This window comes from Anopheles cruzii, chromosome 2, assembly GCF_943734635.1.
Source record: "Anopheles cruzii chromosome 2, idAnoCruzAS_RS32_06, whole genome shotgun sequence".
Taxonomy (NCBI): Eukaryota; Metazoa; Arthropoda; class Insecta; order Diptera; family Culicidae; genus Anopheles; species Anopheles cruzii.
The window spans coordinates 33,115,515-33,259,693 of record NC_069144.1 but is presented as its reverse complement, the minus strand read 5'-3'; the positions used below and the strand labels follow the sequence as shown (position 1 = coordinate 33,259,693).

The window sequence follows — 144,179 nt, the reverse complement described above, 5'->3', positions numbered from 1 at the left end:
GCACCGTGCGACTTTTATTTGTTCGGAAAACTTCATTTGGCCATGAAAGGAAAACGCTATATTGACGTTGATGCCATTCAAAAGGCGGCGACCACCATTCTCAACGCTGTACCAAAAGATGGCCTAAAAAAATCATTCGATAATCTTCTTGAACGTGCAAATCGCTGTATTCAATCCGAAGGGGATTATTTTGAAGCCGACCAATAAAATTTTTCAAAAAAAATCAATGGTTTTCGTTTTTTAATAAAAGTCCTGGAATTTTTGAATTGCACCTTGTATGGTGTTGAATTAAAATAGGCATAAGCATTTTGAGTCATTATAAGCACGTAATTGGTGGGATACACCTTTCTAAAGTCTAAGTAAACATAAAGGAATTGAGATAGAGGAATTCGCTTGGTTCTATGAATGGATTTTTGCAGTGAAGCATAAGAAATCGAGAGTCACCAGCTATGAGCCTTCAAAAGTCTGCGTTCGGGCAACAGAACGAACCAATTATTACCATCGACCAAAGCTACTACTATTTCCGGCAACTAAAACCGTCGAACGGTCTTGGCCTGCAACAGAGGCAGTGTTGATATATAATTATAAGTCCATTTGAAGAACTAATAATGAGTTGTGCTCGAAAGCACGTGTTGACTGCTCGGTAGCTGTTGCGAATGCAACTGGTAGCCAAGTAGATGGTAAAAAAAGGTAGAAAAGCGATGTTAGGTTTCTTAATCTCCGCTTAGTTTCGGGAGTTTCTGGAGTTAAAAAACTCGTGTATTTCTTGCAATTTCTAACGCTTGACTCCTTCTGACTCGCTCGCTTGCCCCTCTTGGCTCGACTCCTTTATCTCCTGGTCCGAATCACACTCCTGACGGGTCTCGCGAGCGCCCCGAACGTGGCGCCTATGGCGCTCAGTCGGAGCGCTCGGTCGGGAGCTGATCGATCGGTCGGTCGATCGGGAGCCGCTGGGTTGCATTTGCAACAGTAGCAAATCGAGAGTCATTTTTATTCTCCAGGTTCTTTGGTTATCGGTTTACATTTTGTTATAGACTTAACTCATACTTCTATCGTGGCTGTCTATCTGTCGCTACTGTGAGAGGGAGACGTAAAATGAGTGGATAGGATAATGGGATTGGGTGTCGTAACTACTGGCCATAACTATATGTTGCTTACTGTAACGTTGTGTTTATACGAACGGGTTGATGGCCCTGCACCAATTCCTCTGTCACACCGGTCTAGGCACTCGTCGGCTGCGTTACCGACACTCTATTAACGAGGCCAATCGACCAAAGCTGCCTAACTAGAAACGCTTAACAGAAAAGGTGAGTGATATTCATCTGGCCTGGGTACGTCAGCCTGCCCTCGTCATACCTCCCCGAAAAATTTCGTTCCATCGCCACCTAGCTCTGCTTGCGGGCGCGCCCAGTCTTCTAAGTTGAACACCGCCCGTTGAAATGGATTCCTATATGATTTGTACACTGCCATCCGGAGTACATGCTCCAATCTGCGGGTTCGACTAGCTTTAGCCACCCTTGCCACTTGTTGAATAGCCGAGCGAACTCATCATTCATCTGTCTTCTCCAAGGCTCCATTCTTCTTAACTTTTTACCTTTGCACTAGCCATTTGATAACTACTTATGATCTGACGTCTGTGCCTAATATGGTCCACGTTTTATTTTCGAACCGACTCAACGCACGTTCGCGACGGTCGTCTCTAGGCATGCATTCGGCCAGTACATCAAATTCGTACGTATTGATGTTGAGACAGAGGCGTTCCGCCTTGCACCTTTATCTCTCTCACTTTTTTACATCCTACATTTATGTCTGTCTGTTTAGTCTGTGCACCATTCACAAGTCTTATCAGGCAATGTGTTGCTTATCGATGCTTGTCGAGCATCTCCGATGTTTTTATTAATTGATTTATTTAATGTCTCACTTTAATCGTAATGAATCCTACCCACCTCCCTCATGTGGCTGAGGATCATTCCTGCAAGGTCCCACGAATGTCCCGAAATGCCCGAATCTCCTTCCGATCTGTTCCGATCCCGAATCCGAATCGTACTGCATTAGTGCATCGTCTCGGAGGGGTCGACCGCCTGTCATTATGCGTTGTATCACTGGACGAGGAGCGGGAGCTAACGGGTTTCAGGTTGATACATAATAGCAAGCGACGACAGTCTTAGTAACTGACGGCGTTTGTTGAAAACTTTCCCGAGGCGATGTGCAACGTATCGATTATGAATTGAATTAGAGGACGCTGCCCTCCACAAGAAAGGAACCACTGTTGATGTTCTATGCCGGATAGTGAACGGCATGATTCCCCATCATGCTCCTGTCGACTGGCCTCTGACCCCCATTAAATCTGCACTGGTCTGTTATAGCAGCCATCGCAAACGACTAAGGCATTCTCGAGGTTTGGCTGGAGTGATCGCGAATTTCAACGATTTAGTTCGAGCCCTGTTAGGGGAGAATGATACTATAAGATACTCTACTATAGTGCGAGTCGATACTATATACTATAGTTCGAGTAGATACTATAGTGCGAGTCATGACAGGTCGTGGAATTTGTCCCTAAACGTCCGAAACGTTTTTACCACAGCGATCCGACACGACACTACATAGCGAGCGAAAGGAGCGATACTCACTTAGTCCAGCAAGAAGATCAAAACCATGTCTTTGGCAGTCCGAGTCTTTAGCACTCCAACTAATGGGGCACTTCATAATGGGGAGCGGAAAGAAACCCCATAAATTCAGTTCGTTGGGATGATTCCTTACGACCCTGACCTGAAACTCGTATATGGGCTATGCCACAGATCACGCGGGTCACCAGGAAACTCTGGACGCTAACGCGAAACGACCAAAGCTAAATGCGCTTAGCCGTCCAGGAAGTGACAAGTATTTTTGAGATCGAGCCCGTATCAGGCTACTATTCTCCTAGCCAACAGGCGACAGCGCGTGCACAAGAAAGCGAGCGAGGTTCTAGAAGTTTGCCTGTGCGCACTTCCCCCAAGATATATCTAATTCTCTGGAACAGTGAGAACAACATATTTGAGTAATCGCCTCGTCTCGACGTAAGGCTGAAACTACTGATGTTCCACAGCTATCCCGTTACAGTTGCTCTTTTGAACGGCATCCGTTACAAAGCATAGGACTGGGTTATGATAGCATCGCCATACTGTTTTCATGATGGGAATTAAAAATGCTGATAAAGTTATGGAATGGGCGTCGCACTGGTGGTCTTGAAACAATTTTCATCTAGGTTGGTTTTCAGCTACGCTCAAAACGGTTCGGATTTTACATGAGCGTAAACAAATACCAAAATACATATCATCACATTTATCAACCACTAATGACAAACCGCGAATTAGACATTGTTTGCCTTTACCTTACTAACTCTAACAAATAGCAATTAAAAACCAACGGGTGAAAACGCAAAACCGCCAGCGTTCTACTTCATTTCTTACAGCGTGGTTTTTGAGAGAACCACCGTTTTGTTATGAGTAACACCGTCGAAGATGCTGTAGAAGCTGGTAAATGTCCTCTAGAGACGTTATACTTGTGGGAAAATAGTCAAATACCAAAAAAGTAACGGAACTCAAAACATTTCGCTCAGGCGAAACTCAGATGAACGATAAGATAAGATTCCACGCGGGTTTATAACATTTATATGAAAAAATCAAGTGTTACATTTTCGATAAAAGCAACCCAACCACTTAATTTCATATTTCGTGGTTTAAAATAGGTGGCAATTTCTCCCTGTTTTTCCTTGTTGCTTTCGTGTTTTCAGGGTTTTCTCCGTTTCACAAGCTTTATCGTTATTTACTTCAATGATATGACAATCCCGTTACACGGTATGTGACGAGAAGAAACGAAAATATGACCTCTACAGAGTATTTGCGGCTGTGGCAAAACAGTACAATGTACCGGTTGGCAAGGGTAGTGTTGTGAAAAACTTCAAACGATCACCGGAAGGAATAACCATTTCGGTAGGTGGATTAACAAACTCACTTTTGTCTCGCCGCCATCTAGCGATAAAACCAGGGATGACAACGGATGAAAACAAGGAAAGGAAAAAGGACACCATAAAAAAGTGAACATCGAGATGTTGGAACCCGAAGGCGACAGGCGCTGTTTATCATAGATTTGGTGAAAAAGATAAATATAATAAAACCGTGCTTCCAACCATTGTACCATCTTCGCTAGCTACGCAACGCTCGACAATCCCGACGCGAAAATCAGGATGTGAAAATGAAAAAAAGAAAACTCTAAAGCAAGTGGAAATTTCAAGAAAATACACACAAACGCTTCCAATGATGGAAAATGACCATTCGCTTGAGCTAGCTTCGGACATGTTGCTTGTTTATGCTGCCTCAAGCAAACGGGCCATCAAGCCAAACGAAAGACTTTTTATTTTATGCTTTAATGAAATTATTCTTAAATTTCTCGATCGTTATCGGTTATAAGATTCTAATATATTTTTTCACCGATATCACTGTTTAACAAATATTTTTAAGCTGATGGATATGTTTATAGCTGGTAGATAGAGCCGTACTAAAGTATAACATTAATCATGCCCTCTTGCCTTATTGAACCAAATCGTATCTTCGACGTAGATGATGTGCTAACGGAAAGCATCGACAGATAATACGCCGTGATCTATTTTCAACTAATTGATCCCAAGCAAGCTAAAGACTTTCTTTATCACTAAAATGTGTGCCGCTTACCATGGTACGCTGAACCATGGTCATGGTACTTTGCAAGTGACTTCCCTGCTAACGATGCTGCCGACGTGGGAAAAGCATGGGAACCAAATGAATTCCGCCATAAAAAAAAATTAAAACATAAGCTTTATGACTAGAATACTTCCTTATCGCATCGATAAAGCGTTTAAATTGAATTAATAGTCTATTATTAAGTATTAAATTAATCTTGTATTTATTATTATTAGAACGGACAAAGCCGTATTAAGCACTCACTTAAAGTTTTGTTCTCAAGTTGATGCAATTGCCAGAGTTCGCAATGACGTCTTTCGCTGTGATTTCGATTAATCGGTGCCGCGTGACGGATGATCTACGGACAAGCCACTAATGAATCTTGTATGAATGAATGAAACAAGCGGGCATATGATGATACCAAATGGATGCATTTTCAATGAAAAACATATTGCCGAATTCAGCAAACAATTAATTGGAATCCTGAAACAAGATACACTTTCTAATAAATGATGCTTTTTTTTAAAATACATTAAAAACTATATCAATATATTACAGTAGTTTATATGAGTATTTAGAAACATAAGACTCACAATAAGAAACACTCATAAGAAAATTGGGCTCTCCATCGGGAGATCCCAATTTTCCAAATTTTGCTTCATGAGTTGTGAGTTGTGTGTTTCTAAATACTCATTTGAACTACTACAATATTCATTTATTAGAAAATTTATCTTGTTATAGGATTCTTAACGATGTAGACGATTCCTTAATCCGTGTCGTAGAAACAATTCTAGGGATTCGAGAAAAATCGAGGAAAGCCTGTAATAATCTTCAATGATCGGTGACAAAAGCACATTCGCTGGCACCAGCAAACCTTGTGGTTGCTCGGTAATTTGATTATTGAGTAGTTCGTCAAAGTGGTGGCATCATCGCGAGGATCTTTGTCGAGGCGAGTCTTTTGTTGGCGAGGAGGATGTTACTGAACAGATTTCCAATCTTGTTCCGGCAGCGTGACCAGCCTCGGGTATTTGTTTGGGAGACCTGCTATCGCTTTGTAAAACTGTTTGGAAGGTCCGTATCGCACTATGTATTGCATATATTACATACAACATTACATTACATACAAACATACATAAATTACATCATTTTACCCCCACTGATAGAGCAGTCGGTAACGCTCGTCGCTGTGACGCAGCTGGCCTGGGTTCGAATCCCGGGACCGGTTGTCACACAGCCGGTCATGGTTTCGATTCGCGATACCGGGGTGACAGGGGGTTGGCGCAGGACCAACAACACCGCCCGTAAAAACGAACCGTTACGGAGAGTATCAGAGATTAAAATTGTTTCTGGTGTAGCATAAGACCACTCAGTGGTTGTTTCCGAAGAAGAAGAAATTACAATAATAACATTTATTTAACTTTATAGAAAAACGAAACAGAACAATAGAAATACCAACGAAAATAAATTGAACTGAGTATAATTTAGGAGTATGATTATAAGTTATTAGTTTCAAGATAATTTGAAACTCGAAGTTTAGAGTGGAAAAAAATAAAGTACACTTGTGCAAAAGCTTTTATTAAAATGTTAAAATTTCATGCAATGAACCACGCTAAGGTAGTATGGGTACGTATTTTTGCGGCGAATTACTGCCGACCACCAAAGGCCACGCTGAACAGCAGCATCCCTGCTGTTGAAAAATCCTCGAAACCTTGCGTACCACCGTAAGGAACCCATTAATTTTTAACAATACGTAGTTGGCGTACCTGCCCATAGGTGACAAATGTCAGTCCGCTCCGCGTGTTCAGAAGGACGAGAGAGCAGCGTTCCTAGATCCTTTGAAGCGAAACCAGCTCACTGTTACTGAGCAACGGTTGTCAAAGGTAGATTGCGACATCCACAGCAACGACCGACTATGGATTTCAGCATGACCGAACACTAGGATCCGTCGTTTTCTTAACGACCCTGGTGGTATAAAGTGCCTGCCATACTACCAGCAAAACAACTGTATACTGCACATTTGACGGAATGTTACATCACAGAAAATGTGTTGTTTTGAATTAAATACTCTGGTGATAAATTATAAAAAAACAAGAATGTTTGTTTTTCAACGTTTGTATTTGTTTTTTTTTGTTCTACTAATGATTATAAATATGAATGTTGACGATAAAACTAACATGAAATAAAAAAAAATCGATAGAAAAGAATCGAAATAACCAAAAGGAAAATGAAGATTATTTTCATCGTATTAAAAGTGCAGAGTATAAGAAATCAAAACCATAAATATCACCATCTCAATATCAAAGGATCCGCTCCTAAGCAACGCCAATTTGAAAAAAGAAACACCATTTTAGCATCAACATGTTGTCTGATGCGTAGTGAGTAGGATTCTACTACATTACTGGAGAGTTCAACCTTTCTTCTATAAGTGACAAATTTACAATACGAAGCAAATGACAAGGGAATTATAGTACAGGGATGCATTTCTGGTATGAAACTGTCTAGTTAGTGACATTTCTAGATCATGTTAACTCGAAAGCTTACCATGACTTATTGAGGGAAGTAATCATTCCTGAAGGAAAAGGTCTTATTGGTCAAGATTTCCCCCAGAAATACGATAGTGCACCTATCCAGAAGGATCAAGCAGTCATACAGTTCTTCAAAAACGACAATGTTCAGGCTTCAAGGCTCAGGGCTGTAAAAGTCCTGCATGACAGAACCACGCTGTTAAGTAACATTGTCCAAGCGTAATGGCGAGCATTGCGGAAAATAAACACTGTTTTATATCAGAGACATTTTTGCTGTGCTAAATCTGCAAAAAGTGAGCTGGCATGGCTAAATAAAAGTGTGTTTTGGAAGGACCCAACGCACGCAGAAACTCCAATCATTTGACTGTGGAAAGAATGAATTTCATTTCTATCTAAAACAAAACATAAACTTTGCTATGCTATTCCAAACTGACAGTATACGTGTGCTGCTGTATTACTGACAGTTCAGCAGGCCTTTGAAAGTAGTTAACGCTGACGCCGAAGAATATGCTTCATGCCATCGTCCGTCAAGGATGATTCGATTCGATTTGAGGGTTTGTTCGGTTAGAAGCAAGAATATGCAGTAGTATCGCTACACCATATATCTGAGCGGGGGCGACAAAAAAGATTTATTAACTGCACTCTATGTGGGCCAAGAAGTGCAGCTACAAGGTTATAGGTTACTAGCAGGCCCGGCGAACTCTGTTTCGCCCCAGAGGCAATGGGCCCCCGGTGATAGGAGCAGTCGGTAACGCTCGTCCCTGTATCGCAGCTGGCCATGGGTTCGATTCCCGATTCCGGCGTTCCAGGGGGGTTGGCGCGGGACTAACAACCCGGCCCGTAAAAACGAACGTTTAGAAAGAGTATCAGAGATTAACATTGTCGCTGGTTGGTGCAGGCTAAAACCGTTCAGCGGTCGTTGTCCAATAAGAAGAGAAGCACTTTATTTCGTCAGCTGATCTTGGAATTACTGGCAGTGTTTGGCGGAAATTTCAGGACAGTAAAATCATTGCCCCTCCAAAACATCTCGCAACATGCGCCAAACATCTACATACGTTATTAGTGAGCTAGTGAACGCTGCATTAGTGAGAAAGAGAAGCCAACAATTGTTTTCTGTTGCTCGCTCTGTCTGTCCCGTTGCAGTATATAAAAAAAACACATTGTGCGTATTGTGGCTTCATTGTGACGCGATCGGATTATAAAAAGTATCCTATCTGGGGCCCTTGGATCTAAGCTACCTCCACACCAATTTTCAGCCAAATCGGTTCAGCCGTTCTTGAGTTATAAGTAAACAGCCAATAACGCGGTACTCTTTTATATATATAGACTAGACGGCCAGCGGTTGACTCTGCCGGTCGTATCTGTATCGGACTCTGTATGGAAAGGTCGTTTTTTCAACTACAGTCCAATCAACGCGCATGCTCCCCAACAGAGGTATAGCGAACAACAAGAAAGATCACTACTACGCGTAAGTGGAACAGGAGTAAACCCACGTCCCCAGAGAAGACGACAAGATTGTCACAGGACACAGGTTCAATGAGAGATTCGATCATGTGCTCATCAGCGTGCGCCGCTTTTCGGGCATAATCGATTCAAAGATTGATTCTAACCACTTTCTCGTAAGAACAACAGTTCCAGTGAAGCTAAATACCATCTCCAAAATAAAACAAACAACCATGTCAAATAGTGCAAGGAAGCAGGCAGCCGAAACTTTACTGAAAGTTTTCCAGTAATTTACTGAGTTTACTTTACTGTTTACTGAGAGGAAAACCAGTAATGTTAGTTACGAAATAGGCGATAAGTAGAGTAGATAAGAACAAGATAGTCAACTTCCTCAACACTCGAGGACAATAATGTCCTCTCAAGGATCCTGTACTATAGGTTTGGTACGGCAGCGAAAAGCTTTGTAAAAAGTTGTAATGCGGCCATCTTGTATAGCGTATCATGCACCTCTATCGACACTACGATACTCTCTCCTACAAAAATATGAAATATACCAATCGACCGAAAGTAGAAAGATTGTGAAATCGAAAGTATTAATGAAGCCTGACAAAAGAATACACGCAGAATGAGAAATGCTGGGGAGATGTCATCGACATTCATCAGACTCTGGCAAGGTGGCAGATACGTCGAATCTGCTGTTTAGCATCGCGCTCGAAGGAATCTGCTCAAGATTTGCAGAATAGAAAAAGACAAGAACAGTTTTCCTTCGATAAACCTAGTTGCTAAGATTCGCGCATAATATGGATATCATTGCAAATTCACGTAATCGACCTAAAAGAGGTATTCACGGCCGGGAACGGACGGTAAACAGCAAGATTTGGTCTAAGAAAACATAAACCAAAGAACCCATAGCATCGCATAAAAGAGGCGTTACGAAATCTTCGTCGTTCCGCAAGGTGACCAAATTGAAGTCATCAAGAGGTTCATTTATCTTGAAACTTTGCTGACACGCGTCTACGACACCAGTAAAAGCGTTCGCCAGAGGATGTTAAATGATGAGCGGAAGACGATACTATAGACCAGTAATTTGAGTTTCAATGAACGTTATTTCATTTCAATATAAACAGAGTGTTAAAATTTGGATATGGTTGATTTCGAACGCTAAGGCTATCACCATATGGTACAGTTGAAGCGCTTATCAAAAACTGCGAAATTACATATCACCCAACAATCTGGCAATACTCAGGGAAAAGAAATGTTCCGCACATGTTTATCGATATCAAACGGGTATCTGCATCTCTCCCTCGCCGATGCATCGACTAATTCTATTTCACTCATCCGCTTTTCTATGATAGAAGAAAAACCGTGTTTTGCCGCAACAGTTGTTCGTTCTCTTTCTTTCCGTAATGGCATCACTCCTAGTGGGATAAGGCATGAATGCGTAACATAGATGACGCTGGGCTGAGCTAGCATTTCGTTGAGTGAAAACCGACCGACAGACGCTTCGGAAATGCCGAACGACAAACGTGATGGTTGCTTGAGAGTGTCAGGGTAGCAGTAACCGTTGACAACCGGTTTTTTTGCTTCAAAAACCATGGCCATATCCGCATTCCTCAATTTAACTTTGCTAATTTATTTAATGACTACTGTACTGTAATGAAGTCATAGCAACATAGAGTGATGGGAAGGATACCGTAGAGTCTTGCGGCAGGACTGTTTGTTCGGAAAACAGCAGTCCGCTGATTGTCGAAAACAAAATTGGTTTGCGTTAGCTTGCAAAAACCATTGATCGCGTTTATTCGTCAACATGCCAGGATTACTTTATATTGATAATGATTTTTTTATACAGATAATGAATCTTTATAACGATGTTTAAAATACAAACAAACTCAATCGACTCTTGCTACCACTTAGGTTTATTTACCCAAAGAACAATGATCTAACTGGTTCCTGAATTCTGGATATTTTGAAGATCATTTGCTACGTTTCTCGCACAAAGATATGGTTTTACGATCTTTAAGATGAACGATCCTTGTGCTTATGACAGTATGTTAAACAGGAACAGCATTGAAGCTACATGGAAGTTACATTAATTTCTGGATGAAGCTCACAATAATAACTATAAAAGAACTGGCACAATGGTTAATGGAGCTGTCGATGGATCGTGGATGGTGGAGCAACACATCAACAGGATTTTCGTTTGGGCGATGTGTGCGCATGTTTCGCAGCCGGAAAACCCCGCCTCTGCATGCTAGGTAGTGGAGTGCTGCCCTGCCGGAAAAACGACTACGCGGCCGGGAAGATGTATAGGTCACCGTGTCGCCAGTCGGTGTTCGTTCTCGGTGTGCGGTCGGGCTAGCCGAGCTCGGGCTCTTGTTGCTCGCCGTACGACAGAAACCAGTTGCCATCGTCATCGTTGTCATCTTGTTGTGATCATTTGCGTCGCCGTGTCGTCGTGGTGGTCGCTGTTGCCGTCGCCGTCGCCTCCGCCGCCGCCACCACTGGCGTCGTTGTTATTCTCGTTGAATGAACGGACGGCAGAAATTATGTAACATTTGAGTTTGGGAAGAGAATCAACAGTCTGCCGATTGCCGAAGTTTCAAGGGGTCGAGGCCCGTGTACCTGCGCAGAAAAGGCCACGCCATGCCAAAGGAGTATGTGTTGCTTCTACACGCTTGCCGTTAGTAACAACGGAGCTACCGGCTACCCTACTTTGTAGTCACTTTGTTTGCCCGCCAGGAGCGTGCTTTCGTGCACACACTAGTGTTAGTAAGTGCGAGTCCTCGAATTCACCGTGAACTTCGAGCTCTGTCTGCTCGAATACATCCCTACCTGTTAGCTGCTCGAACTCGGGGGCCGAGCGCATTTCGGGTTTTCCGCTCGGGTATCAAACTTGGACCGGAACATCGGAAAATCGGAAGCTCCATCCATACCGCAACCGAGACCGCGTTCGGAAACGGGGAGAGCAACGCCTCCGATCTTGTCATTCTTGCTGTTCCTTCGTGCGCGCGAGCAGGCGAGCGATTTATGCACGAGACCAAGGATGGCCGAATTGTCGACATCGGGCTCTGACGACGAGCAGGCGAATGGGAGATAACAAGAAGCCCGAGCGTGCTGCGACCGCGCATCGATACGCTGACAACTACCTCTCGATGCCTCCCCAAAAAATTCGTCCTCCGGCTGCTCTATCTACTTACAAACATCAGATTTCAGTCTACAATTGAGTTTTGTATAGTTAAGTCGTGATCATATACACTTGTTGTTTGTTGTTGTATTTAATTGTCGGTGTATAAAACAACTGTGTCTGTGTTTCACAAAATCAATCGCCACGCGAAGAGCGATAGCAACGCACCGCAAGTGATTCGTTGCGGTGGACCATAACGGTCAAATCGACACAGCGCGATCGGGGATCTTACGGAAGTTCCGCGTCTCTTTAGATCCCGTGCAATTGACCGGATGTCCGAAGGACATACTACGCAGAAGAGGTGCACTGAAATTTTTACAATGCCACTCGGCAGGTGGTCATAATCTACATTTTCAGACAAAAGATCGCTAGGATCATGCGATCACAGGATGCTTAAAATCTGTTGATAATTAGATTAGCGGGCTCACTTCAGCGAGCGAAGTTAAGTGATGCAAGACGCCGTAAAAGCTCTTTTCGTAATGTATCTTTTATTACGCATCGAAACAGGGCATAGAAGTCACTGTGCCTTCAATCGCTCATCACATGGGCTTGCGCTTCAAACATTTTATAATGCAAATGCACATGCTGCAATCGTAAATTTTGTAACTTAGTTGATCTTAATTTCGTTAGCTGACGCGCAAAAAGTGAACAAATTTGAGCTATAGTTTCACATTATACGAATTAGCACACCGAAGTCATCGACAATTACGAATTTCATAAGTTGAGATAAGACTTTATACTGTACTACATCGATTTTTGAAAATACTCGAGATAATATTCAATTAATATTTATTATTATTTATGATCAAACAAAAAATTGCTGCTGTCGTCCAAATATTGGTTTGACCGATTGCTATTATTATTATTGAGATTGAAAAATCCTATCTGAACTTGTATTTGAACATTACGTTTCTAGTTTAAGTAGAATATGTAGCCTCCATCTTAACGAATGCTTTGTTTCTCGTACTAGGAATTAAATGAACTGTGTTCAGCACTCGTGATTATCATCTGTGAAGTGCGTATCGATCTCACAAATTTATCTACAGACTACAAAAACGTGAAGTGCACTGCATTCCGGATTCAGAATCACCATATATTTCATCATCAAACCACAGTAGTGTAGTGAAGGCTTGTGAAATCCTGAAATCATATTGGCATCAATGTGAGTGGTTCCGAAAAATTAAAAACTTATCGAAGTTAACAGGAGATATTTGTAGCGTGAGCAATGACATTGATTTGCCGTTAAGTAATGATAAAATTTTGGCAAAATCAGATCATTTGTTTGCTTTGTCATTGATTGTGAAACATAGATTGTCAGCAAAGTGAATAAAAAAAAATCCGCGTCATTTTACTGCGCAATAAATAAGTGTATGAAGAAACTAAACATCCGAGTGTGACTTTGTGAAAACGAGTTTGAAAACTGTGCGAAAATTCAACACTGGTTGCATTTTCATCACGAGCAACGTGGTTCCGCATCAAGCAGAACCTGAAATTATACTCATCAATAGTTCATTTCTCTTCAAGTATCTTAATACATTCCATATGGTTCACATGATAGAAGTGATGCGCCAAGGGAAAGTTGACTTTCCTCAAGTTATTGTAAGTATTGTTTGTAGAACTCGGAAAATATGTTTGGTCCATGTGTCTTGTTAATATCTAGTCTATTGCTGGCTTCTTTCAATGAATAGTATGAATACAAGAAATATTAGTCACGCAGAAACATGATAAATGTTGTTGAATGTTTAGCTTAAAAACTCCTAAACCAAAGAGTGTGTGGATTCTGGGTTTTAGAAAATAACGCTTAAAAATTGTTTTCCATCTTCCATGTCCATCTTCTGATCGTACACAAGAATAGAGTGGTCGTATATTACGCAAGAGTTTGCAAAATACATAATTTCTGCGCGAAGCCAGCGCTAAGAAAAATAGGGTTGAGAACAAATAAACACATACCATAGCAAAGGAATGTTTTGATGCACACAGAAACGCTACCCCTATAAAGCATTTCACTCATCCGTTCGAATTTTTATCGATTTTTACATTATGTTCCACATAAACAACATTTCGTTCATCGTTTCCCGACACCCAGCTCCTCATCTTCTAATACAGCCACATCTACGCACTAAAGATAGTGATTCTGGAGGGGAATGAAATAAACCAGATACAGTCGGCTAAGGGCATTTGTGTAGACCAAAACCCAACCGAAGGGTGCGTGAAAGTGATATAAGATCTGGTGTAGGAGCGAGTAACAGGCACCGGAAAGAAAGAAGTAATGTTGATGCGAGGAGAATAAATATTTCTGGCAAACATTCGCCGTTTCTGGATCGCAGACCCATTTTCTGGTCAAGTGGATAACGAAACCTAGTCAGTGGTTTGAGAAAAAATGGGTGCCACATGATAGATAGAGGTGGCACAGTTGTATTTTCTTCTTGTTTCTAGCGTCGTTCCGAAAATGTTTCGGGCAAACCGTTCACATCATACGCATACATTGAAAGTGGTAGAAATATCGTTTCGAAAGAAAACGACCGGCGATCCTAAATGGTCATAAACACAGGACATTGCCATCAACAAATCCATAAAATCGGTTTTGGACCTAATGTCGCACGATTGGAAGAATTTGAACGTAGAGAAAACGTAGAAAAACCATGAAAAAGCTGCCCACAGATGTCGGAAGAAAAAATAACTACCAAAATCATGACGAATATTGATAGATTACATTCTAATGGTTTCTTTTTACCCTATAAAGTGCCGCCTTGCATCTAGCCAAGTTGCAGGTTTGCGAGTCTGTGCAGCTGGTGCATTGAAATCGTTAGTTTTCATTTAGCCGACGAAGCCCGTCGTGGAGGCTTTTCCACAGCTTCCGTTTGTGAAGTTGTGCAACGATCGGAGAGTTTGCCTTCAGCCAAACGAAGCCCAAACTGAGCCGTGAGTAGCAAACAACGAGAGATCGAAGGCAACTCTCGCTTGCAAAGAACGAAACGTGGCTAGCGTCCGCATGACAGAACGGGCCGAAAACTGTCTCAAATCTCGGAAAGAACTCTCTTTCGAGGGCTTTTCGCTCACACCCATGGTATTCAAACTGTACCACATCGAATAATGCCGAGTGCTGCAACAGCAACAGGAGCAGCAGTAGCAGCCGTATTTTCTTCCCACTGGTTTTCCCAGCACACTAACAGTGGCCTGGTTTTCACTTGGTCTTCGGGCCGCATTTCGTTTTTGCTTTGTCGTTCGCTCCTCGAAGGAGCGCGGTGCGGGTCAGACACGATGATGACGACACTGAAGAAGTACAGCCCAGGACCAGCCTCTCGAGCCTTCTAAAAGCATTTTGCCGAACGCGCGTTGGCACACGTCGGAGCAACCGGAAAAGTGGGTGGATCCCTTCATCAGAAAACCTTGGCACCAAAGAAAGCGCCTTTAGCGCCAGGCGATTGTTGCGAGCTGGTGAGATTTTTGCAAAGTGAATCATTTGCTCAAAAATCTGATATAGCCCATTTGTGTAAGCTGGCAGAGCTGCGAAAACCTTGATCGTTAAATTTGCACTGTTACTATTGCTCTGAGGGATGGATACATATATTGCCGGCCCCGATCACCGTCACTTGGATCATTTATCCGTCATTGTGCCATTGTATGACGTCACGGGTACGAAAACAGCTGATTGCCATTCGACTTATACAGTAATATTACATCAAAATAATGTAAAAATATAACATATAAGTATTGTCACTCAACAACAACTTCTATAGCTTTCATGTTTTTTTGCCACGAAACGCTCACACGGATCACCGATTTAATTCAGTTTTCGTAGTAACCTGTTACCTGTTATCTTAGCTTTTCTAAGCTTAGTTGTAAGCAACGATAAAATTGCCAAGGTCAAACAAGTTAAGTATTTTTCTATGCCTTTAGAGTGTGAAGTTAGTCAAAGGCTTGCTACTGATAACATTGAAAGGAAGTTGGTTATCGAGAAGTAACAAAACGCACCAGACACAAAAGGAAAATCTGAACGAAAATAATTAAAATAGTAGATCATTTTAAAAATAATTTATATTATTTTTAATAATAAGGAATAGCAAACCGAACCTAACCAAATCTGATGGAAAGTGGTATATTCTACACTATTCTGAACTATAGGACTACGAACAAAACTGTTAGTTAATTTACGAAAGTTCTGACACTTTTTAGAATTTAGTAATGATGTATGGTTTGATTTTGTTTTAATCTAGTGATAAACACTATTTTTTCATAGATACACAAAGGTTACCCAGCCTCTTTTGTTGCACCAGCCTTTGACAGAAATTTGTCTGATAACTATTACGTATAAGCATAAACAAGTTTTACTGCCACTAGTACTCTGCTTATGCTTATGCACTGCCAGTCGTTAACACATGTACATGTTCCAGGCGTTCCGCATGGCGTTTGTAATCGCCGCATAAAGAATGACATGTGCAACAGGTTCACTGTTCAAAATGAACTGAGCGACATATGAGACAACGTAGAACATGTTTGCAATTTGATGAACAATAGAACAGATCAACAAACAAAGTTAGTTGCTTTAACTATCTGCACCTATAATAAATTTAATAAAACTAAGTAAATTGTTAGTTTTTTGCTAATTATTACATTGAAGTAACTCGATAACCTGTTGTATACGTCAAATACTACGTACTATCTGTAATTTTCGGAAGATTAATACGCTTCTGGAAGATGGGGAAAAGCCAGCAAATCTTGTGGTTAAGGGTTCCCGTATCTACAAAATTCTGCCAACTGTCTCCGAACTGCACGTAGTGACTACTGACTGTTTTCTGGTGGCAAAATGATGTTCCAAGGTCTGATACCGAAGGAGAATTTGTTATACACAGTATTGATAAGCTCTGTAATGATTGTAGAAATAACTAACGGTGAATTTAAGAAGCACGTGTCCTTTGCTTTAGATGTTACTAACTTATTTAACCCTAAGACACGTATGTTGACATTCCTAAAGTTGCAAATGTGCAAATAATATATTTTTTATTAAATGCTAAGTCTTCAAACTTTGTACGATTGACTTTGCCATAACAAACCGGAAATTTGAAAAGCGAATATTTCAATAATGCGTACCAAACACAACAAAAAGTAGTAGGCCGTTTATTGTTTGCAACAGTTTTATGGGAATGGGATGTAAAATGGATAATACTAATGTTTATACTACGTCAACTTCAACAACACGGAACCTGTTCGTGTATTATGGATTGGAGAGGGGTGTGCTAGCGAGCATTGAGAACAAAGCATCGGAAAATTTTCCCGTAAAATGCTCATTTTACATCGTATTAATATTTTATCAGTCTCATTCTTTTTTGTCGCTTACCGTGCCGCGGCCAAGTCATTTAAAGACACTGTATCTGAGTTTGGTAAATTGAGGATCCGTTTTCTGGTCTTTTCAGACCCTTGTTAGAAATGTCACTCTGCGGAGTGACAGACTGAGTCGAGGTAAGAACAATTTAGCTGCCAACTCTCGTGCCTAGCTTCATTCGTCATCGTAAGCATTATCAGAAGGCAGGTCGTGGTATCTTTATTTTTTACCGTCTTACGACAAAAATGACATAAATTGTTCATAGAGATAAAGAAGGCCGCGCCTGGACGACTTTTGGCTGCTGCATATTTTATTACGCTCCGCACATTCGTAACATCGGAAGTTGCTCCTCTCAAATTCGAAAAAAAACGGAAATCAATTCTTTTAAAAGATTTCTGCTTTCCTTCGGTGCCAATAGTCCCAAAATGAAGCATGTCCAATCGTAAATAGTTAGTGTGGATTGAAAAATCCTATCACAGTTTTCCGTCTTACTAAGATTTTTTTTTCATCAATGGTATTTTATGTCTTTTACCGTTACGACTCAGGGTCATCCAAAACGCACCCAATCTAGTTTTTTCGAGATTTTTTTAGTACTGGTCTTAGACGTATATTTATTGTATTATCATGCAGTTCACACGCAAAGCAGTGGTGTGTGGCCAGCCATTGAAGCAATGTAGCAAAGCGTTGAATTATGCTTCCTATGCAAATTAAGTATAAGGCCAAGGACATACATTAAACTTCGTGAGAATTTTTTTCCTTGAACCTTGAATGCAACAGATGTTAAGGTGGACACTACCATTTGCGATGCAGTACCATTCAGGAGAGCCAGAATAATAGTGTAGTTTTTATTTTTTTGTTATTTTTTTTCATGCTATACTCACTCCCACATCAAATTTCGACTTGTATATCAAAATATGTTAGTATGTACTACAGTGAGCTAGTTTAATGATTATTTGATTAAACAAACATATCGTTTCATATCATTATTGTAACACTTTTTTAAGATATGGCAGAGAAAAATCCAGTGATGTAGAAGAATTACAATCCGGCTACGTTGTATACACTTGGTTGTATTATCTATCCTGTGAGTGCTTCTATTTCCAATCAGCTAAATGATGTATAGCTTAGTTCTAGAAAGAAACCATTCAATCGGCTTCTGCATGCCTACCAGAAATAGAGCCATCATCATCACCCAAACAGCAGGCTACCCGTCAAAAGGAACTATTGTTTGGAAAAACTACAAAGAAAAAACATATTTCGATGGTTCGTAGGAACTGAAATTGCTGTAATTATGGGCTCTCGAACTCTTAAGCCACCACCAACTTTATAGCGGAGGGTTTTTGGAACAACAATCGCCTTTGAAGGGGTGTGATTAGTTTGTCTTCCATCGCAGGTTGCGCCTGTTACGACCAATGTCGGAGGTACCAAGTCGGGAGAGTTTTTTTGTACGAAAAGGGTTCGCTGGCCGAGTAAATTCAAGGAAGGCTCCCCTACTGGCGCTAGAAAATAATTTATTCAGGCCAAACGCCCTGGATAGGATGAGCGGGACACCAAGAAACATCCGCTGTCAAAGGGTGCTAGAGGGTGCGGTTATATTAGAATGACAGTTACCATTCACGCAACACGTGCCGTCACTTCTCTTTTTCCCTGCGATTCACCGACGAACTCTCTTTCGACTTTATCGCTCCACCGTAAACGTTTCACGTTGGGGAACTTTCCATTCCATTCCATTGCCGCAGAACAAACTTGTAGGTTATCGCATCCCCTTTTTAGTAAGTAATAAAAACAGTGACGCAAATGGAAAAAAAGCAAAATCAACTACCTATTGGTGAGCGATATCTGACTCACGTGTTGCTCATATGTCACAATACATACGGACTGCCTGTGTGCGTTACAAAACCTTACCAAGGCATCCATCGATTATCATGTCACCTAGTTAATGGCGACTAAGGATGGGCCAGAATATTGTGGGTTCTCACCAAAGATTCTCTAGAATAATTTGTACCCAGGGCCGTATCGTCATTCGGTCGTTGATGACTGTCAACCTGTATAATTTTCATTAAATAATTAAATTATCAAAATACCTCAGGGTTGTTATCTCCTGAACGGCACTTTGCTACTTAATATGTTCTTCAACAATTTTTGAAGGTAATATTCTACAGTACAGCATTCTTATAAAATCTCTTCTTGTCTCAAAGATGAGCTCTAACAGCGCACGAATTTATGGAAGGTTGAAAAATATTTTTTTTTAATGAAATGATAGCAGCAACATAGTAGTGGGATAGTAGTAGATACTAGTAGCAGATAGCAGTAGTAGATGGTGAGTAGAAGTGGTTTTTACTCGCAATATAGGTTTTTAGAACACACATCCTATAGGTATTAATGTACACATCCTTCGTATGAGCATTGTATGAACAACATTAATATTTTCAAACAGCATTGGTGAATTATAAAATTATGAAATTGTTATGAATTGTACACTTCCTTATATGAATAAGAGGAAACTTAAACATATTACACAATCTCAAATATGAAAGGCAAATTGTGTGCAACCGTTTCCGGTTTGTTGATAAGTAAAATATTTTGTCACTGGAGGCCCACAGACTAGAGTTAATTTTGATGCTGAAACACGATGACCAGATACTAGTGGGACTGACGCTGTATATTATATATTGGTCGATAAACGAATAACTTTTGGATATTATTCCTATCAACGGTTGTAGTGGTTTTGTCGATTTTTGGTAGTAGATCACCAGGCGTGTTTTGTATATTGATTATTTTATCTGGACAAATGAGACATTATTGTAGGCTCTATAAACGTGGCTATAACAACGAAGTTGGAGACATTATTGTAGCTTGAAATTAGAATATGTGATAAAGAATATCGCTTTGCAGCGCAAATAACTAATTAAACTAAGGGTCGTTCGAGAACATTCTCTCCTATGAGTAAGTAACTGCTTTTCGTCAAAAAGTTGGCCATTAAGAAGAGAAATTCAATCGTCACTAGTCGACTCTCCCTATCAACATAGGATGGTAATCGTAAATTCCATCATTATTCCGAAGGAGGGAGTTATCACTATGGTCGGAGTTATCACTATGGTATGGTATGGTTCATGTCTGGGTGGGATAGAAATTAGAACTTTACGAATGTAATTGTTGGGTCGAGGCAATAGAGGACGACATGAAGAACAATCATGAATGCCAACGGTAGCGTTATTAGTGTCCTCTGAAACACGCACAGGTCCTTGGTCTCGTCTGGCCACACGACAACCGGAGAACAGAAGACAAGCGAGAAATATGTGGGTAATAAAAACAGTTGGCACGAGGAATAAATGAAGCCCACCGAGAACTGAAAGGCAAAAACATTGAAATTTTCACAACGCCCACAAAGCATCCAGAGAGCATCATTTACATTTATCGATTTTTGACGATTTTGTGAGATAATTTGAAAAGTTTTCTTATCGATCGAAAAGCCACTTTGGTAGGACGCCACCACCGTAAGGCGATGATAAATTCAACGTCACCCCTCGTGCCTAAAAGTGTGACAGCAGTAACAGCTAAAACGTTTCCTTTTTCTTCTTTTCGTTCATTTTGACGAAAAATCTAATTTCTCAACTTTGGTCGGTCATGATGGCCTCTTGCTATCAGTTCTACAGAGTTTTGCCTCGAGGCCCCCACTTTCGCAATATAAATGAATCAACAAAAGGTGCACCACGGCACAGCTTAGGTGAGAAATACTTTTTGGGAATTTACAAAATCCTCAGTAAATAAAGGATTTACTATATCTGCTTTGGTGCAGCCACAGCTTGGACCACCGTTGTGCAGGCAGAGTGTTATACTGGAAACACTAGGATTAGCACCCCTACCCATCAAAGGTGCTGGCTACTGGCATAGAGGCAAACCTTACTTATGGCACGATAGTTGTTGATACGAAACAACATCCACAACAGAAGGATTCGGAAGCTAACGAGTGCTAAAATGCATAAAAAAATCCGAGTGGACATTGGCTAGGAGCCGTACCGTGTGTTAGAGAAACAGGCGAAGTCAACGAGTACATTTTCGATATAACATCCCGCATGTTTTCTCCATACCAGAACCACCGATTTGGTTTCCGAACTTGAAGATTCTTGTTCACGTTCAGCTTTGTCGAGTGGCTGTGTGTGCTGTAGAGAGATGCTATGACTTACTTCAGCAGTTTTGCTATTCCAGTCGAACTGCCGTCCGGTTGTCTGGTTGTTCGATTGAGAGAGTCACGGATTCTTCATTCACCCAATTGCACCTTCTTCACGATGATTCTATCCAATCATATAGTTTAACGATTATTGCAACGGAAAGGTCACTCGAGAACGGATGAAGATGGAGGATTCTTGTGTTGGACCTTTTTCTGCCGTTTGTCGGCTCGTTGTCGAGAAGCAGAAGCCAACAGTCTGAGGACAGAATAAGCTGCCGAAATCCCTTCCCTATCGCTGACTTCAAATTGAGCGTCCTACTTATCGTACAAATTCTTTACAAACTCTAACCCCAATAGTCGCTAAGATTCTCTACTTCAGCCTTTTAAATCCCGAGCGAAGCTATGTGATGTTAAACGAACAATGTAGGTTTCAGCACGACAAGTTAGAAATGCATTCCTTCGGACCTTATCGGGAATTGCAGTCCTTGGCGTGGTTGTTTCGCATTTGTCAACAATATTTATGGCAATAGTTGACTGAGAGTATAATTTCGGTCAATAGGATGGCGATTCATTCTTTTCTTAGATATGCTGCCCAACTCACGGATTGTTACAAACTAGGATTGGTGTGGTGTCTTTTCGCCTTAGGAACGCAATCCATTATCATCTGACCGATTGGGATTCTGCCGAGGGGCGGCACCATTGACAGTATATTCGATGGCTGGCTTTAGTGTTTTAATTGCTTTAAATTAATTTTATTTCACTACAAACACTTCCAAACGCTTCCAAAACATGCTAACACTAAACTAGACTCATGAGGACTCGTTTTGGAAGTAACGTATTACTAATTCCAATCGTACGGATGTTAATTCAAAATTACCTAATGATGCAATGTCAGTTATAATATGTTAGAAGCATAACGAAACTATTCTCCACGAAAAAATCATCCCTAAATCAGCATTAAACTACAAAACAGCATTCAATATTTTGCTGTTGTCTGTTTGGGCACAAAAAGGTTGGCTGGTAAAATTTATTGTATTATAATCATACAATTAACACTACAAATTAATAAATAAATAGCATTTCAGTGTATTTAATTTAATAATATCCTCGCTGGTTTCGATCGCAAAACGTAACACCCATCCAGACAGCGACAAAGGTGTTCGCTACTATTAAGCCTCGTCCGCCATTTAGTGCCATTTCGTTGTTCGAGATTTTTATGTTTAGTGAGTGCATAAATGTTCTGTTTCCTTTGCGCGTGCTTTTTTGTTACGAGTGTGAAAGCCGTATCCTTCCGGCTTCTGCTTCCGGCCTTTGTAAGGTGATATGTGAGGCTAAAAACCATACAACCATTACTGTTATTGGTGGTTTCGGTTGGAGGCAGTATTTTAAGGTAAATTGCTAGGAATGACCATCTTAACGCTGATACCGAACCAAAAGTCCCTGGAGATCGGTATATTTTGAACACTCTGTTATCGTTTTGCGTACTGCTCAGTGTTGCTAATTTATTTAAACATTGCTTGGAAAAAGGAAAAATCTACTCTGATTGTTCGGCATTTCTTTTTGTGTTGCACGATTTACTACGAATAAACATATGAATTCGTATACAAAAAATATATTATATAACAATTTAACATAATATAGTATAAAAAATTCTGTATCATTTATTTGTTGAAATTGAAAAAACTTTGAAATATACAAACAGTATCACCAATAACTTATACAAATCGTCAGTTTACCAATGCTTCTCATTGATAAACAGTTTTTTCCCCTTTTCGAAAGGTCACTATCAACTCTTAAAATACTGCAACACTCCAAACGTTAGTATTTTTTTCTTTTTACAGTGTTATAGCGTTTCGTATTCCGTTTGTTAAAACCACTTTCGCAATAGCTCTTTTAATCTTACCTAGGATAATGTGAGTTTGGCGAAGGTTGTGGGTTAGTGACCATAGCAATGTCTGGAAAGATTTTACGATAGACTGCCGAAACAGTGCACCGACGTAATGACGGCAAATGGAAGGTACCAACCGTGAAAGTGGTAGAAAATTTTATTTTCCCTTTTCGCCTAAATAAATAAATTCAGTTTAGCTGCCGGAAGGCGATGTACTAGAGCCACTCTTGCTGACCGTTGGATTTGTGGTACGGAACGAAAGCCAGAGTACCCACTACTCAGATGTATACGGGACCAGGTCAAGATGGATGGATTGATGGTTGGGGTTCCGTATCGGACGACGACGATGTGCCTACTGGTTTGGAGTGGTTCGTTTCTCTTTATTCACTATCTTTTCCATAGACGTTAAAGTGAACGCTCTTGCTCTCAAAGAGCATGCCGAAGAGTAATAGAGGTTATTTATATAAATAAAACAATACATTAATCCCTAAGCGGATCGCTGGACGAAGATAACCGACGAAGCGTAGTCTTGCTGGGGAAACACCAGCTGTTGATCACTTTCATCAACAGATTAAAAATAGTGAAGCTTAGATGATTAAAACTGTTTATATTTTTGTATCGGAGCGGTAGTTGGGTCGTTTAAACCGAATAATAGGCAAACAAATGTTACCGTAAAAAGACTTTAGACTTGAACTAGCTAAACTGTTTGGCCATGTTTTGTATGATCTTTTATTAAAAGCAAATTAAAATTAAACGTAATCATTAAAAATTTGCAATATATAACTTTTCGGCCGTTGTAGAACTTCTGTGAATTTTTGACTGCAGAATGAATTCGTTGGTTGGTTCGATGGTTTATGGTATGGTTGGGTCAGGTGTATGCTATATTAATCATTAGGTACTGTTACTGTTCTGACATTTTGAAGAGTAAAATTATTTCAAAATCACAATGATTAGCAACATAACGTTTTCACTTTTAAATTATAATAACGCTACATATTATGTTTTTCAATCAATTCTACCATATTTTAAGCATTTTGCTATTTACAACACAAATAATTGTAAAAAGCAAAAATATGAAACAATTAAGACTACATCCATATCCATATTAATTTTTTTATATGTTTACTTATTTTGATACTGCATTCATCACCAGACCGCCAGTAATTATTACACAAATGAAAGATTTTGTTGACGTTTATAAAATCTCGAGAACATCGAATTGAGATCAAATGCGGTAACGTCGATAGAAAATTATTTTTTCGCCGGCTCTCTTGGCGAATGGACATTCCTGCGCACATGCAGACGCACGGTGAGATGGTATGGCTAGTGCGGAGCGTAGGAAAACGGTGTCCACTGGTATGCCAAACATTTGGCATGCTATGCATATGCAGACGTGCAGTTATGCACGAACAGAACCCCACCACGAACGAGTGATCCGGCAAAAGGCGAGGAAAGAGAGCTCTTCACACCAAAAATGCGTCACGTAGCTTGCATGGAACGTGTACGCACGTCATCAGGACACGTATGTTTGGTCAAACATTCACTTCAGACCGTGAAGCGGTGGTGTGCTATTGCTTTCGGCATCCGGGAACTGTATGCATGCATCGTACAAACCTGACATATAGAAACAACATCAGCAACAGCATCCAGATGTTACAGAAGTGCATGCCTACGCCCTATCTTCCAATGCATATCGAATACCTTAGGATTTAGCAGATCCGGCGAGGAACATTATACACCGGAAAGGCCATAAGCGGCAGTCTAGTCGGTAGTGAGAGATACAATGTCCGCTATTCACTCGACTAGGGAGCAAGTGCGTTCATTTACACACATTTACATTGTCTTTTCCGGTGCGTCTAACCAGATGTACGAAAGGCTTTGCTAAATGAAAAGCCGCAATGGACGTTCATTGGACTGCAACTCTTTAGAAAGGGCAAGTGGGAAGTTGTGAATGCGGTATTGAAACGACCAAGACGCTGATAAAGAGCTACAAAGCGCCAAAACTACAAACCAAAAGTGACATAAACAGTCGTTCCATGTTCGAGTTAGAGATTTTCAGACTAGCTTTCCAACTGTATTAACATTTTAGTCAAGAACTCATGAATCCAATGGATATAATTTCATTTTGGTAAACGCCCAGACAGGCTCAAGATCTAGTTTAATGCTTTGTCTCTAAAACTGTGAATCTTTCATAAAACAGAAACTTGTTAAATGTTAGGTAGTGCTTTGCATTTGCAACGCGCATTAACATGAACGTGTTCGTGTTATAAATATTGGAGTACTGGAGACATAACACAACTGGATCCAGAAGCGATAGTTCTACAAATACTGAATTCCAGAGTCAACGAGCATAATGATTGCATTAAGAAAATTTGAAAGACTGCATTTATTTTTGGTGCTTACGCTAATTGAAAGAAGGTTGACTAATAGCTCTTTTAATGCAAAGTACTACTTTTCCGAATTTTAATGTCAAAATCGGATCGGTCTGGATCTCTTACTAATGAGGGATTTTCTGTGCACCATAACACAGCACAGAATGCTTCCCTATTTCCAGTATACTGACTTCTAGCGGAAGCTAGCTGGGGTTTCCTCTTTCCTACAAAATTCCTCGATGTCCCCATTTTCGAAACTATTTTAAATTGGCCCAACGATGGCTGTGTGAACAAGCAACCAAACAATTGCGCTATGTTCAAACACAAAACCGAGAGCTGCAACATCAACAACTTAAATCCTTAATGACAACACTGTTGCTGAATGGGAAAAAGTTTACCGTTTCCCTGTCCGAGAATCGCTTGCTTCCGAAGGATCATAAGTCCATCTGAAGGAAAAGAGAAGAGTTCGGCTTGGTAAGGAAAAAACGTGTAATCTTCTTCCTAAACTCTTCTCTTACTGTCTTCTTTATGCGATAGTTGTTAAGGAGCTTTTTGCAATCGCTTCGTAGCCCTTGATCAAACAAACAAAAAATCCTCGATGCAAGCGAAACGAAGATCTTCAAAAAGGCAATCACGAGAACAATGTTCCGTGAGTTTCACTTTTTTCTTGGCTCTAAGGACTTTCACTGTCTGACGGTGCTGAATAGCTGACGCTTTTCGGTGACGGTTTTTTTGTCTCTGTAACATGCAATCCTTTTTAATTGGTCCTCGCGATAACTGAACGCTCTATGAACCTCTTTCCATCAGTTCCGTCACTTTAAAGTCAGTTAAAGCGATTCTATTGCGCATGGGCCACTGTGAACCTTGAAATAATAAAGGAACTAGTTGGCGGATTTTGTTTAATTTCAGTAGGGCTAAACAAACCGTCAATTCGTTAGAAAGTTCGTGTAAAGTCATTAGACATCAAATCTTAAATTAAACATCGGATCGTGTCATGAGGTATAACCTCTGCATTTTTCACTACGCTCAACAGGTTCCACTTTGACTTTCCATGCAATTGTTATCGTTAACATCAATAAACGTCGCATCCATTTATTACGATCCAACATTTAGTTGGACTGTTGTAGTGCGTTCGAAAACTAACATGCTGTCCCACGTATTTCTTCGTTTTATTAAAGGTGCTTTGTAACAGAAATATTTTCGGTAATCGCTCCGCTTATCGATGGATCCATATGTTTCCCGTTTTTCCCGTAACCCGTTTTTTTCATGCACTCCACACAACACGAATTGGCTGACGAAAAATCAATAAACACCACAAGTTCTCGAGCAAGCTTCGGATTGAGCGAACGGGACGGCAATTCCCCAATCGTATTGATTGGGCCGACTTTGGGAGATTGATTTATATTTTATTATGTTCGAAGAACTTGGAAAAATTTGTCGCTTTCACGTGGGCAATACGTGACTCGGCAAACCGGGCATGCCACTGTCGGGCAATCGGACTAAATGGTGATTGCACCCAATGCGTGCGTTTTAGGAGTTTTCAACATAACAGAATATTCAACGCAAGTGCAGGGCTGTCCCGGTGCCAGCGTACGTGGGCATCCATTTTCCGATATCGAGAACCATCACCGCGCATTTCGCCTCGCCACCCAACAGCAGGGGCTGAAGGGAGAGACAAAGCTATAACCTTCCATCCTTCACCGCCTTCCATCATCGAATGCTGCTTTCACCCACGGCCTTATCTATTCCGAACACTTTGTTATAATCAGAAACATAATATAAATGGTAACTAATTACATTAATGGACGTGTATTTGGTAGCATGGGGCCGCAGACCACGGTTATTCCATTGTCATTTGTAAGCCAGCCCTTGCCCCGTGCTCCCGGCAGCATGGCCCATGCTAAGTTAGGAGACTGCTGCAAAGTAAAGCCGCCAGTGACGTACTGACGTGTTAGTACCGTAGTATTGGTTAATCTTTCGGGCGGTCGTTCGCACAAACACATGCCACGTCCGGAAAAGCGCGCGTGTGGTCAAAACGAGAAAACCCCACTTTTTCGACCGTACTCCATTAGCATAGGTTTCCTCGATGCCGCGAACAGCGCTACCGCGGGTGAGCAGCTTGCCTACATTAGGTTTCATTGAAAAGCAGCACCGACCCCGAGTAAGATGCACTGTAGAAGATAGTAGCATCAAAGATAAAGCGCTCACAGCCAGAGTCCCAACATATTTGCAAGCTCGCACCGAGCTCTCGCCAGCAGACATCCGCAAATGCTGTTCACCATAATATATCATTCACTTTGAAAATTTATTTATTGCTTCCCTGACCGCCCATTGGCACCCGGCCTAAACCACTTGTATCGACAGGGGTTAACTTCTGAAATTCTCTGCTCGAGCCTTACTTCTGCCAGCCCACGGCCGTTCCACCCTTAGCCCCCCCCCCCGGTTGAACCCATTACCATTACGGTCTTCCGCAACGCTGGCACATTTGAATCGATCTTAGTAATTAATTAATTAGGCGAAGGCGAATCCTCGCCACTTGACATCAAGTTTGGGCCTGTTGGGAGTCTCCCCAGAGCTTCCTGCAAGTGGAGCTTCCGCGAGCAAACTTCTTCGTTCGCTTGGCTTGTGCTGGTGTCGCCTCGCCTGCGTTAGTGTTTCGTGATTTTTTCGGCTTCCACAGCTTGAGCCAGACCGTTCTTAGTTTCCCTAACGAACGACGCTGGAAAGCGGGAAGGGCGCTGTTGCGGGTGGGAAGGTGGAAAAAAACTTTTGCACCATGAAATTCTCGACCACCATGAACATGGCATCGTTTAGATTCGCTTTCCGTTTTCCCGCGAGGCCTCAACACGCGATAGAAGGGGCGGTTAAGTTGGTGAAAGATACTGGAAAATGAGGAAAAGATAAGGAAAAACTCGGAAGAAACCGAGAAGCAGAGAAATGCATTAAAATATTAAGTAAACATTCTCCATCATCTTGAAAACGGGCAGACAACAGGCCCACTACCTCACCGAAGTTGACCGAAGCAGTCGGAATAAAGAAGCTGCCGCTGGTGATTTGCTCGGTAAATGGACACCGGGTGTCGTGTTGGAGCGTAAAATGTTGGAACGAAATCAGTTAAGATTTAGATTAACGCCCCCAAGGCTACTCGGAATCCGGAGCGAAGGTACGGACGTGTTTCTTCGTCCGAGATAATTCTTAACACTGGAGATAGAAATTATTCACGAAAGACTATTTGAAAAAAGAACAATTGCTGATAGTGGTGTGGCTTTGGTGAGAAGCAAAGCTAGTAAAAAGCTGACCGTAACTGCTTTTTAACGATAATGTCACGCACTGTCACACGAAAGATTGGGACGACTTAATTTGTTCGTTTGTTATAATTTTGTTCTCCTCACCAATGTATGTGTGACGGACAGCGGTAATGGACAAAACATATCAATCTGTTTCGTTCGCACTTTCCGGTCCCACTTTACAAGCGACTAATTATGCTTGCTCAACAATCTTACATTATTCAAAAGATTCAATTACTCTAGAACCTTAAGACAAGATAAGAACATAAATTTAACGTTCTCTGTGGTTACTAGCCATTAAATGTTCACATCTTTCAAGCTGGGCATCTTTCAAGCTGGGATGATTTGCACATCTTCACCTCGCTGTGGTCGTTGCTATGAAATTGCCGACAGCAAGCTGCTAGAGCAACAGCCAATTGGAAAATGTTCCTTCCATTCCGTAAAATTCTATTGCCCACATTAACACAGGTCGGTTACCACAGCATTTACCGACGAGAACATCCCTTTAAAGAGAAATTAAAATGCTCAAATAATGCCACTGGGAAAGCATAAGAACGGCTATTCAACGGCATTCGGTATTCAAATTTTAAGACACCAAGTAATAGTGAATTTTCCTCCGCATCACGGTGGCTGAAGATAAATGGTTTCGAATCGCTTGGTCTAACCTTGTGCTGTTAGATATTTTGCGGTAACCTCACTTTCCTTCACGACGACGTCGTAGTCACAGAAATTACTTGCCAAAGATTTGAAATAATGAATTGAAAACATTGATTTGGCGTTCGTTGAAAACAAAACACAGGCTAAGGTGAAAGATACTGAAAGGATCTGCGATACTTGCGATAATTGTTGAAAGGTGTTTTGTCCGAAGTGGGAGTTAATAAATGGGTTTGAATATTGCAATATTTAAGTAGATGGACCGTAAGGAAATCTATCGAACCGAAGTTTGGGGCAAGGTGCTGAACATTTCTGAGCATTTAAATTTGTTTCACTTTTGTATTATTCGGACAGCACTCGCCCACTTGATGTGTTGATTGAATGTTACTAATCAAGTATTTTTGATAAATCTTTAATTCGTTAGAATATCTCACAATGGTCCATTAGTACGATATTTACAGGGCATGGAAAAGCAAACGATAAAAGACGCGACGAGTTCGCAGTAACCAAGCGGAAACCTTTTATCGTTTTGTTAAACAACCACCCGGATTGCTCGCGATCGCACTCGAACTACATTGATGGGGAATCTGTGCCCTTTCCTACAGTCACTTTCCGGGAACGTTTTTGAATTCTCTAACCGAAGAAAGTCCTTTGTTGGTAAAAGCAAATTTAATTCCCCAATTTCGAACGGCCCCCTCTGCGGGGCCATCACCTCTTTGATGGCAAGCGCTTTCAATCCCACAAAGCAGTATTTTCCATCCTCCGCCCAAACGGTGGCCGGGAAGGCGAGGCCTACACAGTCCTTACCAGCCGGCTTTACAAAAATGGAATCGTAAGCGGTGAGCGTGTACCGTACCCGAGGTTGCCGTTCTTGATGGTTGCTGGAATTGAATATAAATTAAAAACCGGCATACATTAAAATCTCTTTCACCTCGCCCTCTGGCCGGGAAAAGCTCTCTTCAGGCAACCGCAACGATGGTAAAGGAGCCTAGCCCCAGTTTTCCATTGCAAATCATTCCCTCCGAGATAGGGTCTGTGTTGGAACGTCGAAATTCGCGAGCTTCTGGTGAGATACTAGGGTGTTAAATTATGTCTTTACAATTTTATTCGATAATATCCTTGGTGCTGGTATCCTCGAGTCAGATCCGCGAACGTAGCAGTTGTTTCACAGACTTTGTCGTAAAACATAACCAAGGCGGGCGTAATGAAAGTCAGACACTATCTCCCTCTGAAGCCCTCTCGCTGATCCGTCTCCTTTCTCTTTCACAATCTTTACTTGCAGATGAACCGTGCTATTCAAGTCAAACCAGCGGACAGCGAGAACCGCGGTGGTAAGTAACAATTTTAAGTTGTACTGCGTTTTGCTGGGTAATTCCCTCCGCATTACTATTGTATGTTGTATTTTTATGTTTTCTTCTGACAAAGACAAGAATTTTAGTTTGTTTCATCACCATTGCTGATGCTGATAATTATTCTCATTCCATGACACGTGTAGACAGGTTTGTAAATATCTTTTCAGTCAATCGAAACTCGGACAAACGCAATAGCCGCCAAATGACATTACACTGTTGATGCATTAAAAAGAGGAAGTGATAATTTGATATCGTTATCTGCCGAGCGGCAATAAAAACTTGTCGCTTTTTATGGTGATATTTTTTAGAATAAACACACAGGCACGTTAAGGTTCATTTGAAAATGTTTAAAAACCTACATTCGCTCGAGATCCAATCGTCCAAGTTGGAAGTATAGGTAAAACGAATCGCTTTTGTTTACGGGCATGCCGAAATCGCCGTTGGCCCACTTTTCACTCGTCGGATAGGAAGTAATTTTGAAGGGGCTGAAAAAATCATAAATTCACGCTGAAATTCAATCGTGAAAAACGGGGCCATTTATCTAGCTTTCCCTCCGAAGCGTCAGGCAATAATTCAAGATAGCATCAAATGCACCACTAGCTGAAGGGGAGGTTGTTTGTTTCGCTCCGTATACTTTCTGTATAGTGCCTTGGGGTTCAAAATCATTTTAAATGGAAAATTTGATAGCACTTACTTTTCTCTGCTAGCCTTAAATTATTTCGCCGAACTACAGACTTGCGTCGTAGCGTCGGAATGCGTATCTGGGGCGTAGCTCTCGCACTGCTCCGAAGGAAATAGAATGTGGTTTTTGATATGGCATTGGGGTTGTGGTGGCGAGTAAACATTAAACGAGTATAGTAATTTTCGCGCGTGTCTTCATGTGAAACTATTAAAATAGATGTGAAGTAGAAGTGGAATTGGAAAAGAAAAAAATATGTATTTAATTCATTGCCTAACATAACATAACTACGGGCGGAGGGGGCGTCTCCTACAGCTTTCGACTCTAATGACTTTGGTAACATTACCAGCCTCCATCGCACGAACAAATAGCTTCTTACGCGCAGGATCGGATTCGGTAAAAACCTACGAATGCGATCAACCCCGGACGACGTTGTAGTTCGACTGTGGGACAAATTCTGGCACTATTTCACTACCTTCAGATGGGTCTGGAAATATTTTCACAATGACTTCGACCGTGCAACGGCCGGGAAAGGACACATTGGCTACGGCCTACGCGGGAGGGGCTGTGTTTGTGCGAGTGAAACAAACCGACCCAACGATGAACGATGAACTGAAAAGTCGTCGGACAGGCATGCGACCAACGATGACAAAACTTCTTCCATCAGGTTTATGTGTTACGTTATTAAAATTTATGTACAGCAAACACAAACGGCAAATGATCTTTTTCCATTGCACTGCCAGGGTTCGGCCGGTGACCCCAGCAACAAATGGCAGGGTCGAAATTTGCCGGAGCGTTTGGTTGGTTGGCTGGCTGGGGTGGAAGGGCGAGTTCTTGTGATCCAGAAAGGGCGCCACGAAACGAGCAACTTTGGAACTGCCCCGGCAGGCTGCCAAGATTTCATTAGCTGGCGAAAAAGAAAGGCACAACGTGGCACTGATGAGCGTTTCGCAACCACCTCAAATAGCGCCCGAAGAGGGCAGAGAGTGGAGTTATGAGGATGCTAATAAATCTCCATAAACATTACCGAACCCATGGTGTCCCAGTGGCACCGCGCTTTCATCCCAGTGGGCGGGGGACGGAGGCATGCTATGCTCCATCGACCCATGCTCCATCATCACGAGCGGATGGGAGTGAAACGGGCGGGTCAGTAATACCTCATGGCCATGTCTGTGGCCTCTAAAGGACTTAATAGCAAATTGCTCGGATGCATTGGCCATGAAACCTTCGTTCTATGCTTGTTGTTGCTTTACAGTTCAAAGAGCGGCGCCAGGCAAAGCAATTTTCATTTGATAAATGGTTGCATGGCGACAAATGTGTGTTTACGATTAAAAACTTATAAACACAACAGCTACACTCTTGCCATCGGGTAGGCGAAGGTAAACAGGATAACGTGAGCACGCAAAGTTTGAAAGAGGATCCTGCCAACTAATGAGACAGCAGTCGGTGACGCCCGTCAACGCGAAGTGGTAGCAGATAGCTTCAAAACATAAATAAAGTTGGTCGTTTGGCTGAATCAGTTTTAGGACATAATGCGAATGTAAAAACCGTTTCCGAACTTTCTACCCATTGGGACTACTTAGACGCACATTTTGCACATTTCTAGCAGTAGCAGCAGCAGCAGCACTTAACAGTAACATGTTTAGTCCAGTTTATTTCCACAGTTTCCCAAGGGTTAGTGAAATTCCCAATCCCATTTGTTGCTGCACGCCCACAGCGACCGCCTCTTTGTTGCTTCCTTGCGTGGATGTTTGCGAAAGATTTATAACAAGACAGCGTCAGAATCACGCCACCCCCAAAAGCGATGCCTACCCACCAGGGTTCAATCTTCGTCATCGCTACCTGTTACTGTTACTGGCAGGGCGACATGTTTGCAACGGTTCTCGGTAATTGCCTTAATCCTTTTCCTTGTTTTACAATTCCCGCTTCACATACACTTCAATCTGCTCAAGACTATCCTTTCACGTCATAGTAGGGAGCCATCCGTCAGTCGACCTCGTAAAAACTATAGCTTGATGGATTTCACTCGAGCCCCAATGTTTCAGCCCCAACGGTGCGGGTACGCGGTACCTGGAGTGGCAATACGTGGCTGTCAGCAAGAAGGTTTGATAATTTGATCAAATTAAAATCGAAACCTCCACCGAAGGCCCCGATGTGCAAGACGATCCTCCCAATTCGATCCAAGATCCGCTCTGCGCACGGTGTAGGTATGCGCTAGGTATGATTATGGAGGATTTAGCGGATGAGTGACAGGTCTATCGTTGGCAGGAAAACTGTCTGACACTTTGCCGCTACTACTGTCGAACGGAAAGTTGTGAAAAACGACGCCGCAGCCCGCCGCAGAACGTCTCCCTGCAAACGCGGCACCGAATGTGAAGGAGTTTAGCGAAGCAATTTTCCATTAGGAAAATTACATTGTCATTAGCAGGTGTTCTTCAGGGCCCCGACCAGCTGACACGTCGTTGAATGCCGATGGCAGCAGCGCTTCGCTGCTTCTCGGCACGTGAGCATCGACGGCTGTGGCGAGCAAATGTAATTTGAGTCACTGAGTTTGCCGAAAACATTCATTAGTTTTCTGAAACGACATAAATGCTCGTTGGTACGTGCCAAATGGTGCTTGTGTGAGTAAATTAAATTCTTGCACCTTAAGAACACATCACGACAGTAATTATGCTGGAACAATTGGCACCTGGGAAAACCGTAGACGTACCGAAATTAGCGGCACCGACTGTGCTGTGAATTCGAGCTGTGTGTGGGGCGGCGCGTCGTGACATTAAACAACCAACAGGCGCTGTGGGTCTGGGGCCGCGAAACGAAATCAGACGCGAACTTTAGTCGCTCAAAAGAACACACAATCAAAGCGAAACTTTAAAATTGGCCACCGGCTTCGTGGTACCAGTTGCGTCGTTCCGACCGGGCATCGATATCGGGCCATTGAAGTTTTGGAATGGACAAAAAAATGGAACTGAAATCATTAGTGGTGAAAAAAAATATCAATTTGCAACATGCAACACTACAAACCGGTGGGAAAGCAGATCCATATTTCATCAGGTAGCCTCGAGGGAGGAAATGAACGGTAAAATTTCAACACATTACTCGACTGATTGCTCCCATTAGTGATCGTGCACATCGACCCTCGGTGCATAAGACTGGCGCGCTCCGGCCGCGTTGCCATCCTGGGAAGCAACTATCAGGCAATTGCGAAAGCCATTCGTTTCAATTCCGCACAAAGGCCCTGAATATTTCATGGGAATGTCAGTCATTTACAGTACCGGTGGGGTGGGGGATCACGGTAAAAACCATACCACAGACCGTCCGGCAAACCACCGGCGACCACGGGATGGGTTGCATTTGGCGGTGCATTTTACTGGTTTCCCCATTTTACCATCGGAAAAACGCACGAAGCAGAGCATACTGCCGGCGTGCTATCCGCAAGACGAATGTATTTGCCTCGTACCATCGCGGCCAGCCCAGCAACAGTTTGGTGCATGGGGATGTTTTAAATAGAACAGGGAGCCTGCCTCAGACGCGCACAGGTGATAAATTTTTATAGCTGTTTGCTGCTGTTCGGTGCGGGTGGAATGCGGCATAGGCTCGGCGGTTTTGGGTTAAGTCTTGGCTAAGCTACAGCCAGCGATTGGTCCCATTTCTGTGCGTTGTTCGGCCAAAAGCTTGCAGCACTCAGCAAAACCGGTGTCGTTCTCAATTAGTTTAGGCTGTGGACAGTGTGGACTTTGGCGGCCAGTCGTTAAATCAGGATCTCTGCACTGTACTGCCAATTGCTTGCCCAATTATCGCACCAAGGGCAAATTGGTTCATAAAAATCCTAAGCACGGCGAAACGTAACCGAAGCTCCTCGCACTAAGCCGACGAAAAACACTTCCGCAATCCAGTACCTAATTTAAAAAGTTTTTCCCACCGGCCAACCGGAGCCCCGACGCCTGTCGGGCCCGTTGGACTTGCAGAATCGCCCAGGACAGTCTAGCCCAGGGAGGCTTGTGGGAAATTGGTTGCCTGGTTCGTAGCTTACTTCGACGTGTTCGGGCAGGTTGGCAGCGCAGCAGCCCAGCTTTCGGCTGCGTCCTTGCGACGAGATAAAAAAAAAACAGTACGAAAACATAACCGAAACAGCAGCGACAGCGACAGGGAGAGAAGGGGACAAAAAAGTCCCTGTGAGATAACGAGCATTTGTGTCCGATCGTCCCAGAGCGTGGTGCCATGGTTACGACGGTGGTGGGCGACGATGACGACGAAAATGGGGCCAAGATACACCATTAATTCAAATTATCTCATTTACAACGGAACTTGGCTATATCACTAATTTTTCCGCTTGTTTTTTTTCTCTTTCGAGTATCTGCCCTTCGCACACGGCGGGGAAGGAGCGTGGCCCTATTCCGTCTCTTCGTACGCCCCGTCCGTTATGTTGTTACACGACGATTCGGCAAATGCTCGGACGTCTCACACACCCCATTTACCAACAACCTGCCGAGGTTATGCAAATTACTACGGCCACGTTTTGTGCAGTGGCCGCTGGTATGTGTGTGTAGGGCTACTACGAACGAACACACAGTAACGAAGCTCTCGGCTTCAAAGGATCCAAGCCACGCACCGGTGCCCCCCGTTCCCTTCCGCACCCATCCCTTTCGCTAGGACGCTTCGGAGTGAATGTCTTTCTTTACGCCGGTCGGCAGGAGCTACCTTTTTCAACCCAAACTCCCAACCCGGGCACCGCGGGTTTTGGTCCGCGTCCAGTGGAAGGGACAGAAGACTTTTATGGAGCGTAAAGGTTACACAAACAATAGGCCCTACAAAGGTTTATGTGTGCGCGTGTGTGCGTATATGTCCCTTCCGAGACTCCGAGACTGTATGCAGAGTAGGACGGTTTTTCTATTCCAAGGACCCTCCGTGGCCTAATGAATGGTGTGCCGTGCGCGAAAGGTTAGCAAAAAGCAAACAGGCGTCAAACGATCAAATAAATGGCCGGACCACCGAATGCCCGGCGACCGACCGTTTAAGCTACACTAAACGATATTGCTTTCGCGCCGTAGTGAATATCAAATAGCTGACTTAGTTCGAAACAATCATAAAAGTGGAATAGCATGTGGAAAAATGGAGGCAATAAACGAGGCGGGGCCCGGACGGGCAAATTTTAGCCATTGCACAAGACGTGAATCCGCAGACCCGGTGGCCGGTCATCAGCATTAGATGGACATCCACCTGGACTGCACCGCTATCGATACGTCGGTTCGGTCGAATAATGGCACGGTCGTTTGTTTAATGGGAATTATTTGTGCTTTCTCATCAAACTTCTCGCACACTTTTGGCCACTTTTTCTATCTTCTGGGTCGGGGGCGTTTGGCAGTTTAATGCGTACTTTGAAGGCAGAAAGCGGTACAGTGCGCTTCGAAAACCAGCGCCAAATGCTAATATGCCCGACAGCGTGGCAGGGCTGCGGTCTTTTATGCCAAGCGACTAAGTTTGGGTGCCAGTTCAGAGGTTTCTTGGTAATTTTCGCGTCAATCATTTCGCGGCACACTCGTGGCAAAGTCAACCATCGACTAATGACACTGACCGCAGGATCGTGATGCGCGGCGCAGCCTTTTCATGCCTTCAGCAGACGATGCCAGCAGCAGGATGGCGGAAGCGAGTTGGCCTCCTGTTGGCCTCTCCGTGCGTACGACGGAATCCTTAACAAACAAAATCAAAACCGCCGTCCATTAGACAGATTGCTCAATTACGACCATCAAACTGCAAACAAACCGCCGTGAGCCGGCGTAAGCATCGCCCAAAAGAGTGCGAGGGTTGCGACCGGAGTAACACAATCTGATTTGTAATTCATAAAATATATATCAGCTACAGCCATTCGCCGCCACATCTCACAACATAATTGCACCGTGTGGGTTGGGAGAAACGGAACGGGAAACACAGGTGATGGGCGGAGCGGAAGCGGGTGGTTTTACACTCGACATAATTTGAACACGCAAAAGGCGATGGCACGTAACAAGACCACCCGGGCCAATGCCGGAACGCGAACGAACGTTTCAGACGGCCAATGCATCTGGTAGAATTGATGATTATTTTTATGTACTTTTTATGTTATTTAATTTGTACTCACATTCATCACAATCAATTGAAGAACCCGCGCGCGTCTTGGTGGTTGACGCGTTTGCCAAAAGCGGAGGGGCGCAGGAGGCACCAGGGGGGCGGTAGCGAGTTTAGGGGGGGGGGATTTGTGTTCCATCGAATCCTTCCGGATTTTTTCAAATTTAACACTGCGTCCATCATCCTGCGCCATCGTCACCGTTTGCTGTAACTTTCCTGCGATGAATACATTTATTCACGGGGCGAAATAAAATCCCATCGCTAAAGCCATCCACTTTAGCAAAAAGGCACGTGTTCCGATCGTTCCCTTAGGGGGCGGTGGGCGACCATGGCATACTCCAGCAGGTTGCGTGTTTGGCACTGTTCACGGTTTGATTACATCATTCATCTTCATTTAACGTAACGAACGCGGCCCGGGCACCGCCTAGCGGGAATTCATTGCGCTCCGAGCAAACTGACGAAGCGCAGCAAGGCGTGCGTGAAGCAAACTTTGTGTGCCTTTTTATTTTTCTTCTTTTTTTTGTAAAAACTACGGTGGCCACGTTTGCGGCGTTTGCGAGTTTGGGAATTGCGTACGCGTTTGAAAGCAATCTGGAACGTTCCAACGTGATGCATTGGAAAAGAATGCTGCAAATCCGTTATGTGGCTCATTTCTAGTACAATGGTCCTAGAAGGACGACGGTAGTGCACGATGTGTGGAACGAACGAGGCCGTAGAGTGTGTCGCTTGCGTCGGAGGATTACTTCTGGCACTGGCTGACAGGTACTGTACGTACTTCTTAAAGTTTCCGAACCTACTAGGGGGTGGATTTCAATTTGTTGCCATTGTTGGCTGCCCCGAAACGCGTGGAAGAGCATCGATTTTTTTGACACAAATCCACTAATCGATTTTCCCCTGTTGCTTACGGGCTTACTTCAAATGAAAGGTAAGAAACGTACAGCAGCCACCCTCGCTGCACGTTAGTGCTACATGCGCGTTAGGTGCCAGGTTCTGCGAGGTTAAGTTTGTTGAACCTTGCTGGCAAGGGCGTCGCCAATGGTGAAGGTGGCCGACCCCTGTCCCGGTGCCGACATAATTTTGCCAAACATATGTTCCAACACGTGATTACATTACATTAAGATCTTGCACACCGTACGCCGAAGGGCGACACTACAGATAATCACAAACCTCGCAGCAGCAGCAGCAAACCAGAGAAAAGGACGAGGCTCGCATCTAAGCGTAATAACGTGTCTCTGCGGAGATGCGGAGAATTTGTTTTAAAAACCTTTCTGTTAAACCGACCGTTTCGTGTGTTTTTTCGTCTCGTATCGTCACGCTCCCGCCCGTGTTCATTTTAAAATTCAATTTACATGTCATAGTTGTCACCTGCTAATTTGGCACGAACATACGACGCGGCTGCGTTTTTTTGTCGGCCCCCCTTTTGCGCGATGCTGACAGAACCGTGCGTGGCGGCTTCTTTCCTCCAGCGCCAAAGCCTTCCAGGGCAAAGCATTTGGGATTTTTCTACAAACCCCGTCGCATTACTGGGAACAGGGAATCAGCGAGGATTATGACATAGTTCAGCGCGAAATTGATTTCATCACACGGTGCCACGCTGAAGCTGTCGCTGAAGCTTCTTCCACGCAGCCGCTTATTTATATATTTTATGCTCAACCGTTTCAATGCTCCGAACCGGAACACCTAACGGCAATCTTACTGCGGCAGGCAACGTAAGAAATGAATTTTCCCTACTCCAGCCGGCGCGCGTTGAAGAAACAAGATTAGATACCCAACCGTATGTGCGACCGAACGGCAACCTTGTGTCCAATCTGCAAAGAGGTCCTCCACAGTGGGTGGATGTGAAGTGTGCAAGGAAAGCCACGCCACGAAAGGTTTGCCTTCGAGGATTTACCTTTGATTTTTTTCCTTTTTTCGAAATGGTTTCCCCGAAATGAACGCCAAAGACAGCGTTTGCCTCGCTGTTGCCTTTGTTGTTTTCGTCTACGGAGAGATCCGGCGAACGACGACTGGGGTATAGATTGGTTGCGTGGAAGATTGGGAATGTGTGGACGGGTCCGATTCTTCCTGTAGCACACACTTACGTAGACAGCCAGGGTGAAAGGTAAATGTTGACCGAGGCGCACCTATTTCCCGCACACCCGTCGATTGTGGCAAGGCGTCGATAATGTGAGAAAAGCGGAGCGCAACTGGGCGAATGGGAGTTTTTAGGATGAATAATTTATGGAAATAAATAATTTGCTATCAATTTACACTGATGAGGGTCTTGAAACTTTCATGACCACCGCTACCACTCCGGAGGCTTTGGTCAGGGATTGGTGGCATTTAGTTTGCATCCCGTGTATCACCCAAGTAGCATTAGAGTAAAAGCTTTTTTTTTTACTTTGTTCGAACTCACGAAAAGTGAAGACGCAGCTTCATGCTCATTACTTGTAGGCTTTGTGCACTTTGTTATGACCCTTTCTAGGGCATCCAGTGTTGGTTTTGATCCAAAGGCCGCCCAGGGATTTATCCTCCGATAAACAATATCTTCAAGTTTCAAGTTAAACCAAATTATTTTTACTGTCAGTGATTTGGCCGTGTTTACAACCACATGGCCAGCAAGGTCCTGTCGATGTAGGCGAACTCTCCACGATCCATTACAGCAGTGGACAGTGAACCATTTTTAATTTCTCTCCGTTTGCTGGGAACATGGAGATCATGTTCTTTTTTACTTCATCCCAATCAAAGTCTGCTTGTTTCACTTCAAAAGGAAAATGAGCACCCCACATTTTTTCCCTCATCAAATTAGGCCAACGGCAGCCATGCCCAGGGACTATGGGCTCGGTTTGTCCCAAAACATCTGGACCACCAGCCTCGACCAACCCCCTTTCATAGCCCCGGGGTTGTAAGCGCGCGTGTCTCTCTTTCGGTTCCTTCTTCGAAGGTTCTCCGTTCTGTACCGATCCCTTCCTGTCACTTTGATTTCGGCTGAGTAGGAGTCGTTATTTGAATTGATTTTATTATCTGCCTATAGGACGAAACTGCTGGCGGGCAAACACATCGGAAAGAGAACCTTCTTCAAAGTATACCATTTCCGCTACTGGTGACTCGCTCTGGTTTGGCCAAAAATCAATAGCCACCATCGAGGAGGATCGAAAAGTCTATGCTAAGCATCATTTTGCAGAAAAATTCAGATGCAAAGCGAAAGAGATGGTCGAGTTTGAAACAGTGTCGTTGCTAGGCGACTGAAAATTGTTTGACAAAATGAGCCGTGCATTACACACATTGTCGTTTTCACGTAGCCACCGAGAGAAGCCTTAGGGTAGAAAAGTGCGTTTGAGCAGAGTTTGGCCGGGATGTGAATCTCCCTGTCGGCCTGCCGACTCCTCGTACAGCGGGTTTTATCACAAGGAAACGAAAATTTGATTCTTTTCAAACCGAGGGGATTGATTTCGGTTGGAAACAGGGGAGGCCAGGCAGCGTTACTGGCGCCGGGGCGCAACAGTCCTCATCATCAAAGCCAACCATGGCCGATGTGTTGAGACCATAAATTTTGCGGCCAAACAAACATCGTTCGCCCGATGGTATCACATGGCAGGGTGGTGTGAAAACGTTTCTATTTCCCCAATGCTACCGACCAAAAATGTGTGGGATTCGTCAAACGAATCGCTGCCGATGGGTTTGAATTGTCGATTGCTGGGAGCCGAGCGCGGGATTTCCGCTTTGGTTGATGTCATCTAATAAATATTAGGAGACGAGACCAGAAGATGACACAATGTTGCACAGTTACGCGAAAGCAGAAAGCGGCGTCGTTGGCGTCGTAACAGGAAAAGGCAAAAAGACAGCACACAAGACGGTGCACGGGCTTCTTTAAAAGCTTGTCAAGCATGAGCCCCCTCGGAAAACTTTAATACGTATATTAAAGCTCCTATTTCCGTTACATTATATGGGCAAAAACCGGGTTGGCTGGTTGACGAAAAATGAACCTCTCACTTTCAGCACTATCTATTGATCCGTGAGGACCACCTTCCTGGAAATGCAAATCCCCCTTTCTTGAATGAGATCAGCATATGAACTTTAAAGCAGAACATAGCAATCATCGCTGCAGCGCTGGTTGTCGGGAGAGGCTGATTGAGATCTGGCTGACTAATGTTGTCCGCTCGCGACACAAGAAACTACCTCCAACAAAGTTGTTCGCCCGCTTTGGCAATAAAGATGTACACCTCTTCGACCGCTCACCGCAACCTATCACTATACAGCGAGACGTTACGGTTCCGTTGCTCTACCCGGTAAGACCGTATGGTTTTGCGGCCAAGTCAATTTAATGGCTTGATCTCCGCTTGATGACATAGGCGAACAGACAACGCGTATACGGCGTGCACACTCCACCAGGAAACCATGACGCCACAGATACGAAGAATCCATTGTAAATGGCACCCGAGACGAAACTTATCATCAAGACGAGCCCCTTCCTGACGAGCTTAAATCACCAGCGCCTGTAATGCTTTGACCTAGGCGCATGTGGGCGCTCCCCTGGTCCATCAAAACACAATCCGGCTCACGTACATGCCACCGTGCCCGTACGGGCGTGTAGTACATATGCCACGGAACATAGGCGCCCGGCATTGTCGTACTGGCTGGCAAGCGTATTAAAATTAAAGGGAAGAGAAATAATATATCAAATGTCGCAGCCAGGCAAGCCACGCCGTGCATGTGAATATGCACATCTTACTTTGTGTTGTAGATGGGTCTGCTGGGTGGAATGGCTCCAGATCTTCCAGAATACGACACTCTCCGTACGAATCCCCTTGCAACCGGATTTACGAGCGGCAAGCTCTTTCCTGTGCGCTTGGCAGACAAACGACCACAGAAAGATGATGACGCTGAGTGAATTTTGAGCTTCCGAGCAAAATCTAAAGGCTCTTGGTTCTTGGGCGACGTTAACGCTCTATCTGATTGGCAACCAATTTTCTTCGGTTGGAGATGGCCAACTTCTAACAGGCAACGGGCGGGGGGGGTCGCCAGAAATCTAGCACCAACCGGTGGTGACGAAAACATGTCGTCGGCGTTGGCACACGATCTGCTGTCAAGGCCCTATTGCACTGTGGCCGAGGTTGACAACAACGGCGGCTCCTCACTGCCGGTTAAACCTGCTCCGGAAGCTCTACCAAGCTCTACGCTCGACACGATGGCGCAGACACTTCTGTTCCGTACTGACGTAGCACACTGCACGCGAAACGCGCGGATAGCAACCGCTAACTGTAGCAAATTAAGCCATTTGTTAACGGTAAACTCGTACCTCTGAGCAGCATGGCCTAATGGTCTGCACCGGAAAAGCAGTCTTCAAAATATATTTGTCGTTTTTTTTCTTCATAGCCTTGCACTTTCGTGAACTACGTCCAGTTTCCAGGCATGCAACGTACGGATCAGAATGCGGGCCGCCTTAAAAATATAAAAGTAAGAAAAGTTTAAATACTAGTTTGGAAGTAATACTTTTTCTTACAATAGCAACATGGCGAAGCTGCTCGAGAGCGTTGTCCTCGGAGTTGCATATTCTTGAGCCCCTCCGCGGGTTACGTTGAGTTGATACGATAAAGTCCGAAAAGTTCCATCCAATTCGTTCCGCTTCCGCAACCCCCACAACGCAACGGAATAACACCACAACCGAGACGCAAACCATAACATAACCAATTCATTTTCATCATCTTTTCTCCTGCCTGCCGGCGCCAAGGTGTGGCTCCCCACCTTCGGCGCGAAAACAAGCTTTTTTCTTTGTCCGGTGGCCGCCGCAACTGTCAAGCACTGGAGTCTGGCACGGGCTTTTGCCGTCATGGTTATGCTATTTTTTCATTATTTTCCATCAGAACGTCTCCGACAGCTACTCATATTCGTGGAGTCGTCTAGCAGGTCCGCCCCGGCAGGCAAACTGCCAGGAGATTCTAGAGCCTTAGGAACTTGATCGATGGATTGCACTTGAGGAATGAAAAGTAGTTTTTGTTTCCGCAACCATGCTCACGCCGCTTCCCGGCTGCTCCCAGCGCCCCCCGGGCCGGACCCGGGTCAGGTCGGCCATACTGGTGGCGAACCTGGCGAGACGGCGATTGCCCTCGGGGATTTAACCTCTGGACGCGCATCTGCTTTTATCCCCTGGTGTGCTGGTGTGGTTGGCACACCATCAACAGAACGCCACAGCTCACAGGCGTCGCTGGGTGGAGTCGGCACACGCGGACGGGGTGTGGCCGGAGGGATGTGATGTTGGACCCAATGTCAAAACATTTCACACGACAGTCTGATGACGATGCACCGATTGTCTGGTTTGAACGGTCCCTTTTCCTCTTCCGGGTGGTTGCCGCAAGCCGTAATGGGAAAATGAGTCACAACGGCCTTGTTTGTAACACAAGGAGCGCGGATGTAACGAATAAAGAAGGAAGTGCTCGAGCTGGGTACGCTGGTCCTTGAAGAACGGTTTTATGATGAATTGCATTTAGACGGCAATAACAACTTCCACCCTCTTGCTCTCCGATGCATGCCGTCGGCGACGGTCTCGTCCGCGTTGCCCCGCTTCAGTTGGCGGGTTCCCGAGAGAGAGAGAGAGCTGGTGTTATTATGCAGCGGGTACTTGCGTCAGCCGGAGCCGCTGACTGTAGCACACTGTTGCCGGTGTTGAGTAAATCTTGTGGCACATCCAACTTGTGGGTTTCCACTCGGGGTTCCGATGGCGAAAACGGTGACAGAAAATGTTTCGAATAAATTAATGATAGGTGTCGCTGGACACTGAGCACTGCCGAGTGACAAGGGCTGCGGTATCTGCACATCTGACGATAACTAATGTTGTGCATGTGTCCGACGGTCAAAACGGTTGAACATACAATTAGCAAATATGTTTCTGTCCGTAACGCAATATCTGCATCGTAGATCTAGGCAACTCCCAGCGCTCACTGATGAAATCCTTTTCATCAGGCATGGCTAACAAATATTAAAATGAACTACGCTCAGTACCCTTTTTTTTGGTCTGCCTTTCTTGCCCGTCTAGAGTAGGACGTGTGTGAGGGGACGTGAATAATTAGAAGAAAACGGATCGATGAACACGATTATTGCGACCATTTCCTTCGCCATTCGCCATAGTGGTTTAGTTCCAACGTTTAGCGAGATGCTACAAGAAATCTTGATAAACTCTGCGCCAAATATACTCACCAAAACTGCTTGTTTGGCGGTGCGGAGGCAACGTCTCGGTCGGATGAGATTAGACTAGGAACCTTTCGACGCGACCTTTTCCATCACACTGATTAACCAACGAAACCCAGCCCGCAGCTTTCAAAATCATACACTTGGTCCACCCGCCGGTGCTATCTTTTGGCCCCAAAATCCAGTCAATAACGTTCTATTTTTAAACGAAAGTCTGTTCCATCCCCGGTGGATCAACGGTGGATCCGCATCCGTCTGATTGAGCTTCGCGGCGCTTACACAGCTCTCGCCCTCACCGCCTCTCGGCCTCTCGTTCTTCAAAATAAAATTCCAGAATTAAATATACGATCAAATATCTTTCAACTCACTTTGATGTACCCTCCGGGTTAAATAATCTCCTTCGTTCCCAATCGTGTTGGCGTTTCCGCACCTTACGGGTGTGTACTAGGTGAGTTGTTGGAGATTTCTATTCACCCTCCCGAAAAGAAGACATATTTGTCGGGCCGAACCGAGTCGTTGATCATAGCAGGACTTTATTTTACTCCTCCTTCACTGTTCCCGGGGCCAGGCGAACCCGATATTCGTGGACGCTAGAAGGAAAAACTTACGTTCCTCTTCGCTGGCTTTCCTGACTGGCAATGCGTTGACGCAACGTTTCAGCGCCAAGTTCGGCAGTAAATTTAGATATTTCGTCGCGTTCTCCGCGGTGCTGACGGTATTTGGGCAACTTTCGTGTATCTAACAAAGTTTTGAGCACCGCTGAGTGATGGGAAAAAATCGAATCAAGCCGGATAGAAGGAGTCATTCCGGCGTACCGGGGGGAGGGTTAAACATTCTCTTCGGGGAACCGAAGCACGTGAAAAAAGTGCGTAGAAAGTGCGACGGGTAGTGGTGGACGTGGGTTGCAGAAAGTACCATTTCCGCGGGCTTGACGTGGGCATGAACTGTCAAATCACACCCCCTTCGAAGTTCTTCGAAAATACAGCTTAGCTAGGTCGGTGAAGAAAGACGCTGCATCCGAGGCAGGCAAAAAGGATGGCAGCTGGGAGGTGCCACAGAAAGCAAATCGAAAGTTCTATACAATTACGTTTAAAATTCAATCTACGCACAGGACCTCGGGCGGGCGGGCGTTGTTTCTGCCTAGCAGCACCAACTCTGCCTCCCCTTATGGCCCACCAAGCGAAGTTTTCGGTCGAATAAACAGGAAACTATTGCCGAAGTGGGTGACGGAAGTCGCGGGAGCTCGAGCGTGAGGAGATTGATCTTGTTTTGATGCCACATTCCTCTTCTCCGAAACCACCGGGTACATTTTTTCCGCGCAGAAGAGGTACAGAGGAGCTTCCTTCGGGTGCGGGTTGCTGCTTCCTCGTTTGGGTTCGCATTTTTTTCCAGTCCGTTTGCTACTGCCGTTGCTCCAGGGCGGCGGAGAATTTGATAAACAGGAAGTGGGGACTGGCGAGAGGTTCCTTGGCCGGAGAGCTCCTCCCGTGTGCGGTGCGTGAGTTTCGTGATTCGAAAGCTGTCGAAAAACGAGGGAGCGAAAGATTATTTATGGTCCCAAAATTGGTGAGATGCCACGGATCGATTGATTTATTTGGGTCTTCTTCCAGCCCAAGTTTACCTTCTTCGCCGTTTTCTTGGGTGTGGTGCGAAGGGTGCTTGCCGCTATTGCGTTGCCGACCTAACCGGTGTTCAAGATGGCGGTCTTTTTCGGAAAAAGTTCAAGTTGGGTTAAAAAGTGCGAAAAGATGTATAATTCAAGGAGGAGAAAATATGTTTGCATCATCCGTGCGGCGTAGAGCAAAAAGAATGTTGGGATCCTGTTTTTTTCTTGAGTCCCGGAGATTCCGAATCAAATACTGATACGTCTTTCGCCAGCCATATCACTAGCCAGGATGGAGAGAATTTTCACCCTGGGCCCTGCAGTCGGCAAACGGCGGCCACCGAGCAAAAGAAATATTACATAATTTGAAACTCGATACACACCAAATCACAATCACACACACACACACACACTTCTATGTAGCTGTATACTATGCCAGCTTTTAGCAAATTCTGACCGGACCTAAGAATTATTAGTCTAATGAGCACGTTCCTGGAACGTGACCAAACGAGAACAGCCTGAGTCCAGTTCGGGCTACATCGGGCGTCCCTCTTGGCTTCTGAGAAGTGCCGCAGAAGGATATTTTCTGATGACGATACCGTTGTGTAAGGAGAGAAGGTTCAGTAGAAAAAGTTGAACGCAGCAGCGGGATTTACTGCAACGTGAAAGAAGCGTGCGGAAACGGCTAACGCATAACAATCGGTCCCAACGGGGTTGATGATGTTGACGAAGGTGTAGATCGATGTTACGGAAAGGCGAACATGTTGAAATAGGTTAGCTGTGCTCAGGATAGCAATGGAGACGTTCTTGCTGCTTGTGCCACACCGTACAGAAAACTTTAAACAAGCAGAATAAAGATTAGTACTAAGTAAGTAAAAATATGAAAAGTACGCAACCGTAAAGAATTACCGTCGCTGTTGAAAACTAGTTTTTTTAAATTGATAATCATTCTTTCTTCACCTGCATATATGACGATGAAAAGATGTAGTTGTCAAACAACCACACCCGTAAAAACACAACGTTACAGTAAAGCAAACGAGATTAGGGATTGTCTCTGTTGTAGACCGGATTAGAAGCTGGATAAGAAGAAGAATCACTGGGCAGAGGTTGCAAAGAAAAAAAAAGCAATGTAGCAAAATGATGATTTAGCAGAAACTTGGTACGGCTGGCTAGTCTTTCCATGGTGCTCAAGTACCGATTATCATCATATAAATCGAATCAAATATCTATTATATCTACATCGACGCTGGCGCATAAAGGCAACTCAATCGGTAACCACAAAAACAAGAAAAATCGTGTTGGATATTCAATGCAAACCGCAGATCAAGTACTTTACCCGAGACCTCAAATAAAGCCTTCAACCAACGTCCAAATATCTAGCTCAATGGCACTCGACCGATTGTTGAGACAAATCGTTTAAGGGCGGTTGTGCAAAGCCACCGAATATGGCACTAGTGGGTTCGAATGAAGTTTACCGGCATCGGACGGCAATAAACCTCTAAACCATTAAGCAAATCACTGTCCCCTGTTTTCGGATCGGGTGTGTTCCGTTGCTTCCCCCCGCCGAGTGAATTGCTCGAGCAGGAGCTAAAATGTTAATTACTGCAATTTCATCTCTGCGACAAGATGCACTGGTGTGGAAGATGCCCTACCGTACATTTGCCACCAGAGAGGACATCTTACAGTTGCATCGGCAGTAGGAGACGCTCGGAATTTATTAATCGACTGCAAAGCTATAATTTATGTTCCGTTTCTATGATTAATTGCAACCCAAACAGCAACAACACCACGGTTCCGTTCCATTCTCCAGTTGACGTTATCACATCCACAGCGACAAACCTCAAACAGAAATCACTCTTCAAACTGCGGTGGAAAACCGACATCACAGTTCCGTGCATCCGTGTCCTTCAGCGTGGAATGATCGCTCCCTGGAGCGCTCCATATTGAACTTGGGAGCCCATACCGAACCGTACAGATCTTTCCAGCTCTAGGCGCACGGACAACCAGTCTAACGAGGGAAGAGACAAATCACTCGTAATTAAAGCAGCTTAGTTAGAGAGACTTTGTGCGCAATCGAGAAGAGTGGCTTTGTACCGCCCGTACGGCGGCCCTCACTCACTATCCAGCGTTTCAGCGCTGAAACGGAAAGAAAAACAACGACCAGCGACGGACGCCACACGTTTGCTGGCAGGTTTGCAGGAAAAAATATATACTCTTCTCGGCACAAGCTTACATTTGGTGTCATTTGTCGTGTAGAGATCAAAAACAAACCCGTTTGGGAAACCCTCCACACGTGACACGGCCCGAGCGTACTAGTTGCCATAGCGAAAATCAATAAAGTTGCCCTACTACAGGTTCAGTGGTCACTTCTGGACTTTCCGAGCCGTCCCCTGTCTGAGAACGCGGATTTTTGCGGACCAGCAGCTATAACATTGTGTAATGAATCAAACGCTACAACCTCTTATCAAAGCATCGACCGCCCCCCAACCCGGTTGATGCCCAACAATGTTGTGTTGCAAATTCGAAGGGCGAAAGCAAACACCAACGCAACGGTATGTACTTTAAAACCCCAACACAGTATCACCAATTCCTTTGTCTGGCACTCGACATCCATTGACATGATTTAAATTAAAATTCCGCGTACTGGCAACCCGACCAATCAAAGATTCGATTATAACGTTTCATTCCAGTAGAGTAACAGTTATACCAATCGGTGGGCTTAGAGCGTTGTTCGAGCTGTTTTGTGTCTGCAAAATGTTTTGGGATGTATTTTAAATTGTTCATAGTGTAGAGCGGTAAAATGTATAGTAATCAATTCGGCGTTTCCCGTCGTTAGTGGTGAGAGAGGACAAACCATGGAAAACAAACGAGTCACTAAATGTTTTTAGGTTTTAGGTACATTGCACATTACAGTGTCAAAATGTATATCCAGTCCAATCTTATCCGTCCGTAGCCAAGCATATCTTGTAAATGTATCGCAAGTGTATGTATTATTGCAAATCTATGTATCTGTGTGCATCTATGAAACTTTTTATTCAACTATGTCGTGCCATGTACATGGTCTGCGTGGCCAGAATGATGCGTAATGCTTTGCAACCAAAATCACAGCAATTCCACGCAACAACGCTTACACTTGTTGCTGGCAAGGCGCCGTACGGATTTTCCTTCGGTTTGACATAAAAGCGTAATTAGATTTACTAGGTCATTGACTATTCGGGTCATCGCAGGAATGTGTGCGAGAGTGGTGTGTGAGTCCTGACGCTGTAGCGCGTGCGTGACACTGTCGGCGGAACGATGTCTCACGAGCTATCGTTGATGATGAAACAGCAACGGCACTGCTCGCCCCAGCAGTGAAAGGAATTTTGAAGGCACAAGAATATCCACCCGTGTATCTTCCCTGGCTTGCCCTCTCTAGCTCGCCCAAACAGTCGCTAATGAGATACAGAAAATTGATTTTTCCATCAGGTGGCCGGAACGTTGCTAACGATCGTATGGTTGTGGAAACAACGACGGCCATCCGTGTATCCCCAAATCCCCAAAGATCCCCAAATCGGCGACACGAAATACAAGATGAGTCGCTGAGAAAATCTCATTACACACGTTTACACGGCCTCCACTGTATTTGGCCTCGAGGCAGATAGTTTAATTTTTGTCCACTCGCCACGTCTGCGTTCGCAACAAATCAGCACATCGGGCGCTGGGAGGGTGCAAGCATCGCTATGGAAACGGGTCCGAAGGATGTGCGACTGTTGGACTTTGCCAAACTTTTGCCGCGTATTCGATCTCGGATATCGGGCAGACAGCAGTAAATTCAATTATCTAAATAATTATCGCAAATTGGCAAACTCTTCTTCTTCGTTACCTATGGTACGTGTGTGTGTGAATACTGGACCGGGCGAATCGTTGCCGTGGTTAGCAGGTACCGGGAACGGGAAATTTTGCGTCCCTTCGTCGTATTGGTGCCCAATCCTCCAGTCGGGAACTGCGCAACAATTTTTCACTTAATATGTATGAATAAATGAAAAGCGAACCACTCTCAGCCGCCCAAAAGCCGTCCTTCGCATACGCAGACTGGTTCTGAAACCAATTTTCGGCCACTTGAGCGACGGCCCGGTTCGTGGGTGGCTGGGTGACACCAGCAGAAGTAGTCCGAAGCAAGGTACCTGGTGCGAAGTGATGAGGTGCTGGAACGAGAAATGGAAATGAAATCGTTTTACCGCCATCACGTTTCGCACCCATCGAGGGAGTAACTGAGACCAGTTTATGACACGAGCGTAACTTCCTACCGCCACACCCTTCAAGTTGTTTTAAGCGGACTACGGATGCTGGGACAAAAAGCTGGTTGAGATTTTCGAAATCGTGGAATCAAGGTTTCAACGGTACTCAAGCTCGGGATAGCTCGAGGATTACTCCCGGGGAAGAGTTCGAGGAACGCAGGGGCTGTATTGGATGACCTTCCGACATGTCGACTCCGTACCCTTTCAGACAGATGAGAGCCCACGGAAATCGGAGCCCATTTGGCAGTAGCAGTCGCAAGACGCTGGGCGGTTTTGGGGTAAGCGATATTTATAATTTATGAAGAGGAAAATGTTTCCTCTCCGTCTGCAACTGATGTAACGCCATAAAGCAAGGGCTTTGTCCAGCTTACTAAGCCTCACACACTTTGTCCAAGGCTTGCGGAAGGCTGAGCTACTTTGGACGGAAAAGAACCGGAGGGGAGGATTCGTTGTCCTCGGTCGCTGTGGGGCATCGAAGGAGCCCTCAACATTTTTCCTGCTAGTTCGAAAATGGAATATGGACTGATGATTCTCCTCGCAAGCACTTTTACCGCTATAAGTGTGTCCCCGATAACCTGATCCGGCATGTGGCAGTGACGTCTAGAAAGGTATGCGTTGCCTTTTGCTTTCCAGCACATTCACACCGGCATACACAGCTACAAATGTAAACCCAAATGCACATTTTCCCGGAAACTCCACAGCCGTCCGGTTCCACACAACAGAGGGAATTTTAAAGTGCCTTTCCGCTTTATTTGATCAAGCAATTTTTCTTATTTCCTCGAACCGGAACCAAATGGTTCAAATGGTTGGAAAATGTTTCACTTTCCGCTGAGCCAAGGGCCCTGGGGGCCCTGGGGGTCCTCGGGGTCGTTTCCCGGTGATTGGCGGCGCAGAACGGCGTATGAACTATTGTCATATTTCGCTCTGGTGGCAAAATGTTTCTTTAGTCGTGAAACGATAGCTGATGTTTCTGGCATCGTTTTTTTCCACGGCGGACGTTTTACTGTGCTTTTTTCTCTTATTTGCTAAAGAATTGTCTGCATTGCGAGAGCGAGGTGATATAGTTTTCTAAAAAGTCAATTGAAACATTCATGAACCCAGCACCATAAAAATAAAGTTAAGCTCATGTGTATCATGTTGTAAATTTGCACTGCTAAGAAGAGGAAAATTTACTAATGAGACTACCGAGATAAGTCCAAGGCGAGCAAGATTTATATAAATCGAATAAAGTTTGTACCCAACCTTGGCTGAACGTTATTTTTCATGCGCTTAAAATTGGCTCGTTGTGATTATAGAGACTTTGAGCTTAAAATTTACTCAAGTTCACTTTTAGTTCCGCAATGCTTCCGAGAATCGACTGCTCCACAAACCATTACAGATCAAATATAAGCAAACCCATAACCACGACGCAGAGAGAAAATCAATACTCTGTAAGGGTTCGACTACAAACGTATCGTAAGGATAACATTTTTCAATTATGATTTTCCACTTTGCAGCCATACTTGGGCACTCGAGTTAGAAAACATTCAAAACTATTGCAATGTGTCTGCCGTTTCTTCAGTCGCTTCAGCTCATGCGGGATGGATTATCTCCACACCTCATCTGGTGCTGTCGGTGTCCCTGTGAGCCGGGTGATTCGTAACCGAGCAATTATTTTATCTTCGCCGCTGCGGGCTCCACACGACCTGCATCTTCTCTGCACGACTACCAGCTTTTACGGATCAACCGGAAGACCAAACGGTAACCCGGTGCTATGTGGGGATCTGGGTGTAGGGAGGACGTGTCTCTTGCGCCCTCTTTTTTGTTCTCCCTTGGCCACACCCCGGTCTTTTATACTACGCGGTACGATAATTCTGCACACTTGAGTGCATTATTCAAATTTCATGTGATAGCAATCTGCATTCAACAGCGTTCAGTTCGTTCGAACGCGTCAGACTGATACACACTAATACTTGGCCTCTAATGCTCTGCTGTGGGTGCAATAAAGCTGCAATAGGGGGTGATGCAGCGCAACCAAGCCGCGCAGGGTGGCTAGGATAGTCACACAAATCACCATAGCCACATCGCACACGACAGACTCACCGTGGCCGCACAGGATTGGCGAAGAAATGGGTGTGAATGAAAATGACAATAATAAAATTGTGGATAATGGTATTAAAATGTAATAATCATTCTCTTTCAAATTTTAATCATCTTTTAATGTATTTTTAATTAACTTTATTTCGCGTTTAGTCTAGGAGTTCCAGTCAGTGTTCACTATCAGTTAGGAGCCGGATATTACGGCCGAGGATTGATGAGTAGCCTCATTTTGCAGGCACGGTTGACAGTTTCGTTTCGATGGTAATAGCCGAGGACCGAAGACAAGAAAAGCAAGCCCCAGTTTGGCGCCAACGACACCCGCCAACACCAGCTTCAGGAGTAGCGATTAGTATTCCTCGCTATTTCCGATGGGACGATTTTTCATAGTTTCATTTCCTAGTTTTCTCGCTGCCATTGAATTAAAGTTTGATTGGATTTCGGATTGTCATTCACTCGAGGGTTCACACCGACTCAAAACGTGGCATGGCTTGAATGTATCATAGAAAGTCCCCATCGCTTCGATAGTTGGGCTTATCGGGACGGGTCGCTATGCGCGAATGCGGTACATCGTGTCGAGCGGCCCACGCCGTATCCAACTGATGACCTGTTCCGGTTGGGCGATGAACGATGATAATTTCTGGCTTCATTGCAATTAGTCCGGCTCATCTGTGCGGCTCGCATCGAAGCCACATTACTTCTGCCGATCGTAGCACGCTTCCGTGCGGATGAGCCTACGAATGTGACGCTAATGTTGTGGCAGCAGAACTGTTGAGCGAAGGATCGATCAGCCAATCGATCAATCCCAGCACCGTGCCCGACTGAGCCGCAGAGTGCGTTGGGGCCGGTAATATCATAAATTAATAATCATTCAACTGGATGACTTAATCAATCAAATTTCACTGGGGTTTCCAACCCATTTCAGCGGCCGCCGGCACTGTCTGCCCACTCTTTCGCCATAAAGTCTGATTGAAAGTAACCTCTCATGTTTTCAGCAGAGCTGTTCCGGCGTTTTCCAGTTCTTACTATTTCGATCCTCCTAGTGAAAATTGCTCGCGTTCGGGGCGCTACAACGTCGTGCAGAGTAAATTGAATTATTTTCATCAAAAACTTCAATCGTTGAAGCATCGGAAAATTTGATGCAAGCATGGTGTTCTTACTTTTAACTTTATTTTTTCTATTTCTCTCTCTTTTTCTCGCGCTTTCTCTCTCTCTCTATTTCATTTTCTGTTTTTTCGTTCTCAATCGCTCCCTCGCGCTCTCAGAAGTATATTTCCCTTTCTTCATGCTAATGATTGATATGCGCAAGGGCCAATATTGAGGACACGCAAATAAGACAACAGCAACTGGCTTAGCAGGAATCAAAAAAAAAATAATGATGTCCTTACTCGCTTACTTGAGCGCATTTGTTTCGCCGTGGTCACAAAAGCAACCACAATAACGAAAATCTGTAGGAAAGGCACAGTACAATGTATTTACTAAGTCTATGCGTTGCAAATCGGACTGTTTGTGACCATGAGGGACTAGGCGTCTCCATTGAAAACCACTAGAACTGCTTTTTGGTCGATTTTCGATCAATGCATGGTTCAAATTGGGCATTTGTTATCAGTAGCGATCGGAATTAACGTTTGCATCAGGTTTTAGGAGCTTGTGAAATACCACACCTTTCTGTCCCATCAGAAAGTCTGTTTTTGGAGTCCTTCGACGCTCTTTTTTGTTAAGTCAAAATCGCCATTTTGGAAATTTTTAAACCACTTAAAGCACTGCGATCTTCCAAACACAAATCCCGACAAACATTTGGTGCGATTCCGAAGCAGTTTTTTTCAAAAGTAGCATAAAATAAAAATCCCCGTAAAACGTCATTTTCAGGTACAAAAGTTGACATGGTCTAACCCTATCAACGGCCGTTTGCAAAGGGATTAAATTTTTTTGCGACCTGGAATCATTTACCTGATGTCAAAACAAGGTAACGATGAATGAACCGCTAAACTGAGAAGTCCCAATCGACAGGTATAGCCATTTTTTAAAAAGTCCGATTTGCAACGCATAGACCTAGTATGTACTAGTATTTCTGACAAGTTGCAACCGCGTTAATTTATGAATTTCGTCATCATTCCTAATATCATTCACATTCAGCAGTGCGGCAACGTAACAATTTTCATTGCTATTTTACTCAAAACGGTTCGTTCAAAATACAAAAATAAAGTTCGGATCCCGCTATAGGTTTGCTTACATTTTTATTTCTTCTTCTTCATTCAGATATTCAAACAATGCCATTAAGGCCTGGAAGTGTCAATCAACGATTCTTGTTCTTAGATTCTAGTTCTTTGATTTTTTTCACATGTTGTTCGTCATTTAATGTTGATAGTCGTCCAAGCTGTCCCTCGTCTTTAACGCTTTCCCGACGTTCTTTGAACACATTGTATCACGTTTAAATTCTTGTTTTCGATAGAGCATGCTCACCGAAGCCCTTTTGCAACATTTGAAACACTTTTTGGCTGTAAAAATTTCCTTCGGCACACAAAATATTTTCTAGTATCAGGCATTATGAAAAACGAAGAATTCACTTTTAACTGTTTTCAAAAGGATACGTATCGAAAACATTAATCACTATTTTGACATATAATTTGATACAAATGTTGGTGACAGTGATGCCAGCTTAGAAATAAAACCGTTTGCCCGTATCGGAATCACAAACAAGTTCAAAATCAAAATGCTTCTCATTTTTGGGCCACAGTGTTTGTCAAGAAGAATATCAGGGCACGTAGTTTGTTTTGTCTACCAATGCTGGATCTGAAATCTCCGAACTGCCTTTAACCACCTTGTGCTTCTGGAAGTCGTTCGCCGCCTATGTATTAAAAGGGCGTTAGTAGATTTGCTGAAAATATGGAATATTTTTAAGTACGTTGGCATTCGTCTCTATGGTGATTTCAGAACCTTTTTGTACCTTTAACGTTCTCATCGTTTTCTATTATGCTGCAGGTTGCCAGATGGTTAGATCTGTTTAACGAAGGGCAGTTTCCTAACAACCCTTTCAATGAAACAGCAATGCTGGTAGCCTAGGTAACCGGAAGCCCCGGTCTGGTAAACCCGGGCGACAATACTGAAAATTTCGACTTTGATTTTACGGTTTGACGATTTCTCGACACATCGTTTCTCGGAGCGGTGTTTGAATGGAGCAGAATTGGAAAGCACATTCCGTTTCCATAGCACCTTTGGAGCCAGTGGAACGGACATTGAACGGAGAACGGTGCATGTCCTAAGCTACCGAAAGAAGTCGGCATCGAATTGAAAGACGTTTGTAACGAAACTCACTCCACGTCCAGGAGAAAAGAAAATTCCACTAAAATTAAGTTGGAATTTCAGTCGAGTAAAACTGTACTTCAAAGAGAGATGCAAATCATGAGAGAGTTTTCTTGTTCCTGCAGTCGTTGGAAGCGCGTTGCCGACATGAGTACAGCTCCAACATACTTTAAAACATGCCTGTCTGAGTAATTGTGTTATTTTGTATGGCACGTGAAAATCCATCTTTAACATTTGTACGATGTACGATTTATGTAGTGTAAAGATAGAAGCTTCATGAAATGCTTTCAATGCGACGGAAAGCTTCTTCCGTCCATGGGGGGAAGCCAAATGTCAAAGACAAAGACAAATTGAAAAGAAACCATTACCCGCTCACAACACAGATCCAAAGGACGGAAATTAATTCCACCCATGTGAAATTGCAAAAATAAAACTGACACATGAAAATAAAATGAAATACCGCATTTTACACCTCCCTGTGGTAAAAGAGCGTTTTTGTGATAGCGTTGCCAGGGGTCTTTTATTTTCCCGTTAAGGCTGAATGTAGCTGCATTCAACAGTTTTTTTAATCCCATGTCGTGGCGGATCTCTTTCATTCCAACGCCAGCTCTAGCTACCGTTGGGAACATGGATTTTGCATATAAAAAGGGCAGCTGCACCAGTATACCTCAAACGCGGCAGGCGACGGTAGCAGGGTAGGCGAAAAATGTTTAAACATCGGCGAAAAAAAGTCGTGGCCAAACTACTAAATCCCATGTTACACGGTTGCACTTTCGGAGCACAGAGCTGCATGTTCGTGATTTTGTTATGATGATTCGGGATTTTCCAGGACCTCGCGCTCGCTAGAAATGGCGTTGCGCAGTCCACTGTTTGCCAGTACTTTGTTTTTTTTTCACATTCCTTTCTGTCTTATTTTTTGGAGCGAACCCATCCTTTCTCGCCTGAACGCAAGGTTCACCGTCGTTATACACTGAAATGAAGTGAGCACGATGTTAGCAACTGGCAGCTTAACCCGAAATACGTTGGCGATCTACTGCCCGCCAGCCCCGACTCGTCAGCGGGCTCTAGGTACGTAGCTTTCAAATGGGTTCGTACGGCAGATGTAACAAGTCCAGAGATTTTCTATTTCTCGAGCTTTTCTTGCGCCCTGTTCTAGTATCGACGCGTTCAAATAGTGACCTGATAGCACTGTGAACTGGTTAGTTGGTATGAGGCAAAACGCTACGAACTGAATTTGAACTACAATTGTATGCCGTGATTTAAGGAAAAAATACCACCCCATAAGCTCGTATGAAATAGAATTCATATCCAGTAAGCGTTTTGGTTGTTACATTCTGTTGCCGCTGTTCGCTGTCAATTTGTTGGCGAAGGTGATGAAGGGAAAGGGATACGCCACGGTTTTTCTGCAAAGCACATGGCAGAAAGCTCCGAAATTCAATTTATTCTTTAACATTGACGTTTCCGGAACTTTTTTCATCTTCGCGCTCTTTTACTCATAGTTGTTAGTTTAAGTTTTACTCTACTACATAAGTTTTACTCATAGGTTGTGCCACGCCGTCTCTTAGGGAGAGTCATGAGAAAGAGAGAGAGAGGCTTCAAGAAGAAAATTGTCTTCTTGTTTAATTTTTGTCGATTTAGTACTCCAAACTGCATACTCGAAACCTGGCAAAACCGTTAATGCACAATGCTACCGACAGAACTCTACGTTACGCTCCATAACACGAAGGAAAACCGGTCAAAAAACACCGGTCGACCTTCCAGCTACTCCTGATGAACTAGCTCAATGTGTGTTTTTTTCCGGAGTGATCAACATTCTAAAAGTCATCAATAGATTAATGAACGCGTTTTATACCCATGCTGTAATTGTAACGCCAGAGTAACTGCTACAGCCATTACTGAAATTTTCATTTTCTTTCTGTTATTATTATTTACAATTATCGGTGTCTGTCAATTTACTTCGAAATACTAACCCCCCGCTGATATGTTCAGAGCGGAGTGAATCTTCCACTGGTCTCATGTGCCCTCTCTCTCTAAAAACTCTCCTTGAACACGATCCTAGCGTCTCTGTTCACGCATATACTCTTTTCGGCAGGCATGTGTGGGCAGGTGTGGCAGCGACACTAGCATTCGCTATGCCAAACAATAAAGCACAAGGACAACCGCAACAAGTGTGTGAATTAAAGTTGGAAAATCCGTGTTTTTCACATCATCAACTGTATGTATTCACATGTTTAACCATGCTCACACGTTGAAAGAGTATTCGGTAACGCTCAACGTTGTCATGCAGCTGGACACGTAGGCAAACCGTCTGATTTGTTTGTTCACCGTAGTTCTCAATTCGCCGGACCGTCTAGTTAACGAAAAAAATGTGCAAAAAACAATGATTTTATACTTTTGACGTAACAATAACGTTAGGTAAATTGTACATTATCTTTTTGGCTTCAATAATTTCATCATCTCCGTAATAATAATCGTTAGTAGAACTTTTACCTTTTCCGTAACGTCCTAATTAAACGTACCACACTCAACCGACTCTCGATTAATGGCACATTCGCCGCCATTACTTTTTGATCTCATCAAACATTCACACAGATTAGTAGGTACAAATAAGCTTCAATTGCGGCAGCTCTGATATTTTTACCCAACGACGAACCATACTGGCAGAAAAAAACACCGTTGACCAAGGAAAGCAGAGTTCGAAAGAGACGGCAAATACATATTTACTCTAGAAAATTAATTTAAAACTCCGTTACCAAGGCGGTGGGAGGAGAAAAGTTAACACAAAAGGCGTTTCGTGTTGGTAACTGTTGACACTGGTGGCCTCCGGTGTCTGTGCGAATTGTGATGAAAATGAAAAAAAAAAATGGAAATCACTTTCAAATATAATGTGTTTATTATGTTTTCTATTCTTGCTGTTCTGGTGATAGGAAGAGGAAGGTGAAACATTTTTTCATTTCTGCACTAGCCTACTCAGAGAATAGCGGCCCCAGTGTCCAAATAGCGGCCAGAGACATTTTTTGGTTTTTCAGTCAAGAACGACAACAGCAGGCCGCGCTGTCGCGTCTTATGCTGCTAGGACACTGTGAAACCGGTGGGAGCTGTGGCTTGAAGAAACTGGTTTTCGGAGTGAGGTTTTTAAAATTGATTTCAAAGGCTCTCCTGGCAATTCCTGGAGCTACAATTTCGGTGCGCCGTAAAGAAAACGTTTGTTGGTTTTTGGACGAATTCTTGAAGCAGTTTTCGAATGGTCCTAAGCATTGTGGAGAGGAAAGGCGGTTGTTTTCTTGGACACCCGAAAAATGGAAAAGTTTTATCGTCCTTTTTTTGTTTTACCACAGTTTGCAAGTTACTCGAAACCGAAGCCAAATTGGAAAGAAAAACTTAAAGTGGCTTTTTAGCATACATAACCATTTCTTCTGTGCTGGGTAAAATGAAACATTCAAGCCAATGTTCTACGCTTCCCAGTGGGGGATTCCAGTATTACAACTTGTGTAGCTGGAAGCAACCTTGGGCGTCCACAGTGCGTCAACCAGCATTTCCATTCGGCACACATTAATGCCCCAGCGTTGCCATGACTTTATTAAAGCCGTCGACAAATGTCACCTCCTCTGCTCCTCTAGTATAGTCTGGCTGGTTTCTTGGTGTTCTCCGCACCCTCGAGGAAGTTGGAAAAGTAAGAAGAAATTAATTCCTCGGCACAACCGCAATTCCCACCGCGCACCGGGAAACAGATTCCGGTTCGCGAAGGTTCGAACCGGTAACTACGCGAGGGTTGACTTCGCAATCCTTTCACGGCTTGGATGGAGATAGAGCGCCCCTTACTTTCCCGGGCTTGCTTTCTCTGTATCCGCCAGCCAAGTTGCAGCGCAACACCAATAAAACCCTCGTGGGCCAACTTTTACTAACAACTTAGCAACAACGACCGCTGGTTGACAAAATCTCCTGTCGTCACCGCACTCATTGCGCCCGGAGGTTTGCAATTAAATAATTAGGAAAATAATTTATTCACGTTCCCAGTAATTGCAGTAATCGCAAAACGGGCGCGAATAATCATTTTCTACCACCGTTAGCAGAATTGTTGCATCGGGACAACCACCTGCTAAAAAGCTACAATGCGAGCTTCCTCCTTCGTACGAAGTCAAGCATCGTGTGTGTGTGTGTTGTAGACAGAATGGTGCTCGCCCCTTTCGGATGGTGTTAACGCCGTAAAAGCGCCCTAGAGTCCTGAACCCTGTAGTCCATCGCTTGGACCAGCGGACCAACGATAATTGTTTGTCCGTTCCCTGCCAGCGCAAACATGGATATGATTAAGGTAAACATTAGCATAACCAAATTACGGCGTTCGCGCAATGCTCGCTGATTTGCAACACTGGCATTCCTGGGAGGGGGGGCCTGGAATAACACGAGGAGCAGCACAATCCGGAAAAAGGTTACTGCTCCCAACTTTTTCCTCCATTTTCCCTTCAATCATCATCAATGATAATCTCGTGAAAAAGGTCCCGTCGTTCACCTTCGGTAAAGGGCGCCTTCTAGTTCCATTAATCTTGCTAACAATATAATAGTACCAGCAAGAGAGCGAAATGGGGAAATTACGTTCGGCGAGGGATGCTCCGCGCGAGACCTGGTGTGCGACTGAGATGAACGGATGATGGGCTGGCACGTCCACCGTGCTTCATTCCTTCTTCCAGTAAACAGCCGTGTCGACAGGATATTAAAACCGCTTAAAGCTTCCTTAGCTCATTTCGTGTTGCTTAATTTTCCCGTCCAAATCCCATGCCCGGTATGGGCCAATGATCGTAACAACTCCTTCAACGTAGGCAAACTTTTTCTAGCAGCATGGATACACTTACACCCACATGCGCACACCATCAACTGAAGCTCTCTGAAAGCTCACGCTTAACTGGGTATTCATTTTTATCGAAAGAGTAATAAGCCCCGAACCAATTTCGCTTTATTCTATTTTCCTGTCGGCAGCGAAGCGTCTTTAATGAGCGAACTCTGAGCCGAGCGAGCATGGAAATTTTTAACACCATTCCATCGTCTTGAACCCTTTTTTACATTTTCTTTTAATTTTGTCTGCTCCTGCGGTGCGGCACGGCGTCCTATTCATCGTCGCAAGAACCTTCGGATCGTCCGATGTCGAACGAGCAATGACGGTGGAGCACGACCGCTAGATGCTGTTAATTATTCATTATTCTGAAAATTTTCAATTCATTTGCCCCAACGGCGCGAATCGTGTCCAGGCAGGCCCGGCGGAGGGTGGAGAAAAATTAGGCAGCAAAATACGAAACAAGGACAAGTTACTACGAGACACAACACCGTAACGAATCTTCTGGTGAGCTTAGGATACAGGAATAAGGGTTCATCTACCAATTTTCGCAGCCCTCAAATGAAGGCAGTTGCACGGAAACAACAAAAAACGGTGATACCAAATGATAGAATATTCACTTTCAATCCGTTCTCTCGCACAGTACTATGATTTAAGCTTTAAAATGCCCCGAAAGAAGATACAACTCATTTTAATAAAGCTGTTAGATTTAGTCGATCCAACCTGGGATAACGCTGATCGCATGTTTCGCGTTAAGTCAACTCGTTAATCCCTCTGCTCGTTAACATTACCGCCATTTTATCATTACTTGGTAAAACGATTTCGTCATCATTAACCATAACATGTAGCGACATTGAGGCAACGCATTGTACGATTGTTTATAAGCAAACCACGAAACACTTATTTATTCCTTTTTGATTCATTTTGCTTTACCATCCACGACATCCGACGCGCTGAGACGGAGATTTGTTAATATATTTTACATTACACTTAAATAAATGTTGGAGAGGTTATAAAAGAGTGCGCTCCGCAGGTTCGTTGCGGTTAACTGACGCAATCGAAATGACACCTCAAATTTTCATAATCCTTACCAATCGCGAATGTCCTATCTTTGCGGCCACAATAACAGTGGCGTTCCCGCAACCGCATATAATAATTATCGTTCTGCAAGACGGTACGCTTCAACGCTACAAGAATTCGCATTCGCTTTACGATTATCGTAACTTTGAAAAGCAACATGAAAATGGTCCTATAATCCTGAAGCAACAGCACGTTGCATGCGACGTTCATTTCATTTGCTTTTGTTTCGTGCAATTATTCATTACGACCTGTCTTATTTTTTATATTTTGTGCCCTGGAAGCGGACGCTCATGGCAAAAGACAGCTCAACGAACACCAAATCATCGGCAACACCCTCAGAGGCACACACGTTCTCCATTTACAGTACAATGTACTCTTCACGCTCCAGAGCGCCAACACAATGTTGAGCACGGTGAATAATTGACGTTTTTATTAACTTTACACTACGAGAACGTTTATTGAGCTGGCATGTGAGAATGGTAATAATTTTTATCGCTTTATATTTCCATTTCCATCACTACACGAGGCATAGACATGCAAACCATTTTCATTCGCTCCGTGAAAAATGGGCAAAGAGCCATTCTATGATCAACGATGGTCACAAGCCTGCATCGTGTAAGCTTTCCTCTTTTCGGTGTGGACAACCTGGAAAGCTAGATTTGGATTTCTACCAATGCTCCTTTCCAGGCGGCTGTAACGGTCTACTTCCTGGTCGTTCATTCCGCTCGCCCTGCCGCTTCGTACATCCGGTTGCTGTTCTCAGTAGAAAAAATAATGCAAAACAGAATATAGCAAACAACCCATTCGGCATAAGACATTCACGGTAAACATTTTTGCGTAAAGCAGCAATGACTGAAGGTAACAATCGCTGCTGTAGGGTGTCATACAAAAGATAGTATTGCAACGGCAAACGAAGAATTGTTTTTTTGTCCTATTTTATTCGGCTACGATCTTCGTGTATCCATGCAGAAAAAAATCATAAAAAAAGAAAAGATTCTTTTTGTTTTAATTAAACCGGTCAGTGGTGATGCTTTGTGCGACATCGTGTACGGATATAAAAAGACGAAAGAAAATTTTTGCGTTCATTCTTTTTGCCACAGTCGTAGGTTTATTACTTCGTGAACGAATGGCGCCCCCTTATTAAGTAGATAAATCTAAAAACACCATCCGCGAAACATACTATAGAGCCTCAAGAATTATTATTAAGTAAGATTTTAGTCTAGTGAAAACATTCAAGTGTTGTTGTTCCTAAAATCACTGACACATTGTTTCATGTTAATGCAAGTTAGTTTCCATCCAAAATTACATCGCATCGTCTAAATATGCAACAAACAAGACAAGAACAGGCAATCAGATCACACGATAATTTTTGCTACACCTTCTGCCTTCCTTATCTGTATTACGTGTCTGGAAAAATAGAATGGTTTTCCCTTAACTAGTCATTTTATGATCCAGTGTTCCAGCACCACTTCAGCAGAAAACTTTGGTTCACATAAAATAAGAAAAATTGTATTAATCTTACGGTTAACTGTAATCCAATTCCAATCGAAGGGAGGCTACAGCAGTTTTCTGGTGTGACGCGAACCCATAGAATGGCTATAATATGGACATCAAACTGAAAGCCGATTAAATTGCAGCGGATCAGTCTGGGAAACGGCCTCAGCGTCCATTCAGGGTGAATTTTATGGCTTGTTTTGTTCGTGCCGAAGCGCTTTTCTTCAGATATCGTCGAGTCACAATCAACCGCAAAACGCGAAGATTTTCATGGATAAAATCTCCCACAATTACCTTTGGAGCTAATTTTAAATGGGAGGTTAATTCAGATTCAGAATAAACCTTAACTTTCGAATGTTTTCAAGAGTTTTGCTTTTTGTTGTGTTTGCACTCACACAGAGGAAGAACACGTGTTGAGCGTTGTGCTCGATGCGGTTGATTCTTCCTCCCATTAAGGTAATCCGTAACCATTCCACTATGCCCCAAGGTTTCTAATGCAAAAACCAAGTATACCACTCCCTCCGTGGTGTGCTGTCAACGTTCTGTTGTTTTTGTATCTTTATTTTACTCTACGCTGCGCTTCAACACAATCGACCACCAAGCCCAGCCTCAAATGAGTTCAGCTTAGGTGCTCGTAAAAACACAAAAAGTCGTCTAAGGTGTCACACAGCAGAGACTTTCCGTGTAAGTGATCCGTAAAAGGTGCTCGCCGTTATGGGATAAATGGGAGGCGAAGACGGGAAGAATGCGGTAATAGATTCACCTCACACACCTGCACGACTTGCCGGCTAGGTCGGCCACTCGGAAGGACGAACACGCTTTTTGTGCCATCGCCTTCAACATTTCCACTAATGAGATTACCCCCCAATAACTTTGACAATGAAGTAAACTTTTTCTTTTTACTACCAACCACCAAAAGGATCAATGTGACGGCAGTGGAAGCTACTCAAACTGCGCTGAAAAGAAAGGTGTACTTGGGCATTCTGCTCACGATCCTAGCACCCAGCTCTAGGACTCGAAGCATTGAGCAGACGTTTATCGTGCACGGCAGCTGTGGCCGGCGACTGACAATGGTGGTAGAGAAGCAAATTTTCGCCTTCTTAAAACTATGCTTAGCGATTTTTCGCGTTGCGACGACACAAAAAGCAGTCACACAAAAGGGCACACTTAATCCTGCCAATTTTCTGCAATTTGACTCTAAATTTCTGTACTGTGCCTCAACAGTTGAAGGAACCTCGCGGTTGCCTATTAGGAGGCTAGTCAAGGGAAGTTGATAAACTTTTTGAAACGCAACGCCTTTGCACTCATAAAACCGACGCAGAGTTTAACCTCTTCAATCGAGTTGTACTGGGTTGTTCAATAAGTTTTGAGCTTCGATAGGAAAACACAATTATATGGTTTGAAATACACTTTATTATTCAGTATAGTCCCCAAACTGGTTCCTACGAGACTCTAATTTATGAATTCCATCCCTGAAGTGGGAATTTGGAAGGGTTACAAAATACGCTTCCGCAGTTGTTATGACGTCATCATTTGACGAAAAATACTTTTCACGCATGATTTGTTTAGGTCTACAAACAGATGGAAGTCACTAGGGGCCAATAGACGCAAGGTGGTGATAGACCCAAGCCTCATCCATAGTGATGAGTCGACACACAAAATGCACTTTATCCATTCAAAAATTCACAATGTTGTCGTCTTGATTGCGTCCGGTTAGTTAAGTTACGTTCGAATGCGTTTTTGTTCCATGGTTAGCAAATGCGGCACCCATTTTGCCAACAGCTTTCAGGAACCTAAAACTTCAGACAAAATATTTGTTATACTGCTCAATGAGATGGCTAGGCATTATACTAAATCTTTTTCATTCACTCGACGATTTTCCAACACATCATCCTGTATTTTTCTACGATTTCAAGTGTTGTTTCTGTTTTTGGACTCCTTGACGTATATCGTCTTCGAGGCTTGTACGACCTCGTTTAAATTAAGCAATCCATCTTTTTCCTGTATTAATTGAAGGCAAAATGGTCCCTACAACAGACACAGACTTTCAATATTCGTTCCTTCGCTTTTAAACCTTCCAAAAATAAAAATTCAATAACTGCACGATACTTGATTTTTCCCATTGTAAAAAATACTATGACACGTCGATATTAAATATTAATAAACAAAGATATTAATTAAACAAAGAATTGAAATTAACTTTCACATACGTCAGCACATAAAAAGTCTTTAGAAATATAACATAAAAATTAAGTTAGCTGCCACGCTCTTTGTTATTGAAGCTCAAAACTTATTGGACAGCCTTCTAGATACATTGCAAAAGTTCAACAAAACAGACGACCACAAGAAAAGCTATCGATCAACTTCCTTTTTGTGCTAATCTATGAGCTCTCATCGGGCTTCTCTTTTCCCTTATTAAATGTATTCTAATAGAAAAATGGGAGTTAGAATAAGGTGCCACTATGTAGAACGCCGCCCAGCGCGGAAACGAGGAAATGTAGCAGCCAAGCAGACTTCGTTGTTTCATGGGTCAACGGGAAAACGCCTAAGTAACCATTGAAAGTCATTAACTTTTAATGACTCATAAATTCGTATCACTTTTTTATTTATTTCTGAACCAAGACATAACTAATGGAAACAATGGACATTTTCCATGCAGGCTTGCAAGAAGTTGTAGGCAGTTTCGGGAGCTCTAGAGTAAAACTCTGTTGATGGGATGAACCGCGGTTGACAAACTGACTGCTTGACAAAGAATTGGGAACGAAACATCAGTGTACCACGTTGAAATGTGCCCTTCCTTGGAGCAGCACGGGAAAACTGTTGAATGTCTTTGTCGACGAGTGCCAATGAAACAGTCGTCCATCGATGGCCCATTACTTCGGCGTTTTTCTCCCTAATCATGGTGACAGTTTCACGACCTCCCCGTCGAGCTTCATCGTAGTCAGTTGGACTTCGGTAATAAAAACAGACACAGAAAAGCTCATTAGATGCCGCGCGGCAGATTGTATGAACGCGTTTTCACAGACATCGAAATAGAGACGATTATGGAATGGAAAATGGAAGACGAGCAATTTTGTAGTCCCTACCGAGCCAATGATAATAATGTGCATATAGTGGAGGGCTTCAAGAAGTCTGTGGGATGACAGGTTTTGGCTTTCTAAAAGCATTTTCCAGAAAGTTTGAGTTCTCGGCCCCACGCGATAGCATTTTATTCTCTTTTCAAAATACGATTAGTCATTGAACGGTGTGACTGCGGTATAGGCGTGATCTGGAAGAAAACGAAAAGGACTGATAAACCGTACAATCCTATAAGCCATTGCCGAAGAATACGAAACTGTCAGAAAGGGCGCAATGGCATGAATGGCGCAAAAAATAAGATCTGTTTAAGGGTTCAATAAATCAAGATCGAAACAAACGATACAGCTGAAAATAATCTGATTTGCGGGCGAAGGATTGTAAATTGAGTGACAGCAGTTTTATTGGTGCTTTCAGGGCATTCTATAATATATACTCATCGTCTCACCATCCTTACCGTTGCTAAGTACGATCGAGAGAATTTAGATAATGTTTCTCTGGTATTCGCTGTTTGTCCATGGCCTGAGAATTGACGCACAACTAAAGACATCCTATGAACCAAAACTTGATACAGGAAGGTTTGCTAAAATTGGTATAAATTTCATAAATGAACCTTTCAAACAAATGTTCAACCATTGAAAAATATTCAACCGTTTTTTTGTTATTACCAAATGAAAACATGTGTCCTTAATGAATCACCCTGTATAATCTTCCAACTGCTTGTTACTAGGTTTATTTACATACACTTCTTGAAATACATTTCAGAAGACTATACTATCGAAATACTCTAACGATAGCCAAATATGGTAAAGTTACCTTTGATTCTTTTTCATATGCGGAAAAGAAAATTTGATCCTTAATTGATAGTATCGGTTGCAGGGTTTTTGTGGAAGTTTTTTTTGTCGAAACATCCCGCTAAGCATAACATACTTCACGTTTTCGACTGCCACACAACTACACGCAGCTTTTGACTTGTCCCAAGACTGCTGAGTGGGAGAAACGACACTGCAACATCCTGCGTGGCAGTTAACGGCAGGTGTCGACTGTACCCTTGGTTTGGCTCTCCGCGATGGCGGCTTTGTCGGGCTGGGTTGGTTTGGCTTTACCAAGTTATGTTACGCCTGTCTAAATCAACGAATATTAAATTCCATCCAGCGCTTGGGAAGCCCATTAAAAGCATCGTGATTAGGATCGTCACGTAGGGTGTATAGGAAACAGGGGCTTCTTGAACGTTTTCGCCCACCACACGGTTCGAAATGGGCTTTTCGGAAAATCTTTGTTAACTACTTCCTCTCTCGCCGAGCTCGTCGAGGCCATGTGTTGATTGTGCACGTGGACGTGTTGGCTGGCATTACAATATTTGCCACACGGCATCTGGCGGTATCACTCGGCCTCGGCCCCCCAAGACGATGATAGGAAACTCATCCGTTTCAGAGGATGGGTTTTGGATTTTGGGTACAACGCAGTTGGGCGTACCAGCGGCAGAGTATGTTGTCGTGATTCAAACGATTCGTTTTCTTGGCAGTCTTTTTGCCAACTCCTTCGGCAATCCTGTTGCGCGTTGCCGGTGCTCCTGTTAGGTTCGGCCACGAAAAACATGTCCCAACTTTTCTTGCATTTCCCCTTCACGACGCACAACTTCAGGGCGTAAAATTGAAATATAATAAAAACTTATTTATGCATGTTTTCCCGTTTTCTGAATCCTGCCATCGCTATCGTGGAGATCTGGAATGGTGCGTTCGAACTTAGCTGTACCAAGTCTGGGTTTTGGCCTTGCACACACCGCTGAGTGGTAGAAGTACCACAATGGTGCGCCAGAAAACGACAGTTCTTCAACCACCTTTTAGACATCAAGTGCAGTTTTAATTCCTATCCGTGACGCACCATGCAGAGCAACTACACGAGTCGCTTACCGCCAAAAACCAGTATAAAACAGACACCACCCACCGTTACGGCACAGCTGACGATGACGGACGGAAACAGCGTGCGTCGAAGAAATGCCGAGCACCAGCGAGGGACAGCGGCAAAACATTAACGAAACACTGTACGGCAGGATGTAGCGTAAAACTTCCGACCGAAAATATAGCATTTGCCCGTGTGGCCAGGACCGTAGCGTGGCGGGTCTAACGTAGTCATGTCTGGTTATATCAAGCGCAGAAAAAAAACGGTGGCGCCTGCTGGGCGTGAAGCCGAGTGGATCGTCGAGCAGCAGAGAAGCTGGCCCCTGAAGTGGGTTCGGACGGACGTTAGTGGGAATGTGAATGTCTTGAAGGAACCTTGGCGGTTTCGGTGGCCAGGTATGTTGCAGGCCAAAAGTAAAGAGTAAACAGGCTGGAAGGCATTTTGGTACGTGCGACTTTGAGAACCGACGGGAAGAAGCTGTTTAACTGGGATCCTTTAGAATATCTGCTCGTCTTCCGTTTCAGCCGTACTGGTGATGTGGGAGAAAGTAACTGTTTTTCTTTAATTTAAAATGAACTTAGCTCGCGGTGCCGCCGCTAGCCGTGGAATCCTCGGAGGGGGAGAGCGAAACGTGAACGTGGCTGTATGTGGGTGTGTTTCTTTTCTTTTTTAAGTAGAGTATACGTTCTGTGTGTTCTACCATACCGTACCGGTATCGGCGGGAACATGACCGAGGAGCGTGTCTCGCCACACCTCTTAATTGAGTGAGAGATTAAGTTACGGGTTCGCCAAAGGAGCGATGGTATACACAGAGCAAACATATTTGTTTCCCTACCTGTTTCTTCAGTATAATATATATTTTTTTGTTTTGTTGGCTTTTCAGAATGGGGTTTCGAGCTGTTGCAGACCATAAATAAGACGAATCGCTGGAACGAAAAGAGCAGCGCTTCGTGGCATGAAGAACTTAAAGTATCCGCAAGAAATGCATGCTCCTGCAATGCGTTTATCATGAGACGCGGCGCAGTATCGCATAAGTTTGCTGTTATAAGAAAAGCTGTACCTGACATAAGCATAAAAGCTCGTAAACGAATTTACTCCCGGCGCTCGACAGCGTGGGGAAATTTCAAACTGCACACCTCAAAATATCCCTTTCAAGCCCCCCGGGGGGGAGTTCCCTAATTTTTCTTCCCCGGATCTCGATGGTGTCAATTTGCACACCACACCTCTCTTTTGTATCATCTGTGAATGCTCGATGTGAAACAAACCAACAGAACATTGATCCGGGGAAGTATTTTGCCTAGCCGCAACAACCCCTCCACCGCGATCATAAATAATAGAATAAATAAATATAGCCGAAGATTTATGTGACACTATAAATCATTTTGCTATCTAGCTTCTCCAGCTAAACGGCGGACAGTTGTTAGTTGCGCTACCAAACGGAAGGGAAAGAAATGTACGCAGCTATCGACCTGCTATCCTTTTCCGGGCTCGCGGGTGTTTCTCCTACCATCGGAAGAGGTGACATTTTATGAATGCTTCGTTCACTGCTTCTATTTAAACACCTGTTGCCTTGGAACACCTGCAATGCTTTGTGTACCTCGGAAGACTAATGAGAAGCACGAACTTGGGTACTTTTTGGCTGGTTCCAATTTCTTGTGGATGATGAATATGATCAGTACTCAGGAGGTGCTTTGACGTCGTAGTGATCCGTCTTTTTCTCGACTCATTCGGCCCTCGACACAAGGCGGGCAAACATACGACCAACTCTCTTCGTCATTAAACACGAAAACAGGCACAGTCGAGCTTCTTGAACAGCGGCAAACTGTGAGGCTCTTGGTGTTGATATTATAAATTGTCAAGGCCCCAGCGAAGCAAAACCGAAGATTTACTTCCTTCAGCAACATTTCCCTCGTTGCTTTCCTTTTCCCTAATACCGTAAGTGAAAACCAATGCTTCATTTTACCATACCTGGATGCGGAACGAATTTCCCCGCCATGTCCGTCCAAGAGTGGCCAGTACGAAGAGGCAAATCAGTTTCTGGCATTCCGGCGGCGATGGTGCTTGTGATTACATTTAACGATACGGCGACAAACAACCTCGGGCGGCATTCCAGCGGGAACGAACTTTGGTTACATTTCCATCGAGCGATACCACACTGCTACTTTGTAGAGCCATCAACCATCGGGTCATGTTTCGCAGTTGCTGCTCTCGGTATGTTTGGTTATTATTTTAGGTACTTCGGTCGTTCGTCTCGACGGTGCTCGCACTGTGTATAAAGTACACGAAAGAGTCAGAAAAGTATCCAAGGAAGCATGAAACATGACCGACCATCTATCGTTTAGCCGCGGGGAACTAGGGAAATGATCTTTTAAGCACAACCGAGCCAACCGATGCCCTTTCCTCTTTGTATGGCGGTTCTGACAGCGCATCGTTTGGCCTGTGGCGAATGGACCTCAATTGGGCAGAACGAGAAGAATTCGTGTTTTCGCCTTAAGAAACCGGGTGACATTGAAGGCAAACCCGTGCCGGCGTGCGGTAGAACATAGCGGTAGCCGTTGGACAGAACAAGCACCAGACGACAAACTTGTTATCAGATATTTTCGAGGAACAAAAGCAAGAAACAAAGCGTTAATGACTTTTCATTTTGCCACCGAACCTACCGCAGCCGTGAATGGGAGTGCCATTATTACGTGTCATTAAGGCGAAATGCTCTCCCGGTCGGCCAGCAAAGTTTATCCTCCACTACGATTTCTGCTGGTTTCACTTTAATTCGCTCGTTGAACCTTGCTCGTTGAAGTAAGGGTCGCCGCTAACAGTGTCATATTCGATGGCTTGTCATCAAATAAGATTTGGTTACATAGCTTCAACAGGCAGTTGCTGGTTTGCTATGGCTGGAACAGCCCACTGTTTAAACGAAGACTTGTCCTTGATATGAAATAATCTTCTCGATCAACAGTAATCAAATGAGACCCATACTCGAAAACAAGCAAAACAGACTAAAATCGCTAGCCATCTTTAAGATTTCCCCTTATTGATTATTACGATACAGAAAAGGTTTTCCTTGCACAGTATCCACATTTGGAGCCCTCTACGTCCACTATCTCGTTGGGATAGATGGTGAGTAATACATGCTTAATACATGTAACTCCCTAGGTCACTCGGCAACAGGACTAACGGTTGAAAGGACATCCCGCGGCCTATACTTTTGTTTGTGCTAGCGAATATGAAAAAATTCTTTATGCGTGAGAGAATGCAACCGTGAGTTAGGATATTGGAGTTGCTGCTACGTTTCCTCACGGCCTAATCCACAGGCGATCTTTTTTCGCCCCTTCTTATCATCAAATCATGCGTATACGCGCATGCCTTCAACAAGAGGGTGCCATCTACAGTATCTTCTGTTCGGGAAGGCTCCAAAAGAAACAGCTAACGTCGGTACGATTTTCATGTAGATTTATGCGTTTTCTTCTAATCGTTCTCAACGTAACACATAAATATACATTCGCACTACGTTAACTCGCTTTCACCCTCCAAACATAAAAGGTTAGACGGGAGCATTGCCACATCAGTTGTTTACGGGGCCACACGGCGCCACAGTTTGCAAACGTTGGTGCTTATGCGTACGACGAGGGAGGCACAATGTTATGCTTACGAGAAAGAGATCACCGAAAACAGTGCACGCGGTGAATAAATTTAAATGTTCATAAATTTCAAATGCACCCACGCATTTTGGCAATCCCTGGGCCATTCTCACACACGCTTGCGTCTCCCTGTGGCACAGCGCAGCTGTGCTCGACGAGCAGTTTAACTTCAAGATTCTCGGTTACCCTTCAGCGTCAAACCTTTCCCTTTGGGTATTTTTCACCACACCACCTACTAGAGTTTTGTTTGGTATTTTCCGAATAATCTCACAAATCGGAAAAATATCCTCTCGGGACAAGTGTCTGCGTACATCCGGAAATGTGGACCGACTTTATCTTATGGAATAAATCAAACGCCTGTCAGCCCTGACTCAACCGAAGTGGTAAATGACGTGCGAGAAAAAAACCCATCTTCCCGAGAGAAAGACGGGGTTTCATTGCATTTTGCCTGTCCTTTCTAGGTCTATCCATTGGTAGTTTACGCTGCACAATCAAACGGCTACCCCGAATTACATTTGATGAAACTTGCGACCAGCTTGTTTTTAATTTGGGCACATTGCTCTTTTGACTACATAAATCATGACATGGAAGTCAAAATGTGTTGATAATGAGGTCCCAAATTAAAATGAAAGAAGAATATGATTGAACAATACAATACACCAACGAACTGTGGTCAAATCATTAAACTAAAATTCAACAAATAGAACCAATTGTATAGTAATCCTTATTCGTTCGTGTTTTCGTTCACGACCGAAAAACGAACCCGTTTTCGTTTTTTCGTTTCATGTAGAAAGGAGCACATTGATGCCAACTTTGTTTAATGTTTTAGTTACTTGCGGTGTGTTACATCGCTGAACTGGAGGGGAAAATCTACGTGCGCTTTAGTGTTGCCAAATTGTCAGGATGAGCAGTTGAACACGATGAACCTGTGTGTCGTAAATCATGCTAAGTGGTGTGATTTATTGTAGCACGTTCCTGTCCTTCTCAGATTCACTCATATCCACCATAATTCTGAGCAGAATATACGATGGCACAGTGTGCGATTGGTAAACGGACGAACAACAGTTTATTGGAAGTGAATTTTTAAACTTTCCGTTTAAAATTCTTGTGAATTCGAGAAGACAGCAATCGACAATATTACAATCTTCTCACTTTAATTAATGATCGTGTTGTTAAACTAGACTTGCTAACTGTTGTAGGTTATTCATGATAGTAAACTATATTACAGCTTGTATTATAGAAAATAACAAGCGAAGAGCAATTTGCCGTGATACTCTGATCGTGGGGATCTTTATATCCTTAACCAATACGATGATCCCGTTCAAATAGTTGATCCATTTTCCGAAAATCATTTATCACTATGTCCATCAAGAGATCAATTATGTAGCACCGGAGAAGCAAAACTTGTTTTATTTCCTTGCAATGTTGTTTAGCGAAACGAACCGATTGCGTGCCTTCGGTCTCCATACGCAACACACCAACGGCTGCTGTGCCGTTGGTCACCGAATGGTAGTTTGGCAAAGTATTGAGTTCCCATTTTTCCATTTCATTACGCACCACCAAAGAACTGTCAGAACAAGAAATAACTTGCCAGATGTTGTTGATAAAGTAGATTGATTGAAACTGAAGCTCCTTTCGCATGTGACGCACTGAGAAAGTGTAGCAAAGTTTTTCTTCCGCCGCTTTCGGTCAAGCAACCTGTCCCGTCTTGCAAAGACGAAGCCTCGGCTTAGCAACTCGACCATGAAACCGTTTGATTTAACACATCTTACACTGTTATTTTAATTACTTTAGTTATACGTTTACCAATAGCTATTGGTATGCTTTACTGAGAAACACTTGAACGGAAGTGGCAAGCATTTACGAAAAGGAAGCGATTAAGTGTAGACCTCCTGCAAGGAGAACAGACGAGAGCGAATATGAATTGAAAGAAAAACAAACCATACAACCAAACTGACTATCCCGTGCAACCATAAGGTGCTATATCAGATTGGTCCGCCTGGCATGGGTGGGATAAGTGTCAGATAGATTGAAACTTTGACCAGGGAAATACGCTGAATTTCTACAGCAAAGCAAACACTTTACGGCTGATTTTTCATGCGAAAACGTAAACACACCATCCGAAACTCTGTTGCTCATCACGTCTAATGTAGGTGGCTTTTACTGCGAATGTGATGGTATTCATTTCGAGAGTCTTCATGGGTCTGAGGAAAAATAAAAGAGAAAAAACTCCGTTCGTATGGATGGATGTTCAGCAGCGTTGCTATCTCGTTGCAATTTGGAGGAAAGCGTTCTACATGTTTGCTTTACCTTACAAAGTAAAGCTACGTGCGGTGTTTCGCCAGACGGACGGGGCCTAGATAAGCCAAAAGGGGAAAATCTTTCCTTGTTTTTCGTGCTGTAGCGAAAAGGTATGATTTAAAAGGTGGAAAATTAATGGTTAAAATGCAAATCTGTGTGCTTTTGGTTTTTATTTGTATCAAGTGTGGAATAAATCAAAAAATTCCTCTACGAACTCGACATGGGAATGACCGACCCTAGGGCCCTTGTGCATGCACAAATCACCTCTCTGCGCATTTCATTCCTGAAAGAGGCATCTAGTTGTTTGCTGCCAACTATCAGTATGACAACAGAGGTAGTGTGTTGAAACTAAAGCAGCTTGCCGCGACTACCATTGACTTGAAATGATGATCATACGTCCCTCTTTTGGTACATGACGACAGTGAACGAGCATGGTCAACCCTCTATGGAAGTCCGTTTTAAAAGGAGAAATAAGGAGAAATGGGAAATGGTAAAGATCATGGAAAATTGCTTTGGTTTGGCAAGCTGTAAGCCATTGCTTTTCACGAATTTCGAGCGATGAATGAATTCCTACCGGACCCGGACGATGGTTTTTATGTCGAAGGTGGGCAAAATTAAAACGAACTCTGCTGCAGCACGTCCGGATAAGTTTTCAGCACTAACGTTGGTCATTTTTAGCAGACGGTTCTCATCCGAATATACAAGCGCGAACGCACCAGCCGTGCTGGAAAACATGAGTCAGCGCTTTGGAAAAGGAAAACGAAGACCCCTTTTCCGTGCCGCCTCAGATAGTACGTTTTCTTGGTGCGAGTGTGGCTTGTGCGTATTAAGACGCTCTAGTGATTTGAGTGCATACTGCATATCGTTGCGAACCAGGATTACTACACAATTAGCAAGAGTAAATCATACAAGTGCTGATGTAAATTTTAAATTACCTTGGCAATTTTTCTCATTTTGGTTCTCAGCATTCAACATTTGTGCTTTGCGATGATAATTTTGTGGTAAGGTTTTATAATATATATTTATAATATCTTATTATATAAGATATTTTAAACTCATAAATCTATAACAAATATTGACCACAATTAGTCCAATACTTAGAATGACCCTTAAACTGTACTTTTTTGGAATTATTGCTATATGCCATTTGTATTACTAAAAACGACCTTCATTTGCGGGGTTCCAAAATTTAAAACACATTCATACAAGACCTCTCATTACGATTGTAGTTTTGTTATAGTTGTTTTATTTTCTTCCCTCTTTTACTTTTTATAATTGCAGCCACTACCTTTAACATGAAGTCGATGCTGATTCGTATCGCATTCCGCAAGTAGTTTACGAACTATTTTTCTCTGCTTGTTGAGCAAAGTCAGCTCAAGATTGTGTGTGATTGATGCCTCAGCAGAAATAAAACCAAAAAATCTTGGCACACAACAACACACTAAATAATAAATCGTAAAAGAGCTTAAACACAGCTGCAAGGAAAGCAGTTTTTCTGACAGTTACACAGTACAATTATTGGTTTCCGTAGTAAATACTTAATGTGATAGTAAAAAACTAGTATTAGTGCGCTAATTAAAAGTGACAGTGGTTTTAATACGTACTTTTAATGCAAACAAAATTTGATAGAATCAAGTTACAAATTAATATATTGTCAGAAAGGTGCTTATATTAGTGAAAGTATTGGTGCCAAACCATCTGATGCGAGTCAGAGTTTGAATTAAAAAAGTCAGGCACGGAAAAAGAACAGGTTGTTCGGAAGACTACTCCGAAGAAGAATCTCATTCCATCCATCCTTCGATACGAACGACATCTGAGAGCGATTAAATGCTGACAGGCGACCAGGGGGCACATCTTCGTCAGTGCGAGTTCTGAAAAGTAAGATTATGTCCTTTACTATGTGTCAAGTGCTTCCTACCATACTTCTTCCTACATCAAACACGGAAAAAACTGAAACCCTCATACCAAACCCTCGTATCGAGCCTAAACGACGGTTTCCGCTGCGTAGTAAGATTGGGATGCGATATGCCGATAATACTCTAATGGCGCTACTAGGCCAGAAAACCCATCATTTATGGTCATAAATTAAACGGCGACAGAGAAAACTGTGCCAAGTCATTCTCGGGCAATTCTCTGACCGTAGTAAACGTTCAATCTGGAGAAACTCCAATCCCCACTGAGCTTTACAGACTCGCCATGGCCGGTATCGGTGCTATGCAAATATCTCACAGAATAGGCTACAATCAGTGTTCCAATGTGGAATGTGGGTGACCAGCGAAGCTAGGGAAAACAAACGAATTTGAAAGAAGTGAAAATAAAAAAGTAATACACGGATCTTCACAGCATACCATGAAATTGGTTTTCAGTTCACGCAAGTTCTGCTGGTCTGAGTTACTTCCTTCTTTGGCTGAGGTCAGAGTCCCATCGCCTCGCGAGGGATGCTCAACCTACTGACATTGGGCAATGGAAAAAATGTGCCCGAAAAGGGAAATACATACCCAAAATTTTAATATTCATTTAACGCCATGAATCGTGACTAACATACAGGTCCCATCATTAAGCCAAACATACGCAACGGGGGTCGTCGACTGTATCGCATTCCAATTTTCCGCCAACTCCGAGGGCAAGTCTTACCCAGCGGAACCGTTTTCCTCTTCATCTTTTCAGTCAATAATATTCCTGGCGTCCCAACACTACACCGTTTTGCCAATCACAGTCTTACTTTTGACGTTCTCTTACATGTGCTGTAAAAGTAAATACTAATACACTGTCACCCACCTACATACCATTTTTGTTATCGATGTTTTGCCCTATTTGTTCACTGTCGTATCCTTGAAGTGTTGTTATTTAATCATTTAATAGGTTGTTCGTAATTTTTTAGTAGTTTGTTTGGAATCTACGTCAACCTTTACCGGAAAATATTCAAATTCAAAATGATTCTGATAATCTGATATTGAAGTTTAATAGATTCATGAAATTTGAAACGGTCGTAGATAAAGTAAAATGTCGTGTTTCATCCATTAGCACGTGTATGCCTGCGATAAAAGTATGCCGATAAAAAAAAACCTATATTGTTCTTATAAGTGTTTCTGTATTTACTTCTTTTGTGTCTTAGCGTCTTAACTTCACAGATATTATTGTCGAAGCACATGGAGTCATTGTCAAAATGTTTTTCTGACATTGTACGTTACACGATTCAAAACAACTTTTGAAACATACGCGCATTTTCTAGCATCCTGAAGCGAATTATGAACGAGAAGAATGCGAGAAAGATTGTTTTTAAAAATAAACTTCCCCGGATAGAATGAACCAATTCAAATACATATTTACTGGCATTATTAATTCTGTGGCTTTCGTTAAAGTAGGTTTCTCTACAAGAGAACTATTGGTACGTGAAGGAAATTCTATGTTTATGAAACAGTTAGCGTATGTATATCGGACCCATGAAAAGTGACCTAACAGAAACTAAATAATATACTTAATATTTTTGATCGAACAGGGTCAGTTTATCTACACGGAAACGCCAACGCCGCGTTTTTTTTTAAATTACTATCAATAACACATCTCACTATTGCATGCATCAAAATATATATGAAAACGATTCAGTGACTTAATTTACAAACTGTTTTTTGATTAGAAAACTGATTCATAACATAAGACAAAATAAAGCCAAAAGTTAACTCACCAAGCCCAAGTGAAAGCCATTGGTTTTGTTCATTTACGAAAGAAGCTTGCGAGATGAAATGTCTAATGAACCCATGAACTGACTCAGAGGCACTAAGGAAAGAGGTGTTTTGCTGTCAGAAGAAAATTAATCAGACCTTCTATTCTGCATTTGTTTTATAAGGAATTACTCCACTTCCCCTAGACCACACATCGCACATTGTTTGTTTTATAAGGAATTACTCCACTTCCCCTAGACCACACATCGCACATTGTTTGCTTGGGTTTGTTGGCAGCAAACTGAACGTTCTTGGCAGTAGGAGCTTCGAAGAACATTTCTCGGTCACATGCTGTGAAGCTTACTACGTACCAGTTTCGGCCAATGAATTCTGGAGTGCTTAAGTACCTAAAGACTACTTCATTCTTTCAGAACATACTGAAGAAAGAGAAAGATGCACATATTTTTATTAGTATTTGTGCTCCAAATCCCGCCGGCTTTGATCGTTGACTGGTTTTGCATTGAATTTCATTTATGAGCATGCCTGATAATACAGTATATTACATGGATCTGAGCCCATGAACGTATCGTGATTTTCTTGTTAAATGGAATATGGTGCAAGTTCTAAGTTTTTTCTTTAATTAAATAAGTAAGCAATATCACTGCGTCTATGTTCCAAGTTTTCTGGAAACTAAAAGAAGCACGCAATAAAGCTTAAAAGAACATTGATTTTATGATTCGGCCTTTGATGCTTCTTCTTCTTATTTGGCAACAACCTCTCATCGTCTTGTGGCTTGCAACAGAGACAATGTTAATCTACTTTGCTCTCTGTAACGGTGTGTTTCTACGGGCGTGGTTGTAGGCCCCGTGCCAACCCCCTTTTTACGCCGATATCGGGAAACGAAACCATGGCCGGCTGCGTGACAAGCGGTCCCGGGCTTCGAACCCGCGGCCTGTTGCGTGACAGCGACAAACGTTACCGACTGCTCTATCAACGGGAGCCCCCTTTATCAATTATCTTTAAGAGCTCTAACTTAAAACTATGGAAATCGTCCACTAGCTGTGAATCGGCTAAAATGGTTGATATTTAGTCAGGTGATCATTGTCGCAACTGTTATGCTTGAGCATTGTTTTATTGTCTTGTAATATAATGAGCTATAGAAGTCAGTCAGGGAAATTCACAAATGTTAAATGAGGATTATATACAATGAACATAATACATATATATATAATTGAGGTTCTCCTTATTAACTTCTGTCAATAGACCATTTTAATTAGTTCCGGTTCTTTTAACCTTTGCCCAGTAATGAAATTGTCCAAGTTGTATTGACACAAACTTTTCATCTTTCGTAAAGTTTAGTCAATATCATTTTTTGATTATTCATGCCAAGAAATGTTTACTGGATCTCATGAATTATTTTTGATGGTACCAATTCAATATCAATTCAATCAACCAAAATAGTTTTATGGAAACTGTTGCCGAAATATACTAAGATTTGGAAGTAGCGGAACAGCGAAACAATAATTGATCTCTTATTTACAACTTTTTAAGCTCTAGAGCGTTTTGATTATGTGCAGCTTTATTTGGTTTTACATGTTGGAAGCCTATAACTGTATATATGTTATCTGAACTGTATTTCCCTATCTAAACTTTCATTCCTTTCGGAACCATTCTACCGAATCTAAATAAAGAAAACATATTTAATATGACCCAAGACGTATTTTTCCATTTCCACTACGAAATAATAACGCGCTATTCGTCAGATTAAAAAATGCAAATACCAATTTCTTTCTCACTTGGTAGCATCGTTTTATGTATGTCAGAACATAGAATGAGAAATAACGCATCTACTCGCTTGTTGCTTGCTTTGAATCCGGAGAAAGCCAGTAGTTGTTGCGCTGAATTTTCTTCATTTCTTGATTTGGTACATCAATTGCTACAGATGGGAGAAAGTGCAACATGATTTAAATAATAGTTTGTGAAAACATCGTTAACAAAACTCATCACGTACGTGTATGCCAAGTTGAACAAAAGCGAAATTGTAAAATAGTCATGTTCAGTCGGAAGAAGCTCTAGCTTTAAGAGCGAAAATGTTTACTTCCGGTACTCATGGAAGCCAGCTAGAACGCAATCAAGGCAGCTTTCGTTTAAAATTCTACCAAGGTCCTTGGCGAGTTGGTGATCAGGAAGAAAGACAATCCAACGATGAGAACAAAGAAAGCCATCACTTCTCGTCGAATGTCAGTAGAAGGGAGGCATTTTCTCCGATCTGATGCTTGCTCTTTCAAATAAGAGCCAATGCAACCACGTCATGGTAGGACGGTTGTAACAACCGTGAAGCGACGACATATTTTTTCATTAGCATAGAGAAACAGCTTCACAAAGTAAGACTGTTCCAAAACTAAGAAATCCAACGCAGTCGCATCGCTATCCGTCGTGTAGAACCAAGAACGTAGTGAAAGAAAAAGAGCTCCATTGGCATTCGCTACTCATTCGCAACCATCACGTGGGTGAAAGACTACTTTATGGCTCTTTGTTTCGCTTGATATACTCGCCAACTTCGAAGGATGTTGCTGCCTTGGGTTAATGCTTAACTCTCGCTTTGTTTGCTTTTTACGGAAATTGATTATTGCAATTCATGTTTCCTCACTTAGACAAAGTTATTTAAATATAAAAAAAAAACAAATCTTCTATATTTTTTTCTATACTTCGAAGAAGTTGTTTGCTTAAAAGTTCTTTTAAGCTCTGGTTGGCTATTTACGGTATTTCTTTCGGTATTGGCCTGTCAGTCTGGTCACTCTGTTTCGTCTGTTTGTACTTTTCAAGAAGAGAAAGATTCAGCTAAAATAAACTTACCAATATTCTGTATATCTCTCCCATTTACACTAGATTGGATTGTTGCACAACTGCAATGTTGCCGTTGTTGTTATAGTTATTAAGGATTATTGTGCATAAGCTCCTATCATCTATTGCATTTATCTTGTATTAAATGTAGAATGTTTGTCGTCAATAGCCACAACTTTTACTAACTTAGAGCAATAAAGCATCGAGCAGGGTTCCTTTGAAAGAGAAAGAGAATATTTATTTGGACAGAAAAGCCGGTGTAAAGTCTACTTTGATGTTGTCGCTTATTGGAATTTGTAACAAATAGCTAACACTAATTTCACTTTCCTAAAATATCATTTGCTTTTGCATATAATTGTTCTATATATGCATTAACTATAGTTGTCGCTGTTCTACAATTGTAAAAATCAGCTGCTTCTGTGGGATACAATCGTTGTTCGTATATGGTGCCTTAGTATTGAATCAAACATTGTCACACGAAACAAGTAAGCAAAGATATATCAAATATCCTGGCTAACACGGTATAACTCATCATAATAGTTGAACGATGAATGTTGTAACAATAAAATGTTGTAGGTTACAGGTTTACATCATTTTCTTTTCGAGATAAATACGTGTTTTTGCTTTGTTTTTCAATATGTACGGTGTCTTGAGATAATGAAATACGTCGACGACACTTTTCCTTTTTGTCTATGTCATTGCTATAAAACATGTTATTAAATCTGAATCATTCCCGTTAACCCTTTACTTAAGTCTAAGACATCGTTTACTTCACGTATACCTCACCTTCAAATCTTAGCTACTTGCTTATGATGCAAAATTATTAATTTACTTTTCTTCTTTTTCTCTTTTCTTTTTTATGTCAAACCCATTGTTCGCTCTTCATGCAAAAAAACAAATCAAACAATTCCTGATCTTGACGTGTGCTGGGTGGTTAATGTGTGTGACATACATAAATTACACCATGATACACGCATCTATTGTCTGCATTGAACATCATCGAACGGATAATCAACGTACCGTAACGACAATCAACGTGAAACTATTAACAACAATCATTATTACCAACACCTTCAAAATTGCAATCATCTCCATACTTTGAAATGCACCAAACCATGTATCTGCAAACGACATAAAAAAATAACAACATTAAATATGTTGTGATGTTTGCATTGCATCACGTTTTAGATCGAAAGCTTTTCGTTGGCATGCTTAGCAAGCAGCAAACCGAAGAGGATGTAAGACAGTTGTTTAATGCGTTTGGAACCATTGAAGAGTGCACGATCCTGAGGGGACCTGACGGCGCTAGCAAAGGTAAGTACCCAAAATTGCAACTAAATATGAATAGATTTTTTTGGTATTATTCGAGTTGTTTCTTGGCTAGTACTGAAAATCTAGCTTGGACCAATTGTTGAATAACAAATGATCGTTTAATTAGTTTCTGTAATTGTTTGCTTGGTGTTTTCTTTTATTTCTTGCTATGAAGACATCGTTTATAAAATAAATGTTGGTTAGTTTAACATATATTTATGTTGTAATTGTTTGTTACCTCCACTTAGTATTGTATGTTAGGTATATTAATACGGATTTGAGTTATAATTTAAACATCAATGCATTTTCACTATCGGAATTGCAATGTATGGTATGACAGGTTAAACTCATATTGTTTTTTGTGCTATGTACCAAGGGCACATGGTTGTGAAATTCAGACATGCATAGCGGTGCTAACTGTACCGAAAATTATGCTATGTTACCGTACAAATTAGTATCTATTGTTCGTGACACTAAGTCTATTGAAAGTAGGTTCATTATTCATGACATTAGGATTATTTATAGTTCACCTAGTTTTATCAAACCATGTCATTATATCAGATTATCTGTCACGTTTGTTCGACAATTATTGTTACGAGTTCAAATTGTATTTTTTTGTAATTTTATACGAAAACTTCATTCGTACTTCACTATGCAGGCAGCTAAGGCGAAAAAACATCAACCTTTGACGTTAAAGAATTAAGATATTGGGTGGAAGTAACTTCTTTCAAAGCTGAGAGGGAATCGGTAACGTTGCTTGATTTGACAAAACGTGTGATCTCAAGACGGTTTCATGCTCTGGGAGTGATCCGGAAAGAAGGAAACTGTGACCCATGCTTATTGTCGTCGCCGGAACATGGTACGTCGGAGAACGATAGCAGCGAAAAGTGCAGAAATAACCTTTTCCTGCACAGAAAAGTAAGCGGAAATGCAAAATGGAATGATTTCAACGAATCCCGGTGAACACATCCATGTGGCACTCCCGTTCACAGCTCAGTAATGCTTTCGTTGACATCTATGCCCCCAAAATTCATTCTGTACATTTGGTGGGAATAGCAAGGGGTTATTTATTAAGAACTATTGAAAAAGAACCAAAACGTTCTGAAAGAAACAACAGTTTCGCAGCAACACTTTAAAGATTCACTGGTGTATGACCGCATCAGTCCATCTGTCTAAGTCCATCGACGGTGTGTTATCCATGTAAGGCTTTGAAGGGTTTGAAGGGGTGGTAAGGGTGTTAGTCATCAGTCAGAAAAGTACTAGCTGTATCTGGTTTTTAGTTTTCTTCTGGTTTCGATATTAGGTTGGTTTTCCTTGAAATTTGCGAGCGTGTTCCTTTATGTTCGGACGACAGTCACTTTTTTAACCAACTGCATTTGAGCGCATTTGGTCCTTTACCTGCTCCAAACCTGCTCTAGCTTAAAGAGTGAAGGAAGATCTCGATCAACATTTTAAGCCATTTTTATAAGTAGAAAGGGCGAATCACTCTTCGTGCGGATTGGGCAAGTTTATCATTACCAGCTGTCGGATTGGCGGTGATATTTCCCCAGTTGCTTCAACTAAGCGTTAGCTGTTTCATTCTCCCTCATCTCTCTTTTTTCACACAGTATCATCAATCCTACCCTCGCAATTCAACACAGTGCTAAAAAAGATTCTTAATTCGTTTTACTTCGAAAATGAAACTAATTAAAAATTCTACTTCTGGACAGCAAAATGGCTGACGTTGGCAGTGATAAATGAACGTGATTCATATGACTAAAAAAGCAAAAGTTAAAATCCGAAACGAAAGAGCAAAAGGTTTTCAGTAGTTTATGAATGTCAGTTTAATTTTAGAAAATTGTATGTTTGCCTGATGAATTGTTATTAAATAAGGCGTTGTAAAATTTTGGATAACTTTACATGAAACCTCTCGGTTCGAATGAAATAATTACAAACCTATAGTATTATCATACAAACTAAACTAAAAGACATTTATTTTTGAACACCCACGGCGGCAACGGCGGGTCTAACAAAAATGATGGATTTTTGGTAATACGTATGTGAAATTGGAAAGTGGATTTTTATTGATTTGGCAGAAGTTTTTGAGATATTGTCGCTTAATTTGAATTCTTTCGAAGTATTTGAGTATCTGCTGGTGAATAGAAAAGATTGTTTCGGAAGGTTATATTGACATGTAAATCGCCTAAAAAAAATGGTTGCATGTAGCTTCCACATAGCAAAAAGTTCCTCCATCGCTGCCAAATCGTCTGTGGCCACACCGGGTTTGACTTCAATCGAAATTGAACTACTTCCAGCTATGGTTCAATGCTTCTACATTTGCAAGAAAAGTGGGAGTTCGATTACTCCATCGATAACCCTCAAAAGCACAAAAAGTAATTAAATTTCTGTTACATCGCTTTGAAGTAACCGTCAAGGAAAAGTTGATTGCTTTCTGGTTTCGTGTAAAAGAAAATCAGCATCAGATCCAACGCCGTATGTTACCCAGTGCTGTGCTTGAAGCTAAGTAACAATAAGCGACGCGAAAGAACATAAAAGCAATCTTAAGTATCGTCTACATCAGCACTGTGTTTCGAAATGAGGCTTTCACTACAAAGGATTTTGTTGTTTGTACAGATGACATAATTACAAGTTCACTTCTGAGTTGATTCTGACTCTGTACACAATTTTTGTTTCCTAACAGCATTTAAGCTGTTGTGATAATGCTGTGCTTTGTGTGCCTGTAAACACAAATCTTTCGATATTTGAATAAAGTACCATTTCATAATAAAAACAACACTCTAAAGATCAAACTTTGACTTTTGCAAAGCAATCACTCATTATATGCAATGTTTTCATATAAATGTCGATTATTTCGACAGCTATTTTGTGTTGGTCCTTTTCATTTGCATATATCAGTGCCAGATGTCTTTAGTTGCTGGCCAGGCTATGCTTCGTCTCGTCTAACCAAATACATCACCGGCGGAAGATGTCAGAAAGTGCTGAAAACCCGACGAAGTTGTTACGTATTCGATTAGTTCGTAGGAAATGTTCGTTGTGACCTGAGAAACTGAGAGATATGATAGAGTTTTATTACACCCATTATAGCTAACCATCAGGCTGTAGTCTATCAGTATCGGCAAACTCAGGAAAAGACTTTGCCCGGGTTGTAATCAAAGTGTTACAATGTTACAACACCGTCTTTTTCGCAGCACTCAACCCAAAGGCAGAAACTTGTTTACGCCAGTTTCGGTACGCTACTTGCGCCCGAAATCGATCTTGAGGGTTCTTAAAAGTTTATATCACGAAAGATGTTGTGACCATTTGGTCGCTGCTTTTAGGCTTTCGTATTTGTGTTTTCGGTTCGACATTGTTTTCGTTCCAACACCACGTGAAATGAAAAGAGCAGCTTTTTTCGCGGCGTCAAAATGAGACAACGCATTCCTATGACGGGTATCAGAAAATGTGTAAGCGCTGAAAGTTGGAAGAAAAGAGTGGGCATGATGAAAATTGCTTCAAAGATGGACAAAACTTTGTGACTAGTGACTAACCGCTGAAATTGTGTGTCCCATCGGTCTGCCCAAATAGGACATCCAGTCTGCAAATGTCCGGAATGAGACAGCGGTACTATGGCGACGATCCTGCTGAGTAAGGACAATAAGTCCTTCATTGGAGCCACACGCTCTTCGAGCTTGCCCTTTGGGGAACCGGAGTGTATTGGTGTGGCGTCTTGGTGGGTGGGTGGACGCGTTGGATCGTTAAGAAAAGTTCATTCGTTTCGGAAACCAAACGCTTCGGGGCGACGGAAGACACAATGCAAAAAAAAGAAGAAAATCCCGTGCGGATATCATCAATACGGCGCGAGAGCTGCACATACTTTCCAATCAATTTTTTGCGTCGTCCTTCGTACTAGCGAACGTTACCGTCTCCAGGCGAGCATTATGTCGCAGCGATGCGTTGGAGGCAAAAGGGCGCAGGGACTCCTCCCTCTCGTGGACACCGTGGGTACCGAAAACTTTTGCTTAGGAAGCTCCTCCTTCGGGTGATTGACCCGCTTTGGGGAATGCTTAGTGCTATCCCCATGGTGAACGGGTGCTGTAGTGCGAGAGTGGATTCAACGAGTTACACAACAAAAGTTTGGTTCGCCAAGTGCTGCTGATGTAGCGAGTGGTTTTTCTTTGGTTTTCTTCTGGTCTTTCCTCCACAAAATTGTACTTCCTTAAACACACCACAGCCCACTAAACTCGTACGAGCACCATCACGATTGTCGGAAAAAACATTCCCGGTCTGACAAATAACAGCGGCTATGTTTCTGCTTCCTTGCCTGTTGATGATGTGTAGTAAAATATATTTACTGACATATACGGAAACATAAAATGCAGTATGTGTTTGCGCAACCTTGGGACTCAGAAACTCCAAGTATTGTTATTTTCAGAAAGCTTCAGTCGATGCGTAATTTTTCAAACACTGAATGCATTCAGTTCTACCAAACACGATTTTATCACCAATTCATTTATGGCAGCCAAATAACTAATGGTGGAAACCCTTATATCAATATACTAACCGACCGTGCAAACTTCGTTCCCTCCGAAGGTGAATTTTGGAAGAAAACAAACATTCATTAGAATCAACATATTTACTTGGTTTGACAACGGCAATGACAATGTACAATCAATATCGAACCAATGAGTAAACATCATCGTTCGACTGAAAGTTGGTAAAAAACTGCGCCGATAGTTAAATGTGTAGGTGTAACTAAGTGTATAAATTATTTCTAACAACCGTGGTATGCACGGTGCATTGCCATTGTTATCAAAGTAAAATTAATTGGCCGGTATCTCGGTTGTTGACCGATTCTAGCAGTTCCAGATCAAGATATGGTGCTAGGTGCTTCATCTGTTGATAAATTCTACTGCGAGAAAAGTTCTGTTCGAAATACAATGAAAGAATGCATGAATAAATAAGTCATGAACTATTTGACGTACAATTGTCATTCGGGCGCAACTATTAAACTTCATATATAAAAATGTTGTACATTGATTTTCGCGTAATGGCAGTTCCGTTGACGATTTTCTGCTCTTTCGTCGAATGTCGTAGAAAACTTTTTCGTTTTGCTTTCTCCCACCAGATTCTTTTGCGATTCATTCATTTGATTTCGAGACCGAATATTTAATTACGCCAACCTGCCCTTCAAATCTTCTTACGCTGAATCCCTTCAAACAATATTGACTTCAAGGCTGACGTGAAAAAAACAAAAGTTTTCCATTTCAACACTCTACGCCAGCCAGTGAACCCTTTCTGATGGTGAGTTAGGTTGTTTTTTCGGTATTAGTCAGAAAAACGTGGATGAAAATCCCGAATTCGGTTCGCTTGTAATTCTAATTTAATTTAATCCCTCGCTGAGAGCCTCTTCACGTCTGCCGGCATTCTAAAACCATCGATCGTGTCTAACTTTCCAGGAGACAGAACGAACCCAGTTGATGGTTTAAGTCTTATAGCCGCCCCCTCTCGGGGATCCTTACGGAACAATTCCACTCGGTTCATTTTTAGAAGGCTGTTTGAAAAATGCTCACCGCTTCCGGAATGGTAATGCGATTTTAATGTTTCGCGAACACAATGTACAGCGGTAACGGCACAGTTGTTTGTGATGAGCATAATACTTTGGGATTGGTTGATTTTGCGTCTCGTGGTTGATGTCTGTCATATTTTTTCTCAACAGAGATTTTCTCGACTTTACTTAAGTTGCGATTGGAAGCCTTCCCTGCACGTCGTAAAAAGAAAGAAAATTTTATCGAAGCAACGGATAATGTATGTATTAAAAAAGTCTTTTTCCTGGGGATTCATCCATAAACATCTACAATAAAAGGTTGCGATCAACGCTAGCATCTACTTTCTTTTCTCCCTAACTAGGCTGAACTTTTTAAAGGAGAATATTCTTAGCAGCGTGGAGTGTGTTTGACGAAGGGCCACAAACAAGGCATTGGTTTGAACAATAAAAACCATGAAATGTTTTTTATGTAAATGGCCTACAAAAGAATGCACATCAAGGGAAATAAAATTGTGCACGTTTGACAAGGTATTTTTGACACAAAAGTCTAGTTATGGGACTTTTGGCGTAGCGTAAGCAGTTACAAAGAAACGGTTACAAACTATTCAAACTTGATTTGAGAGGAAGTTAAACGTGAACGTAATGTATTTATTATTCAGTGATTAATGAATGCGAATATAAAGCACGTACAACGTTACTCATAGTTGTAATTTTTTCAGATGCTTGTTCACAAAGCTATATTGATTAAAGTAGGTGTTGTTAAAACGCTTGTATATTTCGTATTATTGCACCTTACTACAACAATAAACTGTGCAAAAGTTAGTCATTATTTGAGAAAAACTGGACACTCAAATTGGCTCAATATTCGGGAGTCACTTAATATTATTATTATCATTATTAGAACTGATAGAACCGTACTAAGCACCAACTTTAAATAAATTATTTAATGTTGACGAACTGTTCTGTTCAAACTAACGTCTTTCGCCTGGAGCCGATTAGTCGGTGTGGCGAGATTGATGATCAACGGACGTGCAACTATTCAAAAGTTAATAAAATAGTAACCAAATCAAATCCCCACCACCACTATCACTACAATCAATATTCAATCGTTAATTATTGAACAAAATTGTTGCTGCTCATGAACGAAAGTTAATAAACTCATTAGAGCATTTTTCTTTAATTAGTACCTAAATAGCCACGTTGCATATTCTCATTTTTCTAATAGTCGACGAAAGAAACACGTTGGTCCTAAATTTGAACCTAAATGAAATAAAACAAAACGAAAACAAAAATATTACAATGTCTTATGTTAGAGTTACCTATAAGATATCCATATTACACATCTATACTTTTTTTTTCTTATACCCTTATTGATAAGATCTGTTCAAGAGAAGTTAAAACTAATATAAATACTATATTTTAAATATTAAAATAATTAGGTAATTTTTTTTTTTATTAAGAGCGAGTACTATATTTTAAATAAAATTACTATTATCATTTTGAATTTTTACTTTATCATTTAACAAGGGAACACTTTACAAACAGTTACACTCTGCCAAAAATGTTGCGCCAATGTAGCGTGAGTCCAGCAACATCAACAGATCCCCAGCTTGAATATCTCACAATTTTTTTACTTTATTGTATGCTTTACTTCGACGAGCACTTGCCATTCATGCCTTCTAGCGAGTGGCATTCTGTCAACAGGTCACTTAACCTAGTCAACTGTCTTGATGTGGGGCAAATGAAAGGCTCCAACAAAGCTCCAAGATTTTCCCAACCACTCACGAGGAAATGGTATGCACTTCATTCCAGAAACTGAAGCATTTTTTACTACTAGTTTGATAAAGAATATCTATGGCTTGGTCGAGTTTTATAGTTTTTTTTGTCATTTTGTTCGTGACTTCTGCCGTATCCTATGTCTCATGGAGGTTGGCAATGCACATACTAGTCCCGTGGCAAAGAAATGTCAACCCAAAGGCACTGGGAAAAATATGACTGACTGTAAGAACACCCTTGGGTTGCTGCTGTGCTAAATTTCCATAATTCTCCCCAACCAAATTCCAGTTCCCTGCTGTGGCACAATGATTTCAGCTCTTGCAGCGTGGCATATTCCGGATAGGTTTCCATTTTTTCTTCATCTTCAGCGAATGAGCAACTGTGTGTGCGAAAGGATATTCAAGTCTGCGTGCCTGTGATAAAATGCCTCAAGGACTTTTGCCCAACTTCTTGTCATAGCTCCCAAACTTCCTCAGCTGCAGCATTTCTATTCAAGGGTTTTGGTTTTTGTTCACATTCTATCGCACTCTTCACCGTTTTTTGCATTTATCTGACGTTTGAACGACGTTTGGAAGTAGGGCTTACGGACGATCCACTGCGTGTGACAAAAGTAGGCATCAGCGGGAACAGATAAATGGGTAACCCTCAGCACAAAACACCCAGCGCCTCAAACCGAACCTCACAAGTTCTCGGCATTGGTGTGATGGTAAGCGAAACAGCGATATGACATTTCATAAAGCGATGTGCGATTGACAGTGACAAACAAAGTGTAGTACTTGGAAGTGTGAAAAAGCCAGCATTCTACATCATTTCCAGAGCTGGCTACCTTCTATGTCGGTGACGTGAAAAAAGCAATAATAAAGGAACAGCTTGTACGGAGCGTGTTCGCACAAAAAATATATTGGATTCCCATCTTGTACATAGCCAAGGAAAAACACCATAAAACCCGATACTCTAAAACCTAGGTTGAGTATTTGATAATGAGGTATTGCGAGTACTGCGTGATAAATTTGAGAATGGATACTGAGAGAACAAAGATTGAAGGAAAAAAGCTTTTTTTACGTGCAACTGGGTGAGAAATGGCTTCAACGGGACCAACACGAGTGTCCTTTATCTCAGCTTACTTTATGCAAATTGCCTCTAAATGAAATAGCATACCCAACAACGACATGGGAACCATTTTTCTTCGAATAACAATCATCTCCAACCATTTTACCTAAAGCGTATGCTCTCATCGTGGTCGCTGTGGGAAAACCCACTTTTTCACTTTTCCTTCGTAGCGCCATAGCACAACGATAAACAAACATCTCCAAGATCTTTCGTGATTGCTTTGCCTCGGAAAAACGCTGACTGTGCTGTGAAAAGGCAACCAGGCAGCCTTCCCAAGCGTAAGCACCATAAATGAAGAAATATTAACGCTGCGCGCCCTAATACATTATTAACACGATCTCGATGGGCATATTAGGTAATGGAGTAGAACGCAAAAGTTTACCAGCTTCAGGTTGTAGCGCTGTTTTCAGATTCCGCGGGTTATAATATGTTTTATTCTCATTCTTCCTATCTCTCCCTCTCTCTCTCTCTCCTTACATCAATTTTTTTCTATCCATCGCTCGTACCCTGTTCCTGTTTCTTAGATAAATTGTACCTGTCAATCTATCTCTATCTATCTATCTTTCTTTGTGAGTACTTCTATATTTTTACTTAAATGTTGGTCTGTCCATCTTTGTTTTGGAGACATCGAATTTCAGAGTATTTGCTGATAATTTTTTTCGCAAGTACTTTTATTACCACTTTTCCAATACTTATTGTTTCATGCAAAATTAGAAAAGTAGCGTTTTCTCTTTCCTCTGCCCTTAATGTACACAAAGTTTGTCAGTGGAATGATGGGCATCACACGAACATCAATATTGAATTAACAATAGAGCTTGAGCTATCTACACGGTAATAGTTAATATTATATACACTTGTGATAAATCATTTGATATTTCGTCGTGTATGCATCGAACGCCAGCTATAGTAACTAATTGAACTGATGGAGTTAAATTTTTACCCGCGGGAGTCTTAATGTGGAAATCGATGTTGTGATCAGTTTTCCTTAACTAGCAATTTCATGTTTAACTTGTTTAGCAGATAAAGTAACTAAAATTTCACTTCCTTATAAAAAGTTGTAGTCAAGCAATATTCCCTGACTACAGTTTTTTACTTTAGTTTTATGTTGAGTTCAGCAGTCGTTTCTGATGGAATGCTATCATTTGTCAGCTTATTTCCTTATTTTTGCATTCTGCCATCTATTAAACCGTCTCTCTCGAATTGTCAACTTGTCATCAAGAGCATAACAAAAGCCAGCTCAACTAGCTCTTAGCACTCCTTTAAGCTCGACAATGTCTTGTTCTTCTACCATGTTCGAATAAAAAAAAGGATACCGACACAATAGTATGCTTATGAAGTGGCACTTGCATCGTAGCACTTCCTTCTCTACGCCGTCGCCGGAAAATAAATTTGTTCCAACTGTGGGAGCAATTATTTTCCCCTTAACCGCATCCCACTGGCGACACTTGTGGCGGAACGGAAAAAGCGCAACTAGTCGCCACATTTGCCAGCAAATGACAAACGATAGCGAAATGCCGTTCGTTCGTGTGCTGTGCCTTTCTACCTCCAACCAAGCAAGTCAGCCAAGCCAACTGGCACAATAGCACACTGGAACATGAATCATATTGTCAGCCTCCTTTTCAACTTGGCAACTTTCCTTCTTCCTTTGTCATGTGCCATTTATTTTGGCCAAAGTTGAGCTATATTCCGCCTTCCCGTACTCCATTTTTGGCGTAACGTATCTAGCAACAGCACAATGCATACCAATGCCGGATATACTTCTATATTGGCAATAGTTAGAGGAGATGGTTCCGTTCTGTTTTGCTCGCCTCTGAGTTCGTCTTTCAAATCTGTCGCTTTTTTCCCCGCACATTCATGACACATTCTTCTGTTAGTTTATATATTTCCTTGTATGGCCGTGTGTGTATATCTGACGACAACAAACATCTACATCACCGGGAGAGTAAGTTGACTCAGCTTAAGGAATACCAAACAAACAACTATGCACACTATGCTATGTATTTTCCCAAAAGATTTTCCGATGGCGACGCTTGTATCAGGAGACATGGTGCACATGCGAAATAGTCGTAGTTTAAGGTGTCGAGCAAGACATTCATTTTTGCATCAACTGTCCATCAGAAAATGCACGCCGACCTCATATGATATGCAACTAAATGGAGTTTCATTGTTTAAACCATGGAAATATGACGTTTCGGTGAATCAAAATCAACATGTATTGTGGTATTTTACTATTGTTTTGAATTTTTAAATTAAACCTTCATAAGCAGGAACGCGATTTAATACCTGTATAATGCCAATTTTTCCAAAATATGTACCGCACATCTTACAATTAACTGTCAGGTCAAAGCTACCACGCAACTTTTGTTTTGTTTTAATCTTAGAAGAACAGGGCGGGCCGTATTTATTACCATCCAACTTGTACCGGCTGGATTTCATTCGAAACAAACAATAAAAAAATGCAGTAATAAATCAAAAGAATTCTTCACAATATCAACAGGACGTAGTGAACAATTTAAGCGCCGAGGGCCTTAGTAACATTTTCCATGAACCTACAATACATCCGGCTTCAGGACGACATGACATTTGTGGCATCGCAAAAAAAGAAAAAAAAAGGTCACCCGTAACACTTCCCTAGTTGGTTGAAAAAGTTATTCTCAATACATTTACATTGGATATTTCCCTCACATATACTTGCGACCGCTAAGCTTAGCGGTACATACAACGACCGCAATTCGTTATCCACATGTGTTATTCTGGGTAGAATAGCTAAAGTTTTGAATTCAGTAGCCAGCCAGCTGGATAGGTAGTTTTGGTTTCGGACATTTCCTTCTACTGCTGATTCGTGTTTCGATAAAGCATTGGTTCCAATGCAGATGAAGCATCTTGCGAATTCCAGTACAGTTATTGATTTTAACCCTCTGATCGACCCTCTGAAGAAGTCGCGAATACTTTAGTTAACAAAATGTCAAACCTTTCGGTTTTGGAGGATTTCTTTAGCAAAAGCTTTAGCTTTCGGACGAATCGGACGAAAGATGATTGAAAATCAGTCGTTGGATATGAAATGCTAATGATAACAACATATATTTGAATTAGATAGATAGTTTGATAGTCTCTGTAGCATGCAATTGTGTGTAATGCATGTAATTGTCTGATAAGAAGAAGAATTCAGTTCAATCTATCGATGAAATCGATCAATACAAACTTGGTCGCAATGAAGCCATCCGTCAAATCCAGGAGATCTTTGGAAAAAATGCAAAGAATTGATGTAATGTTGGGATATTCTACGTCGTTTGCGAGAATCACATTAAAATGCATGATATTACACGCAAGAATTGTACAACTAAGCGTTACACAGTTAGGTATGCCTCCTGCAAATCGATCTTCTCATGATTTTTTCGAATTTAAGTTACAAAAGGAAATATGTTAGTTATCAATAAACTACTTTTTTGCTACTTCTTTCCTATCTTGGGAAATAAGGTCCAGAGCAACGCAATGTGTATGATGGAGTTATAGAGGATGTTTCGAACCAAAGGGGAGGATTCTATTTCTGAGATGCTCCTCGGGCTAAAAAAGGACACGTCATCGTCAAGACGCAGACGACAAACTAAACGCATGTCTGAAAAATCAGTTGTATGGCAATATGTACAGAACATGTAATTGAAGAACAACATGCGTGTACAATGGCACAAGGATGCATCAGACACGTAGATCCCCGCACTAAGCCACCTGTTACGCCGGTATCACGAATCGAACCCATGGCCAGCTGCGTGACAACGACGAGCTTTACTGTTTGCTCTATCAATTGCTATATTTAGCAACGCGCTATATTAGTAGCAAAAAATAACATAAAATGCTATTAACTGCAGCATTCTAGATTGGATACCTGGAGCAGTTACTTCAATGTTCAATATGTCCTTTTCATGTTCCATATCCCTCAATTGAAGAATAACTATTGGATATAATGAATGTTTGCTTTTATTTCCAAAACATAACATTGACCGAAACGAAGCTCGCCGGGTCGGCTAGTGTTAGCTATAAAATGTAATTTTAATAAACAGTCCGTTCCTCTAAGAATAAAAAAAAACTTCCAGTCCTTATTCAATAGATTTTTTAATAGCAATTATAAAAAACATTATTAGTAATTCACCTTTTTTCCTGTAAGTTTGAGTGGTTCAAATAATGGTCAACAGATAAAATAGCAATAAATTTAATCCCTAAAAACGATGTAATTTTAATCTTCAATAATTACTTAATTGAGCGCATTTTTAATTAAACAGTGGAATCAATGTGTCAAGAATAGTACCGGTTATGCAACTGCTGTCAGAATAACGGTTATGGTAAAAAAGCAGCGAAGATCTCAAACACGTTTAATAGAAATGTTCACGTCCTTGCTATCAATCACAAAAACCGCAAGGCCGGAAGCTACGACAAAGAAGTTGTATCCTCACATTTTTCACTATCTCCCGAATGCGACCTCAGTTGTATATCGTTGTATTCGAGAATAAAAAGTTTCTTCTTTTATCGCTTCGAAAGGTATTTGTTGTCACCCTAAGGCTTGGATGCTTTAATTTCGTATTGCCTTGCTTTAGACAATCTTATAACGCTCTTCTTGTCAATAGCCCTTCTGGGCCTGTGGGAAAATAGCGACAGGCAAGGACTTCTTGCTATCCTGTTTACGCGTGTTCGCTTGAGTGTGTGCACGCGTGGCGTTTCTTGGATACGAGCTTAAAGGTTAAAGGTCGGCTTTTATCTTAAAACGAGTTTATGACTTTCAGTTTATAGCGACCGGTAGTCATTTGTCCAAGCTCTACCAGGGCGCTACTGGTGGGTATTTTCTCTGACTATTTGACCCATTCGGCTTTCAGGTTTGAGAGTCCTCCGTATTTTTCTCATGTAGCTAATATCACCGAACGCCAGATTCGTATTCCAAGAAAAGTTTTTGGGTTAATACGAGTACGAGTAAATTTGTTCAGGGAATTTATTTCGACTACGGTTGAAGTGGCACCGCGGCATCTTCAGAGTTGAGCCGCTCTGGGCCTGTCGTATGTTTGTGACAATTTCAAGTGACACGTCTCGTTACTGGAAGGTCATAGCGGAGTTGGGAGCCCCAGGCGAAGATGAGACTAGAGTCATCCTACAAGAGATGAACGCGCTGATATACAAACGAATTTTATTCGTTTCGTTTTTTCCGAATAGCTCTTCATTTTCGGAGGGTAGATTGCCTCCGCAATACTGGGCTCTGTTATTCAGAAGGGAAAGAGTGGTTCCGAGCGGATGTTGCACGGATAACGGCCGGCTAGTCAAGAAAGGGTGAGCGAGATCTCGATTTAGGTAATCGAGTTATAGCGCTATAAACCATTCACCGTGGCTACGTGCTGCATTTAGAATCTCGGCATTTTGATGAGCCGAGGGAAATCTGTTTCAACCTGCCCAATTCTGAGGTGCCCACAAGGAAAGGAGTGAATCACCGACAGGACAGCGTGTTGATACCGTGATAAACTTCTCTTATTGCGTCCAAGTGGCAATCAAGAATAGATCGCATAGGAGGTTTATGTTTTCATACCACAAGCTACTCAAGCCTTTTGATATATGCTAAAATTTTTTATCTTTTCGGTGATTAGCACAATTAGCACAAACTTATGCTTTCTCATATCTGCTCAAATTTTTGCACGTTCTCGCATTAGTCTTCCATCTGACTCCTTCTGTTTTAACCGATGTACCAATATTAACCAATATTAATAAAGGCAATATTTGTTTATTAACCTACGCATAATCAGCATATTGTTAATTTTGCGATAGATTACTATTGATACAAATGAAAAGAACGAGAATGCATTTATTGTGTTAAATTTTCATTCGTACTGTTCCTAAGTTCCTAATTTTATGATTTAACATACTAAGAAACACTCATTCGATCTCAAAAAACCAATACTCATTCAGCCATGTTTCTATGTAGCTGATACATGATAGCTGAACAATGTTCCACAAACATTGTTTATCAATATAATAAACTACGCTTGCAATACAATACGTAAGTAGCGATAAACCACAGTGAATAGTGAATTCTCCGATTTCGACTATTCTTTGGAAGTTTTATCTTTTAAGCTGCATAAGTTAGTTACTAAACCTGTGCGCCTGCCAGAAAACTCACCATCTTCTAGCACTTCTATCCTTCAAAAATAAGAAGCATGTAGTGCCAAACGGCAGGCCTACAGGCGATTTCCTTTATTCGTACCGCTTTTTGTGCGCTGCACCAACCTCTTTTGGGCTCCTAAACAACCGGGAGAGAACAAACGCATATATGTTGGTATCTTTCAAGGACCAAAAAGAAGGACTTGTCCTTGCAACCCAACATTCATGGAATGCCAGTTTTACATATTCCCTACACATAGCTTATCATCGTATCCAGCAGTTGCTTTCTGTTTCCATTCAATTGCGTTCTATGATCTCAAAGCCTCTAAAGTAATTTATCTTTCCTAATTCAGTCGCATTAAGAAGCAAGCAGGCCGAATAAAGCAAGAACAAAGTGTTGATATTGATTGAAAAGAAATAAAATATCTGGCTCAATGTGATGAAGCAGATCCTTACGAACAATTTTATTATCATTGGAGAAACTAGAGGCACCAAGTTGGTGACGAGTATCCATTTGGTACGCATTTGTCAGTGTTATCAATACCGCCATAACCCCATCTTGTTAACTTGCGGCCATCAGGAAAAAAATCACAAAACTCTGTTTTCATTTTGAGTTAGAACAATACTAATTTACTCTGTACGTTCGGAACCTAGCAATAGTTTCACCTGCCATAGTTTGTTTATGTAAGTGCTATATACGCGATACCAAGCCTTTTAATGGTAATTTTTCTCTTCCGCATCACCAAATCAGTTATGTGAAACTATTTATAAAACTGAACTATCGTTCAGTGCTATTTGAACCTTAAAACTGAAGGATAGTTTCACTCAAATTTGAATTTTGGTATTATAAATTAAGTTTCTGGTAATTGAAAAACTGTTTTATATACCTACGGTCGGTTGAAATTTTACTTAAATGTGCAATGTGAATAATGTAATACTAGTTTAATAACATTGTACGCTCGTAGAACTTAAATACATAAAACACAAATATCCAGATTTACACGAATCTTTTGAAATTCGCTAGTATAAAGCGTATTTCGCTTTACCAATGGTTATTACTTCATTCATTTTTACCATTCCTCATGCAAATGCATCGAGTGCATCCAGGGCATTCCCAGCATGTTATGCGAGATCTCTTTGTTATGCTTTTAAGTGCATCTACGCCATGATACTTACACGATTGTGGTGTTGCTGCAAATTGCGTTCCCTAGAATCCCCACCAAGCAATGCATTTGGTAGATCTGGTGGAAGTATCTAGCACTCTTGTTTGCCTATCCGCTGGATACCAGTGCACGGGAATAAACGGTATTTCGGTTGAAAAATGCAAACAATTCGTCCAATAATGGACGCATGATTTCCAGTTCGAAATTAAGCGGCTTATACCACTGGCATCGTTAACGGGTACTGTAATCGTCACCAGACGCACAGCGGTTTGTATTCGTTGCCAAACGTTCACCGGTCACGGACTTACCGGGGTTTTATGCGAAATCGTTAGCAAATGCACGAACGAACGCTCGGCCTCGGTAAACCTTGTTGGAGTGTCACCCAAGCCTAGAACTTTGTTGCTACCGAACTATAGAGCAATGTGAAACGACTGTTTCGTGTTCTGGTACGATTTTATAAGTGTTTGCATTGTTTACGAGCTATACCTACTGGTTGCTGTTAGAGGAGGTTGTGAACTGCACGCCATAACCACGCACTATGATGGAAAGTGACTCATTTCCCGCTTATACCTTTTACTACGATGGCATTGTGTATTATCGCTGAAATAGGCACAACCCTGCAACCTCGCAAAGAGATTCGCGAAAGAGCGTAAGCCGCGCGCTTTTGCAATTATTAGCCCATAAATTCTCTAAGAGTTGAAGCTGGACAAAGTTAGAAATACACTATAAGGTACGGGAACAATGTCAAGCGGCGCGTACTCGCGATCACCCTTTATCCTAGCAAATAGTGCATCGCAACATTGTTTCATGTTAGCGCCATTTCAACCGAGTGAATGCATAAAATTCTGGCTAAGGGCATTTGTGTGTGTGTGTGATATTTTTTCTGTGTCCTGTCGCAATATCTGCTTTTCCCGGCTGACATAATTCAACCTGAAAGCAATTCCATTTACGTCGGACGTTGTGGATTTTACCGTGACGAGAAATAACCTCAACTCCCTCCTGCGCTCGTGTTCATTCAACTGAACGCTTGACCACTTTGGGGTAAGATTTTAGGTGATGCTGACCGTACACTCGTACATCCAGGCGGAGCATCAAACCAACATTCATAATTGTTCGGCGACCATACTTTTCACATTGCTCGACCATCACCTGATGTAGCCTCCCTGCCTCTTCTCTGGACTCATTGCCTGCAGCTGCTGCTGATAGCCTTCATCGCAACAATCATCGTCATCCCATATTTCGCCTTTGAACCGCACTGTTGAAACACACAACGATCACAAACTCTTGCAGCATAAATGAAAAGCTGGCAGCACCCACTGACCATGGCCTATGGTCGACCGTTGCATCGGCGAATGGCCACCAACTCGGATATGAGGCGATTTACGAACTCATACATATTTTCCGTTCGATTTTCTGTTCTGCTTCGGTTGGGTTCATAATTGGATTTTAAAATACTCTTTGCCTCGCTTTTTGTTGAATGGATTTTAGTGGCAACAACACCGCTGGCCGCTGGTCCAGCGAAAGGACGAATAATTTGGCACAGCGAGGCATATTCCAGTGAAACGATGTACCAGGCGTTGCTATAGAACTGTGAACCGTTTACCTAGGGGTTTTTTACTGTCATGTTCTCGGAGCTGGGTAGAGCTTGGGGAATCATTTCTGATAAAACACAGTCGACGTGACTAGAACCTTCATCAATTAAGAGCCACCATGCACATCGGGATTTAAAAAAGTTCGTTACAGCTATGACCAATTTTATGTTAGTTGGTCGCCTCATAGACATAGGTATTTACTATTGTACTATGGAAGGGATGTAGAAAAGTTTGGAAGGGTTCCGTCAACGAAATAGCATGATGCGTTATAATTACGCCTGGTATTGAGTTGTCCCTTTAATAAATAAATAAATAAATAAATAAAAATGTTTCGCTTACATTTTTCATCAATATATTCGTATGTGGTCAGATGGTTGTAAAATTACATGGACTTCGTCGTTTCTCGTATGTTTCGTACGTTTTCATCTAAACCGCTTAACAGGTGGGAAGCCCGAGGTTGGAAAAAATGTAGAAACTGTCTCACTTAGCACTGATCGCATATATGCGTGGATTGTAGGTGTCGAAAGCAACGAATCGCGACGCAAAAACATTCACGTCATGAAGATCCAAAACAGCATCGTTCTCCACAACCCACCAGACGTTTGATGAAGCTAGCCAAGCACGAATGAGATTTTTACACCAACCTATAATAACAACGTCGCCGTCGATGTTGATAGCATTCCATCTGTGCAGTGCCAGCAATCGCTGTTGACAGATTTGTTATTTCCAATTTTTCCGATTCCAATTTCGCTCGTTCGTTTCCCTCGTCAACTCATGCTACTGGTTCGCTTCATGGCGCCATCAATAGCCATAGCCGAACTTGTCTATCCATTGGAAGAACAGAACGCGGTACCTCAAAACTAGATCCGCACAGCGTGACAATCTTTCTTCAGTCGTTAGGGTCGCGACGAAGGCCCTGGCTTTCGAATCTGTATCGTCTACTTCGAATATATCAACGCCAATAGTATTTGTGGTGGAAATAATGTTCATGAATTTCCTCGTATGTTGGTCTTCAGTTTTTCCTCCTACTTCCGGTTTCATCGTTTTGGCACGAACGTATACAGCTTCAATGTTGAGGAACTTTTCCTGTTTGGAAGTGAGAGGTCATGTCGACGCTGGAAGGCACCGACGGTACCTTCCTGTTTATATCAGAAAGCCCATACCTTCGCGAGAAAGGATTGCTGTATCGAAATAAACCCACTAAGTGATGATCTTGGCTGTTTTCGAGCATCGGCTTCTATTTTATTTTCTCCATCATCGAGTTCAGGATTTACCCTCCGACTAGTACGAAGACACGAGTGTGAAATGACAAAATTCACATCCTCGTTCGAAAATTTCGCCATCATGACAAAAAAATGGAAAAATCATCAATGAAAGAGGAAAACATCGCAATCGAGAAAACGGAAACGAGTGGAATGAGCGAGAGATGGGCAGCAACAAATATTGCTGCAGTTATTGAACGGAAACAAGCAATTTGTACAACGCGATGAGCTGTGAATGTGATGCACAGTGCCCAGAGACTTTAAAATTTTTTTGGAAGAAGACAAGAATTTTTTGTTCAACGATATGTTGGACAAAGTTGCACAAAAACCCATCTGCTAGCAACCTGCAGAATTCCTTTGGATAGACAACTATAACGCTACTTCTCGTGAAAAACAGGAACGAGTAGCTGTGGTTCTCACATTTTTTATGCCATCTGCAAACGGAAAAGGAATTGAATTGATTGAGAAAAATCATCCAATTGAATTTTAATCTACCAAACCAAGTGCAAACCAATCTGAGGCGTGCAACTCGACAGCAAAAAAACGGATATTCGTTTGGGAAGTACATCACACTGAGTGCAATTGAGAAGAATGAACGAAGGGAATGTCCTTGCTTTATATGATTGCGATCGATTTTCAAATAGTCGAATAGTTTTCCGTTCGCTGACTTGGAAAAACTAAACGATTGAACATGTGTTGTTATTGTTACTGCTTAATTCATTTTCAAGCTTCTCGAAGCATTATAATTATTTGCAATTATAACCAACTCACTGTAACTCAGGAAAATTCGTTTAAAAGTTAACTCAATTATCATTCATATTATTTAGGTATCAAATTATTTAAATATCAAAAGTGACCGTATATCTTGATAAGTGTTGAATATAAACATAATGTTTTTAATGAAAACTACTAAAACTACTGTTAATTCACTTATCGACTGAAATAATTCAACTTAAATAACTTTCTAAGGAGCCTCTGATAAGAACGGGACTGTCGCTGAGAAATATTTGTATACAAAACCAAGCGTAATTCTATTATTCCAGAAGCGACTAAAGACAGTTCCAAATGCGATGAACACTCCAGAGTGGTTCGTGTTGTGCTCCAACCAGTGCATTCAACCAGTGTCTGACAGTGAATTCAAATTTAGTCTCGTGATAAATAAGATAATTAATTTTATTCATTCCTTCTACGTGCTTCAACAGGCATCTCCAACATTCGCGTTGGCGTTTCATGAACCTTGCTTCCAGTGGACCACCAGCGGGCAAGTGGACTCGGAACATTGAGAGAATTCCATCGCAAAAGTCTAGATAATTCCAAAAGCTGGAAAAGTTTCGTGTCTTGAATACCATTTGACTCAAGTGATTCGTGGCGATGGAAGTGGTTGGCCCAAGAACAAGAAACTATCGAAACCAGCTTTTTTTTCAAATGGTTTCTTGGATATAGTGAAAATATAAAAGCGTTGGTTTGCCCTTAAATTCAACATGTTCATATTTTTAATTATATAAAGGCTCACGTCTTTTTATACATTGTTCCATGGAAGTTCAAAACAGCGATATGAAATACTGAAGGTACTGAAGATACTGAAAGCAAAAGCGCATCTCTAAAAACACAATACCAAACAGTGATCCGTTTTAAGTAAGAAGCAATTATTACCTACGCGGATAAAGCCTCTATTGCTTGTTGAATCTTTAAACATGTTCTAATGTCCTTCCCCCCGTTGGTAGAGCAATCGGTAACGCTCGTCGTTGTTACTCAGCTGGCCTGGGTTTGAATCCCGGGACCGATCGTCACGCAGCTGACCATGGTTTTGATTCCCGATACCAGCGTGACAGTGGATTTGGCGCGGTACCAACAACCATTCAACAAAGTTTTCCATTAGTCGACCAATGAGACAAACATGACGAAAAGTGTGCTGTTTTTCTACCCTGATAAAGTCGGCGAAAACCACTAGTTACAAAATAAAGTACAAACTTTTTTATGTAATTCAAGATAAAAGTTAAAGAATCAAATCCGGCATTTGTTATATTTATAATAAATAACGTTGGGTAATTTCCTCTTTAAATATTAGAATTGATTGTTATCCTGCATTTGCTCAGACAATAAGTATGATTATTATTAATATTAATACATAAAACAGTCAACGGGCAACTTAGCCCAATTAGCAATGATCAACTTCACTTATTACTTATAACTAGAGCTAATCACAACATATTACATATTAATAACATATTAACTATTAACATGTTGTTCCACTTTTTACTTCTTTTAGGTTGCGCCTTTGTTAAATTTACCTCGCATCAAGAAGCTCAAGCTGCAATAACATCTCTTCACGGTAGTCAAACTATGCCGGTAAGTACAAGTATTCCTTATTTTGTCAACTTACTATTTCTGAACAACTAACAAGTACAAACGACTCTTCAACGTCGAGTTTTGAAATGTGCAACACCTGAAATACCATCAACAAGCGGAGCTAAACAAATCCAGCACCTATGAAGAGTACATTGTGTATAAAACATTTTAAAGGAGAGGTTATGTCTCGCATAATTTAATTTACTCAACGCATTCCCACTCCTTTTCTAATTATATGCTCTATAAAAACCCCCGAGTGAAATGGTTCAATTATTTTTTTTATTTTAGCAATAATGTGAGTTTTTATTTGAGTTTATAAAACATGTCACGTGTTTATTAGGCAGGCAGACGCAGGTATGCTGCCACAACGCCGCACAGCTCGTTTAAGAAGTGAAAAATCATAAATTGGTTTCATGAATAATTGAATTAAATGCTTTCGTCTATGCGTGGAATTTATGAAAATTGCTAGTTTAATTTAATTGCATCTCCCGTTTCACATACGGCTCGTTGGTTTAATCAGGCTCATTCAACGAAAGATGAATACTACAGAACAAAAGTCCACTTACGAATAGTTTATTTACTACGTTATTGCAATGGGTTCAATCGATGGTTACGCTTTACGCAACTGCCTAACATGAAGCAGTTAGTAAACATCGTACTAAGATTTAATTATATTTGAACATTTTTAAAGTCCTGAAAATACCATAATGTGTAACATTTGTTTCAACCCAAAGTTTTTCTATAGTGTTTGAAAGTTAAATAAATATTTGTTTGGTGAGTTTTCATTTAAGACTGGTTAACACTGATCTCCAGAACAAATTTTACAGGATCCTAAACATTCTATCTGCATACAATTTTAATAGAATCTAAAGTACGTCAGAAATACCAGAATTCCACTCCACGATAGAAGTTACCTGTTACCTTTTATATATATTATGCTAGATTGAAGTCTGTATTTTTCTGCTTAAACTACGCGTTCCTTGTCAATCCTAGCCGGTGATGAGTTCGTTTAAGTGTTGGCAAGATTAAATTGTGCTCGGAAGACCTATTGAAGTGATTCAAACAACATGGAAATTAAGAAAATTATAGTAAAAGTATTAGTTAAAAACAAAATCAAAGTACATCACATCATCATACCGTTCCTTATGATAAATTTTAGCTAGTGTAATCATTTTACATTACACATTAACATTATTCAAAGAAGCTGGTGCATCAAAAGGCAAGGTGACAATCACTATTGGACAGTTGCGTGAGTACAAGACTTCGTTTTAATTTAATTACAACATGGTTTAAAAAGAATTATGACAAAAACCGACAAACACTGTTGATTAAAGTAAACAAATTGGTAGTGTGCGGAATCAGAATGCCGATTCCAACAAATTTGAAGTTTTCAGAACGATGGGTATATCAATATTGAGAACTTTTGTCGAAACATGGAGAATGTTGTTCTTCTTATACTCCGAGCGACATTGGCCTGCACCAGAGACAATGTTAATCGCTGCTGCTTTCTGTAACGGTGTGTTTTATGGAAGGGGTTGTTAGCACCACGCCAACCTCCTGTCTCGGCTATCGGGAATCAAACCCAGGTCAGCTGCGTGACAACCGGCCTCGGGAATCAAACCCAGGTCAGCTGCGTGACAACGTCGAGCGTTACCGACTCCATCAGCGGGAGAATCTCTTTCAATAGGTAGAATAAATTGAAAATTGAAAGATTAAATTGATGGAAAAATTCTGTTTATTTGGTCAGATATTGCACGTTATATAGTATTTTTGGTTTAAATTTTATGAGCAATAGCCGAAAATATGAAAAAATGGACTCTAAGCTTCTTGAGAACGTTTGTTAATTTAAGTATAAAGAATAATCTATGGGAATGAAAAGGGACAGGGGGATGAACAAATATAGTACTGTATGAGAAACAGAGTCTAACATCTGAAAGCAAGCACAGACGACGCCCCAATGCAACCTAACAAGCACCCACCGTAGAGCATCAGGTGTGTCTGATGGTTGTATCAATAATCGAAGATTCCGTTTGCAGTATTTTCCACGGTTCATCATCGCCAACCGTCGGCATCTGCCAAAGTACATCCACCGGCTGTTTTAGGTTATCCAAATATGTTTGCTCCCCTTGATTCAAATACACGCTACCTTATGCATTCTGGAAATGTAACGTTCAATCTGAAGGCAGCGGAGAGCTGTTGCTCCCTATCTTGCCTGTTTCTATATGGGTCTTGTTCGATTATCCTGTTGAGGAAACCTGCTCACCAACCCCCCTTCTACTCTCCAACATTCGAAGTATCATCTCGCTGCTCTCAGCTGCCTCGTTCCGTTCAGGGCTAAGAGCTGCCGCTAGTCACTATCGAACGTCGTGCCATACTATGGTTCGCCGCAAGGACAATGAACGGCACTATCTACAGGTTACCCAAAAAAAAGCAAAAAATCTCTATGATGCACATGTAGCACTCAATTTACTTTTATTATTCCTTTGTTTATTCCCTTTTATTCATTTTATTCCATATTCGCCGAAATACTCTTTGCCTGCTCCTCCGGTTCTGTTCACGTTATACAACGGATCTCCCACAGAAAATGTCGGAGATTCACACATTTGGGTCTGTTTCCACCACCCAGCAACGTTCCGATTGTTCGCCCATCATACAGTGATCATTCGTTTCGGAGCGCTTACTCCTTTATTGGATTCCTTTTTATCGGCGGCTTTCCGTGTTGCTGACGGCGCTTTAGCCCAAAGTGCCATCAACGGGCTCTGGCCTCCTCTCACCTCCTCACTGCACGAATCTTTCAGCCTCGACGAAGATATTTTCCGAAGCGCAGCTAGAATAATCATCTACTACTTGCTCACCTTCACATGATACACACCACACACGGAGCCATCGTGAATATGGCATACCGCATTCTACAATGACGTTAGTTTTTATTTGTTTCTTTTTGTGCCTTCGCTGTAGGAGAATTGTTTTTCCTATTTCCGCTCCGTTACCGACGATTTCACCATATCCATAGCGATCATGCGGCAGTAGAATGGACTGAAACCTCGATTCGCATCTATTCTATATCCAACTCAAACGTGTCAGTTCCGGGCCGAAAATACGGGTATCCCGAAATTTTCAACGTAGAAAAAGCAAGAAAATTACTAAGATCTGTTTCATGGGGCTACTTTGGTCACTACTCACGTGTGGTCCGATGTTTTCTGCTACGGAGCACCGAAGCATTGTGTTGGTTGCCATGCAATGCTGTTTCGTTTCTATTAAACATTTAACGATGCGCTGCATGCATGGTTGACTCAACCATCATAGCAATTAGACGATTGGATCGATAAACCAATCAATTTATCAGTCCATCAGTGCACTTTTCATTTAGAAGGGCTTCTGAAAATTTGACAATTTTTTCGGAACTCAACACAATTTTGTTGCTTACGAATGAACAGCTAAACGCGGAATAATGCAAAACTAAGTGGGTAAAATAGTAATCGGCACAGTATAACTCAACAATGTACATTTGCAGCGGATAAATAACTTTACATGATAACATTTATTTGATAACGATTAATTACAGTTCAAACTGGACAGAACTGAAGAATACAAATTTAAGGGGACGCCTAAGCTGTAATATTGGAAGCTACAATTCGTCGTCAATCGTGTAAGGTTTATTTAAGTTCGACTTAGAACATTCGACCTTCAATTACCATCTAAATGGAGCTCAGCTGAAGGCAGGTGCGTAAATCATCTGACGTATGATAGAACATCTGGTGCATTCTAGTCAGCGTTGTTTGTAAAATGTGGTGTCAAGTTCAAACTAGAAGTTTCACACGTTTCGCTTGTAACTTGCTCGCCAGCACGGTACTTTTCGTGCAACAACCTATCTTAACTTGACATTGGGCTAGTGCTGGAGTATGTGCGCAACAGTTCTGGAGTGTTTAGCACACCCTGCGTTACGTGAATCAGTCAGCAGAAGCATTGTCGTACTGTTTGCCTTGCACAAGCGAACTCCGCCGTGACGACCAGGCTTCGACTCCGATTTATCAAGCCCCGTCAGTGGAATATTTATTGTACACCGTGAAACAACAGCTCGAAAATCGTTGCAAGTGTCGCTGAGTAGGAACGTAGGGCGCGAATCTCGAGTGGGAACGTGTCAGCCGTCGTTTCCTAAATAGACCAACACGCCATCCTCAACTTCCCGGAAATTCTTAACGTGCACGTGTCGAACGCGGTGGCCCGACGTGTCAACTATTTTGGGTAAAATGTTGTGTTTCAAAATGCGCTACTAACGCGTGGCTCTTTTGCGTCTAGTTTACTCCACGTCAACAAATGGCTCGTTGGGCTCGGCAAGTGGGCTCTGCGCCGGTTCTTTGCAAACGCACCCCTGGCACACTGAACCTTTTGGGGAGTGGCAGTGAGTGAGTTCGGTTGTGAGTTTTCTGCGAATTCCACCACGCACGCCAGCGAATAGAATAATATTTATTTAGTCGTTGTCCGGTAATTTTCATTTCGCCATCGTTTGGATAGAAGGAGTTGCCCGCCGTTTATGCCAGCATTGATGGTGACTAGTAAAAAGTTGTTACGGTACCCTAGCAAGGATTTGTAAACGACTATCTCTTCGTTAGGCATGGGCATCGTGGGACAATATGCACTTCGCATTGAAGGTGTGCAAAACGGAAAACAGTTGATATTTTAATTAAATACCGTTTCAGATAGGCGCTTGGATTGCCCATGAATAGCTACTATAACGACTACTTTCGAAGGGTGCGATTTCGATATCGTTGATTTTCTTAGGTAACCTTTTTTGATTCCTAAAGATCAGACTGGACTGTTTTTATTGACGCTTTAATTTCTTAAAGCTATCAACTCAATAAACTTGAACCCAGTTGGGGACAATGAAGGTAGTGTTACGTCTTCTAACCGTAGACTCTTTGCAAAAGCACATTGACTGAATATTCAATCTGTTATAAAATATATTTCACGGAGCGGAACGTCTTTAACGGAAATCGAAGCCCTAAAGTGATCCATATAGTTTGGACATTTTCAAGGAAATTTTAAATTATTTAATTATCTTATGGGATAATAGTTTTCCAACATATTACGTTGCTGTTATACGAAATGTCATTGGAAAGACTTATGTAATATGCTTATCGGATAGCACAAAAGAAGATATTTGCAAACAAATATGTTTAGTTAAAACGATTGATTATCTATTAATATAGTCAAAGTTTTTGGTAAATATATACAAAAAAGTAGTAACTAGTGGTTATCGTTCTTTCATAGCAACGCAAACACTTATTCAAAATGCTAAATGCTCAAATTAATGCTAAACTAACTTATCGCACAAGCGTGATGGAGAGCAATTGCCGTAAAGTCTGATGTTTCAGTGTGTTTGTCATGGTTTTGATTTGAAGCACAAAGTTTTATGTTTCGATGTTTTATTGGAAACGAAACGATTCTATTTTCGCTTTACTACTTGCGCTTTCTTTTATTAATATTTCCTATGCCGTTGTATTTGATGGTTTTATTGATAGAAAATCTATCCTTTATTCCACCTCTAGGCGTTCAAAAGGAATTTGCTTGGTGGTTGAGAGAAGGTGTTGCTTTTAAGCATCTGCCCAAATGGACAGAAAAATATAACTTTCAACTGCAATTTCGATCCCATTTGCTTTTTCATTCCAACATGTCTTGTTGTATGGTCGTTTCACGCTTTCTACTCAGCAACGCGCTCTTCACTTTTATAGCAGAAGAAACGAGGTTCTATAAGCGTATTGATCCAATAAGCCCATTACGTACAGCCAGCATTCAGATGTGGGTTCCCTTTGGCCTTAGCAAGCCCACCCAATCCATGCCTTTGGCATAATCATTGTAAAGTATATAGATCAATAAAATTTATAGATATTGTAGCTACAGCGTGCTCAAGTGTGAATATGTGTACATCTTTTTTGCGTGGTCATACTCAAGCAAGCTTGGAGCCTTACAAAACCACCAGAATAACTTCTTTCAATAAAATTTAAGGATCGCCTCAAACCAAAAAATTATATGTCATGCTCGAAAAAGAGTTTGAAATTGAAAACAAGCAACTCTCAAATGATTCGCTTAGCCATCGAACATAGGATAAATATATAACGAGCAAAAAAATGGTCTAGTATATCGACAATAAAAAGATGGATCTCAACCCGGTGTTTGCAACCCATTTACCCCGTGTTTATCAAACCATTGGTGATCTGAGCAATATTTGCCTTCCAGCAAATATCTTTACCAAATTTTTCATGTTTTATCTAACGATTTTCAGTTCAGTTACTTCAGTTCTCCTACGCGCATTCAATATAATGTTAATACGCAGTTCAATATTTAAGGTTTAATGTTTTTCGCAGTTTTCGAAGACCTAGCATGATGCAATGCTATAGGGTAAACATAGTACATACCGCTAGGCAATTTTCCGATGAAAGTTTGTGTTTTCCAACTTCTGCAATTAAACGATTGAAAGGGTACCATAAATTGATTTAATTGTCTTCCTCAATGATGAAGTTTTTCAAAATACTCCGGAATATCACACAACAAAACATATAGGAAAAAAGCATCCTTACTTTATAAAATACCGTTTCTATTCAGAACTTGAGCATCAGTTCGATCCATACGACCCTCGTTGATTTTATTGAATTACTTCCTCGTACCCTATGTCGATGTTTGTTTGCATTGTTGCCGCCTATCCCATCCTTCAGCTATACGAGAAGGTGTCCGCCTGCGTCAACTAACAGAGTCTGCAACATTAGCGAATACCGTTAATCCATCAGACGTGTCCGAGCGGACGCAACTGGAGATTATGCTATCAAACAGACTCAGTTCAACCAGTGAACCTTCACACCACTTTTCCCCAATACGCTGTACAAACGACGAATAGGGAGTTTGCTTCTACGTGACATTGTGAGCATCACAGCCTATTATGCTGCGTGGCACCATGATTCCAAGATCATGATCATGCTGCTGGGTAAGTGGTGAACGGTATTTAAATATTAATATTATTTTTAGGTTTACTGAATTCTGCCAAAATAAACAGAGGAGCACACCTATGTTGGTCATTCGATGAACTGCCAATACAGTTTCTCAACCATTGGAAAATTCATCGGACTATCGATAGGGTTATTGGAAATATTTTCCATTGGGTCATTTCTGATGTCGCTACATCAAGAGGATGCCTTTTCGAAAGTGAGAAGATATAATTTTGGAACCTCATACAACTAGTGGACCTGCAGACTTAGGTTTGGTCACTTCTACTATTGCATTTCGTTGAAATACCGCAATCTAGTATAGTAAGAAACTTGGAAATGAAATATGCAGAATATGTATGTTCAACCATTAGACAAAAAAACAGCGCCACCACCAGTATTCAAGATTCCTCAACATACTACGAACCACCAGAATGAGTTAACCTCGATGTCAACTGTCTATGACGCTATCTTCCTGAAGTGTGCTATTGTCCGATCAGATGTCAAATAAACAACAACCAAGGAAAACAAAGAGAATGCAAAAAACGGAGATTTACTACAACCGCCATCGAAGCTTTATGGATACTTCCCTTTTTTGAGTTTACTAAACATTGTCTTTGACACCCAAAACATTAACAAAAAAATTAATGAAATGAATTATTATAAGAAGTCAAGGTAATCATAGTAGCGATAGGTTCCATGTCTCATGGACACGGTTCAAGTTTAGACCGTGATTTAGACACTTTATGGCTTATGATTACAGTATTCAGTTTTTGGCAACATCAGCGTAATTGTCGAAAATCTGAATGTTGTGAACCGATTATATTAGAAGATTGATTTTACCTTAATTGAAACTTCAAAGCTTAGCTAATTTTAAGATATTTCAGTACACTTTAAAAGTAGATTGAAGTAGCATTTGATGCCTTTTGTGTACAGACAACTTTGATGTAAGTCTTTAATCAAGTATGTATGTACTTTTCATTGTACATAATGACGCCACACAATCTAAAAACAACGGTTTCTGAAAACTTATTTCAAAAAAGTTTTCAGAAACCGTTAACAAAAACGATTTGGAAACCACTTGCCTCACTTTTGATTCGTTCTTTGTATTCCGTTTCATCGATCATTATCACCGAATAACGCACTAATCAGATAAACTTTTGCACAATCGAAGGAACTTTCTTCATCAAAAATATTGATTTATGTCTGTATTACTTCCGGGCCTTTACTGTCGTGGGTCCAAAATAGGGCTGATTGGAATACAGCCATCAGCAACCATAAAATGCTTTAATGGGAAATATAACTCAATTTACCCCATGTTCTCAGGTTACAGGACATTTCCTCGTCACAATCACGTCTACTACGTCCAACAACAGGCACGTACGACAGCTTCGATGGAGGAAGCCGGGTGTTATTGTTTCCGATATGCTAGATCATCAGAAACTGGAAATAAGAAAAATAAGGAAACCTTTTGGAAACTTTTTGATAGAGAAAAACTTTTCAAAGAATTTCGCTAAAAGTCACCCGCTTTTACTTAGCTGCGCTGCGATTCACTTTCTGCCTTATGAGCTTAACTATACGAGTATGCTAAGAGATTGTGAAAGCGGGTCGTAATCAATACAAGGATCGGAAATATTTATCAAGCCAGACAAATATTATCTTCAATACAGTAAATTAATGGTATACAAACAGAATGCCCATCAAGAAAATAACGTCAACCACGTTTAAACTTAGAAACCCTCTTTAATTCAACATTCATTCATAAATTCACGCTCCTTACGGCGCCGTGATTGCTTCCTGATTCCCTTTCGTCGAACTCGTTATGGCTCCTCGGACCCCTTCCTCCGTTGTCTCCTTGCCTTTAATAATTCCTACTGTTTCTTTGACTTTCACCTTCCTCTAAAGTCCTTTAGACGCGCCCTTCTACAATCCCTTTACCCCGTCTAGGTGTTGTTAATTCTGCCTCACACGGGTTTCGCTCGACATTGTTGTCCGTTTTGCTCTCCCTTCCTCTCAACTGTTTCCACTCTACTTTTGCTCCACTTTACTTTTAAACCTTCCAAAAAAAAACATTCAATCACTGCACGATAATTGATTTTTTCCGTTGTAAAAAGTACTGTGACACGACGATACTACAGGACTTGTAAAAAAATAAGGAGAGCGATTGAAATCCGACATACGTGCATATGAAGAGTGCACCAATAGAACAAAAAACAAAATTGAGCTCTGTTATCTGGGCTACGAACTTATTGGGCACAGTATTAGTAGTAATCATTGAGTAATCATAGTTGAGGTTAAAAAATCTGTCGTTAAAGTAATATTGTGAAAACTTTTGTGATGGAGAGAGAAATCATTTTTACCGCAAAACGTCTCATATCCAACCAAAATCCTTCGAACAAATCGCTATTTGAAAGAGTAAAATTAATTGACATACTCTCAATTGGCTTTTGATCTCTCATATAATAAGGTTTTTAAATTGTAGTGGTAGAAGAGCTGTTTTGCCTTAACTTTTGTGTTTTCAATAAGGGAAAACGCAGCTAAATGTAAGCAAATGAGACAATATTGTTTGAGAGAGGCACATATATTAAATCACATGGAAAATTTTATTTTATCGAAATTGGTTAATGTAAGGGTTTTACGAAGCACTTGGATTATAGATAAATTTATTTTCTGAGTCTACTCAACGATTCTACACAAAGCTTGACATGGAACTAAAGGTCATCAGTCATTAACCAAAAAGGGGAATCGACGGTTAGTTACACTTGCACGGATATAGTTATGTTGAGATGTAAAAGGTCACTGACTCACATCCGAAATCTTTGCACCGTTTAATCCTTTCTTTGTTGATCCGCCCAGACTGGGCGGTCGATGAAGTCTAGTAATAAAATGAAATCAGCAAAAACGAAAACACGTTTCCCAGTCCCCACCGATTGCTACTAAATATAGGAACCCGATGGGAGCCATCGCTGAATCTAGCTCTTCGATTACTGGATAGAAGTTATAAAATTTGTCACAAACATACCACAATCGACCGTTCGAGACGGTATGTAACGGCTTCCGACCCAACGAGCAGGATTTAAGGGGCTTCCCGGAGGGTTCGAATCCGATGATTTGACTTTCTCCACAATCCTCTAAGACTATCGACCGAAGAGATTTAAATCGAGAAGCATGTTTTTAAACTACCCAAATTAAGGGATGTTGGTTGGATAGTTTTGCAGCACAGATTGGAAGGTTGCCGAGAAGCTGGAAGTGCGTTTTCGGATAAAAGATTAAAAACTTTTACTCACTCGTGAAACTAGTCACTGTGTAAACATCGTTCAGACTTCGGACGCTAGGCGAGATAGCGGCACATGGATTGCCTTATTCGACAGTCAACGCCATAGTGGGAAAACCTTTATTTCACCCCAAAGCAAACTAAAAGAAAAACAGTTTAATTATAAGATATCTTATGTGGCATGCATACACAGTACCATTAGTTCTACTGTCAATGTCACATACACATGCTCGATATTCCTTCCTCAACTAGTAAGAGAAGTTTGTCAGCGTAATCGAATTTTACGAAGTTTTCAGCACACAAGCGAACAGCCTTGTTATCCTTTGAGGCATTGGGTTTCTCTTTGGGACCATTGTGTTTATGTCCGAATCGAGGTTTTTGTCAGTGAGAGCAGTAGCTCAACATATCTCTACCCTGCTTTCTTGCTTGTGCATTGCAAAAGATAGCCTGATTTCTCCAGAAAAGGGGCAAATTTCTCTATGCGATGGCATATGTGTACAAAAACAAATTCTTGTCTCCGCATAATAGGTGCTAAACTGTGTTTTATCTTTCAAAAGTATAACAAGAACAGAATCGAAAGTTTGTGGTTAGTGCCACAGAACAAGACCAATGTTACGGTGAAGGAAAGTAAAACGTTGCTCTTAATCTTGGAATTAGGTGGTTTTGATCTAGGACCCGACGATTGGATGCCATTTACGTTTATAGCAAGGATTTATAATTTATTCAGCAAACCATAGATGAAAGCTTAAATTTAAGCATTCGTGTCATTGGGTTCAGTACCAGTTTCCCTCAGTGGATGTTGCTCAACATCGTTCAATTTTGCGTAGCTTTCTAGCAAAAACACATCACAAAGTTCCGAAAGAAATTGGTCTGCTATATGAGGTCGGTAGATTTTCGTTCGGTTATGCAAATCATGAAATTAACATCTCAATTTTTTTAGAATCTTTGCTAAAAATGGGACATTCAACTCAAAGCTGGTTCTTGATAGCTAAGACGAAAAAAGCTTCTGCTCGGTTGACACTTACAGGTAAACTTAACAACACAGTTTTCACGCTGTGATACCAAAATGCAGATAAAGTAAAAGAACAACTATGTACTTTATATGCAGCTCAGGAACCGTCAAAAAAGGAAATATGCTTCGGATAACTGTCATAACATTCGGTAGCATCCGTCTATCTAACAGAAGAGTGGACAAGATGACAAGAATGTGCTGTATACACCAACAAGTTGGCGAAATTTTTTTATGTATACAAATTGAATCATGAATATTCTATTTTTACACCCACATATTCTCTGCCGTGTTTGATTCCTCTTGCTATTCGCGCGTAAATTGCACCCTTCTCGGCACGTCAACTGATGCAGGTGACGATGATTTGCAAGCCAAGCAAATGACACCTTCCCATCGTCACCGATATTCCATTCCGTCGTATTTTTGCCGCGCCCTTTAGTAAATATTTCATACTGCATTATGGCGTTAGTATACATTTAGTCTAGGATAAGGACATTTTCCCACATGCATCTTTAACGTTCACATTGATTAAACTGTACCAAATTGCCTCCACCTACAACATTTCTGTCAAATGTCTTCTTGCATGTTTGTCCCCTTCGCTTGAAGATTTAAACGAACGAAGGAACTGAATCAACCAAATTACACCTATACCAAATTCAACATTTACGTAAGTTTACCTACGGTAATTATTTGCCCAACGAGTTATTATTTGCTATTACACGCGTCATGCCCACAAACTACTCCCACGAGTGTACTCAAAGTTGTAAATTTTACCTAAGTCAAATTGCAATTAGTTTATTTTATTCTTCACTTACTTTTAAAATATGTTCATGGAACTTTATATTCATTAGTTTCCGTTCCGTATTCTTAAGCAGCGCAAAGAATCAAATAAGTGAACATTTCTACAGGCAAAATATAAACCAATATCAATATTCTCTGCTGGATGTTACTATGTATGTACAAACCGGAGACCGTCCTTTTGCTTTTAAAAACAAACGTTGAACGATCAAAACTTCGTGAACCAACTGATAACCCCCGTCATCAGCTTCACTCTGTTACATCACGGTTGGAGTTGATATTGAATTAGGTTGTAATTTGATTAAAATTTGAAGTACCGCTTCCGGCATCCGGTTCCGGGCGTTCGGTATTTCTGGCTGTCGATATCTTCACGCTCCCTATTGATGGTGTCATCTTCCTTTAGCAGATACACATGCACCCTTGCGACCGGCAAGTCTGTGTGAAGTTGCTGGCTGAGAACGGTAACCATTCCCAATAAAACATGTTGTTAAACTGGGCAGCAATTCAGTTGGGAAGTAAAAGTTACTTCAACTAAACTAAAGTAAAAAACTTTTTTCAAATCTCTTACAGTTATTTCTAGTTTAAATTTTACTTATTGGTTGAAATAAGAAGTACATATTATACAACCATCGGAATATCAGTAAACCCGAACAGTTATAAATTTTTTTTAATTGTACTGTTTATTGTATTTAAAAATTGTTGTCAACACGTGTCCGTTCAACGTTGTATCGATGAACACTTTCAACAAAAAACAACATACAAGACAAGATACAAACCATCAAGTACGAAACTATGGGACAATTTTATCATTGTTAAAAACTTTATGCGATTCGCCATGTAGTGTATTGAAAAGATAGCAACAAAATAAATAAAAGAATCAAATTGAAGAATATTTTGACAAATCATGATGGTTCGACAAAAACGATAAACAGCATTTAACGCAGTTCCTCGCTTCATTGTGTTCTCATTTCGGAAATGACTCTGTGCAGTTGATTTCAAAGACCACCAAAGCAATATTCCTTTTAAACTCGCAAGATTTTTCTCAAAATCTGGCTTCCGTCAGCGCAACTGCGAAGAAATCAAACAAAGCTGGCTGTGGAGATCTCTGCTACCTCCAAACGAACGAACCGACCGACCAACGACAGGGGAATAAATTTTCCCTTTAATAACTTAATTATGTGTACATTTTTGGGCTGCTTTGCGATTGAACCACACAATACTCTGCTGCATCACCGTTTTGAACCTTCGGAAAACAGCCGATAGACGACAGCAAGAAAATTGCAATGCTAAACCTTAGGAAGCCGGATACTGCATACGAACATATCCTCAAGAATTTGACCTAAGTATGGTTATATTTGCGAAAAAGAAAAAGAAGAAACAGTCATACTAGGTCTATGCAGCGAAAACCAGACTGTTAAAAAGATGGCTACCTGTCGATTGGGACTTCCCAGTTTAGCGGTTCATTCATCATTACCTTTTGTTGCCATCAGGTAAATGATTTCAGGTCGAAACAAAAATTATTTCGGTTTGAAACCCATCGATTGATCGAGAAACGACCAAAAAGCCGTTTTTCTTATCAAAAAAAAATGGGGGCGCCCAGTGGCCTGAGCCTCAAATGTCCCCAAAAAGCCAAACTGTTTCAGAATGCTATCAAATCACTTGGATGGCAACTGCTATTCCTCCCCGCGTTATTCACCAGACTTGGCTCTTTCCGAATTTCATTCTTTTTCGTCGATGGGATGGGACGTATTGGCTGAGCAGCCCTTCTTTTTTCTACGAGGAAGTCGAAATTGGATGACTCATTAGTTTACTTAAAAAATCGAAGAATTCTTTCGTCTGGGAATCCATGATTTAGCAGTGGGAGAGGACAAATGTATAGCTAGCAATGGCACATACTTCGAATAAAATAGAAAATTGCAAAAGTAAAATTATAACAATTTTTTGTGTGTTTAACCACAGTCCGTTAAAAACAGTCTGGTTTTCGCTGCATAGACCTAGTAATAACATATCATTTGTATTTTCTAACGTAAACGGGCTATATCAGCAGTATTTGCCTTACGGACACGAACTGGAAGAATTCTGTCTCTGAATACATCTGTAGTGGAGTGGCAGCTGTCTCTATATAATATTGAAGGTGTCGTGTATAATTCATGTTTATTTAATCATTTTCATTATTATTAAAAAAAAGGTTTGGAACTAAGCCAAAGGAAACGAAAGATAGGGAGCAACTAGTTTCAGCGAATAGTTTCGTGCTTCAACGATTCTTGCAAAAATGCGATGAAAACGAATGTCGTAGCATTTTTTGTATATTTTCTCTTTCAATGCTTCTATTCACTTCCTAAAACCTTGCCCTAGCCATCGACGACGAGTGTGAACGTTTGTTTTCAGTCGAGCATAGCATAGGAAACACTGTCGAACGGGTACATGCAACATGCTGCTTTCGACGATGCTTTTTTTTGGTGGTTGCAACTTTATTCTCAGACACGGAACCCTTCATTTGCTGCTAGTGTGGTTCTATTGGAGAAGTAAGGATGGAAGGAATCTAGAACATGCTTTATCCCTGGTACCGACGAGATATTAGAGTTGCACGTTTACAGCTCCACTACGATTGTGGCGTGTAGTCTGGTCTAGAAGACTTGTTGCCTGTTGCACATTTTCAATTCCCTATTAAGCCACTGCTGAGGCGAGGATGAGTGCTGTGCAGTGTACAAAGAATTAATGTCAATTTAAAAATATTATCGTTCTATGCACGTCGTTTTAGGCTGCGAAGCCCGTCGCTCTTTTGGCACAGACGGTTTGTTTCATTTGAGACTGTTTGATTGCCACACAGGCATGTTATTGATTAAAGCAGGCTATTTAATATTTTGCATTTGAAGATACATATAAAGACTAATAATTCATTACAGTAAATTTAGATGTTTACATAACTTGACCGGACATTTTATGTTTTTTTCTAATGTACACATTCGGAGAAGACAAAAGAAGCAATACAAAAACATTTTTCAACCATCTCTAAAATTAAGTTGCAGTTGATTTTTTTTAAATATGATCAAAGGCCATAGGAGAGAAAAACATTGTGTGACACTTTCAGATAAAAATTATGGTAGTTAATACAATGTCATTTCTGTCAAATTGACCATCCCGCAGAAACTAAGCAAATAGAAACCAACATAATCATCGATTACAATAGACACTTTTATTTACGGGGCTCAACTTGAACTTTTCAGTTTCGCAATCATGAGATAATTTAAACTTTGAATTCCTTATTTGAACACGATGGTGAGCCGCTCGGCCACTAGTTGAATAGCTTAATATTAATGTATAACGCTCACAAAGTTGTTTAATGTGTCCCAATGTTCCTTACTCCGTTCCACACGTAGGTTCAAAAAGTAACAACTCCCTGAAGGATACCCTAAACAAGGTTCACTTATCATGCTTTTATTCGACTTACCTTTTCACTTTGGCAAATGTATGAGAAACACTCGCACCATTCCTCTTTGTTAAAGAATCCACCTGTGTGATCCTTAAAGGGTATCTAAGCTCCTCTGCTATAGCTAAGGAAGCGATGCAATCTAATAAGCGTTCTTTTGCAAGCAACTCTATAGGTATAATGGCCCTGAAAGAACAAGTGCACTACCTTACTCTATCTGAAAAGCCACCCTTTTGTTACTCGTTACAAGTTCTATCTGTTGATTTTCTCAATCGTTGAAAATACTTCGTGGTATTCCCCCAATTCTCCCAACGGCTGTCTTTGTAAAGAGAAAGGAAATGAATAAAATATTGAAAGCTTTTGTCTGTGGAGCCTTGAGTTTTTATACGCCGCCGGATGCTCACAATGCCACAATGCTGCTAGCTTACGTCGATGCCACGTTGAAAAGGTCTTGGATCAATTGGAAATACACTCAAAGGTTTCACAGTAACCCAAACCATTCGGTAAACAAAACAAATGAAATAAAATGGTCTCTCCGTTTCAGGTGAAACCTCTGGTCTGTGCGGATAGACTAAGGTAAAGCTTCTATCTGCGCGTTGTATAACGTATCGAGTAATCGAAATTGTTATTGACGGGATGAAGTTTGAAGTGAATGTGCGTGGTAACTTGTGAACAAACAAAAATTAATAGAAATTCAATTCGATTAGGACGAACGTCGATAAATGCATCTTTCTCTAACTTTACCCAACAAGGGTAAAGTGAGGGAAAGACTGAGTGATTCAAACACTATTTGAACATGTAACGGCATTTTGTACCGAGTTTATTATTCACACAGAGGTTCGATATCCTTACTAATTCGTACAATTTGTCCATCATGCAACAATTTGGCATGAAAAGAAAGCGATTTCTAGCGATGTTCAAAGTTCATTCTTATATAAATTGAATGTTAGGCGTTTTAGAACAGAAAACGTCCACAATTTAATTCGAATCATTTTCGAAATATCATTCGAAATATCACTTTATATTCCCCACGGTTCACAAATCACTCCGACTTTTTTCTTTTTGTCATAAATTAGCAAAAACGCGATCCAGATTCAATCAATCGTAAGCCCGTGATGTCAAATTGAGCTGAACATCTACAGGGCGATGAATATAACCTCTAGTTATGCGTGGGTATCTGTGGAAAGCTTAAAATATTATTATGGAATATCCACTTCGGCTTCTTTTACGCAGTTTTTCTGCTGTATTTTATTCATCTCACATAATGTGCGGTAACCAACCAATTTCGTTCAAAACATGGCCATCTCGATCATTAATAACGTCCTTTGTGATGACAGCCCTTCAAAGGTGAGTTTTGACTGCCTGAAGAAAATATAAGGAAGAGAACCGATTTATTGGGGTATTTTGTTCTTCTTTTCTATGGTAAGCATCATTTACGAGTCAATATAGCTTTGGCTGTAGCCGTTTTTTTACGACAATGACGAAGAGGGTTTCAAGGGTGATTTTATGCTGCAATAATGCCTCTATGGGGAGCGTCTTCAAATCGACTCCTCGTCTGTTACCACCGAACTCAATCCAAACTACATTCAAACGATAAAGGACGATACGAGCTAGGCATAACAACAGGTTTCCGTATTCAAAACCATGCCACAGCAACAGTTGGCCCCGCTAGTCCTGCGGGATTGAAAGCGAGAACATGAACATCAGTCAAAAGTCAGGAAACAGGACGGAAATGACTTCTCGTAGTTTTGCCGTGACCGTCCGCTACAACCTGATACGTGCGGGCTAGGAAGAGTTGAAAACATCATAACTATAGTTTGCTGAAAGGGTACGAGCGCTGAAAGAGAAAGGGTCCCGTGACGTGACTCTGTTTACACAGAACCGTAGGCAACAAAATCTGCCTACTGAACGCTGGATGAATGTTTAACATAGCGCCTACACGGATTTCTATCTGAGACCTAGCTTTTTTGCAACTACCCTAAAAGTTGACTGTCACGCTTGAGGTGAAGGTGAGGTGAAGGACGACAAGCGCTATTGCAGACCAGACGGGAGGATTGTGATGTTAAATTTCTTTCATGCTGTGCATATGACAAGAAACCACAGAGCATGTTCAACAGGTGCGTTAAAAGCCTGAATAATACAATGGCTGCAAAGTGAAGCTTCACTATTCCAGTCTCATTCGAAGAAAATTGAATTCCATTTCTTGTTCATTAGTCGTTATTATTGCAAAACGAAATAATTTGAAGTTGAAATAAATTGTGAAATCTGAAAACGATGTAAGCAGAATAAGTTGCTTTGAACTGTATGAAATAAATAAACATTCTTAACCACTGAACATATCATCATCCAAAATGCTTCACAAATGAACATTTCTTGCCATTATTTTACAAATAAAATAAATGCAATTATATAGATTCACAGTAATATGCCAGTAAAGCGTGTAGCATAGCATCTTTGCCATTTTCATAAGTATGTGATTGTCGTTTTATATGTATGTGTATGTGTATTTTTATGTTTTGTACAAGTTGATTGTTTCGATGTTCGGATATCTAAACGTATCTAAATGTGTTGCGCGTCTCGTTGTGAAGAAACTCACATTAGAGTTATAATTAATTATAACGAAGCTTTCGCGGAGACTATTCCAAAGTGTTCGTCATCTCAAATAACTCTGCTGAAGAGAAAAAATGGTTTTTTTCGTTTAACGTTTGTGAGTCTGTTTTGTCGATGTACTAATCTTAGCATTCATCTGGCATAAATCTTCCAAGCCCGCAACCCATGGCACAAAAGTATTCGCTTTTCCTTGTATCAAGACAATTGCCATCACGTTGAGATATAGACTTGGATATGAATTATTCGTTCCGCAGTGTTGTTTAGCTCCACTTAATAGGATGATGATTTACGTATGGCAGGGGTGTTGCTTTTCTGGTTTAGCATTGTGCACAAGTTCGTTGCTCGGCTCGCTGGCTAAATGATTTATGTTATTAATGTGCCATTTTCTTTTGGTTGTCACTTTTTCTTCCACGCTTTCGTCTTACTACTACCGATTGGTACTATACAGGGTGCATCTTCTAGCCTAGTGGTAAAGTTTGCTGACACCGAGAAAGAGAGGCAACTCCGTCGCATGCAGCAAATGGCTGGTCACATGAATCTACTGAGTCCCTTTGTATTCAACCAGTTCGGACCGTACGGCGCATACGCACAGCAACAGCAAGCAGCCCTTATGGCAGCTGCAACCGCACAAGGAACATATATCAATCCGATGGCAGCCCTAGCAACTCAAATACCTCATGCGTTGAATGGTGAGTTTCCATTTGGCGACCTGTAAAACTCCAGCCAAAAATTGTTCGTTATCATGGTGCAGTCACGTTGGATCGCTTGTTGCTCTTATTCGTATTGCAGGTTCTGGACAACCAGTGAATGGTGCCATTCCCTCATTGCCGTCGCCTACAATGCCCACATTTAATATGGCGGCACAAACGCCCAACGGACAGCCGACTGGTTCGGACGCAGTTTATTCCAACGGCATTCCCCAAACCTATCCAGGACGTAAGTATCTGCAACTTTTGGCTATTCTCGGTCATTAGAGGCTCCATTTCCATCAGAATGGTGGCTCTATTTTTCGTCCTCCGATGGATATTCCGATCCTCGGCCAAATCGCCTTTAAACTTGCTTTCGAACCGCAATAATTTATGCAGCGATTTACGTAGATGCGTTACACTTATCGATACCCGCTCAAGGACTTCCGAATGGAGATGCCGCTTTACCCCATGCCACGTATCCTGGAATTCAACCGTATCCTGGAGTTGGTAAGTCCTACCTAGCTGTGAATTTTCTGGTTTAAGCCACACATACCCGTGTAATGTTTAGTATCCACCCCTGCCTGGACATAATTATTTTACCAGTGTTTTGTTTTACTGTAATCTCGTGTGATGTGCTGCATTTGAGTGTACCTGTTGGATTTACTCCGCATTTCCATGGATACGTTTTCGTTTTCAAATGACCTGTTTCGTTTTCTGTTGTTGTTCGTGTATGTTACCGCCATCGTCTATTTTTATATTAACCTAATGATACGGTGCGTCCGTATAGAAATACTACACGATCTTGTGTTGTTTTCTGTAATTTTTACACTATTTGCGCCGTGATTTGTTCGTCGTAATTTCATTGTTTATGTGTAGTTGTGTTTTTTGATTATTGGGTTTATGTTGGCTGCATTGAAATTTTCCAAAATATCCGATATTTTTCCAAATTAGTTTTATACCTTACATTTTAAAATATCAACTTCATCATCGCTGTTCACTGTTCAACCATGTTTTCGACGTTTCCTTTATCGCTTTTACTTTTATAGTGTAAAGCATTGAAGTAATCGTAACCTATAACTTTGAAAGGTACACACAATGATGTGTTAAAAAATTCGTTCCCTGAACGTGGCAAATCTTAATTACTCGTGGATGTCGAAAATCTCCATATGTCGTACTCGTAAACTACAGAAAAGACTCGTACTCTACAATATACGGAGAAGAAAGAATAAATGGAGAAGGCAACAACTAGTTTACAAAACAGTAACTACTAAGCACTGTACGCGAATTACAAATTTAATTTAAATTTCAAGTTTACATATAAATTATTTATGATTCTTTATTAAATTATAGTTGCAAAAATGGCAGGTCGATTATTTGACTGTCAATAATCGACATGAAATTTTCAATTCCAAAATTATGAGCGGATTTAGATATGAACCACCTGAATATGGTTTTTGACTTATGTACATGTTATGCCCTCAAACATAAAACTCAAAGTTTTAAGCTGCACTTAAAAATACAATATTACAATGCCCCGTAAACTAAACCGACAATTGATTGTGCGAAATTCCAAAACCATACCAATATGTAACGGAACCAGCTCATTTCTGGTACAGCTCAACGTAGGTTATGACGAGTCGATGAATATGAAAACATCACATGCAAATTTCACTCACGTACTTTTTATGTAATTTTGCATAAAAAACTATTTTCTCAAAATTAAATTTTATCATAAAATACCATTAGATGTGTCAACGTTGAACTAGTCTTCCTGCATTGATTATTGGCCGCTAGGACAGCCAGAGTATCACGACGCTATGTTCGATACGAAATTTAGTTTTAAAAATATTTCTATGGGTTTCCGTATATGAATATTTATGTCTTCCAAACCGATCGTTGGTCAGGTTTAATATTATGTCACTGTTATCGAAAGAACATTTCATTTGTAACGTAGCAATGGGATCAATTTCGTTGAAAAATTTACTAATTCACAAAATTTCTTAAAACTTCACCCCAATTGAAACCGAAAAATGTTGAGCAGTTGTCAAACGGAAGTTGAAAAACAACGGAAACAGACACGATATGCTACAGATAATGTAGATAAAAAAACCAAACAGGTTCTTTTACAAAGTGTTCGCAAATTGATACGTGGTGATTTCGCTCATTGATCATTTTGGAAAGATGAGCCACCATTATATAGTTCCGCAATTGGTTCCATCCTCAACTGAGTTTACACTTTAAGTTCGCGCATTACGCCTTAATATGTGGCAAGGACTGGCCTCTTTAAACGAGTAACATTAGGGTCGCCTACTTTTGGAGTTCTCTTTGGATGTGGGTGAGCGTGCCATGATAAAAAGCAAGGCACCAACAAAAGTCACTAAAGACATGACCAGTTGTTTCACAAGTGCAAAACATATTTAAAGGTATTCGAAATTATGTGGTACTTTCCCTCAAGCCTACCCATGAAACGACTCAGCTTAATTTTCCATCACATTCATTCGGGAACTGTTGCTTCCAGCTTTACTGCCGACAGTGGAATCGAAGGAAAATATGCCGTCACTTATTGGGAATAAGATTTTTTTGATGACCGTCTTCCATTGCTGTCCAATGTGTCTTGACACGCGACAGATGTTTCGCTGTCCTTAAAAACACACAGAATGTGCCTACGCTCTGAAAATAACTCATTCTTTCAAATTTATCGACTTACAGTTTTTAAATTTATTCGAAAAAAAATCATTAAATCGTGATCAATTTGGTTGTCACACCGGTGGTCGGGTCATTTTCAGGTAACTCTATGGATGTTTTAAGGATCTCCTACCTGGTGGAAGAATGTACGTCATGTCAGCTTTCCGAAGGAGGCAGCAAAATTGACGCATTGAAATATAACGCTTTGTGAGAAAGTTCATCGTACTGCTCAAGTCTCACATAAAGTTAGTCGTTCTCGTCATCGAGGTATCCTAGGACTGTTACATCGATGCGGGAGTAGTAACTCACAGACGGTCGCTAACCGGTTGCAACCGAGACCGAGACGTCCCTTGTTGTTGTTGTGTTATTATAAAGACTTTGAGCACAGGCTTCATAGGCTTCATTCTTCTCTTAGTTGGCTGTTGTGGTTGGTGCTTGAAGTTGTTGCTGGTTGAAGTTTATCTGAAAGTATTCAGATTTCGGTCTATAATCCGGTTCTTCTGAGGAAATTGAAAAATTTACGTTGTTAATTGGGATGGTTGGAGAGGATTTGGGATATGTCTTGGTCTATTTTACATATTGATCTTTCTGAGGAGTAGCCATAGCAGTTCACTAGTAGGTGGGCTACTGTAATGTCAACTCCGCAGAGCTGACATAAAGGATTACTAGATCTGTCTATTAGGTGTGAGTGTGTTGGTCTAGTGTGTTCTATCCTCAGCCGAGATATGATGTTTTGGTGTTAGCTGGAGGTGTTGTCTGTCCAGGGGAGAATGGAGGTTTTAATATATCTGAGGGATCGGGTGCTTTTATTCCATTCATGTTGCCAGTGGTTGGCAATGTTTTCGGAGGTTATTCTCGAAGCATCTCTTCGAGAGGTTGCCATTGGCATCGGATCGATTAGGAGTCTGGCTTGGTTAGCGAGGTTGTCGAGTATTGATTTCTCTTGGATTCCGGAGTGACCGGGGATCCAACAGAGGGTCGTGCTTTGTGACAGGGTGTTTCCAATGTGTTGTATGAAGGGGTCTTTTATAGACCCCTTTTCCAGGTCCTGTAGAACACATGCGGAGTCAGTGACGATAATGTTTAACTGATCCTCACTAGTATGTCTCTCAGCTGTTGCATAGTGAGGGCTATTGTTTAAACTGAAAAAATGGAAGTGTGATCAGGGAGCCGGATTGCGCGATCATCTGTATCTGAGTGGATACCGCAACCTGCTGTGGGTATGTAAACGAGACCGTCGGTATAGATGTGTTTGTGGTTGTGATGTGTGATGTGTGGTTGTGCAGGGTTTGGGTAGATTTGATGCTGATATTTTTCTTTCGGGCGAGGTTTTTCAGTCTATTTGGGGTAGGGTTGAGTTCCAAGACCTTGTTCCATGCCTCAGGAGTTTTTGTATTTTGGGGAGTTTTTGTTTTGTTATGGAGAGGAGTGAAGAGAGGCAATGGTGGAGCCGTTACAACAGCGAGCTGTACGCAATGTACGACAACCTCACTGTCGTGCAGCGTGTGCGTCTCGCCAGGCTCCGGTGGGCTGGTCATGTCATGAGAATGGCGGACGACGAACCAGCCCGTAAAGTCCGCTTATGCCGTCCGGAGGGACAGATGGGGCGGGTAGGCACCGTGTGAGATGGAGAGATTGCTTCGATCGGGACGCGATATCGGCCGGTATTCATACGTTGTGGACGAAGGCTCGCGACCGCGAGCGGTGAAAATGTTCCCTGAAGCAGGCGAAGACCGCTCGGCGGTTGTAGTCCGATATGTATGTATGTATGTAGTGTGGTAAATAGGTGCGAGAAGTTCAATGACTCTCTGGCCACCGAAGCTAAATATTTCGGCGCCGTAGAGCATTTTGGTAAGGAACCAGTTGTTTAGTATTGTGATGAGGACTGCGCAGTGTTTGCCGCATCCGAGCATGCGCAAAAAGGTTGCTGTGGCTTTTGGTCGCTACTTTAAGGTGGCGACAGTGGGCCAGAAAATTCAATTTGGAGTCTATGACTATTCCTAATATCTTTGTTGACCGTACTTGGGGTATCGGATCCCCATTGTACAGTATGGGTTTTGGCTCTCGGCGGGACATGTTGCAAATGCTTAGGATTTTGCTTTTTTGAGGGGATATTTCATATCCTGTAAATGTGTTCCATTGCTGGAGTTTTGAGATGGCTATTTGGAGGTTTGTCCTGGTTATAGCAGAGGATCTGTGGGACGAGACAAGAACGTTGTCATCTGCATAGAAGAATGTTTTGATATCAGTGGGGATCGAGTATAGCAGGGATTATAGGCTGATTATGAAAAGGGTAGGGGAGAGAATGGCTCCTTGCGGAACGCCGTTCTCTTGCAGTATTTGGTCGGATTTTTCCTGTCCAATGAGTACTCTAAAGTACCTGTCTTTCAGGAAACTGCTAATGTAATTTTCCATTCTACCTCCAAATTTCCAGCGTTCGAGCTGTTGCAGAATGGCATGTCGCCAGGAGCGGTCAAAGGCTTTGGAGAGGTCTAGCACGGCACAGTCTGTGAAGTTGTTTCTCTATCTGGCTTTTGTGAGGGTGTTTAGGAGTTCTGAGAAGTACGGCTCAGTGCCTCTTCCATTACGATAGGCGTAATAGGAGGGGCTGAGAAGCTTGTTGTGTTCCAGTTCTTGGGCTAGTCTTCCATTGACCATTCGCTCCAAAACTTTGCTAATGCAGTTTAAGAGTGATATGTGGCGATAGCTGCCCCCTTCATGTTTGGGGCGGTTTGGCTTGGGTATTGGCACAATAAAGCCTTCTTTCCAGGAAGAGGGTATAGTGTCAGAAATCCAAATGCTATTGAAAATATTTAGTAGCTGAGTTTTGGCTGCGAGGAGAAGGTTTTGCAGTAAGGGATAGCCAATGTCATCCGGTCCTGCTGATTTACCGGAGCACTTATATAATGCCCATTGCAATTCATGTCCACTGAAGCAGATATTGTAATGTGGTACTAGTATAGGAGGTATTAATTCCTCCCGTGCATTCACTGGTCACTTTTGCACCTGCACTGTGTATTGGTTTCACTGATCACATTCACCGTAGTGAAAGTGATCACTTTGTTTTTTGTTTTGATTTTGCTCCTCACCAGTGCAAGACAACAAAGAATTGGGGTTAGCTCGCCGTTTAGGATTTCGTCGGAACCGTAGAAGTTCAGTTCCAGGAGACAAGCTTTTCGTCATGTGATTCCTGTTCGTAAATTCCGTTGTATTGCCGTATATTGTATGTTCGCAGTAGGAATATAATTTCAGCTGGCCTAGGGACGCGTAGTCTGGGCTCGTGATGGGGTTATCGTGACGTGGCTACTATTTCTTCATCGAGCGCTGCTCAGTTTACACCACTAATTGTGGATAACAAACGATAGTAAACAGATCCTCGCAAAATGCACTGGGCAAGGACTCCTTTTTCTTTTAGCATAGGACCAAAGACCTCACCGATTCTGGCTACCCCCAATCATCAACGAAGTTACTCGTGTCCCACTTGGTATCAAGTGGATGTAAGGTTGTTAAAGTGGCAGGTGACCACAACCGATGTCGATATATGGGGTCTCAAGGGGAACGTTACTCTGATCAGAGAACGGCACGAACTACTGATAAATGTGATGTAAAATTGAATCGTCAACCCGGCCGTCACGCCGGTATCAGGAATCAAACCCATGGACGGCTGCGTGACAACCGGTCCGGACAACCGGACAACAGTTTCGAGCGTTACCGACTGCTCTATCAGCGAGGGTTATAAATATTATATTCATAATGGTTGAATTGTTGATGAAAAACTATTGTTGATATCTTCAAAAAATTAATCACATTCTCGGTAATATTTTACATTAAACTGACCCAGAAATCAAAAGGTGCTTTGCACCATGATCGAAAACTCACTCAGTCTTGAACAATATTAAAGCTGGACTGACAATTTTCTAAATGAACTGCGAAACGTTTTCCGACAGCTGTTTATAGCAAATGTTAATTTTCTATCCTGTGTTAATGACTCAACCAGGCACGAAGATATGTCAAAGTAATTTTAAACATTTATAATACGCTATCTCATATAACTAATCATACGCAGTATGCATCAAAACCCCTAATTGGGATGTAATATCTCACCCGTTATATTCTCCAGACCTGGCTACATCCAATGATCATCTTTTTGATCAATGATCATCAATGGGACATTAACTTACAGAGCCACTTTAGGCGAAACCGAAAAATGGCTCGAGGATCACATTTCCCTGAAAACTAAAAAAATTTATGAATCGAAATCGAAAAATATTTAGTAATTTTTTTTATAACCAAATGAAAAAGAGATCGCTTGATGGGCGAACGTTAGCGGCATATGTGAACTGGTGTATAAAATTAAAAGTTAAATTCGAATTTAAAGTTAAATTCAAATTTAAAGTTAAATAAAATTTAAAGCTTAATCGGTATTGGAAGAAATCTACCTGCAATGCAATAAACAAAATGATTTCCGAACTTTCATTGTATTTTCAGTTCCACAGGTTCCTTTTTATTATTATTTGTTTAGTTTTATTTCCTAATCGCTTCTTGAAATAAGGTTCATGGAATACTCGAAATAAAAGGTGCCATTTAAATACGTACGTCAGCACCCTTTCTCAAATAGTCTCAAATTAGCCCCACATTTAAGACAATTCATGATCTTAACTTTCTATCCATATTTCTATTGTGTGTTGTTGATGTATATTTGTTTTTCATTGTAAATTTGTAAATTTAACAGCCTATCCAGCCGTTTATGGACAATTTCCACAAGCTATACCGCAACACATTGCCGCCGTTGCACCAGCACAACGCGAAGGTAAGCATTGCCTTCCTATCCTAAGTGTGAGAACCAGTATCAGCCGCCATCCACTTTCCAAATAAGGAATACAAAAACTGTAGCAAATTGAATATAGCGCTTATTAAAGTATTAACATCTCGTTTTCCAAGTATCATCTCGTTTTCCAATAATTCAGTACAATAGAGGAATTATTTTTCAAACGTCGTGTATTTCTATCAATGGTTCCAGTTGACTACACCTGAATAATAAACATTATGTTGTATATTTAGATTGAAAGGAAAACGGCTTAATATTTTTGGATGGTTGAGCATTTGTTTGATAGGTTCATTCATTACATGTTTGTATAATATACAATTTTGGTTGTAGAAAATAAGGAACTATGAAAAACTTGTTTCCAAAGTGGTAGGTCTTCAACTCAAACGGTATGATATTTGAGAAGCACATTTCATTTTAGATTATTTCGGAGGCTATGTTACTCAGCAGAATTGTCGTTTTTGGAGTTCGGAAAACCCAGACGTCGTGCAAGAAAAGCTAATGCACCAAAACATGTGACTGTTGCGGCCTCCAAAGAAACTGCGATTTGATACCATTGGACCGTTATCTTTGGGGATTGGTGGAAGAGAAATGTTACGCGAACAAACCACCAACCATTCACGAACTCAAGACCCAAGTTCAAATTCATTGCAACCGTAGTGTACATTTGACCGAAATTGTGGTTTTTTAAATAAATGTAATGAATGAACCTTTCGAATAAATCTTAAACCATTGAAAAATATTAAGCCGTTTCTGTGTTATAACCAATTGTAAAAGAGAATCTTAAATGAGTCACCTTAATGTACAAGTAGTAATAAAAATAGTTGAATGATTAACTAAAAATCAATAATATGACTAGGGCAACCCAGAGAGTTAACATATCGTACAGGTATAGGTTGATTGTACTTTGTAACGGCTTACAAATCTGAAAAAGGCTGAAAAATAAAAATTCCATATTCTTTCGACTTGTTTGGAAAACTCTAAGAAATGTAACTAACAACCAATAATTAGCTATGGATTTGTTTTCCTGTTGGTTTTATGTTATGGTTTTCTATGCACGTTTGTACGTCATTGTCTTTTATTTTAGTCATATCATACAAGTACAAAGTTTGTTGTAAATGGTTTCATATTGCTCTTAGTAACATCAGAGCGATAGATTCAACACGTTTTAGAGAATTCAGTTCTCAATTAATCATATCGAAAAAACTAAAAATGACTATGCTGTTTAAGCCTATTGTGTAACAAATAATGTCTATCTCTGTCACTGAGCATTGGAACAATGTAGTACATGTGTTGCAGACCTGGATCGGTCGGCGGTAACCGGATAAAGAAAAAGAAAAAAAAAAGTAGTACTTGTGAAAAAAATTATCACATTTTGTCTCTGCGCATACATGCCTAGTGCTATTTGTCTTTGTCCTCTTGCATCCCACTTTTGTATTATATATGCTTGCCTGAATGTTCTACTGAAAGCCGTTATACGTTTACATATGATAGGCATTGCAGAACTATTAAGCCTGATGCATAATTTTGAGTAACAGTTAAATAAACGTTACACTTGTGTCAATGTAATTTTTTTATATTCATCGGAACTTAACCGTAATTATGCGAAAACATGTTTACTTTATCGTAGGTATTTTGGTTTACAGATACAGATACACTACAATAACAACGTCCTAACATAATAAGTTTCGAAGATAAATAATTTTCTGTTGCTTATATTAATTTTGAGCTTTACCATTGGTGATGGATTGTTTTAATTTTCTGTAAAGATATATTAATGTTCCCAGGTTGTTCCATATCGGGACCGGAGGGGTGCAATTTATTCATCTATCATCTGCCCCAAGAGTTCGGAGATGGCGAATTGATGCAGATGTTTATGCCCTTCGGAACTGTGATAAGTTCTAAGGTCTTCATCGACCGAGCTACGAACCAGAGTAAATGTTTCGGTAAGGTTCCCATATTGCATGTTTGATAACTATGTGATAGACAAAAAATAAGCGAACTTAAACATTCTCTTTAATTACCATTGAATCAGCGATTTGTACTCGTAACCTAAATGTTTGTTTGGTTTTCGTTTCCAATAGGTTTTGTATCGTTTGACAATCCAGCCAGCGCTCAAGCAGCGATTCAAGCTATGAACGGTTTTCAGATTGGTATGAAAAGACTGAAAGTTCAGCTTAAAAGACCAAAGGATGCGAACAGACCCTATTAACAATCAGAGATTAAAAGCGCTTTAAAGAGTGCTTCGGGTAAGCTGTTTTCTGTTCATTAAACATATTGTAGGCACTTATATTTTATCTAAAGAGATACACTTGTTTCTTCCATTTGTTTCATTTGTTTCTTGTTACAATAATTTAATTACATATTTACTTTTCGATCTCTCATTTCTCTCTACCACGTGAACGTTCTCGGATAACAATTTTATTGAAATAGCTGAAGCTTTAAAATATGAAGTTAATCCTTAGACAAATGTAACATTATATCATCAATTATCAGTGCAGTTATCAATAAAAATAACAAAACATTTATCGCTCGCTTAAAGTTGGAGAATACTGAAATATAGGCAAAAGTGAAGCAACACTAATTCTAACAAATACACAAAAGAAATAAATTGCTTACCATACTACACCTGGATCAAGAAATTTATAATTCGCTCGGGTATTTGCTGTATTTCTTTCATTGGATGATGATAGGTCAACCACCGTCAACAAATTTTTCAAATAAATTTGATTTATGCCAGCAATTGACTGTCAACTTCAATAAACAATTGATTGAGCAAACTATGGAAGATCGAAGAAGCTATTAATAATTTGGGATCATCCAGAATTAACAAAAAAGTATTTACTCCATTATATGTTTAGCAAATGAAAACGCAGCCATCCTTCATGGAAAAATCAAGCATTGTTACACATCAACGACACTCTTTGTAAAAAGTAGAAGAAAGACACAATTACCATTTTTCTATTTCAGTCAATATTACTTAAACGTTTGTAATCGATTCATAATCACCGCAAAGATTACGAAAAACTACATTGAATATTTTCGAAAATGCTGAGTAGTCTATCTTTACTATGTTTTCTTTATTTAGTACTAAATATTTCAAACTGTTCTGTAACACATTAATGAAAAGAAAATAATATTTTTTTGTTTTCGTAAGGCACATTTCAAACCTCATGGATATTATCTGGCCAAACGTAAATTTAAAAAGATCGCGATTGGAATTGCTGTTCTGACCAATTATTATTTCAGAGGAAGTATGTTATGTCTGTCGTTTAGCATTAGCGTAACATAACATGTTTACGCTTGATATTTGTTTTTTATTTTCCTCGAATCTAAGAGAAATTTATTAGTGAACATTTTTCAATTGTTTTCTGTTTATTTATAATTATAGTGCACAGGAGGAATGATCGAAAATGAATAAATCTTCCTACAGATTTTTCAAATTGCATCACTATTCGTAGACAAAGCTCGATAATACTAATTTTAATAGCCTACAATCTCTAACTTAACATATACTTCTAAGAGAAAGACCTAGATTTTATAGTTCATTGCCTCGTCCAAAGTTAGGCTTGCATTAGGGAAGTGCTGATCAGAGGCAAAGGCTTTATAAAGCTCATTGTCGAAATGAAAAACATAAAACTAATTTCGAAACAACTTTTGAAATGTGAACAAGGTTTTAAATTATTTAGCATTCCACATAAATGGAAGTTGTTAAAAGTCGAAACCAAAGCCGAAAAAATGAAGCAAAACAGCTAAATTATATTAGATTGGTGGTTATACCGTGCTACGGCATGCTACAAATATACGAAAAGTAAGAATTTTGAAAAACCTGCCGACACGACACGTTTGCATTGTAACAGGGTCAACTTAGTCAATAAAGTTGAGGTGCACAATTAAGAATTTTACTATGTAACAGAAACCCACCACAAATATTTTTCATCAAGTATATGCTAGAAGCCGGTGTTGATTCTACTAGATAGCAACAATTTATCCTTTAGCAAATTTGTGCGGTATCATTTAAGAATTAAAGGAAGAGAACATAATCTCAATTTCTCATTTATGTTATTGATTTATTTTCGGTGCACATATAGGAATCCCACCAATTCATTCTAGTCGTTCAGAAACTATACAAAAGCTTAAATTCAAAAACTTATTTATAAAGTGTATTTTGTGTGCCGGAAATATTTTTATTTTTTTAAATCTTAGAAGAACGGACTGGGCCGTATTTATGCCGGAAATATCTATCTAATTTAAAAGCTATCAAATATTTGATGCCTAGTCCAAATTTGTACTATTCTCTATTCATCCATGCATCGTTCTACCTACTTCAGTATTATTATAATTTAACATATTCAGATATACCTTTATAAATTTTACATTGTTTTTCTTGAAGCGTTTACTGCAGTGATTTTTATACGTGCTCCCAAACAAAGAGCTCTTCATGTTGGAATGTATATTTCTACATGATGAATAATATATTGCATATTATCTGCTATTTGTCACTAAAGAATAAGCACTACTAAATAACTTTTCAATCGCCCACCAGAGCTAAACTTTACGTTTAGTAGCTCGTATCCCTACAAAATGCGACCCATAAGTTACGATGGAAGTTTCAGTAATCAAATTTTTGCCTAAACTTAACAATTTGAAACTAGGGATGGTATTTATAATTCAAAATTAGTGATCGAACTATTAAGCTATGAAATAAAGTTTGATGAGAAGTTGAAATGAAACTAGCACAAATCGTATATGAAATACTATTAAAACAAGAATCTACAGCTAAGCAAAGCCAAAAAGGGGTCAGAGATATAAAACAAGGAAGAATAAATGCACAACAAACATCAGTTAAGGCAGAATAAACCGAAACTTCTCCAGCAAATAACACATAAAACTTAACAAAAATCTGAATTGCTTAATTCTAAAATTAGAACTTCAAACTTCAACAAAAGAAGGTTTTTAAATCAAGTACACAAAATTCAGAGGCAAATTTTCGCTTTTTTATAAAAGAAATGAACAATTTTTTTAATATTTTGATCAGCTTGAAAATCAATTTCCAAGTTTAAAACACAATACATTTTAATTATTCGTTTTTATTCAAGTGCTAATTGTATGATTTGGAGGACTGTTTCATCATATTAATTCAATAGTATGTGTGTGTGTGTGTGGTATAGGTTTGGTCATCTTTTTACCGAAAGCCGTATCAAAAGATTAGATTGATTAGATTGAAGATATACTATATCTTTCTACCATATTTTATGATATATGAGGATTTTTCCTCTGTATTTTGCGTCTAACCCGACTCTGTCCACCGCATCCATGCCCCGTCTTCTTCCTTCCTTTCTTGGCTCTCAAAACGATCACAAGGTTACTTATTGAAAATGATCAACTTTAATGCATTACGCTATGATGGCTTCAAACTTCAAAAGTGAAACTGAATTGCAACAGTTCTTTCTGCTGGCTTTCCTGAGTAAACATTACGTTTTATTTGAGCGCTTCATAGTGGGACACTTTGAGTTGATATTTGAATCAGCATTGTTGCCAATTGTTTTCCAATGTCGAAATTTACTTAAAGAATGGAATATTTTAACTAATGGTTCTTCATGTTTATGCCGCAAAGAAAGTTATAATCAAAAACAACTTTTCTTAGTAATTGAAAAATCCGGCTCAGCCATCTGATTGACACAAGTTAAATGTTAATAAAAAATGTTTGGTCAAAGCAAACCTTGGAGACTCTGTTGTGGTTTCCATAATAAAACTTCATGTCCCGTTTGTTACTAACCACAACCCTGCTTCTGGACGGCCTACAAAGTCTTACTTAAACTGAAAAACGAGTTAGTTCATCGCTCGTTATTTTCATGACATTACTAGTTCATTGCAGCCTAGTAAAGTGCATGCAGTTCGCTGTTGAATCGGTTCCTGCATTGCTCCACCATCCATGATACATAATCTTTTGTTATCACATACACAAAAAACCGACATAAATGGGCTGTGATTTAAGGCACAATTTGAAGTTGGCTAGAGTTAAATTTGGCAATTGATTGACGATTTGGCTAAAGTGAAATTTAAAATTTATTTGTGTAAACACACTAACAGAGAAACACACAAAAGTAAACATTATTCATCAAAAAATCAAAACTATGCCAAACATCCCGCTGGAAAGGAATAAAGAACAGGATAAAGATAGTATAGACAAAAAAGTTCTATGCTCTTGTATATATTTGTAAAGTTGGGCCCGACATTTTTTCTCTTCTACTTACATTAATAACTTTTCTGAAAACTTTAGCAAACCTAGCATGTATAACTAACACAGCACGCCAAAACGCTGGAAAGCGCTATTCAGATGTGCTAAATATAATGAAAGCCATATCAGTTATCGAGACTCGAAGTTTGTTTCACAAACCCATAAGGACATGAAAAGTAGACTTAAACACACAAGTATTATAATCTGTGCTACACAACTGAATTCATACATGCTTCAATGACGGTCTTACTATTGGTTACATTAAAGACCACATTGGATGAACCTAAGGGAGCAGTTATAACAAGTTTACCAAGATGGATAGTAAGCTAAATGACTAGGTCACTGAATCCGCTTACAAACAACTTGAACAGATAAACAAAACCACAAAGTATGATTGAAAAATGGACTACAGCCCAACGAACGTGAACCCACCTTCTTCGAGAGAAAAACAAAACAAAAACTTTTTCGTCAAGTTTAATTTTTCTCTCACCTTGTTAATCTTTATATACTGCCATTCAATAAATAAATCTTGTTCAGTCCTCCCTTTTCGAAGCTGATGATTCTCGCACACTAACGTAACATTCAAAAGAGAAACGTAACAATTCAGTAGAAACTTTACATATTTGAAATAGATTTTTTTCACATCATATCAAGTTATGATTTTACGTACAACTTCCCACCGTAACAAACCACCAAAACATAATGTAAAAAATCTAATTTTTTTTAAAATTATACGCCAAAACTAAAGATGATAACTTTTAATCGCTTTTAATTTCGGTCCGTTATGAGCTGAAAATGAAATGGCAATTTTTACCAACAATTGAGATTGAAAGCGTTCTACTACTAAAACAAACAAAGGAAAAAGTAGTAAAGTGTACGATTGTTCAGAACAAATTTGCAACAGTAGAAAACAAATATAAAGAAATTAAGGTATCAGTAATGCAAATGGTGTCAATCGAGTATTTAATGCCCGTATCAAATCCGTACTGATCCTTAAAAAAACTTGTCAAATAGACAATTGTTCATCAACATTATGGATATAGTTGTACCTCTGTTTTAACAGAAACCTAAGTTCTTCAAAAAAGTAATGAGAGATTTTCCATCCATTATGAGACGTTTGGGTTCAATTATTCACGAGGATGAATATATATTTGGACCTTGTTGGTATTTTTTTGTATCTCATTCCTTGTTTCACGTACTGTTTAATGATTGTAAAATATGCCTTTAATGAAAAACTGTTATTGGTTATATATTAGGGATTGATTTAATCATGAGTATAGTTTTAAATGGATTATTTAAGTACCATGTTATACGTCTTTACTTAACATTTCCGTTAAGATTGGTCTAATAACAATCAAAAAGTGATGATTTTACGAACAAATTATTCCTCTAATAGATTGTACGATAAGGGATATAATTTTCGTGTTTGCCAACTTACTCGTATAGAACACAGCAGAAAATGAAAACTTATGGCTTCTGTCGTTAAAACAAGCTCCCCAACCAATAGTATATACATACATATACATTAACTTATATACATATACATATATATATGTATATATAGATTTATATATACATATATATATTTATTTAGAGATAATCTATTGCATATTATACAAATATACATTTATAAACACCTGTCCACACAAAACTATGGAGCTACATTAACTATACTCTGGTATAACTTAACAAAAAGCTGACGAATATTATTTGAAAAGCAGAAACCCAGCAGCAGATTGAAGACCTTTGGTTGATCGTAGATGAATCATCATCAACATACATATATATATTGATGATTGCATAGAAATATTTCTTGTTTTTATGTAGATACACCACGTTAATAAGGCTTTGCGTGTATGTTCATAAACACAAATTAGTTTCTATACTAGCATCAGTATGTAAATGTTAAAAAGTCTTATTATATTGAACCATAGGGCATGAAAAACGGTTTGTGCAAGGAAATCAATTCGCGCAAGAAAAGAAACATTGTGTAAATTCTAGGATACAGGGTATTTCTTGCAATTATTGAGAATAATGAGAAAGTAAAAACTAATGGAAAGCATGTTGTCGATAAGAATTGAAAGAACGTTGAGAACAAACTTTAAACAAAGAAACTATTTGACATGGGTGATTATTATAATACAATATTGATTTAAATGTTATCAAAGTTAATGTAAATCTTTTAAACATGTAGTGAAAACAGATTTACATCGAAGAACATCTTTTTAAGAAAAATCATCAATTTTTTTTTTATTATCCTGTCAGTTTATAAACTCAAATCTATTACCGTTTATTGACTAATGTTTATCAAACACTTAACAACATGAATAACATACAGTAAAGCATTGATTTTTATTTCACTTCAATTCAAATATAGCCGTATCGTTTATATTGTTTTTATTCTATCCAAATCTAATTCTAACGAGTATTAAAATTATTCAGTAATGTTTTAACTTTTCATAATTTTGTTGTCGATAAAACAGAAGTAGAATAAAACGAGGCCCAGATGAAGTCATTCGTTTTGTGATATATACACATTTATGAAGAAGGTAAAACCCTTAATAACAGCGCAAATGAAAAAGCAGAAAACCTTGATACGCACTAAGGTTTGACGAGCAAGTTTGAAAGATCGTCAACGAAATAGACATTTTAGAATATATTTGAAAAAGAGAAAAAATAAGCATTGAAAAGATGTTTAAATTTGCTGTTTAAAACAAATGTATCTACTAAATTCCAAGAACATTTTAGAATGATTATGTTGCTAAATCAAGTGAGCCATAATGAAAATTAAGCAAACTTACTAAGAATGTGTGGTAACACGTTCGGCCATTCGACAATTAAACAATCTTATAAATATTGTAACGGCCAAAACATGTTTAAAAGTTTAATTTCACATCGTCAATAGTTTTATACTGTTTGTTTAACTAATTTTTTGCTTTAGCATAACCAATCTAAGCAACGTTTTGTAATGGTTGAAAAGAGGATATTTTCACATTGAGTTTCGAAGCCAATGTTAATTGCCGGATAGTAATGCATCTAGTAAACTAAAGTAAAAAGGAATAACGAAGGATTTGAAGAGTTCTTTCTAGCAAGCTCATGAAACAAACAACAGCGACAAATGTTGGATGGAAACATATACCCTTAGATACTTAAGCCCACCTAGTTTACCTAAAACATTAAGAAAAAAACAGAAACATTACGATATTCAACGCTTATAACCTAGATCATTCAGAAAATTTTGTATTTTTAGTATAATACGAAGAATCAAAAATTGCCGTTCTTACCTGCAGCAACAGTTGAATGATATCCATTACATTCATAATATAAGACGATTTAAATTTGTAATACACAACATCAACAATCGCTTCTTTATTTTCTGATAGACAATTTTAAGAACATTTTCTTTATACGAGCTTTAGTTTCTTCATATTTAACGATAGGTATTTTCTTTATTAAGCAAATACGTGTACTTTTATTTTAATAACTATAGTCATGTACCATTCACAGAGTGAACTCGAACCAATTCGCTCTGTTAAATCAGCATTTCCTCTGAATTATTAAGTTTCTGGTTTTTTTCAATTATGTGCATAATTGAATTAGGAATTAAATTAATCATCATTTAGTTCATTCTGTTACACTTTGTTCAATTTTAACAATTAAACAATTAAAATAAAGAATTGTTTAATCAATTAATTGTTCAATTAACAATTAAAATAAAGAAGTCGAACACCTATTACCAAGTCCTATTACATATAGTTAGATTGGAAAACTGTTAAAGCATAAGTTTAAATTAATGTATCAACGCTCGGTTACATTTCTCAAAACGAAAATCATACAATAAAACCAGAAAAAACGAAAGTATAATGAAAACAACACAAAAAACTATGTGTGCCAGAAAAGAGCAGACCGAAAGTAATTAAATGGGAAACTTTAATTATTACGACAATATGGTATAATAATAACATAAAATTGAAATGAAGCCTTAAATCATGTATATGCAACATTAAAAGCCGACTGTGCACGACTTAAACAATGATAAGACAAAAAATATCCAAGCATCATAAAAACGTGTGCTTTCAAATCTACATACAGATTAACACTCTCCATACATGATATTCGCTCTACAGAATTATAGAAAGAAAGCATTGAACACATGGGCGTGGTGTAATAGAATGTGCATGCACAGACATTGCGATGGATTTAACAGAAGATTCTTACTGAGAATGTTGGAGAAATACAACATTCAATCAATCACTTAAACACTATGCCCGTCAACAACTACGACCATTTAAATGGTTTCAAACCAAGAATTTTCCCTTTAAAACTTTAAACTCATATTACAAAATAAAACTGTTAAATGGAACAGGATATGAAATTGAGTCGAAACTGTAAATGAAAAGTCATGGTTACTATGAGATTTTTGCCTATGTGCATAAAGCTAGATTTCCGTCTGGAGCTATCACGTCTCTCGCAATTATGCAGAGACTTTCCACAAACTCGAGGATACACGTATTTAGTTCCGTCAGTGATATCTTAAGATACAAAATTGCTAAAGAAATTCTCCTTTTACTGAATGTTGCCTTGGATTATATTTTCCGTATATATTTTTCATTCTCTCATTTGCACAAGATTTAAATTATTATAGTTTCAATAGTAGCATATTTGGATCCTGTTTTGAATATAACAAATGCAACATGCTTGTTCTGTTGAAAGTTAAAAATTATGCGATACTATAATTAATAGTAACATCTTTATAGTATACAAAAATACACTACGCACATTATTAAATAAACTACAATAGGTGTAGATCCAAAAACAGCGAATAAATTTGTTGAAACATAAACCATGAAAATAATTATCACAGAAGACGGAATACAAACAATGATTAATAGAATAGTTGAAAAATTTGAAAGTAAATAACGTAAAACAGGGGGAAGAGTTCAGTAAAAAGAATCGGAAAAATATACACATATATATTTATAAAAATAAGACGTATTTATATCGAACATCATGAAACAGGCATAGAAAATGAGAAAATACAAGCTATAGTATAGTGGATGATCTAAATTTTAAGTACAACAGTATTAGATACACTAACAAAAAGAACGGCAACACTCTTCGAGAAAAGGAACACTTCAAGCAAGTGATCGAACACAATTGTTCCCCTGGTGAATGCAGATCAGTTTTAAGAATAGTCGACTGAACAGTAATAATAGTAAACAGTTTGAATATATGAGCGTCCCTCCAACATTTTATAACAAAAACGATGATTAAGTAAACTCTAAAACTCGTAAAATCATGAACGAAGAACAATGGGAAGAAAAGTTACTAAGTTCAGTTGACAAGCATCGTCGAGCAATTCTTGTAATGTTTAAACGATCTCAAGAGTAGTTCTGAAAATGGAAAACCAACTCATATCAAACAGGCACTTACACGATGTAAAACAAATTATGCTGCACAATAGTTTGAATTTCCAAAACTTAAATCCCAAAACTGATTCTTACTCTTTTTACCTTTTTTGGGTTTGGTTAATATTTTTCGTATTGCCGTTTTTGAAACATCTAGTGGGATGTTTTTGACAATTGTAACGTTCGTAAAATTTGAGAAATAAATTGTCTTAACATTCACCAGATACAGTTAATTTACCCGAATATCAAATAAGTTGTGTAGAATCCAGTTTTCCACTACATAAAAAGGAAAACATTCCCTCCGTAACACAATTAATATGGAAACTAATGCGACATACAAACACACTTCGTCCTAAAATTGAATGACATGGTCCCAATTTTTATTTTTATTGTGCAGATTGCTTATGACAACAGCTTTAAGTTAAGTTGGTGCAACTCAAGAACGCCTGGATTCCAGGACACATAATTGAATGCCAAACATAAAATTAAGAGCACATGAAATTAAACAAATACCAAAAACTAAGTCTGCGAGTAAATGAGAAACAAAGTAAAAATACAAGCAAAATAAAAAGCGTGAAAATTGACTGGTACTTTTGTTAGCATTTAAGCTTGCAAGTTTGGAATGCTGGCTAAATTTGAAATCTACAGTGACCTAGTTCGCTTGGATTGTTATAGAATAAGACTATTTCATAGCATTATGTAATATGATAGATAAAAATGAACTACTGGATGGATTTCATACTGCAAACTCATAGTAATGAAACCCAACACACTAGCAGAATACTGTACAGAAGCGAAACCAAACTAAACCGCAAGTAAGTCTTTGGAAAAAACAAGGTACTTGCCATATTACTAGACAATTGATTGCGAAAAGCGAATGAGACAGATGAACGTAGCACGTAACAAAAGTAAAAGTTATAAACTTATCATCAATTAATTATTAGTACGAAGAAAGAAACAGAAACAAACACACAAAAAAAGGAAAGGTAAGCTGGTAGAAAATTTCAAATCCAACAGTAACAAAAACGAAAAATGCGATAAGAAAAATAAAATAATTTTAGTATCAAATACTTACTTATTGATTAATTAAATCTAGTGAAGCAAAAAAAGATAACAAAACACAAAAAATATGATTATACTTATAATAGCAAACAAACAGGTAAAATAAATTGAAAGGTCAGCAAAAATGTAGAAGTGAAAGCTAGGCAAACGTGCGTGCGCAAACGCAAACGAGAATAAATATTTTATTTTGTAGATCAAACCCATAACACACATGTCACCCACAACAGGCGAGTTGTCACTGATAGACTTTCGAGGAGGATGTAAGGATAAAGGGAGTTTACAGGATAACAAAAGGTGTACATCCGTTGCGCAAAACAAATTCAGCTTTGCTGCAAAATGCTTCTAAAGTCACAGATGTTTGCAACAAAGAGTTGAACTTCTACAAAACCTAAGAAAATGTCCATTACAAATTGCTAACAGTGACAACTCGACATCATTATCTACAATGACAAGAAAATTTATTATATATAAAAAAGAAAAAAAACTATTATCTTTATAACAAAGAAAAGTAACAAAATAAAAGTTAAAATACACTTTTATCCTTTGATTTGATGTGAAGTTTCTGAAAGAAATGTTTTCTTCAATGTGTATGACTGCGTAACAGTAAGTAAATAAATTAAATGGCTCTTGATGACTGCTTTGTTGTTGTTCAGTTTGCACATTCAACCTTCTCTGCCCTCCACCTACTATCTATCCTTCTACCGAAAATGACGTTTTATGAACCACATTTACTATTCTCTAATTATTCAAGTAATAATTTTCAATCACTCGTTCAATATTCTTTATTCCACAATATTTAATGCTATATCTATGGATTTGAAAAAAAATGTGTCTCTGGACAGAGATGATTATTTTCCTGTTTTATGAAAACAAACCAAATGTATTGCATTTGTCATGTGTGTTTTTATGTAATAACTAGCTGTTCCTCATTTCATCCTTATTTCTCGATTGGGAGGCGTTTCAGAGGACTTCTTGGAGACGTATCCGATCAGCTTCCCTTTTCGCTTCCCGTTACTTCACCTTTTCAGACGCTCGGGCTTCCCGGTGACGTATTCGTTCATTTTTCCGTCCCACCTTACGTTACTCCTCCGTTTCTCGGTGACGTATCCGATCGGCTTCTCTTTTCGCTTCCCGTTGGATACATGTCAAAACTCGCACCAGCTGAGTTTGGCTCAAATTGCTTGAAAACTATCCAAGTTTAACTGAAATGAACTTAGATTTTGTATGGGAGCCCCCATTTGTAAAGAGGAGAGGGGTTTCAAACATTCACCAAAACATTTCCCCTTCGCCAAAACTCCCATCTGTCGAATTTGGTTCGATTTGCTCGAAAACGTTTGTACGTGTACGTACGTTACGTTTGTATGGGAGCCCCCCCCTCCCCGGAGGTGTGGGAGGGTCAAACTTTCCTATTCACAATCCGGGGTCACAAAACTACGCTGTGCAAAATTTCAAGCGGATTGGTTCAGTACCACACAAACAACCATTTTTATATATAGAATATTGGTACACTTTTCATATGAACGTATATGAAGTTCCATTTAATCGGTCACTAAATTGTTTTTTATAAGCCATTTAGTATCGACATGACACAGTATTTTTTACAGCTGCTATGACGTCATCATTTGATGAAAAACACTTTCCGCGCACGATTTTCTTTAGGTCTGAAAATCGATGAAAGTCTCTAAGGGCCAAATCTGGTGAATTGGTGGATACTCCAACAAATCGAACTTTTATTCATGGAATTTTGCCATTTTCGAAATGCTCTTCTGACAGGGTGCGTTGCCCTGATGAAAGAGGTTGTTTTTCTTCTGCAAACCGGGTCTTTTATCACGAATTTTTGCTTTCAGTTGCTCTAAAATGTTACAAAAATTATCAAAATTTAATGTTTTATCAATTTGCAAGTAATCCGCTAGCAAAATTCCATTCGCATCCCACAAAACTAATGCTAACATCTTTTGAGACAATTTCTGGACGAACTCGTTTCGGAACTGAAGAAACAGGTTCACACCACTCCTTAACCTCTTGCTT

The 144,179-nt window shown here is 40.6% G+C and overlaps 1 protein-coding gene across 3 annotated transcripts; it reads left to right on the top strand.

Annotated features, from left to right (window-relative positions):
• Positions 1-30,826: 30,826 nt before the first annotated feature.
• LOC128269116 (CUGBP Elav-like family member 4) lies at positions 30,827-131,652 on the top strand. Of its 3 annotated transcripts, XM_053006483.1 has the most exons (10): positions 30,827-30,875; positions 71,019-71,027; positions 82,113-82,238; positions 103,064-103,143; positions 121,690-121,930; positions 122,031-122,177; positions 122,339-122,437; positions 129,348-129,425; positions 131,210-131,386; positions 131,525-131,652. In XM_053006483.1, the coding sequence occupies exons 1-10, from the start codon at positions 30,827-30,829 to the stop codon at positions 131,650-131,652; spliced, it is 1,134 nt and encodes a 377-aa protein (XP_052862443.1). The 3 variants fall into 3 exon arrangements, with proteins under 3 accessions (XP_052862443.1, XP_052862444.1, XP_052862445.1); XM_053006484.1 differs by lacking the exon at positions 129,348-129,425; XM_053006485.1 differs by lacking the exons at positions 71,019-71,027; positions 82,113-82,238.
• The last annotated feature ends 12,527 nt before the right edge of the window (positions 131,653-144,179 follow it).

Excerpts from the sequence above, each read along its gene's own strand:
- LOC128269116 (XM_053006483.1), top strand. The coding sequence starts at position 30,827 with ATGAACCGTGCTATTCAAGTCAAACCAGCGGACAGCGAGAACCGCGGT. Across the intron at positions 121,931-122,030 it reads AATACCTCATGCGTTGAATG|GTTCTGGACAACCAGTGAAT; the intron begins GTGAGTTTCCAT and ends TTCGTATTGCAG. Across the intron at positions 122,438-129,347 it reads TCAACCGTATCCTGGAGTTG|CCTATCCAGCCGTTTATGGA; the intron begins GTAAGTCCTACC and ends TAAATTTAACAG.